A 144179-nucleotide genomic window follows, 5' to 3' on the forward strand; every position below is an offset into this window, starting at 1 on the left:
TTTGATGCCATTTTTAGAAGCCCGTGTAAAATTCGAGAAGACATTTGGGAAGTTGCTGGAGTGGGAGATATGGGTTTCTCAAATGAAAACTGCCTTCTTTTGGCCATTGCCCCATCTGCTCTGTTTGAATCATGTGTGAGCAGGACATGGGCAGGAGGCTTGAACCCTTCCTGGCAAGGCCATTTTCTACCCCTCTCCCATCCCCCAATTTAGGCAGAAGCCTATTCTCCTTCATCGCTGTCCTTGTCACATGGTGCATACCCTCTGTCCTATCCCTCCCCCACCTGTCCTGCTGTGGACCTAGAACAATAGGGTGATGCATAATCTAATAGCTGGTGGCGGGCTTGAGCCCCAACAATTGGCAGAGCCCCTAAGAGGCCCTAATGTCCCAGTGGGGTCCTCTTCCTAGCCACAATGATGTTCCAGAGAAAAAAGTAGGAAACCATAAAATGGAAATACAGTTTTTGAAATGACACCCAACATTATAGGCTCCGATGAAATTATTTTCTTTGGAGATGCTCCCTTTCTTTCTTGGGGAGGTGAAGCCCTTCTCTGCTAGTGCCTCAGTGGGGTGACAAGTCACGGGTGGGGAACCCCCACGCTGGCTTGTGCACCCAGCACGGCCAACACACCTGCCACCTTGTCAGCTTAGTAACCCCGCAGGCCGGGGGGCACTCTGCGACCCGTTTTCCAGATGAAGAAGTGGAGACTCTCTTCATCTCCTTTCTAACTGTATCCATCCATCCATCCATCCGTCCATCCATCTGCCCCTCTGTCCACCCGTCCATTTTTCTAGCTATCATCTGTATCATCCATGTATCTTTGTCTCTTACCCCTGACTTTGAACTTCCTCAGGTCTGTTGTGTTTTCTGTAGAGCGACCTTATTTATCACCCATCACGACACTTGAGGGAGGGAAAGGAGGCACGGTTGGTATTTAGGCTTACCCTGGCGATGCCTGGGCACCCTGGGATGTGCGGGGTGAGGCGGGGGAGGGGGGCGATGGCTGGGTGTTTCTCCCCAGTCCTTGGCTCCTCACAAGGTGTGTTGAGTGTGTTTTATCAACAGTCTCAGAAGGGATGGTAAGGAAAGCTCGCGTGTTTCATTCAGAGAGAAAGTGACCTACGGAACAACGGCACACAAAAGTCACAGAGAGGAAGTCACAGGTGAGGTGGGACCAACCCTCTCCCACAGGATTCCTAGGTTCAGGTGCCACAAAGCTCCGACCAGCAAGCACTGGTGTGCAGATGAGCTCCAGGCCTCCTGGAGGGAGCCTGTGGCCAAGAAATAATAGAATAGTAATAGCTGTGTTCGTGGAACCCACGCCATGTGCCTTCTTCACACCTTGTCTTGTCTTTAAGGACATGCGTGCGGTGATTACAGAAAAGAAAAATGAAGGTGTCCGGGACAAATGGCCGCTGTGTCCCAGCGACGGAGCTGAGAGCCCGCACGTGCTTGTCTGTATCCCAAACGGAGTCACGCAGGCGGTTTGCCACTTAGCCCTTCATAAAGTTTCTTGAAAATCTGAAGAAGAGCCACGGGCACCCATTTAGGAATGAGCTTTTGGATCTCATAAGCCATGTTCGGTGCACCAAGACAGGCAAAGGAAATAACCCAAACCGGTACCTTGGCTCAGCACCTCACCCCTTGGATACACACGAACACATTCCAGATTCTGCGCACTGAGGAGTTCGGGCCCGAGGAGCAGAAGCAGGAATGGAACCAGCTGGGACTTCAAGCCCCTTCCGCAGGGGCAGGGACTGAGCCAGGAGGAGGAGGAGGAGCAGCAGCAGCGAGGGGAGGAGGAGGAAGGGGAGGAGGAAGAAGGGGATGAATGGGAGGAGGGGGAGGGGAAGAGGGAGAGAGAAAGAGAGAAGGAAACAGACCAAGAGAGAAAGGGTGAGACAGGCATGGGGTGCCGACTGATGGCCAGAAGAGGGGAGGCTGAGCCAGCGGTGGGAGAAGCCCCCGCTGCTCCCTGCAGACACCCCTGCGCAGTCACCACCATTTTGTGGCCTGGCAGGTGTTTGGGATGCAAGGCGGTGTCAGGGCCCCACAAAGAGCAGGGCCCGATCGGGGTGCTCCTCTGGGGGCGGCCCTCTAGCAGGGCAGGCCTGACGCGCTGGGCGGCACAGATCGCGTCGGACACAGTTTAGACCTCCCTTCTGGAGAGTTCTGCAAAATGGTGTCTGCCGTGTTGACGCTGGCTGCGGCCGCGTCCCCAGCCCCCTGTCCCGGAGCCTGCGATCCCTAACGAGCTGGCTGCACGCCCGAGCGGCTCTGATCTTCCATTTGGACGACTTATCCTTAAGGTGACCTGTATGAGCTGGCACCTCGGATTGCTGCTCACCAAAAAAAAAAAAAAAAGTCTCACTGGAAGAAGAAAAAAAAAAATCCCTAATGATTGTGTCAATATTCTTCATCCAGAACGTTAAGCTGCGGCGCCCTCTGCTGGGCGAGGCGGGAGGGGCGCACCGGACCAAGCTGAGCAGGCTTGGAGGGAAAGCCTTATCCTTTTCCGGACCCTTGGGCATCCTTCTGGGCACAGGGGCCAATCCGAACGTCTTCAGGCAGGCGAAATCAGAAACAAAACAGAGACTGCTTTCAAGTAAATCACTCGCTCGAGGAGAACTGACCATTTCTTCTCCTGCACTCTCCCCCCACCCCCTTTACTCGTACTGGTAGATTTGACAGGTGGGAAGGAAAAAATGATGAAAAAGGCAGGGGGATTGCTGACGCCGACAGCTTTTTCAGCAAGACACAGGGTTCTGGATCTCAGAGAAGTCCTTGCAAGCACAGTGGCCAAGTTCATTGTCATTGTTCAATTTCCCTTTCCAACCAGGTGTGTGAAAGAGGGAGCTGTTCATGCTATGTGTCACCCAGGAATGTCCAAGGCAAGTCCGATGATCAGTTCAGTGCTGTCCACAAAGAACTTTCCACAATGACAAAAAGGTCCTAGCTGTCTGCTGTCTGATAGGGTAGCCGCTAGCCTAGTGGGCTACTGAGCATCAGAGATGTGGCCAGTGCGAACGAAGAGATGAATTTGCAGCTTCTTTTTTTTTTTTTAAAGATTTTATTTATTTATTTGACAGAGAGAGAGATCACAAGTAGGCAGAGAGGCAGGCAGAGAGAGAGGAGGAAGCAGTCTCCCTGCAGAGCAGAGAGCCCGATGCGGGGCTTGATCCCAGGACCCTGAGATCATGACCTGAGCCGAAGGCAGCGGCTTAATCCACTGAGCCACCCACGCGCCCCTTTGCAGCTTCTTTTAATGTCTGCTCCTCTAAATTTAAGTTTAAATAGTTGCATGTGTCTAGCGGCTAGTGTGTGGGATAGTAGAGCTCCGGCCGTATTATTCCTAGGCCACGACACTGGATGACAGCAGAAAAGGTCCTCAAGACACAAGACTTGCTGAGAGAGACCCTCGATAAAAATTTCTTGAATAAATGAAAACTCGGTGATCAAGTCATTTGTGATTTGTGGAGTTATCTGGAGTGTATGAAGGAAACAAAGATTACAGAAAAAAATCCAGATTGTCCATGAGAGTGCATTCACCCTCAGTCGATAAGAATTTGTTGGACAAATAAAAACTCAATAATCAAAAGTCCCTGAGCTCCGTCTCCATGGTGGTGAAATTCAGACCACTTTTTGGAGTCTTCCGGGAACTTCAAGAAACACAGCGTCTCTGGGGAGAGCCAAGGCATGTGGCCTTGGGATCAACTGTTGGGAAGATTATTTGCCACTCGCTTCCAGTGTTTTCCCAGTAGCGTCCTGAAAGCCAGCAAGTGTCTTTCTGGTCAGAAAAAGACCTCTTTCATTTGGGGTTTCACCGGCAACGTTTGAAATTTCTCCAGTTGTCTCCTGATGCTATAGATTTGGAAAACGGCATTTTTGTTTCTAATTATAAATGCCTGGGTGATGTCATTCCGTCCCCAAACACCCAGTGGGGCTCTGCTGAATACAGAGAGACAGTACACTAACAAGTTATCTGGAGGTGTCAGAAAGAAATGATGAAAAACAGTACAGTTTGGGGAAAGGTTTTCCAGCCTGCTTTCTGGTTTTAGCAACTGCGCTGGAAAAGATAAGATACATATGGCTTTTATAAGGAGGCAGCGGGATCTCCAGGGGACATGAGGTAGGAGAAGAGAATCAGGCTGAAAACATCCAATCATCACATATTCACTGAGAAACAGATTACAATATAGCAAGGGAAGCTCATTAAGGAGGGGCTCCTACGCGGACCGTCGGGGCAAAGATTCAACGGGCTCTGGGACAACTTGACTTCAGCTGGATGGTATTTGAATAATCTGCCAGAGCGAAAACAGATATAGAACACACTGTCACATTTAGCGTTGAAACTCTCGGTTTGACTGAGTAATGCTCAGCCATGCCCGGAGGTCAGGCCTACACTCACTCAGAAACAAGTGGGGAATTGAAGCAATTATGCCGATATCCACAGACACAGCTACTGGCCAGGGCTGCATCCCTGCTTTTGCCCGGAAACAGTAACGCTATTATGAACCGTTTGTGACTTGCGGAGTTATCTTGAATTTATTAAGGGAAGGAGATCACAGAAAACTCCAGAATGTCAATGGGAGTGCTTTCAAGTTGAGTCACCCAGAGTGAAGTGGGAAACTGAGGGCCTCCCACCACCGAAAGGAACATCTTGCTTTCAGCCAAAGTGGAAATCTACATTTGGGTTTAAATTTTTCAGTTGGCTCAGTTCTCCATGATCACTGCTTATTATTGCACAGTTGATAAATTTCATATTGAATTGCATCTGGGCCAGGAGACAAAAAACGATAAAAGCACATAAAAAGTTTCAAGGTACTATGAATAAAGTAATATTATATACAGTTATCTCTGAATTGGACCCTGCCTGGGATTTTTGGTGGGCTAGCCAGTGGGAGAAATTGCCCACCCCCTCTCTGGTTCAAAATAGTTTTGAATGGAATATAGTTTACCTACCTGAAGGAGTAAACTTAAGGCCAGCAGCTTAAATAAGATTTATTTTTCCCATTTAGTATGATACCCAGAGGTAGGTGGCTGCTGAGGTTGGTGTGCTATGGATTTTAAGACCAAACTTTTTGGTCTTTTTCTAATGGTCACATGGCTTTTCAGGGAGCAGAAAAGACATCACCTGAGTCTTCACCTCCCGTCACCTTTAAGAAGCTTCTTGGGAGGGCCATGTGATGGCTGACGGCATCTCCTGGGCCAGAGGCATGTTAAATGGCTAAGTCTGGGTGCAAAAGAGTCTGGGAAATGTAGTTCTTAAAGCTGATGTTTTTAAAGCCCTCCCAGCACTCGCATTAAAGTCGGTAAAAAGAAGGGAGAACGCATGTGGGGTAGGCTTGACCCCTTCGAAGAATCTTAAAACAAAATGAACAGATTAAAAAAATTTTTTATCTAGTTTTGCAAAAATAATCCTACTCCACAGTCTTTATGAAAGAGTTTGATTTATAATTACCACGTAGCAAAAATGACGACTATGCATATTATTAACTACGTATACCAAGAAAGGAAGTGAGTGAGTTCAGGGGTGTGTGTGCGTGTGTGTGCATGTTCTCCGTGGGGGCAAGCAGCTTTCTTCCTGTACCATCTTCCACGCTGCTCTCCTGGGAGGTAAATGAATTAGGTGTGACTTTGTCCATCAGCAGCCCCGTCTTCCTCCATTAGAGTCCGAGGCTGAGTGGGGATACTCCTGAGAACTATAAAGAGCTTCAGGAGGAGTTTCTTAAACCTGAAACACACTGTCGAGGGCAAGTTCAACTTCATTAGTGATTTGAAGAGAGATTTATTGAGCTAAAGGGAAGCCCTCTCTGAACAGAGTGTGTCTATCTTGATTTAAGTAACTAAAGCCGTCACACCATTGAGCGGCGGTTAGGTGCAGGTCTGAAACAATTTCTTGGTGAGTTAGCCGTTACTCGTGGTGGGAAAAAGAAAGGGGGGTGAAGGGTAGGGCTGAGAGGTGAGGCCGGGGGTGCGCAGAGGGGCCAGACATGCCAGGTCTGATGTGCCCATTAACAGTTGAATTTTATTTTTTAATTTTTTAAAATTTTTTAAAAAAGATTTTATTTATTTCTTTGACAGGGAGACAGAGATCACAAATAGGCAGAGAGGTAGGCAGAGAGAAAGGGGGAAGCAGGTTCCCTGCTGAGCAGACAGCCCGATGTGGGGCTCGATGCCCGGACACTGAGATCATGACCTGAACCAAAGGCAGAGGTTTAACCCACTAAGCTATCCAGGGGCCCCAACAGTTGAATTTTAGCCTGTGGCTCGGGGGTTGCAAACTCCTTCCGGGACAGGTAGCACATGGCTGCCTGAGACTGGCTGCGGAAATGGGAAGGGAGCAAAGCTGTCCCCACCGCAACAGTCACTACTGGGCTCCGACCCGTTGCTTCCGTGGGAGGTGGCAGACAGAGCTCCGCCAGCCAGTGAGATCTTTCAGGAAAAGCCCAATATCTGAATATTTATATGAACTCAAATCTGATCCTGCTGGGTCACATTTCATGATGCTGCGGCAAGTGTGGACAAAATGTGGCCGCAGTGGGCAACTTGGCTTTATGGGCATTATGGCCCCATTGTTGTCTGAGCAGAGAGGAGACCTCTTCCCCTCCTCTCTCTCCATTAGCCATGCTGAGAATGTTCTAGAATGCAGAGGAGGGTTCGTGCAAAGGCCAGGACTGGGAGATATCAACTGAAGGCAGGAGAGCTAGCTAGATGCTCTAGTCACAGCCGGGATGTGACCGGCAAGTGTTGGAATTAAGGGAATGGCAGTGAGGACAGAAGAATAGACTAAATTCTCAGGCAGCCTCAGAGCATTTAGTGACTGAGCGTGTAAGGGACAGGTCCCAGACAGGAAAGGGGGGATTTGTGGAACAGAATGATTTTGTTAAAGGCAGAAGTTGTCCTCTGGCATTTTGGCAGCAGAATGTGTCCCACACGTATGTTTTGTGGGTCACACAGGCTTAAAATTTATATTAATTTCCAGCTCATTAAATAAGAGCATTTACATACGAATCTAGATTTCTGATTCCTCTTGAAAAAAAAATCTGAGATTATTCAATGTAGATTCCAATGACACGACCACCACTGGTACTGGCTGGGGTTGGGACTGGTGGGGGGAGCTGCATGGACTCCCCCATATTTATGTTACCTGCCTGGCACTTCTTAGTGTTTGAGTCTGTGACCCCTGAGGGAGGGAGCCGTGCAATTTGTAAGAATGCACAAGGTCATTCAGGGAGAACGAGAGGTGACGCATTCCAGGCCACGAGCACATTTCAGGACAGCCTAGGGAACACCGCGAAGGGTATTTAGAAAACATAGACTGGGAAGACGAGGATGCACAGGGAAGGAGAGGTGGGATAAGGAACCAAAGAGGCATCTTGGCTACACAATGTCTCCTAAGAGCCTATAGTAGAGGGGTGCCTGGGTGGCTCAGCCTTCAGCTCAGGTCATGGTCTCAGGGTCCTGAGATCGAGCCCCATGTCAGGGTCTCTGCTCAGTGCAGAGCTCTGCCTGCCGTTCCCCCTTGCTCTCTCTCTCTCTCTCTTTCTCTCAAATAAATAAATAAAATCTTAAAACAAAAAAAAGAGCCTGTAGTAGAAGGCTTGCAACCGGCTGTTGCTGAAAGGTGCGCTGCTAGCTTGGAGAGGTCATCTGTCAACGCCTAGTAATGCTGAAAGAGAAAGGGGCACACTCAGTGGCCTGGGGGTCTAATTCCCCGTCCCAGAGACACAAAATTCCCACACAAGTGCACAGAGAGATGGTAGACGCTCTCGGTTGCGTTGTCGTTTGTTGTAGTGAAGAACCAGGAACAACTTCAGTGACCATCAGGACCCTTGCAGGGAAATAAACCACGGTCCGTGGTGACCCAAGGAACAGTTAAAAAGATAAGATGTGTTAGAAAAACAATCCACATTGTGTACTCTCTCTGTGTCTGTGGATAGAAGTAAGATCTGAAGCCTCTGGCCGCACTGACGTTACCAGATGTCCTTGTTGAAGGCAAAAGCTTCCAAGACCAGAGATAAGTACTTAAAGGGAATCTCCCTTTATCTTGAAGTTGTTAATTATTTTCGCCAGAAACATGCATTTCTGTATCACTCACACAATTAAAACTTAGTTGAGAGCACAAGACAATGCTTATGGCATTTGCAAGGACTGTCTTAGAGCAGTAGATGTGGGAAAAATGGCAACATCTTGAGGAGTAAATGGGGGGTACAAGGGCAGAAACTGCCCCAGAGAGCTACAGAAAGGCTTGGATCGGGGAAAGGAGCAAGGGGACATTTTGTTGGTTCGCGTTTAACTAGGATGACCAAAAAGCTTGATAAAAGGATATTTTGGCTTCTCCTTCTGGGGCCTGGCCACTACAGTAGAGCGTGGTGTTTACTTCGGAGCAAAGATCACACCTGGAATTTGCATCTCGACTCTTCCGACGTAGAAAAGTCTAGAAGGATTTTGATAGGAAATTAAAATAGTTTCATTGTGTTTCACAATACCCATATAAAGGCAAAATATTCATATGGGGATAAAGTTGCTTGAAATAGGATACAAAAGAATGTCTATTTGATTAAATGTTATAGTCATCAGTGGGGGCAGACTGTTAGGTAGTCATTAAAAATCGTGTTTTCTGGGCACCTGGGTGGCTCAGTCTGGTAAGTGTCTGCCATTGGCTCAGGTCATGATCTTGCCGTCCTGGGATCCAGCCACCCCATCGGGCTCCCTGCTCAGCGGGGGGAATCTGCTTCTGCCTCTCCCTCTGTGACCTCTTTCGCTCTCACTCTCTTTCAAATAAATAGATAATATCTTTTTTTAAAAAATCATATTTTCTATGTTTTTAATTTTTAAAACATTGGGCCATGCTGGTCATGCAATGTTTGATTTTAAAAATGCATGCTACAGAACTTTCCATGCAGTCGCCCTTACAAAACTAAGGATACAGGCATAAGGAAAAAAGAAGGAAAACGTTGTCAACAGCGCTCTTCTCTAGGTGAAGGAGAAGTGGGTGATTTTACTTTTTGTGCATTTCTGTGGATGGGACCATTTTCTCCCCCAAAACACGATTGCTTGTCTAATTCCCCAAAGGAACTGCTTTTAAAACTGTGGCTTGAAAATCATTTAAAGGGAAGAGAGCCAAGGAAGGATTCCTGTTTGGCAAGGGATCAGGCAAGCAGCCTAAGCAGGCTTTTGGAGACATTTTTTTTCCCCTTTTTACCCAAATGTCAAATGTCAGGCTTCCACATAGTGTGAGAGGACCTAGAACGATCAACTTCCCCAACGCGGGACGACAAAGGTCAACTCCTCCCCACTCCCAACCAAAGGCCTGTTGTGTGTCCTTAACCCTCAAAGAGAAAACACAGAGCTCAGTGGGCTGGGATGCGAGCTGGCAACCGAGGGCTGACCCTGAGCCAGTTCTGTGAAGAGAGAAGAAGGCCGGTCCTCTCCCTCACGCCGGGCCCCCTCAGGTCCCCCAACATGGCGGGAAGCAGCAGGGCCCCATGATGAAGCCTGCAAACGCCGCACGTCAGACACACCCCTACACAATTCCTGCTCTTTCTGAACAGCTCTGTGGCTTCCGGCAAATTCTATAACTTCTTTGTACTTCAGTTTTCTCCCGTGTGGGAAGGGGATGAGGATTCCCCACCTCAGTGGGTTCCTCTGAAGACGCACTGGAACTCGGGGCGACCGTGTAGCGATCGCTGAGTCGGTGATTTTATTCTCAGGGTTATCTGATTTTATTTTCTTCTCACGTTACCTTAGGGCCCTAATTCAGGGGATGGAGTCCAAAAAGGCCAGTTTGGGGAGAAGGACCCTCTTTTTAACCCTCTGGTGTTTCTGTGACAATCCCAGACTGGCCTCCATTTGAGGCCATGAGCACATTGGTGGAGCACCATTGCCCACGGGGAAGTGTGTCCACGCTGCCTTTCAGGCGCGTGCCTGGAGGTCACATGGATGAGATCATCCTGTCATGTTTCCTTCAAGTAAGTCCTGCAAACAGCCATTTCTCACCTTCTCTCCAGCAACCACGCTGACTGAAGCTGACATCTTCTTTCCAGAAGCCACGGCAATGGCCTGCTCCATTTCCGCATTCATTCTTCCCATTTCCAGTGAACTTTGGGATCAACTAAAATAAGAGAAGAACCAATCTGGAGAGGGTACTGGTACGCGTGGACCCAGGGGCTTTGGAGGCTGGGACCCTTGGGCCTGAGGCCTGCCCGGGTCAGTTACTAACTTATGTACCAGCCAAGGTAGCAGAGCTGCTTTCACGGCCCTGGCTGCCTGGAGACCCCATGAAGGACACCACAGAGGACCACCAGGCTTGCAGTCGCCCATCACTGCTCTGAGACGGGAGCCCCCGTGGCTGTCTCTGCCTTATGAGGTAAGTGCCTCTCCGTCAAATCGAGGGTTGCAATTCACCCCCACCCCACCGCTTCCCCAGCACAAGGAGGGAGACATTTGTCACCCAACACACCATCTGATGTTGGGGTTGCTGCTTCAGGAGACAAGTGCCTACGAAAATCTTTCTCTGCCACTTTCTAAAACCAACCTTTGAATGCACCAGAGGTCCGATGAGATTTCTTCTGACGTATATCCACAAAGGGTGAGTGTGTTACTATAATTTGACAAAAACATCCAAATATTCCTATCTTCTATTGATGTGCTGGCAGAGTTGTGGGTTTTGTATCTTTTTTTTTTTTTTTTTTTTTTTGGAAAGAGTGAAAAGTGGTGCTTCACAGTGGAAACAGGGACACCACAAGATTTCATCATCTCAAGGAACTCATTTTATTACCACCGAAACTTATGGAAGGAATCCTATTTTGGTTTCACCTTTGGGGGCTCCTTTCTTAGTTAACTTAAAGGCTGAGTTTGGAATGTTCAACTCGGTATTCTGTGATTCTCTGAAGACATTTTTACCAAAAAAGGCAAAGCGCTGTTCCCTGGGGTGATGTCTAAAGAGTGTGGTCTGCAGTGATTCTCCAAGCGAAAGAGAAGTGGTTCATCTAGCACTTGCCCATCGAGGGGACGAGAGTTCCAGGAGCCATAAAGATTGCAGTTGTCCAGCTTATGAGAGAACTTAAAAGAATGTATATGATATAATTACAATCATCATCTTATGTACTAAATTAGGTATGCAAAGCATAAAACAGAGTCGTTGGCTTTGACTTGGACGGTCAGACAATCAGTATGCAATATTGATCATCTGCTGTAAGCCAGACACTTTCAAAACAATGACATAATCGGGGCGCCTGGATGGCTCAGTGGGTTAAGCCTCTGCCTTCAGCTCAGGTCATGATCTCAGGGCCCTGGGATCGAGCCCCACATCGGGCTCTCTGCTCGCTAGGGAGCCAGCTTCCCCATCTCTCTCTCTCTGCCTGCCTCTCTGCCTGCCTCTCTGCCTACTTGTGATCTCTGTCTGTCATATAAATAAATAAAAATCTTAAAAAAAAAAAAACAATGAGGGGCGCCTGGGTGGCTCAGTGGGTTAAGCCTCTGCCTTCGGCTCAGGTCATGATCTCAGGGTCCTGGGATCGAGCCCCGCGTCGGGCTCTCTGCTCTGCGGGGAGCCTGCTTCCTCCTCTCTCTCTGCCTGCCTCTCTGCCTAGTTGTGATTTCTCTCTGTCAAATAAATAAAATATTTTAAAAAATGACATAATCAATATAAAAAAATATTTGAAGCTACCATGATTGAGTCAGGGAGATGGGATTATGACAGACTCTTTCACTATTATTCTCTCCTAACATTTTTTTTAAATGCTGTGATTTCATAATTTCAAAAAAGGAAAGGAATATTTGAAACAGCAGAATGACAAAGTTGCAAATGCTAATTTTGTGAACTTAATCCCAAGCACTGCTCTGAGCAGGCTCTGAATAGTATCTGTTTTACCTCTGTAATGATGGTATTATCAGTAACATCACTCCCACTTTACAGTAAAGAAATTGAGACACAATGTTTCATATCCAGTCCAATGTCTTGAAGCTAATTGGAAGGAGAACTGAGTTCCAGAATGTTCTTAATTACTACTTCAAATATATCACACAAGGGTACATAATGCAATTATGTGTGGGATTTCCCAAACTATATCCTTGATACTTGGCTTTTGGAGAGAATGCCTCCTCACCTATACCGGAGTGTTCTCTGCTTTTCATGTTTATCTCTTTCCCAGACCCAGACTCACAGATGATACTCAATCAGCAGATGCATAAACCAATCCATCTCTGATAAGAGAAGCCAGGAATTGGGCTGTCCACTTCATTTCTCAGAAGTGTCTGTCAACCTTGTGGGATTTTTATGGAGTTTTTTCTGTATGTCTGACATTGCAAACTGAAACAGATGATGCCAGCCCAGTTCCTAAGAGAAGCAAACACTTAAACTGAGAAGACAGTGATAAAAACAGGAAATAACTTCACCCTGGGAACATTCCAGAAACCAAGTTTGAATAATTCCTTCATGTTCAGTTAAATACAGGTTGACTCCCAGGTTGACTCACTCATGTAAATACTCCTGACTATGTTATGACTGTTAAACACACACACACACACACACACACACACACACACACCATTATCTTTCCAAAATGCTAACTATGCAGCATGAATCAGTCACTCTGGGCTTTAGAGCACTGGGTTCTTCATCATCAACCTTGACGCCTCTCTTGTCATCCTCACATCCAGTCCAGCAGCAAACCCTGCCCCTGCCACCCACCTTCTAAATTTGAGCCCTATTCTACAGGCCAGCACATGTCCACTTGGGTAAATGTTCCATGTACATTTGGAAAAGAATATATATTCTGCAGTCATCAGTTGCTTCGTTCTGTAACTGTCAGTTAAGTGTGTTAAATAGTATTGGTCAAAATTTCTCTATTCCTACTGATTTATTGTTGTTGGCTTGTTCGTTAGTTACTGATAGAAGAATGTCAAAGCCCACCACTATGATTGTGAATTTCTCTATTTCTCCTTTTAGATCTGGTGGTTTCTGCCTTATGCACATCGAAGCTGTATTAGCAAGTGTTTCTAGACTTAGAATTGTTCTATCTTTCAGTGGGACTGACCCTTTTCATTATAAAATTCATTTTCTTTATTATACTGCTCTCACCTTAAAATCAACTTCATCTGATAGTAGAGTAACAAGTCAACTCTCTTTTGATTACTGTATGCACACAGTATCTTTTCCCATCTTTTATTTTCATCCTGTCTGTATGCTCATATTTAAAGATTATCTCTTGGAAGCAGAAAATAGTTGGGTTTTGTTTTGTTTTTTCATTTAGTATGACAATCTCTTTTCATGTGAGCATTTAGTCCATTTACATTTAATGTAATTATTAACACATTACTAACATAATACGAATGCATTACTAGCTGTTTCATTCAGTTCCATCTGTTGTGAGTTCCATTTTCTTTATCATGAACTTTTAATTAATGACATCTTTTTAAGGTCATTCTCCTCTCTATTAGCTTGTTATTTCCATATTTTCTTTTGTTGTTATCTTGCAGATTACAGGGATGATCTTTGTCTTATTGTAGTTTAATAAAATTCCTGCTTTTAACACTTCTCTGGCAATGCAAGAAAATTAGAACCTGTTTAATTCCCTTTTCCTACTGTATATATTAATTCTACATATATTTTAAATCCAGCAAGACATGATTATTATCTTTTAATGCAGTCAGTATTCTTTTAGATTTGCCAGCACATTTTTTCTGCTGCTGCTCTTCATCCTTTCCTAAAATTTTAGTCTTCCTTCTGAGATTATCTTCTTTTTTCCTAAAGGACTTTCCTTTGTCTTTCTTTTAGGTAAAGTCTGCTGGTAATGTATTCACTCAGTTTTTGTCTGAAAATATGTTTATTTCATCTTAAATTTTGATGGATATTTTTACTAGGCGTAGGATTATAGGTTGGTAGTTATTTTCTTTCAGCTCTTAATTTTTCTAAAAGAGTTTTATCTTTTGGCTTCCATCAGTTCTGCTGAAAAGTCAACTGCCGGTCTCCTTGTTGTTTTCCATTGAAGTGGAGCACTGTGTCTCCGTTTTTGGGTGCCTTTGTACCTTTTTTTTTTTTTTTTTTTGGTCTAGCTTTTGTAGTTGTTCTAGTAGGTGAGATGGTCTTCAACTAACTATCTGGACATTTTTCCAGAAAGAAATTTAACATATTAGATGGCTATGGCTTTCCCCAGGTAATGCTGGAGATAGCAGCCAGAGGTTGAGGAAATGAGAGGTGATCAGAGGGAAAGAGAAGTTAATACAGAAGGAGTAATTTTACTTAAGAGGAGTGGACCCCAAAAGATTAGCAGGAGTAGCAAAGGACATTTATAGGGGACAGAATGGCACTTTCTGAAAATAAATGGCCCCAGAGCCTGAGCGAGTATAATATCCAATATTACATTTTATATTTTTCTTTATTATGTTGTACTTCCCTGAATTAATTGAGATTTAGAGAGTTTAATCGACATGTCTAATCTTAGGCAGCTAGTACACTACTAAGATCTGAACCCATGCCAGCAAACTCCAGAACTCATGGGCTTTTAACCACTAAACTACACTAAAGACCAGACACTTCTAAACTCTTCTGATGATAAACCATAGTAAGAAACACATCATGAATTTATATGCACATATTCATAAAAAAACTAGCATTTCACTAATCAATATTATCCATATTACCTGTAATACATTATGAAATTCTCTATCCTCTCCTCTCCTGTCTTACTCTTTCCCATTCCATTCTACTCTGTGCCATTCCATTTCATCCCATCCCATTCTGTGTACTGGATTAATGTTAATGGGTTGGTCTTCCATTTCGGATAAAAATCACTGCTAAAGACAATGACTTTTACCTTAAGGATTCATAAAGTACACAGCTCTGATTTGCTGGGGAACGTTCCAAGAGTGAGAAGGAAGCACAAAGAAGCCACCTACATTATTGTTCCAGAGATTTTAACAACAGAACTTTGGGGGTCACCCATTTCAAATTCTCTGGTAAGCAGCCTCCAATAGTTATGTTAACTTTCAGCTGGCATTGAGCAAGTGGGATGTTATTTTGCCTGTTTGGGAGCCCATCTTAGTCCTTTCTACATAGCACAGGGCAGAACAGGTGCTCGGCAAATGTTTGTTGCCTGAGTCAAATAAAGGGTCACGGGGGATGCCTCTCAGAATTTTCTCCTCTCTCATGTTCTCTATTCATCCCTGAATGAAGAGGCCTATGACATCTCACTCTGGGTCAGAGTCAACAGTAAAAGAGTCTCCTAGAAAGTTCACTTCCCCCAACTCACTGTCTTAGTGTGCTGTGACCCCGAGGGATTAAAGAAACATTCCCACCCCCTTACCCCCTCCAGAATTTCCTGTCCTGTCTGTGGTTGACTTAAAATATTTCAACTCCCACCTCCCTCTTTCTCACCATTTCTTCTTCATGGCCAAAGAGGTTATACATTTGCAGAGGAAATGATTAAGCAAATCCAAAGATCTTGGCCAGGGACCTGATTTTTCAAGGCCCTCGTTTTGGAGAGTTGAAGAAATCTGTGTGAGGAAGGGTTTGCGCATCAGTTTTTAGCCTTAGTCAGGACTGGTGCATAATTTCCTGTTTTTATATCCTCAAAACTGCTAAGCTCCTGTGAACAACTGGCCGGCACAGGTAGGGAGGGGGTGGGGGGGTTGCAGGGAGAGGGCTGGGAGGGGAGGAGAGAGCTATTCCTCCTGCAGTTCTGGCACAACTTCAGTGAAAGTGGAGAGTTTTGGGTTTGGTTTTTGTTTTTTTTGTTTTTTTTTTTTTTTTGGCAATGCAATAGAGACTAGAGGCAGATTCTAGGCATTGAAGTTGAGCCCTCTGGTAAAGAGGGGAAGAAACAAGTTTGAGCAGGAATTTTAATGGGCTGCCAGGTACTCAAGGAGCAGCGGAATCCCAAAATGTTCCGTTGAGCACGAGCATGTTGTGGGCACTCATGTGCCGGGCACGGTGCTAACTGCTTTGCGTGGAATATATCGCTAGAACCACCTCGCAACGCCACGGGGTCGATTCCCTCGTCATCCTCCATTGTATGGACACCACAGCGACGTTGAAGAAGTTAGGTGACTTCATGTCGCTGGGACCGTCACATACATGTTCATTTGTCTAATTCCAGGGTTGGCGTGGGGCCCTGACAACGTTGCGTTCTGATGTTAGTTTTCTCTCTAAGCCAGGCTTTAGGCTGTGTTGGGTATTTATTTGCCCATTGGTTCTTAGCCTTCCCCTTCAAATTTCATTTCCCAGGTTCCATGGCCAACCATCTTCTGGTTAGGTTCAGACAGCAGGGGGCGCTGCCACCAAGCTATTTTTCCCCAGCAGAGAGGTAGTGCTCCCCCCTCCCTGGACCCCAGGCCCCCTCTGGACCCCAGCAACCCCGGGGCAGCCTCCCCCAGCCCCATGTGGTGCTCCACGTCCCACGTGGTGTCCACCTCCCCTGGCACTGGTAACATGACCTCTTTTTGTCTGTCTGGCCCTGGTGGTGTTGCAGTTTCCTTCCGCGTCCAGTCTCTTGGGTGGCCTCCTGGTCGTGTGCTTGCTTTTTAACCTCACCCAGCACCTACGAATTCCCCTCTATTAAACGACTTGGCACAAGGACCCTAAGTGAGATACAGATGTTTGTGCCGTAGACACAGACCCTGAGACAAGAACTTGGATGCAGGTAGTTTGTTTGGGACGTGATCCCAGGAAGCACAAAGGAGGGAGAGTGTGTTCATGAGAATGTCACTACTGCGGGCAGCTAGGATTCAGTCGTGCCGGGACCGTGGGGGAGCATTTAGAAGACACCTCGAAATCGTCCCTCTGAGGGGTGGAGGAGCTGAGATATTTATCTGCCATCTCCTCATTGGTTGAAGGTTGTCCTTAGGGGCGTAAAATTTTAGGCATTTGCAGAACGCCCTACTTGTGGGCTGAATGAGTTCTCACAGCCCCTGGAGAAAGCCACTGAGAAGAAAAGCCAGTAGTGGAGGGATCTTTGAGGTGGGAGCTCTCAGTGCAGTATGTGACCTCTGGAGTGAGCTGAAGAGAAATGAGACGGGGCGTCCACAGCATCCGTTACCATGGCCAACTGGTTAATACCTATTTTTAAAAGATTTTATTTATTAATTTTTCAGAGAGAGGGGGAGCACGCAAGCAGGGGGAGCGGCAGGCAGGGGGAGAAGCAGGATCCCGCTGAGCAAGGAGCCCGATGTGGGACTCGATCCCAGGACCCCAGGATCATGACCTGAGCAGAAGGCAGTCGCCCAACAGACTGAGCCACCCAGGAGTTCCCAAACTAGTTAATATTATAAGATAGAACCGAGGAAAACCAAAGGCGTACTCGAGTCTATTCCCCAGAAACTTTACTTTAGAATGAGATGGACATCAAGGAAAATCAATATTTTCTTTTTCTCCTCTCTTCCTTCTTTTCTTTTTTCTTGGATGAGCCAGTCAGCTAACTGGTTGCCAGAATGGAGAGGGCCTGGCACACAGTTTGATCCTAAAGACTGGGCGGCCCTTGAGCCCATGAAAGTGAAGACATGGGTTCCACCTTGGGCAGATGTCTGTGTCCTCAGCACTTAGTACTTGCCAGGCACTATCCTTACAAGCTGTAAATGCGTTGTCTCATTTACTCTTCTCAGCAACTCCCTGAATCAAGTTCTGTTATTATTCCCATTCCGCAGAGGAACAAATTAAGGCTTTCTATGTGAAATATCTTGCTCACGATCTCCCAGCCTTGGGTCATAGGTGTGATCATCTGGATGGATCAAGGGCCAGATTCCAAACCTACATTTATGACACTTGGAAATGGGCGTTTAAACATTCTCGTAGGGACCAGCTTCAGTTAGAGGTTTTATCTGAGTGGGTATTTCTTATACTTTTAAAAGAGGCTTAAGAAGAAACTGATTATACTTTGTATGACCTACTAGATAGTCGAGCTCACTCAATGAGTATTAGTTGAATTGAGTTTATGTTCGATCTTACCTGCAACCGAAATACAGATGACTCTGGCCCCCTTTGGCTCAGATCTTTTTTTATTCCTACTTCTCAGGAGAAGTTCGAACTTCTTACTGTGGGATCCTTACTTTATGTCCTTGATGATCTGGTCTGCGCCTCCTCTCCAGCCTCCACCTTCTTATCTGTCCTCCCCATAGCCTCCCTCTGACCATGCTGAACAACTTGCCATTCTGTCGGTAGACCCTGGGCTTGGGCACTTCCTATTCTGCTGGAAACAGCTTTGGCCAACTCTTCATCATTCCTTCTGAGTTAGCTACACTATCACCACCTCCCATGGCCAACCTCCAGCCCCTGTGGTCCTGTAGCAGCGCCTTCCTCCGAGTTCCACAACACCCTACATTCACTTATCATATGTTATATCATTATCGTCCTTCTGCCTGCCTGTCTTTCCCACAGGCAAGAAAACATGCCAGTAAGAGCTTAGGTTGGGTTTCAACCTTGGCTCTAACATGTGTGCCCTTGAACAACCTTGCTTCTCCTCTCTGAACCTTAATTTCCTCATCTGTACAATGGGCAGTAAGCAAGGTAATTTACGTGGCGCACAATGGCTGGCTTGTAGTCAGTCCAATGTTAGCCATGCATCGCCAGGGCTGGTCTTCTTCAACGGATGATCAGGGGAGTGATCGCTCTACCTAGACCAGAGCTTTTCAAATTGTCTGCCTCAGAACCGCCTGGAGGGTTTGCTAAAACACACATTACTGGGCTCCACCTTGAGTTTTTGATCCAGTGGGTCTGGAATTGGGCTTGAGAATTCTCATGTCTAATTAGTTCTCAGGTGATGCCAATGCTGATTGGCCACACCCTCAGAACCACTAGGCGAGGCAGCTGGGGGCGGGGTGGATGTCTGATGCACATGACTGACCACTTGGTGCTGAGATAAACTCATACCAGAGCATAAGGCGACCCCTGCCCGTGGATGTGGCCACAGAGTTTCTACGAATACAACCATTCAGCCAAGATTTGTTGAGCATCTACTGTGTCCAGGCATTGTGCTAAATATTCACGACAGAGCGGTGAGGGACACAGACAAAAAAGTCCCCGACGTTGATGAGCTCACAGCGTAAGGGCCCTGTTTTGGAGGGCGGGGCTTCATATATGTAAGTGACCCATTGGTCGGAATTGTCAGGGCACAGCTGGTCTGAGGAACTGCTAACTTTAAAGACACTGATGTCAAAAATTGCCTTGCTATTTATTGCATCATTGTAGTTGCCTCTAAATAATTGATTTTGCCAAAAGGATAAATCAAAACTGATTATGGCAATCCCATAATCCCCTTGTTCGGAACTGTAGCCATCCACGGCACTGGTCTTAGGGTGAAGTCAGCCCATGGAACATGACAGAGCAGAGTCCGGAGAATCAGAGCCAGGCTGTGATATAATATCTGTTCAATACATGATAAATATCCCTATAGTTATTACAGTTTTTACTAGCCAATTGGAGTAGGAGTTTTCTGCTATGGTGCTGAAGTTTCCCCATGACGTAATAGCTCTCCTTTACGAAGCACTTACGATGCGCCAGCCACTGGCTCCACAAGTAGGCACAATTACTGTCCCATTGTTCAGGAGGAAACTGAGAGCAACGTTAAGTCACTTGCCGGCTCGTTGGGTGCAGAGACGTGAGAGGTAAGACTATGTTATGGAGCAGGAAGAGCTGGTGGGGAGAACATAAATCAATGCTTGGCCGGGACACCAACCTAAATAGTTCACAATCACGCTGTCCTTCCTTAAGCTTCTTCCAAGCCTAAGCTGAAAAGAATGGAAGAACCAACCAACCGACTTTGTCTTGGTTGGGAATCGTGGAAGGCAGTTGACTTGCCCAGGTTGGCCCCTCTTGTTCTAGTTCTCCTCATTAAACTTGACTGCTTTCTAGAAGTCAATCAACAAACACATTCTTAAGAGCTTTTTTGGCCCAACCTCCCGGTGAGGGAATAGGGCTTGGCTGGAGATCGTAGTGGCACCCTAGGTCCTGCAACTCCCCCATGTGGCCAGATTTAAACAAAACATCCCTAAAAGTCAATCCCTTAAGCCATGAGCTCCTTCAAAGTCCACCATTGCCAGAAATGCAGCGGGGGGGCCATTTTGTCAAGAAGGGCTCCTTTGGAGAGAGAGAGAGAAGAAAAGGCATACAGGTGCGTGCCTGTGCCCTCGTAATAAAATACAACAAAGGCGGCAATTAAGTTCAGTTAGAGGTACACAGCTTTGAATCAGACGACCTATTCAGAAAGTGTTCTATAAACTGCTAAGGGCGAGAATGTGAGGCATATTATAGTTAACCTTACTTCTGTGAAATCCGCTCCCGATGTTGGCTTTGGCCAGTTAAAGGGCCAGGGGAGGTGGGATGCTAAAATGAGCAGCTTTCTGGGGGGGGGGGGGGGGGGGGGGAGGAAGGAAACAGAGCCGCAAGGGTTAAGCTCTCCAGAACGCAGATTTATGCAAAGGGCTGGATCCCAACCGGCTTTCAGGCCTGCGCTAAGATCTGAATTACAAATTTACAGAATTTGCTGCTCAGTAAGTAATTTCTTTTCTCCCTAATGGAGCCCCTAATTTCCAGTGGGCCGGGGACATCGTGTGTTCACTGACGGAGTGAGGAAGGTCTAGACTGCGGAGGAGCCTGATTTCTACTCACCGTGCAACGGCCTTTTAAGAAGGCTTCAAAAGGGAGCTTGGTACCATTCTGCAAAGCGCGTGCCCTGCGCCTGCAACTTGGGTGAGTCGATCCCTGAAATCGTTTTCCTTTCCAAAATGTTCTTTACAGCAGGAAGACTAGTTGATTTTCTTGTTTAGGGTTTAAGATCCACATGGGAGTGTTTGACATAAGAAATGACATTTGTCAGGCCCGGGTTGTGGAAACGAGCTCCCTTCTGTGGGGGCGGGGGGGGGCAGGCACTGTGCGAAGGAACTAACAGGCCATAAATTCCAGGCTCTTGGAGTCTCATTTAATGGGGCCCCCTTGCATCTGGACCGTTTGCAAACAAATAAGGGCAGTCCCGCTCAAGTGTGTGTGTGTGTGTGTGTGTGTGTGTGTGTGTGTCTCGAAATCCCAGATAATTTGCTTAAAGGACAGGGGGATGCAACAAAAGCCAAAGAACTTAACTTTCTTTCTCCTTTTCCCTTCCTTTTGGGCATTTCTGGAGGTATGCCTCCCCTTCCCTAGACGATGAATTCGCGAGGGAGCTCACGGGCTGCTGAGTACAAGCGCGCTTTTGAATGGATGCTTTTATGGATATCAGTCCAAAAGTCACCATCCGCTGGAACTGGAAAGCAGCGTTTTGTTTTTGCTTCTCCCACCAGGGGCGGGTCGGTTCAGCTCAAAAGCTCAGTTCTTGGAAAGGCCACTTCTTCTTGACACCGGAGAAGACACCCTTCCCTGTGCACCTAAAAATAAAAAATAAATGAATAAATGAGTTTGTAAATTTTTAACGAGGCCCCCCGGCCCCCTCCTGCAGGCCATAATTCCCTTTCAGCTACAAGGCCTGCTTCATGTTTCCATGTACTCAGCCTTGCCATCCAAGTGGCCTTTCTGGGCTCCATATTTGGAGGAACTTCAGTCCCTCAAGGCTTTTGAGAGCTTTGCAGAGCTCATTTGGGAGAGTTTCTGCTCTTTCTTTCTTTTTTTTTTTTTTTTAACAGGAGTTCAGCGGGAGGCATGGAAATTAGTATTGACTGTAAATGCATCGGGAATGAGCTCCCAGCTAAAGAACAAAACAAAATCAAGCAAACAACAAACCCTCAAAACTCGAAGATGGGGGTGTATCGTGGTTCTGAGGCTACTGCTAGCTTTCCAATCCCCCAGATAAGTCATTGTCTGAGTCTGCTCTGGCTTAAGTTTTCTTGCCTTTAAAAACAGCAACAACAATGACAACCCCGAGCAATTTCTTTAAAAGCTTGCTCTCTTTTTTGGCCAAGGCGCTATGGAAACGTTACAGAGAATGTTGGCTGTGCAGAGAGGTTCTCAGCGAAGAACATCATTGAAAACATTTTTTAAAATATTTTTTTTCCGGGGAGTTGGGGGATGGGAGGGCTGCTTCTGCATTTAGTGACTCAGTCCTGCCTGGAGGCGTTTCTCATCAGGGCCAAAAGCCCCTGTGCCCAGTGAGGTGAAACTTGCAAATGAAACTGTCACCTTTCTCAATGGGCTAGTTCGGCCCAGAGCTCACCAAAGGTCACACAAGGCGACCCCCCCTGGCGTTCGGGGACAAAGGAATAAGCAGCTGCCTGGTTTTCTTGAATCAGCCCATGCTCCCTGATGGTGTTGGTGGAGGAAAGTCACCCTGCCAGTAAGGGCTTCCCCAAAAGATTTTTTCCCTGATACATGCCAAGTTAAGTATTGAGACCGGAAGTGGCATGAGGTCATTCTCAGCTGAGTGAACCACAGGCACTGATCTCCAGGTTTGAGCAGCAGGTCTGAAGAAGCTAAGGAAAGGGCCTCTGATCTTTATCTGAAACTTAGCATTGGGCTATCCAAGCTGGGAGCTAGCGGACCCCCACCGCAACGGGCCCCCCACATCTGGTTTTACAGGGATACCATCGTTTTCCTGAACACCTTTTCCAAATGTCTTTTATTTTCTTTTTGCCAAAGCCGTGGTTTTATTTACTTAACGTGAAAACTTGTCAGAAGACCATATTCAAAGTTTACATCAGATCATTGTGTGATGGATTTTTACAAGCTAGCGTGTATGTGCGGATCTATTTGTATGGGTATGAATATGAACGCGTGCATGCATTTATTCTTGTATGTAATATGTTGAGTATGGATGTGTACATACATCTCTCCATTTCTGTATGTAAAGTACGTTTATATGTATGGACGTGTTCCCTACGTCGGTGTAAACATTATCTGCATATCATGTGCCTATCTATAGTGGGCATGGCCCGGGCACACATCCTCTAGCTTCCCACTTCCCAGCGCAGTAGGAGCACCTTGCCCGTTCCACCACTTCCCAGGGTGTGCGGGAACTCTGCAACAAGGGTACAGGGCCGGCTCCCCTTGGCTCAAGGTCGAACCAAGTGGAAGGTGCGAGTCATGCTCCAGCGCCACCTAGCGGGGTCAGGATGAACCTCAACTCCAGCCGAGGCCAATCTTCATTCAGCTCTCGCCCTGCCCTGTGGGTCGCTTCCTCTCTCCACCCAAGTCCTCCTCCGGTTCACAGGCTCCGGAATCTCTGCCTCAGGCTCTGCCCTAGGCAGCCTGGGCTAAGGCAGTACTTTTATATAAGTGCCTCTGTATCTATGCAAGTGTCTGTGCACCCGTTTCTAGGGGCACGTGCCCACATACACGGAAATCTAGGACCATCTGGGAGGGAGGACAAGATGGAGGAAGAAGACTGATGTTATTCTGTGGACAATAAAGCTGTCTCAGAGAGTACGAGAGCCCTGCTTTAAAAGTTGAAAATTAAAAGATGCTTTAGATGTAAATGTATTTTTTTTATTAAATCAGAAAAAGAAAGATACAGTATACATGGTATCAGTCAATCATATGCTACTTTGAATTACATTTTAATAGACTCACGGTCCTATTTACTCCTCTGTACACGTATTAAGAAAACCTCGGGTATTTGAATAATCTTCCAGAAATTTTTATTAACTGGGGTTATGGGGAGGGTTTTATCAGAAAACATCCTGAGAACATTAGGAAATTACAGACAGACTTGAGATAAGTGTCAGACAGAACAGATGAAGCAAGCCCCTCCGCCATCTGAGAAGCATTAATAATGTGAGATCGCAGAGACCAAATCTTTGTTAGGGCTATGGGGATGCAGGATTAAAATGGAGACCTCAGTGCCCCCTTGTGTTGCAAAGTAGACTTGCAACTTCATTCACTCGTTCTGCTTTTTTCTTTTTTCTTTCTTTTTTCTTTTTTTGAAGTTGTAATCGTTGCCCTCCTCACTGAGTTTCAAAAAGCAGTTGTTTCCCCAAATCATTTCAAACCCTCTGCGGTCAATCTTTCCCTTTCTCATCAATAACTTTCAAGGACCCTATTCGACAAGCAACGCTTATTCATTCCTTTTTCATTCCCCACACATTCCATTCCAGGAAATTAGCAACCCCCTTGCCCCCCACAGAGCCCATGCTGTCCCGCCTCGAAATGTGAACTTAAACGGATTTTGGTCTCTCCTCTTTGAGTGTAGAGGATGAGCGTGTATTTCCTCAAAGCTTCATTCCTTCCAGCAGGCATTTTTCTGCAACTTACTTGCCCCTGCCATTTTACATAACTTACTGGGAATGCCTTCCTCCGCCCCATCCACCCCTGCCTGGCAACCATCAAGTATCCCCACCTGACTGGTTCACCGGCTAAACCATCTCGACGACTCTTTCCCGGAAAAGATTGGACCAGAGACGTAAATAATACACCTCAATATACAACAGCTCAGGCTTAATTTGTAGGCAGAATTTCATTGGATGGCCATTAAAAGAAAACTATGTACACGGAGTGGGCTCGGGGAGGAAATGGAGTAGGGAGCAGACTTCTTGCTGGCAGGACAACTTGGTGGGAACCGTAGTGATTTGTTTACTTGGATTTGCCAACTGGTCCGATGGATACGGGGTCTGTTTGCACTTGGGCGTCCGACATCCGCTTTGGTCCCTGGAGAAAAATATAAAGAAGTTGCACCCTAATGAAAGTCTGAAATATCACGAGCGGTGACCGCCATTTATCTCGCACTCACTCCGTGCCAGGTCTTATGCTAAACAAATAGACCCTTTTGCATGAGTGGGGGATGAAAGAAAGGTCTCCCACCAGATGTGGGATGCCATGCCCAGTTCTATCGCTTTCCGGCTCTGTGACAACTTGGAGGAACGACTTAACTCTTTGAACTCAGTTTCTTCATCTTTCCAGTGGGGAGATACAACTTATCTTGGAGACCTGCTCCAAGGTAAAGGGAGTCCCCCTTCTGGCCCCCATGAGGCATGGATTTTGGCCATCAGAGGCATTGAGGTCACCTCCGTCCTGTCTACGGTCTCAGGACTGCCCTTCTCCAGGCCAAGCTCGCCCTCGTCTGGTCCTCTCGCCAGCCCAGTGAGGCAGGCAGTGATGATTAGCCCAGCTGTACAGATGTGCAAACAGGCTCTAAGAGAAGTCAGGACCGGCTTATGAAGTGACGGACGGGCCCCCCTGACTTGGAATCGGAACCTCAGAACACCTGCTCTCCAGGCTTCAGCCTGGGCCTTGTCCACTCTTTCCAAGCCCTGCCTCAGGTCAGCCTGTGACCAGTGGACAGGGCCAAAGGTGACAGGCAGGGGAATAAAGAACAGGCCCTATCTTCTTTCTGATCTCCGTTCCTCTGTAAAACGGACTCCTAGCACTGAGGGCGTCAGGGACCCACGGCAGTGGGACAGATGAATCCACCACCACTGAGTGGGTGATTCTTGGGCAAAAGAGGGGGCGGGAAGCTACCCCTCCTCCAATCCGAGCCCCATGTTGATCAAATAGCTGTGTTTCCACAGACACACTTATGTGTATGTCTGTACACACATGCACATACACACGAGACCTTCTGACATTGCCTTTGTCAACCGAGTCCCTCTGCTCAAAAGCCAAATGCTTGCAAACAGTGGCCCTTGATGAGTTCTAAAGGTTTCCTTCCAGTTCTTTTCAGATGCGGCACGAAATGCCAAGGAGGCTGTCCCCATTAGAAACCAGGCCAGCATGAGGAAGGAGCGGAGAAGGAAGGAGCCAAGCAGAGAGGACCGCCCCTGGAGGGCGAAGATGAAGCAGGGATGGGCAGGCAGTGAATCTGGGAACCAACGGGGGCAGATGGCCTTGGGCAGGTAGAAAGGGAGGCGGCATGTGGACAGAGGGAGGATGAATTGCAGGAAGAGAAGTCCCACATGGGTTCCAGGTGACAGCAATGTGGGTCGATGTCCCAGCTGGGGACGGTTGCTGGGGGTCAGGCTCCAGTCCAAACACAAGGTCCCGAAGTATTTGCCGGGGAAGTGGTAGCAAGTACTACGGAATGCCTGCTTCATGTCAGGTACTGGACCCCTGAAGACACACATTCACTGGATTCCCCAGGAACCCTAGAATGGCTGCTGTACTTATCACCTCAGCTTTGCACACAGGCAACCTGAGGCTCGGAGGGGTTAAGTGACTAACCCAAGGTCACACGGCTAGGAAGTGGTAGGTCCAGGACTCCAGGGAAGCTGTCCAAATTCACAGCACAGGCTCCTGGGCACTGCTCTGTTCTTTCCACTGCCCTAGGGGCTACGTGGTCACCTCTGGGCTTCTCAGCTCTGGCCCCACTGACACTCTGGCTCCCCGACCCCCATCGATCAGAGGTCACTGATACCCACAGATATTCAGGGACAGGGACAATCAGGAACGCCCCATTGGTTTAGGGCAGTTAGCCCCATGTACCTGCCCCACGACTATCACAATCTGAAGGTTAACTACAGCCCCGTGGCTGTTCTGTGCACCGTGGGACATTTACCAACATCTCTGGTCTCTACCCACAATGCCACAATGTCCCCACAGCACCTACTCCCCGTGGTGACCATCAGAACGGTCTCTGGACATTGCTGAGTGTCCCCTGCATAGAAAACCACGGGCTCAGAACTACTGGATGAGAGCCATCCTGTTAGCTTCAGGGATTTCCTGGGTAAAGAGATATACAGAGAAGATTCCATGAGCCTCTGACCAAAAAATTAAATAAAACAAATAAAATAAAACCCAGAAAACAACAAAAAACCACCAAGAAAGTGAGGAACTCACTGGGCCCATGAGCTCAGCATCTTTCCAGAACAGCACCCTCCCCACGCGGTACACCACCCCACACACTGTGGCTTGGCAGAGAATGGTTCGACCAGAGCTTTGAGCAAAGAAAAAAAAATGCACAGTCAGTTTGGAACTGTCTAGAAAAGGATTTACACTCCTTTCCAAGGAATTAGAGCAGAGAATGGAGACACATTTTCCAACAAAACCACTCAAAGCATGATCAGTCTTTTAGGCTCCCCCTCCCCCCTCACTGCCTTGATGGTCGGTCTCCGGTCTTCATCATCTCTTAAAACCCGGAGAGGGCTTTACACCAGAGCCTTGGGAGTGGGAGAGGGGCTCTGTACCAGTCCTTCCCATTTCCAAACAGCCTCAAACCATGACTTCAAGCATTGTCTTACCCTGAGGTTCCATACCCATACTTAGACACACAGAGCAGATGAACTACGATGCCATTCATCCATAAAATAAACACGGAGCCGGAGAGTCTGCATTTCTAACAGGTTCCCATAGATGCTGTTTGGAGACCAACCTTGGGCCCAGGGGAACCATCGTTCTCCCCCGCCTCCATCCACCAGAGTCACTAATACCTGCAAGTGTTCAGCGACTGGGACAATCAAGAAGCGATCAATTGCTTTAGGGTCGCTTGCTTCCTGTTCCTGCCCCAGCTCCATCACAGCCTGAGGTAACCCCACTTCACTCCACCCCATGGCGACTGTCGTTGTGATTTCCTTGTCCTGTGCTGCCGGCTCAAGCCACCTCCCCGGGGTCCTAGGTATGACTTCACCTGTTTCTCCTAGTGGAGACTTGACCCCCTTGCTCAAGTTTTGATTAATGACTTTCAGACTCTCCTTATTTGCCAGGATTGACGTTATCCCGAATATAAGAAGACATTTACTAGTGCCGCTTTGCTGTCGGTTAAGCCCCAGCCCCGCACCGGGGAGCACAGCACGTCTGCTCCCGGCAGTGTCGTTGGCCGCCGCTCTCCCACAGCTACCGGTCCAGGGGAGGAGACAGAGAAGAACCACATAGACACACACACACACAGATAACCTGGAGGTTAATGAATTGTTGAATGTCTGGGCTCCACTCACCCTGGACCAGGCCTCTCTGGAAGGCAGGAGCTAATTTTTAGTCACCTCTGTATATGCACCACCCAAGGTCACGTTCAGAGCACCTTCCTGATTTAAACACTTCCAAGACTCCCTTTGGCCACAGACGAACACGGATGTTCCCTGTCATCACCTGTTCCTGCCACCTTGCCTCTGTCCTCCTGGGCTCTCTTCCCGCTGGATGATTTCACCTCTGTGCTGTCTCTCCACTGCTGGGACACACTGGGCCTTCAGGCCTTCCCTTGCCTCCTCCTCCACAGGCTCATCTGAGGCCTCACCTCGGACGTGATCTCTGCGAAGAAGCTTTCCCCCCGACACTCCTTTCAACCCCCCCTGGGGGCTCCCTTGCACCTGCCTTCTGCCTCCCCGCTCTTGGCTCACTCAGTATCCCCGCCCCCAGCCATCCGCACCTGAGTGTCCCCGCACAATGGTGAGTTCTCTGCCCTCATTGCTCTCTGAGCCTAGCCCAGCACCTGCCAGACAGCCGGAGCTCGATCAGTATTTCCTTGACCAAGGTCCAGGCCAGTCCCACCTTGAAGGCAGGAACCACATTCCTGGCCCAAGAGCCTAGAAAGAAGAGACCAACAATCCACCTACCAGGCCCTTAAAGAAGCCTCCGAGGGACTGTCGCCGCTTCTCCTGCCTCTTGTGGGGCTTGTCCCCGTTCTGCAGCGAGTTTGCCTCGCCCGCGGCCGGTTCTGCGCACTGGGCCGGCTCTTTGGCTTCCTGCTTGTGGCTCTTCTGCTTGTTCCCCTCAGCTGCCACCTTCTTGTCCTTGGAGGACCCCTCTTTGCCCTTCTGGCCTGCTCCTGCTGGCTCCGGCTCCGGGGATGTGACGACCTTCCCCGGTGAGTCCGACGTCTGCAGCAAGGTCAAACAAAATGTGTGTTTAGGGGCTGGAAGACCACGCTCGACAGCAGGGGACTAAGTATGTCAGAACAGAGGCGTTCAAATGTTGGATGGGGTCTACCTTCACGAGTCTTGGGTAGAATGAAAAAAAAAAATAAGAAAAAGGTGAAAATACTTACGATGGTTCAAGGTCCTAGTAGGAGACATTTATATGTTTATTTAATAATTAATTTATGTTTTCCTACTCAACATTCTTCTCTCCTTCTTCTGGGACTAGAACTTGGGTTTTCCTTAGAGAATCACACTTTTCTCTCCTTTATCCACCGTGGGTTCAGACAAATTAATATCACCCCTGGACAAAGGCACAGGACTCAGACCTGGCCGGTCAGAGCCGTGCACATGGTCAGGCTGCTGTGATCAGTTCAGGCTGGCTGGATGCAGATAAAAACTGAGCTAATGCCAGAACCTTGCTAAACCACCCAAGAGAGAGCTGTCCACCCTCCAATGGATTCCGAACTGTGAAGATAAAAGCCTGGAGCTTCCAGAGCCAGCACCACTTTCAGGAAAAATCTGGGGATAGCCTCACATATTCCCCTGGATCTAGCTGTTCCTGAAGCCCTTTTGTGCTTAAGCCAGCTTTGAGAGGGTTTCTCCCGCTTAACAACCACATGTGATTCTTTCCCTGGGGATGCTTAGTCTTTTTTTCATGGTTATGTCTACCTTAGTTTCTGGTGTGAAACTCTTGTATATAAAACAGTGGTGAGAGAACATAAGTGTTTTAAATTTTGAATGTACATCTTTCACGCTGAAGAGAGATTTTTGCAATCCTACCTGGTTCCTACAGTTTGGAAGGATGAAGCTATACAATCTAAAATTCTAGAAAACTCTAGGTAAATTACAGATAACAAAATCTGTAAAAGCCTTTCCCCCATAATTTACTTGAACTGAAATTACGGTAGGGGCCAGACAGATGAAATAAAAACATGACAAAGGCCAGGGGTAAGAATAATCACAAAGAGACCTTATTTCCCCAGTCGGGAAAGCAACGTAAGACATATGTCCCCAGTGTAAGAGAAACACCAGTTCAAGCAAGGCTGGCTTTGATGCTGGGGAGAAAATTGGAGTGGCGGGGAGAATTGTGGTGATTGTCACCTGCCCTGTCCAAAGGGGTAACAGCTGCTCAGACCCAGCCAAGACACTGTGTAGGATTACAACCCCGGTGCTGTCCAGCCTTCTATTTTTCGCATAGAAACTTGAAAAAAGCCACAACACCAGTAACCCCATGGGCCACGTTTGCCCCACCAAATATATGTTCATAATTTCTGATTTGTAAAAATGATAGATTATTCCCGAGTGAAAAAGTTCCTCGGATAAAGTTGCAGTCTGATGGAGAAAACAATACGCAAAGGACTATCATTTCTCATCAGTATCAATATAACCCTTAGAAATAAGCAAGAAGACAGAAAATTCCCCAGTCCCGAGAGTCTCCTGAGGGCAGGATTCCTTGGAGAAAGGAAACATCTGAAACCGAGTCACCCCAAGAATCTATCCTGCCACCGCCCGCTGTGAATATTTCCATCAGACCCTGGTGGCCAAAGTTGTAGCAAATGTGAAGTAAGATACAGAAGCCCAAATGCCACAGAGAGCGGAGAGCGGATATCCCTGTACACTGAGACAGAAACCCCCACCACGATGCTCTTCAGAAAGACCACAGGCCATTTGAACACCCTGTTGACTGTTCTTTTTTGCATAGAAGATGGTAAGATCCAGTTATTTGTTAAGGGTTTTTTGTTTGTGGTCAAAAGAGCAGGGCATGGCTCTGGTTCCATCGCATCCTTGCTGTATGACCTGGAATAGGTCATTTGCTCTCTCAGCTTCCTCATCTGTGTGGGTGCAACAAAGACATCGTACCTCATGGTGGTCTGAGGATGAAAGCCTGTATCACGTGGTGTCTGGCCCATGGGAAAGGCCAAACATCAGGGGCCCGTCTTCTTGTTGGGTCTGGGAAAGAGGGGGTTCCACGACACGCAACTTAACTTTAAAACCACAAGGTCCCGGCAAACCGGGAAGAGTCGGTCATCCTGAACCAACACTGTCCACAGCGAATCTTTCTGACAGATTCTTTCCCTGTGGAGCTGAGAGCCAGGTCAGACGAAGGGCTCAGGAAATACTTGTTAAGTCGAGTGTCCCTGTGCCTCTCCAACCTTATCTTTTACCCCTTTCCGCTCTGTTCCTTCTGCTCTAGACTCATGGCCTCCCCTTCTTCCACGAACAAGCTTATTCTCAAAAAAAGGGGCTTCACATTCACTGTTAACTTCTCAGCGTGCTCACGGGGTTTGACAGGATTGCTGCTTTTTTCTGTCAAGTCTCAGCTCTGATGTTGCCTCCTCGGAGACTCAGTCCCTGGTTAGACGGTCTAAAGAAGCCCGACTCCTCTCTGACAAAACACTGCTGTGTTTTCTTTATGTTTGCCTTAATCTTGGGGATTTCTTGGCTCACTTGAGAGTGTTCTGCCCACATCCCTCTGCTGGAGGGGGAGCTCCGGAGAACAAAACCCTTCTGTCTTCTGTGGCTTCATTCCCAGCACCTTGTCTGACACATAGTAAGTCTCCACCAAAATGGGCTGAACGAATGGCCAGCAACTCGCCTTCCAGATGTTTCTACACTATTTCCCTTAGCAAATCACTGTGAGGTGGGGAGGGAGAAGTGCCCACACATCAATAGCTTTCACAGGACATTGATTTTTTTTTTTTTTCCAGGAGGGGAGCTTTCAGTGGATCAGCTCCATTTACCATAGGGTTACACCATGCTATTAGGCTTAAATGTTCTTCTTAATGGCTTAAAACTAACTTCTGAGAATAACAGATGGCTGGTTGCTTATATTCAGGGTAAACTAAGAATCTAAACCGTGTGATGATTGCTTTATCATGAAATGTAGATGATTTAAAAATATTTGCTGGGATTTGTCTCAGAATTTATAACAAAAATTATTCTCATCCCAATCATCTGAGCATATCCTCCCCTAGAAGCCAGTGATGCTGGCAGAAAGCTGGAGGACAAGGTCATGGGAACATCCCGTTTGATTCAGACCTTGGAAGCATACCTTAGACCAGGAGGTGCCTAAGGCTTCCTCTCCTGAATCATCAACCAAGGTTTTTATAACCCTGAGAGGGCGAATTGGAAAGGAACAGAGATTGTCTCTTCCCACCCCCCAAATGAAACTAAACATTTATCATATCTCCAAGATTACACACCCATCTCAAGCCTGGATCCAGGGCTCTCTAATGGATTCTCAGAACACTCCTCGGTGAGAATGAAGTTTCTAGCTCACTCAAATTTTCACTGACTTCACTTCCATTTCAGAATCGCTAAGGTGACTGGCATCCCTGTTTCACATTCAGATCCCAGACAAAATGTACAATTATATTTGGTTGTTTTGTACTGAATAAAGTAAATTTATCTTATTTCCAAGGTAGTGAACTTCAGGATTTTGGGTTCAGGAGTAGTTGAGAGAAAGGGTTTGGGGGCGACCATAGTCAGAAGTTGAAAAACAAAAATAATTTGAATGCAGCAAAAAGCAACATATTCCCTGTTGAAATATATAGTCTAATCCAATTATTATAGAAATAGAAATATAATAAATTATTTATAGTCATCGCTGTCCATCTGTGTGCTATGAACAATACACGAGGGTGGTAATTTCCTATCAGTAGCATAACAGTAATAGTAACAAAATAATAGCCACTGCTATGGCTTCCTATGTTGAAGCCCCAACCCGCAGTGTGAAAGTATTTGTAGTAAGAAAGTAATTAGGGTTAACTGAGGTCATAGGTTGGGGTCCCCATCCAATAGGATTAGTGTCCTTATAAGAGCCACCATGGGAAGACATCACAGAAAGCAGCTGTGGGAAAGCCAGAAAGAGAGATCTCCTTGCCAGGAACCATGCTAACATCCTGATCTTGGATTTTCCATAGAAAACTGTGAGAAAATAAATTTCTGTTGTTAAACCATTGAGTCTATGGTCGTTTGTACAGCAGCCTGTGTGGTTTCCATAGCAACTAACATTTACTGAGTCCCCGGTACTAGGACTATTCCAGGGGCTTTCCATGTGTTGCCTCATCTAAGTAGGACAATGCCACGAAGCAGTACTTTTCCTAGCTCCATTGTAGAGATGAGGAAACTGAGGCATAGAGAGATTTGGTCAGCTGTTTTTAGTCACACAGATAAAAAGGGGAGGAGCCAGGGTTTGAACGCAGGCGGTCTGAGCCTGCAACTCATGCTCTTAACCAGTTCTCTGTATCGCAAACATCAGTAGAAGACTATTTGAGGACACTTTTGTGAAGCTATGTTTCTAAGTTAAGAAAGCACGCAGGTTATAAAATAGGGTGTTGAGCATGAGACGATCCCATTAAAAAAAAGATTTGTGTCGTTATAACAATGTCATAGCTAGGTTTCTTTACAATGGAGAAAATAATGGAAAAAAACCCATGGGATCCCATATCTTTCACCACCACCCCCTTTTTTTTTTCAAGAAAGAGCTCCTACTGTATGCCAGGCACTATGCAATGTGATAGAAAAATCAAAGCGGCTCCTCCCTTGCTCCACAGATGCCCCAGACATGGAAAGGAAGGGGTAAAGGAAGCATAATTAATAGACAAATGACTTGTTACAATGTGTGACCAATTCCACAAAGCAAATGAACAAGATGCACTGATGAGGGACAGAAGTAGAACATCTGTCGGAGGCAGTGACATTTAGCCCAAGACCTGAAGGGTAGGAAGGGATTTGCCAGGTGGAGGAGAGGGAAAAACATTTGTTAAATATGAAATAGCCAAGAAACTCAAGCTTGTTCATGCAAATATCTGCAGAGCCCAAGACAGTGCCTAGCATACAGCAGGTGCTTAACCTAGAGATGGTAAATGGTTGTCTGTGGCTAAGAATTGCATTGGCAACTAAGCTGGGAAGAAGGGAGAACATGCAAGCTGAACCCACCACCGAACAGATCTCACAGGTCACTTACTTGATAGCTGGAGTCCTTCCCATTTACTTCTTCTGAGTGGGTGATCCCTCCATCCCCTTTCACTGACTAAAATAACAAACAGACAATGGCCTTTCAGCTACCATGAGCACAGCAACATGGAGAACGCACAGGGAGTTCGGAAATGGATGACCTCAGTCATTCATGGTTGAGATTCGGGGTCAAGACAAATGGAAGACCAGCTAGAAACATATTACTCACGAGATACACAATGTATCTCGTGTGTATCAAGTGTGGGCTTCCCCAAATAACAACAACAAGGGAACTCTTAAACCCTAGGATTAGGAAATTCTGGGAAAAAGAAATGGCGACCAAAATGCCAATGTTGGAACCAGGAGGTGGTGGGACGTGTTGAATGAATGAACAATTCAACCATTGGTAGGCTTCCATTGGTAACATTTAAGGTGGTGGATGCTTCTTTGTATTTTTTTTCTCCTCACAGAGAGGTGGGGTTTGTCGAGTATCCTATTTTTTTCCTTTTTAGTGACTGCTGTGGCCATGGCATCAGGACAGGGCTGGCTGGGTTGAATTCACAGCTTTGGCTCCTGAAAGTATACGCTCAGCAAAGGGTTCTCAAATTGTGATCCCAGGGCCACAGCCTCAGCATCACTTGGGAGTTTGTTAGAAATACCATTTCTTGAGAACCACGCCAGATCTACTGAATCGGAAACTCCTAGGGGCAGCTGGGGAGCGGGGCTGAGCAACAAGCCCTCCAGGTGATTCTGAAGCATACTTGAGTTTGAGCATCACTTTGTAAAGCTAATTGGCATAGACAAACGCAGACCAATATTGGGGTCTGCTGTCTCAACTGTCAATTCAATAATGCTCTATGCCCACTGCTTGATAAAGTACCTGAGAAATTTGGTAATGAATTGTCCAGTTCTTAGCAACAATGTTGCCTCGGGTTTAATTCCCACATATTTGGTCATTGTTTATCATCTCTTCCTCCCCTGCTGGAGGGAGGGAGTGTAGGAAACAGGGGGTAAGCAATGGGGGACAAAAGGAAGACTCAGCTCCCACTGTTGTGATCTTAGCTGTTCTGCCCGCAGATGGCAAGAAACACCTGCATCGAGAACAGGTGAAAACATCAAGGCACTCAAATAATTTTTGACTGATTAATATTATATGTCTCTGTACCTGAGGTATGGTACTCATATTAGTAAAGACAATAAAAATTATTATTCATGAAGGCTAACTTTCAGTGGAGTGCTATCTAAGGGTCAGGCAGTGTGTTCAATGACATAATAACCCTCCCTAGTTCAGTTATTCATCATGCAGAACTTAAGATGGAAGAATAATTTTATTTGCCTCATTTTACAGGCAAGGAAATGGAAGCTCAGCGAAACCAGCATGGGTCATGGAACTAGCAGGTTCGGGAGTCCGGATCTGACACCGGCAATGATTTCATATTTCATACTCTTAACCACCTCCCTGTACTGTCCCTCCAAGGTAGGAGGCACCATTCAATGAACACATTTTTTTAGTTGGGCACCTAATACAAAGCCCCTAATTAGGAAAGATAATAAGGGCTTGGACAAGATGGAGGTTCATACATCTCAAATAGGGAAGAATGTGGAACATGCCCTTCCTCAGAGGTCAGCCAGGCTCATCTTTAAAGACTACTTGGTGCTGCTAAGATTGAGAAGTCTTGACGAGGACTGTCAACAGTTTAAGGCAGTATGACCATTTCTAGGTCTTGTCCTACCTCAGAAACAACTTTCACAGAGCTTGGCGTAGGGTAGAACCTTGATACATGCTTCTTGATTGGTTAGCAATGGAAGAAATTTTTCTTCAGCCTGAACCCCTGGTGTCTGGAAGTTCCATGTGCTTTTCTTAGGGACATCACTCTCATGGGCTTCACCAAGGTGTTCAGCCCAGAGGCAAATAAGGATAGGTTTGTCCTCTACATACACTTCAGATCCATTTAGATGGAAAATGTTTTTTTCTTCCTCTGGGTCTTCTGCATTGTTCTACATGGGCCAGTCTTGCTTGAGAACATTTAGAAAAAGAAATTGACTCTCTTGGTTATTATTTCTCTCCCTGTAACCAGCTCTGACAGCCTTCTCATTGCATCCAAAGGTTTTGCCATTTGTCAGTTCTCTGGCCTCCAGAATTCAGGCGATCATTGAGAGCCTTTCCTACCCAAACACATTTCCTAGCGTCCTTCAGACTGTGCTGTCACAGCCCCACTAGCTGGCCTTTGCGTAGTGCTGAGGGGCAAAACCAGCCAAACAAACACACAAAATGGTTTTTTAAGCTAAACCTGAATGGAGATCAAGAGACATGTATGGTCCCTGGGGCCACCTTCCTGCCCAAGAGAGAGAGATTTTTAACTTCCCTTTCGTGGTTTCAATTTGATATCTGTTAGGTTCTCTGCCAGTTTAAGGTTTCAATCTGTTTTCCTCCCCTCCCTGTCTTTTCGAGCCCTTGGAGGAGAATTTGGATTGAATCAGAAGGCTTTCTTGGCAGCAGTGATCTAGGTTAGTATCCTGAAAACAGCCCCTCCGGCTGTCAGGGAGATCAATGCAAAGAAGTTCAACTTCTTCTTCTTTAAAAAAGAGACTCTCTCAAGCTTTTCTAGGATTTTCCTCTGTTATTCATTTTGAGGCACAAAAAGCTGTATGTATGCAAAGATAACTGCTCGCTGAGTTTAGACTAAGGCTCTTACGAAGTCCCTCCCTCCCTTCCTCTCTTTGTTTTCTTTCTATCACTTTCTCATCTTTGCGGAGTCCTCTTTCACAGACCAATTCAAATAGTTCATGTTGGGCTTTGTATTCAAAGGACCAGAGCCACACAAGCTCATTTTCTCCAGCTGTCAAAAATCAAGTTCCTGTTTAAAGAAACCCAGATTTTTTTTCAGGGACTACCGAATACCCTAAAGAATAATTTGAAGGCTACCAAGGAATTTCAGAGGTTTTCTAGTTCAATACTGAGCAACTTTCTTCCAGGGGCTTCTTTTTATTCATGAGAGCAAAAGGGGAAGCATCTCAGGGCATCTAGCCGGCAGTGCTGGTTGGAATCTGGTTGTGACGTCTAAGCTTTGCATGTTTATAAAGCCATTTTTATTTCTTTTATTGTGTTACGCATTCCGATAGCTTGATACTCTGAGGCGCATTTGAACCCTCTCCAACGTGCATCACTTAGACATTCAAAGTTCCAGTGGAAATTTTGGGTGGGCATTCACATTTCTTTGAAAGGAGTGCAAGGGTGTGTTTGGTGGAGATCTAATCCAACCGAAGCTGTAATTTAAAGAAGAATTGGGAAGATACTTTCAATTATCTTTTTTTCTTCCTCTGGGTCTTCTGCATTGTTCTACATGGGCCAGTCTTGCTTGAGAACATTTAGAAAAAGAAAGTGCAGGACCGTTTACTAGGTCAGCCTCATTGTTACACAAATTCAACGAAATGGACCTGCTAGAAATTTCCAGAATCAACAAAGGCTATGGGTTCAGCCTTCGTGTTTTTACCAAGATGCCCAACTGAAACAGAACTGGACTGCCAGACAAAACAACATAGTCAAGGCAAATCTCATTTTAGTGACAATTATATTCAGAAAACATCCATCCCAGCTTTACGTAAATCATGTATTAATTCTCCTCTCTCTTGCCTCGTTGTAATTTCAGGGACTTCAGATGAGCACCGGAAACACTACCAGGAGAATCACAAAAATGGAGTTTGGGCTGTTCTACCTCCGCGTGCTCTCAAGGAAAACCAGCTGCTGGAGTCCAGAAAGGCACAGTCACGTCTAAGTACAGGCATGAGCTTTAACAGCAAAACACACCTGAGTCTGAGTGCTGGTGCTGCTGCCATTTACCAGCTCTGTGACCCTGACCAGGTCACTTCAATACCCTGAGTCTTCATGCCCTCTCTGCACAGTGGGGGCAGGGATGTGTTGTTGGGGTTTTTAGGCTAATAAATGAGCTAAGGCATGCACTAGGCTAGCACGGTGCTGGCCAGGCCATTGGCACGTGATACATAAACACTAGCTATTATCATCATTACTACAATTATTAACTGAGAGTGCCAAGTGACCACAGAATCCCCTGCCAGGGCAGAAAGGAAAGCAAGCTGTTCTGGAGACAGGAATTGCCCAAAGAAATGCGATTTTCAGAAACCTTCTGCAGAGCAACTCTGCATTCATAGTCAGGACTCCGGGCAGAACAGGAGATCGAGAACTTGAGCTAGAAGATCCCTGTTCTTGTTTTTTTCTTTTACGATCCCCATAACAAACCATCCTCCTTTTTCCTCCAGATGGCACATTTCAACAGGTTTTATTAGATTTATAGATTGAAGGTAAGCAACGGAAGACCGTGATTTCCTGGCTCTATCCTCATTCGGATCTTATATTTGCCCAATATTAAAGCTCACAGTCCTTCTCTGTGCCTGAGAACATTATTCCAACAAAAAGCTTCTTACAAAATGAATGTCTAAGGAAAGAGACAGGAGGAGGATTAAACGGAACAGGCGACAATGGTTCGGAGGACGAAAGCACTTTTTAAGTGCAGGGTGTTATTAATATTGACAAATTATAAACCTATATCTCTGTATTTCTATCTACCACCGTATGGTTTCATCGGCCTACCTGGTTAGTGGGCACATGAATAGAGTTCTCCACCTACTCACTTGATAAAAATACACTAGCACTTCAAATATCCAATTTCTTGACATACACTTGAATTAATACATATAAGAATCTTTTTCAATTTAGGGCATGACAGATGCCTTAGCGACTCCTTGCAATTATTCCGGAGATCTGTAGAAGCCCGTAGCATTTTTGTGCAGTGGTAGATCTATGTGTGTCCGATGCCGTACGAGGACATAGGGAGTAGGAACTCTATTTTTTCCTGAAATAGACTTATTTTTCCTGAAAGGAGATTCTTTGCAAAATGATAGTCTTTCCACTTCTATTTTTTATGAGAGGTTAATTCCTAGAAAGAAAAAGATCTCTTTGGAAATAAATTGGGCAATGCATTTATTTATTTATTTTTTTAAATATGCAACCATGCGTCACATTGCCATGGGACAGCAAAATATGTTTTCTGAGAGAAATTTAAGGGAGACCAAGGTGACGAGGTAGGAAATCAATGCTGATGAATGGAGACATTGATCACAAAACAAGGTGGATGCGTTTGCAGTTGAATTTCCTCTTCTATTAAATCGATTATTTTGAAAGGAACTATGTTTTGCTAACAATCTCTGAAATCAATTTGGAATGGTCACTTATTTGGCTCAAAAAATAAAAGAGGAAAAGCTCAGTGATGAGTCAGATGTTGTCTCCAGTTTCAAGCCCTGAGAGGAGGATTTGGTTTGGTTTGATCTTTTCCCGCATAAATCCGGACTTTAAACTCATTCGGAAGTCAGGAAATGTGAGCTCAGAGTGCTTCCTGAAGACGAGTGCTGCAGCCAACTCCAGAAATGCACACTGCGGGAATATCAGCACGTGTGCGTAAAGGTAGGTGTGTAAGAGTGTTCGTCAGGTTCGTGAGTGAAGGACCTGAGATCATGTGTGTGGGACCCATGGTGTGTGCTCACTGCATATGGCCTAGAGTTAAAAGTAAACATGTTTTCCTCACTGGGTTTTATTTTCCACGAAGACAGGGCCACATCCCAGTGTATGGAATACAATGGGTACTCAGTGATCGTTTGTTGAAAAAATGACCAAACGAAGTGCAACGAGTTGGAAACAAATCCAGTGTCCATCAATCCCAGTATGATAAACCCCGGTGATGTGATTCCATGGTGGGTATAAAGAATGGGGTGGCCGTATCGGGGATACGCCACCAAACACCCGCAGGGATAGGACCAGTGACATCAACGAGTGAGCGGGTGTGACAACGCGGAGTCGTGGGATCAGTGATGAAATGGAAGACCCGCGTTTTCTGTGTATTTGAACTATTCACCATGGTAATACACTGTTACAACGAAAACAAAACAGACTGCAAGACAAAAATCACTAGGGTATTTGGAATTTTTTGGGAAAACCCCCTAAATCATGGGAGCTTTAGAGTTTCATCATGAATAGAGGGCAATCATGGTCAAGCTCCCAGGCGTAAGTAACCCTTTCTATGGATGGCGCATGATTAGGCCGATGGCCATCGTAGACCTGATGCTACGCTTGCGCTGAGGATTGCTCCGGAAAGATGTGTCCCCTTGTATCTCCATCCCTATCCTATGGAGAATCAGTTATAAAGGACTCTTTTGTTTCCAACTCGTTCCCCTAACGGTTCAGAGGAACCCGTTTCTCTTGCTAGAAAATATCCCCCAGAAACCTCTAAAGGATAGCTCCGGAGGGTGAATTGAAGTAATCTGGGACCTCATTAGAATTCAAGGATTGGAGTTGAAAGGATGCCGTGGGTGGTTTAGACATCATTCGTGCTTTATTTGGAGGCTCTTGCATTTTCTTGTCTTTAAATGAAGAAGTCTCAGGTTGGTTATTTGGAAGAGAAAGTCGTACTATTTGCTAGGTTGCGGGGGAGGGGGTGGTACTCTCTCCGCTCCACCCAGAAATGGGGAAGTTGGATCACTCTGTCAGGATGAGCTATTTGCGGATGCCATTTGTATTGTAGTTGGGTTGCCAGAAAAAGGCCAAATGTTCTTTTCTTGCCTGACATTGTATAAAAATTGGTTGGAAAAATCTCAGATCTCGATCCCCATTTTCGGTGCCGAACGGCAGAGTCAATGACCAGGAACATGGATGGGTCCCGGCCATGCAGGCTGCACACAACTGACTCTACACTTCCTACTCCCCGAGAGTCCAGTGACAAAAGAAAATGATTCCTGTTGACAGTTTCTAAGAGAGTCATTTCTAATATGCCTCCGCTCCCACTGGCAAGGGTTTTATGTTATGTTACATTGTGTGGTGGACTAGAAAGCATTCCGTACCGGACAGAGCCTGTGAAGCCAGAGGGCTGCTTTCTCAAAGGATTAAATTCCCAAATACTCCTGAAAATAATGGTGCACTATCATGAAATTCTTGTTTTTCATTAAAAGAGAATTAAACCGATGACCTTTTGCACGGGCTTTTGCTTTTTGTCTTCCAACCATGTTGGGTTTTGTTGCATTATGTTATTTAAGTTCTTGGATGCTTTGTTATTTCATGGACATGACACTTCAGAGACACCAAAAAACATCTGCCCACATTCACATTCTTTCCATTTTATGCAGGCTAAAAGCACGGCAAATTCACCAACTGTGTTATACGCGTTCACGATCAGAAAATTACGTTGTCACTTTATAACTGGAATTATTTTTAGATCGGCTTTGTACAAGCTTGTGTCACTCACACATCACTTCCAGAATTTTTCCAACATCAATATATATAACTTGGCCTATTTCTTACCTAGTCCTTTAAACAATGCCTTATGTTCTTTATGTAAATAAATGTATTCTCAAAGGAAACTGCATGTCATTACCATAATGAGAAAAACAATATCATTTGCCATACTCAGAAGGAAACTTTAAAAATAAGTAAATTGAAAGCGAGCAATATTAACGTCTGCGTGGATGCTGCTGTGTGCCAAAGCTCAGGACCCAAGATCAGCTCTTTGCTTGTTAAAAAGGGAGTTAGCAGGAGTTAAGGAAAGATTAAGGAGCATTAGCAATAAACTGCAACTTGCTCTATGAATGAGTCAGGAGGAGGAAAGGGAATTATCTCCCTGCACAGGACTGATGACCTGTGCATCCCCTCTACCCCCTACAGTTACATCTCACCCCACCTGAGACAGGTCCTTCGCTCTCGGAAGCTGATCTGGGGATTCCAGCTTTCCCTGCTGGGAGCAGGGGCTTACCATTTGTCTGAGAAACGTCATCAGGAGGGTTCTTGGTGGTTTGCGTTCTTCTCTTTTGAGTCTTACTTCTGTGGGTTCGGGGGTGGCATCTCCTCCTTCGTTGAGATCCACTGTTTGTAAGGCTGAGTCTACTTCCTCGGACTTTACAACCTCTACTGGTGATTCACACACCACCTGGATTATTTTGCCAGGTAATAAGACAGTGAAAAGAAAAACACACACGTTCCCCCAAACAGGCTTTATAAAGTAGGGGGAGACTTGGTGGCCCCCGTGTCCACATGCTACAGGTGTGACCCAATGATCATTTCTACACAGGCACATCTTTGAGAAGGAACGCTCACATCACATAGTGTGCTTCCAAACAGCCAATTTCTGGGAAAAAATGCCAAATATGCTGACTTGGAAGTAGCAAAAATTGTGCTCCACAAGGTACAAGGCTGAAATAGGAAGTCCTTCCTAGGGACAGCAGGCTCCTCCCATTTCTGTTCCAGGAACCCCATCTCTTTGGCCTGCCATCAAGAGGACTTACTCCCGGCCTGTATAAAAATCAGGAGTCGTCATTTCCTTAATGGTCTGGCCTTAGAGTCGGTGACAACGACACCTTCTGCTGCATGCCCTAAGATCCCCCAGAACTGGGAAGACCTGTCCTCTTTGTGGAAAAGATAGCGTGAAGTCCATGCTGAATTTCACAGACGGGACCTCCTCCTTAACTTACTTCCCACCCCACCCCAGGGCCAGTCATTTGCCTTTGTCTCTTACTTGAAGTTCAGAAGAAAATGGAACTTGGCAAGAAAACCAGGGCGAAGTTCCTGACGGTCCCCAGCAAGGTACCTGGTGAGCTCAGAACCCGCTAAAGGTCTGTTGGGCAGAAGGGACGGCCAGGAATGGGGGGTTCGGATAGAAGGGTCCAATTCCCCTGCACTCTGATTTCAAATGCTGTTCTTTTGCATTGCCTCCCTCCATTTGTGCTATGCCCCAGTCACATCTGGACCAGTTACGCTTTGCATTTGATCCCTGCAACAGATTTAATTGGCCTGGAGAAGGCTCCAAAATTTGTTTCCTCAGACAGAGGCTGGCAAACGACTACCAAATCTGTCCCAGAGACTGTTTTAGCACAACCCCAAGCAAAGAATGGATTTTACATTTTTTTTTTTTAAAGGGCTGCAAATGTTTTTAAAAGATGAAAGACAGGCAACGGGGATGACGCGTGGCCTGTTAAGTCTGAAACATTTACTACCCAGCTCTTTGGATGATAGGTTTGTCATCCTCTGCCTCAGAGGAGGGCACTCTAGAGCCAAAGGCATCTTTGCATTTGTCTTCGCTGGTGCCGGACCCCCAGCTTTCTCTGCATCTCGTTCTTGCCATCAGGGAGTGGGGGAAGGGAGCCTAGGTATTTCCAGAAACATCTGTAGGCCTGTGGAGAAATTATTTTCCTTTCCTTCATGCAGAATATGCCATTGGCTTGCACATGATCCCAGTGATCAAAATCGAGAAGGACCCTTGATTTCTGTATTGTCAAGCAAAGCAGGAAGGTGTCCGTTAACAAATCAATGTAAGGGAACACCCCGAAATATGGCAACTAAATCACAGCCGTCTCTCCCCACCTTCCATTTTATAACCTATTGACAGGACTTCTAGCATCTTCCCTTTGTAGATAAAGACCTAAATTGGGGAGTCATTTACTCAAAAGTCTGTAGGCAGCGAGGAAGGCAGGTAAGAACAGCAGAGACTGACCAGAAGACCCAAAGGAGTGGTAGCGGCTACAGTGGACAAGTGGAGTTGTCCCATCTAAAGAAGAAAAACACTGGACTGCAGTGTTTGTGGGAGGGCTTCTCCTGCTGTGGGCTGCCAGGCTCTGACCCAGCCCATCTTGGGAAACCAGGCTGAGACTGAAGCCAGGTGACATACTGGGGACTGGTGGTCACACATGGTCATGGATTCCCACATGTGGGCCTGATTCAGTTCAGCTGCATTTCTGAAAAAAGCTTTCTGCCCCCAGAATCCAGGGGTCAGCCCAAAATGCAGGCAAATCTGACATAGAGTTCATGAGAGCAGCCTGCGGCTCCAGCCTGCCCAGCCCTGTGTCTCCACTCCAGCCCTTATGGAGGCTCTAGATCAAGGTCTCTACTCAACATCTCTGTATCTGGGTGTTCTCAGTTCTCGATCCAGACAATGTACACATCAGAAGGTTGTTTGCAGAATTAAATCAGGCAGTGCACATAAAGTTCTTAGAACAGTGTCTGACCCATAACAATGACTCAGTTAATACTAGTATTGTTAATTGTGCTATTATGAGAGCTGTTTTTTCCCATGGGCCTGAATTATGAGGAATCACCTGACATGAGCATGCCCACTTTTTAGAGATGATATTAATAACTGCCTCTTAACTATGGCTGACCTCATGCAAGGTATTTTAAGTATATTATCTCAGGGAATAGTTACTGAATTATTAAAGAGTTCACAGGAATTACCATTATACCTATTCTAGAGACAAAGAATCTGAATAATTGAATGACTTGGCCAAAGTCATAGCAGAGGTAAGTAGCCATTTCAGGGAAGACGGAGTTGTGTACCAGTAACTGAATACTTAATAGCGACTTTACTAGTAATGATACAGAACAACAAGCTTGTGAGTAGGAAGTTCTAGGATTGGTTCAATGGCTCCACAATGTCCTTAAGAACCCGGGCTCCTTCTATCCTTTGGCTCTAGGAATGCTGGGCTTTCATCCTTTTATCTGTTATCGCATGGATATAAAGTAGCTGCCACGGTTCCAGGCATCACATCCTCAACCTAATGTCTTAAAAAAGGGAGGTTGGCCATAGCAAAAGTTTGTTTCAAATGAAATTCTGTATTTTGATTTCCTACTTCAGCATACATCTCACAGGCCAGAAGTAGTCACATCCTTACTCCCAAATTATTGTTGGAAAAAATGGGATAATTACTTTAGACTAATCATGATCAGATACTTTGAGGGGTGTGGTAGTTGCCAACCTTGCCTAAGATCAAGGGGAGAAGGGTGGAGAAATAGAAAATAGCCCTTAGGTAGGTAAATGACTGGAGTCTGACTCATTGAATCTAGGTTCAGAATTATTCTGTCTTTGAAGCAGCAGGTTCCTTTTTTATGCAAGACCCTGGAGGGAAAATTACATAATAAAATGATCAGACTGTGTGGCAGTAACTTCATCAATCAATTTTTTGATTGTCAATGGTTTTCTTGCTGGTCCTTTAAAAATCTGTCAACTCATAAATCCTAGGCTAGAGTCCACTCTTCAAAACACAACTATTTCAGTAGGAAAAAAAAAAAAGAAGAAGAAGAAAAGCCTGGTGTTGGGGGGACTTCTAGAGATACCCATTAACTTTGAAGTCAGGCCAAGAAATTGGCTTTCAGCAGCCAAGGAAAATCCACTGATTTTGTGTGGAAATCCAGAAGGATTTGAGCTGAGTTAGGAGCTGATTTGCATATACAGACATAGAATTTGATTTTTATTTGGATAGTTTTCTGACATCCTTCCAGGCTAGGGTTTTGGAAAAAGTCACTTCCTATTTAGAATATAGAACTATATCTGCACATTTTAATTTTGGGTAAGATGGATATAACGAAAATCAGATTTGTGCTATCCTTTAGAATCGAATCCCCCTGGCTTGATTTCAGGAGGGGATATTATACATTGAGTGAAGATGGCTAGTATGTTTAACACAGACAACACATTAGAGCAAAAGTTTTCACTTTCTTTTGCTTCAAATATTGTACCATATTTACTCTTGGAATTTGGATTATACAATTTTTACTGGAACTGTGAGTTCTGGAAACCAATTTATAGCAAAATAGATTTCCCCCACCTACACTGCTCCCATAACAAACAATATTGATATTAACAGTTTTCACTTTGGAATCTTTTAAAGACGCTGTCTGATTTGATTTAGTGGGTGATTATTTGATTATAAAGACCTGGGAAAGATTTTATTTTTCAATCTAGTCACTATTCTCTCTCATTCTCTTCATGGACCCCCAGCTGTGTGTTGGGGGAACCAACCCTCCTTAACCTTAAGGCCACGTGACAGGAAGAAGTTGCTTGAGCAGATCTAAGCCAATCCACATGGTCAAGCTCCTTGGCCATATGATGAGTTTGGGGATGGGAGTGTGTGGCAGAATATATTACTTCCCCAATTTTTCACTCTGGCTTCCTATAAAGGGATCATCCATCTGGGCCCACTGCTGGGTGACTTGGTTTGGTGAATGTAACATGAGCAGACACGCCATAAAGCAGGACTGAGTGGAAGTTCTCCAAGCCATCTCATGGTTCACCCCTGGCCCTCTCTTCTCTCTTTTCACGACGGTTGCACATTCTTGTTGAAGGGGATGTTTTTCTCAGTCTAGATCTCAGCAGGAAAGAGCCCCTTAGATCAGCCAGAGCCAGCCCATGGCTGCCGTGTAGTGTGAGTGAGGAAAAAAAGGATCTTTGCTGTTGAAAGCCCATGCAGCATGGGGCCTGGATGTTACCGCAACACAGCCTGACAAGAGATGACGCGTAGAGCCTGGGAACCCATGTAAGTCTGCGAAAGAGAACTGACTCCAGGCCGGCAGAGTTTCCACTGGCCCAGTCCCTCCCTTACTCTGGACTGTGTGGTGGGGTGTGAGAATAAATGTAGCCAGGCCAGGAAGGCTGAGCCACAAGGAAGTCCTACATCAAGACTGATTTGAAAGCAATGCTACTTCCCAGTGAAGAGTGCCAATAAATTAAAACAAATCTAGGTTGGGCTGAGTTTCCTTTCACTGGCAACTGTGAGGTTACTTACTAAGGTAAACAACAGAAGTACCTATTTCCTCCAACGTGTAGGTCATTGGTAAGGAAAGATTTTTCCCTCCCTAGAACATTAACTTAATTAAGCAATGGCCAAAATTGTCAGCAGAATGATTCAGTAGTTGTAGTAGGTCTTATTTCTGATAGCACCAGAAGCACATGCTAGAAAAAGCACTAAACTTCTGTGGGTCTCCAAAGCCTTGCTTTTCCTTTCATGAAAAACTTTGAGAAATGTGGAAGTCACTCTGTCTTTTGCTTTGCATTGGATGATAGATGGGTTATAGAAACTGATGGTAGGGAAATTAAAAAATAAAGAAACCCAATCATATTTTAGCCAGAGGTGCTAGTTAAAGGACTCTTATAATATGATTACTAACACTTAATGGTCCTGCTTGGAGGTTTAGAGTACTATGCATTGTTTTATTAATTAATGCCATCTCTCTTATTTGGGAGGAGGAAATTAAGCTAATTATTTGACACATGCCTTGACTCCATGTGGGCACTGAGTCAGCTGACAGATGTGTAACTTCACAATATTATATATATAATATTATATATTATATATAATATATATAATTATATACATATGTGTGTGTGTGTGTATATATATATAATCACTGATTGCTGGGAAGCACTTAATCATCTTGTTACAACTCCTGTGCCTTAACAGTGACCACAGGGATGGCAGACTCTTCTTGCCAAGGGCTCTGTCCCCACTACTCTACTCTGCCACTGAGGCAGAAAAGCAGCCATAGGTGATATGCAAATGAATGAGTATGGCTGTGTTCTAATAAAACTTTATTCATAAACACTAAAATGTAACATTTGTGTAGTTTTTAAAAAACTAATATTCTTATTTTATTTATTTATTTACTTATTTATTTATTTTGAGAGAGCAAGACTGCATGAGCATGGAAGGGGTGGGGAGGGGTAGAGGATGAGGAAGAGAGAGAATCCTAAGCAGACTCCATGCCGTGCCCGGCGGCCGATGTGGGGCTCCGTCTCACTACCGTGAGATCATGACCTGAGTTGACATTAAGAGTCAGGACACTTAGCTAACTGAGCCACCCCAGGTGTGCCAAATTTGTGTAATTTTCACATGCCCTGCAATATCATTCTTCTTTAAATTTTTTTCATCATTCAAAATGTAAAAACCATTTTTAGCTCGTGGGCCACGGGGACATGGACGATGGGCTGGAATTGGCTTGTGAGCTGCCGTGTGCTGTGCCCCTAATGAATTCTTCGTGTTTCAGGCACTGAAGTATGCACGTTACATGCCCTGTTCATTTAATTCTCACGAGAACCTTAAAGGGTAGGTAATATTATTGTGGCCATTTAAGAGAGGAGTAAACTGAGGTCCTAGAAGTGGCACAGGCTGGGAATGATGGGCCCAGAATCAGTACTTTTAGCCTCATGCCCTCCAACAAACAGGCTCTTAGACAATGAAATGTTGGAGTTTCCAAACAGAAAGGTTACTAGTAGGGCTAAGTACTTTAAAGCCATCTTGAGAACGCTTCTTTATTGGGAAAATACTTTGAGAAATACTTGAGAAAATACTCTGCTATCCTTGGTATCTTTATCAGCTTTTGTTCTCTTTTGGCACCAGTAATTATAACTCTGGTTCACATTTACGTTTCTGTTCTGAACGTCACATTAGAAAAGGAGATACTTCCTCTTTGTCTGTCAGAGGTGACCTCTGCACGTTAGCGTGCGAGCTGTGAGGTGTTCCTCAGACAGGCAACTGCCCACAAACATCCAAGAACAAGTTTCTCTTCAGAAAACCCAGACCCTCCAAGCTACCTGATGCATCAGACTTCACCTGAAGCTTTTAAATTTAAAGTTCACAGGAGAAAGACTCAGAGTTGCTCCTTACTGGCTGCTGAAATAGGCTTTGACTCTGTAGAAAAGAGCTGGTAAATTCATGAGAATTTTCGGGAATTATGAAAGAACTGAGCTTTGCTGAGCTACTAAGTTTGAGTCAAAAGAGAGGGGGAGGGGGAAGGAAGGAAGGCAAGAAGGAGAGAAGGAGAGGAAGGCGAGGAAAGAGAGGAAGGAGAGGAAGGAAGGAAGAAGGAAAGGCAGACACGTGAGTGGGAAGGAGGGTGGGGGGCAGGGAGGGGGGAGGGAAAGAAAACACTTACAACAACAAAAAAGCAGATCTGAAAGATCTTTCTCCTAACAAGAATTATAACATAGCCATTCTGATTTTCATTCCACATCACAGGCAACACTTCTGGAATATACTTGGATACTCAACATCGGTTCAAGGCCAGCCATTAAATAAAAATGAAAACACAAGCCCTGTCCAAGGCTAGCAAACAAGAGACACCTAGAAAGAGCCAAACATATTTTACTTTGGCAAAATGATCATGATCAGTTTCTCTCTTAAGGAGCTGTGAACTCACTTATCCCCGCTCACAAAATTTTCCAAAAAGACTGCACTTCTTTCAGAACCAGAACTGCTGACTCAGGAGGACAACTGATTAATCTCCCTGGAAGATGTTTTGGAAAACTATTTTTGACGTGCCTCTAGCAAGCCATCCCCTTCCGATGTGAACACACGGTCTTGAAAGTTTGGACAGTGAGGCTCAACCTACATCTGTCAGGTGTAGATGCAAGAGGGCAGCTCTCCTGCCCAAGACCAACAGTCTCAACACGGAGCTCGGCAAGATGCTCTCATGCTTGACGCCACTACCTGCCCCGGGTACCACCCACAGTTAGTAGAGATTCTGGGTTGCCATGGAAATAGAGGTGAACGAGCAGTCAAGATGGAGGAGCCCAGCGTGCAGCATCATTGCCCCTTAAGGATGTGTGAGCGTGTTCTTAAGTTTGGTAGACTCTTTCAGCCCCTAAATGAGAACAATGGTAAAGACTCTTGCTCTGATTTTGTCTTTAGTTTGCATGGATTCAAGAGGTGTCACAAATCTTCACCCAGCGTCATTCCCCATTGGCCCCTGATCACGTGAAGGGATGAAAGAGTCTACGGCAGATGGGAGACATTGGCGCATGCAAGAACACGGGCCCCGGAGCTGGAATGCCCCATGAGAATTTTCCAGCATGCAGCAGATGAGCATGGAATGGTTCTGTCATGTCACACATCACTTACATTCTCCTCTGCACCTGCGGGGACTGAGTCCTCTTTAACTGACTAAAGGGGAGATAAAAACAAAAGTAAGAGTCAGAATGTTACCCCCCCACCAAAAGGAGAGTTAGTTGGGCTCGCAGGTCTCTGGTGCCATTCTTGGACATGGAATTTCTTACACATACCTGGTTCCAAAACAAACTTGAAGGAGGCTTGCGGGAAAGTAAACAGTACAGCAAGATAATATAAATAGTTCTGTATTTTTTAACATGCAACGAAGGGAAAATAAATGCCCAGATGCAGCCCAGGACATGAATGGAGTGAGGAGAAGGGGTTGCTACAGAAAACACAAACCACAGTCTGGGCTGTGGGTCAGCGCCGCGTTTGCCCTAACATTCTCTAGCTGCTGAGGAAAAGAGGGAAAGGATCGATCACACAGGCCACCGTCACTGGTAGGTAAAAGTGAATGAGCTGCTCAGGAAAATTCTGGGAGAAAGTCGAGACTTCCAGAGAAATCCATCCGTGGTACTCATAGAGCAAATAGGCACCCAGGTCACGAGCCGGGTCTTTAGCCTTATCCCAACCACAGTGCAGTGGCCGGCATCAGAAGCTGCTTCCTACATCGGCCGTCCATATGGGTCAATGTCATCATGGCCAAGTTCAATCTGGTTAAAACCCTCTTCCGGAGGCCCAGAGAGCTGGGGTCCAACACACCCAACTTCAAACACTGTCCCTCCCTACAGCAATCCTGGCATTCACAGTCCTGCCTCAGATTAGGAGAGCGATTGGCCCGATGCTGTCAACGGTCAATGCCACTGCCATCACATAAGCTTCGACTTTGGAGCTCATCGTTGTAGCTGTTCTCAAATCTGGTGGGGGAGGGTGGTGTTTATAGACCGTTTTGAGACTCAACTCACTTGACAGATCTGGACTCTTATCCCAGAAAAATAAACACAAACAAAATATTTTGCAAATAATTTTAGGGTGTCAATAGACCATCTCTTGGATTCCAGTCTAGGAGCTCTTTTTTATATTCATTCTGTTCCAAGTCCTTGCTTGTTTTTACCTTTAAAACATGCAGTAGGAGGGGAGAAAGGAATCAACATTCACAAATACGTCTCCTGCATTGTGCAAACAGCTTGTATACCCGTAGAGACATTGTATACGCAGGTGCTTCGTAGACCTCCTCTCACTGAAAGTGGCCAAAAGCGGTAAGGATGGTGATCCTTGTTTACACAGGGAGAAATGGAGATACAGAGAGCTAAAGTCCCTTGTTCAGGGCGGTGCAGCTAGGACATGGTGGAGATGGTTCTGAGAGCCAAGTCTTCCCCCTGCTGTGATGATTTCAAGGGTCAGAAACACACCTTTTAAAAACAGTGTGAGCTTCTCTCTCTGCCACCAGACTTGCTTTCTCTCTAGATGAGATTTGCAGCTCAGACCATTCATCAACAGTATCTCCATTGAAGCCCTTCTTTGAGCCAAGTCTGGATCTCACATGTCATGTGTTCCTGCACCCAGCATGGTTTCCACGCTCAACCCACAATGACAAATGAAGGCCTCGGGCAGCTTCTGCCTTTTCTCCTTATGTTTCCCACCTCTGCCTACAAGCAGAGGATGAGAGGTACCCGGGAGCAGTCCAACAGGTCCTGGGTGATAGATAAGCTCTCAGAGAGAAGGCAGAGGACTGATGCTTCCACGTCAGAAATATGCCCGGGAGGGAAAACTCAGAGACTAGAATGAAACGTGCACAGCTCACTTCAAAGGAGACCAGAGAGGACTGTCAAGTGCAATTCCCACCTCAGCAGACCGAAAGGTGTTTATTGGGTTCTCAATTCTCCAGCCAGAAGAACCTACTCAGGTGTGAGGCTAATCAGGAAACACACAGACAGCAGGATTCCCATTCAAATCTCAAAACCAGAAACTTCTGATCTTCTTCAGCGCACCGGCCATCTGGCTGCTATCCGCGCTCAGTCTACAAACTGTCCAGCCTCATTCATGATAACAACAGAAAACCCAGTATGAAAATGAAGGATCCCGTTTGGGCATTTACATTGCTGAGAATGAGGACCAAGCACAGGCCCTGAAACGCACCAGTCTCAACTTACACAGCCAGTGTTCCCGTCCTTTGAAGAGCACACTCAAAAAAGAATGTTTCTTTAAAACACAGTCCCATGGTAGCACTTAAGCCAACAGACATCCTGTTGCTCGTGGGTCTTCTGGAAGCATCATTTTGATCATGTGACAGCTGTTCTGCCTTCACTGATTTCACAGTGGCCCTAAGACCTTTCCTCAAGCCTAAACATTTCAGCCCGCCTTTCAAGTGCTTCCAGAATGGTCCGGCCATAAGCCAGACTTTCTTAACCAGGATTCTCAGGGATTCTGGGATCAAACATAGGAATCTGTACTTGAAACAGATGACTCAGGAGGATTTTTAGAGTTCTCTTAGTCTGTTTTGCCCTACACCAACTGCTGCCTTTTTTCAGACACCCATAGCCTTGTGTAACTTGCTCCCCACACGTGAACATTGGATTCCAACATCCTCGTCCTGAAACGGGGCTCGTCACTTCGCATTCATTTTTCCACTCCATCCTCCCAGCGGTCACAAAAGGTGGCTGTCACTGCCCACTCCCAGAGCTGAGGAAAGCACGGCATGGAGGATGTAAGTGACCCGATCACAACCAAGCAGCCAGGGGCTGTCAGAGCTGAGAGCGGATGGCGTGTCTCTTGGCTTCAGCATGCCCGCCGTTTTCCACAGCATCACGTGTGTCCTCCAAAGGAAAGCAGGCGAGGCACTATTACGAAGATAGTCCAGATGTATCGTTTACAAGTTGTGTGCGCGCTCATGCACGCGTACTCCTGCACGTGCGGACGTGTGTATCTCCCCTGTTCCTCCCCATGGACTTCAGGTGTTTCAATAGTGGGATAAGTGAGTCTCAGACTCGTTTTGTACCTTGGGTGCTGTTGGCGCCAGACGCCACACATGGATATTTAGATCTGACCCGGCAACGGTTCACACCTAAAGAAATGATAAAACTGTTCGCTGAGCGCTTACTACGTCTGAGGGTCTCTCTGTTACAGTTAGTGGATTGGCATAACAACGTGGCGGGAGAAACGTGTCCCTAGTTACACAAAAGAAAACAGAGGCTTCGGGGGGTTCCGGAATTTGTCCAGGGCTATGCAGTCTGAGCTTTCTGATTCTGTCTGCTATGCAAGACCTGCCGCATACCAGAATTTTCCGAGATCATCTATTCCAATCCTTTCCTTCAACAGATGAAGAAAAAGAAACTCAAACTTTGTAACTTTGAGTAACTTTTGTGAGGCCACAGAACAAACGGTACCCCCAAAGAACCCAGAACAATAAGGGACATGTAGGTGGTCTAGGTACCCCGATTTTAAACACTTTAAGGCAAATATACCATCATTTAAAATTAATTTTCTCAAAGGTTATTTGTGTTATTTTTGTTTTATAATAAGAACGACTTCAGCAATCAAGACTATAAATCACAATAACTTATCATTTCATATCCATAGCACATTAGGGAGGAAATTTTATTCCTGATGTTCGTATTGTAGATGTATACACATCAAAGTCAGTTTGTTTAAAAGCTTCCCAGTCAAAAGAGAAGAAAGAGAGCTTGGGTTAGTGGAAAAATCAAAATTTTCTAGCATTTCTCTTTTTTTCCCCAAAATTTTCACAACAGTGATTTTATAACCAAAGCTTATCTAATTTAAAGAAAAGAAAACAAAAGTCTTTTGTTTTCCACTAGCACGTAAGTCCCCGCCTGAGAACGTAAGCTACAGAAGGGCAGTGATCTGGTCGCTGCTCTCTTTTCAATGCATCGGCACAAAGCATTTGGCGCAAAAAAACTGCGCACAAAGGAGACTGAAAATATTCTTGCACAAGTGAATCATCCCTATTTTACTCCCACAAAGAGCTGTTCTTTCTGATTGGGTGGGAGAAGGAAATGCAAGATTTACGAGTGATTTGGGTTTTTGCTTCTCTTCATTATTTTTATAATTGATTAAAGAAATAAAGCCAGAGAACAGTAAAATAGAAAAAAAAAACAGCAAGACTGAATGAACTCTATGAAATCAGTCCATTGGGGGAAGAACGTCAAGGGTTCTTGTCTTTTTTTCTCAACGGAAATAGCTTGAATTTCAAAGAGGAACGAATACATGCCTTATAGACCCCAAAGATAAAGGCAGATGAAGTATTTGAGGCTGAGTGGCTTAGAAGCTTCCGTGGACTGGAGGGCATGGAGAAATGAAGACGTGGCCCTGTGTGAGCGGTTAAAGTGGCCACACCGCCCAGCACAAAGGAGACGAGTGATAAAGGTTGGAAGGCCCATTCGTTGGCCACTTTTTGTACAGTGTTAGGGGTTTTGCAGGAATGATTTAATCGACTCTTCACTGCTAGGATAAGGTACTATTATTATCGATATTTTCCAAATTAGGAAACCGAGGCAGCTCTTTGAGGCTCACTGTCCAATGCCAAACTTTTAACCCTTCCATAAGCGTTCCTCAAACTTGACTCATTTGCCAGCCTCTGATAAGGTTTTGGCCACATTCCCTGAACCATCTGTGGCCGCTACAGGTGTGCCGCTCCGATTTCACTTCTGGAAGGACAGACCCTGACCCCCAACTCTCGGCTTCTGCTACAGAGTGATACTGAGACCACGCCCCTGTTGCCTGCTCCCAGGCAACGACCCAGCACAACAGGGTACTGGGCCGTTCTCGCTCAACACGGGGACCCCTGTGGCCAAGCTCTGCTCTGGGATTCACCACTGGCCCAGCACCACCCCTAGTCTGTGACTTTCCCAACCTCCTCTTCCTTCCTTCCCTGTCTCCCTTCTGCCATGTCAGCCCCCGACTGTGGTCTGAGGCCTCTCTCTACCTCCTCCTGTCCCTCCCCCTTATCCTTCAGGGTGTTTTCCTCCAATAAATCTATTGCACATCAATTCTGTTGCGTGTCCCTCCTCAGAGGATCCGAATTTATGATACACACTAAAGATCAGTAACACTATTCCTTTTAATTGGATCACTTTTTTTTAAAGATTTTATTTATTTATTTGACAGAGAGAGAGATCACAAGCAGGCAGAGAGGCAGGCAGAGAGAGAAGGGGAAGCAGGCTCCCCGCTGAGCAGAGAGCCCCATGCGGGGCTCGATCCCAGGACCCTGAGACCATGACCTGAGCCGAAGGCAGAGGCTTTAACCCACTGAGCCACCCAGGCGCCCCATTGGATTACTTTTTAAACTAAATATAGGCTCACCTTGGGCAAGATATATATTAAATCTCGAGTGTAATGAGCTTTAGCTCAGTTTTTCTAAAGTATTTTAAGTATATATAATTTTTAAAATAAATGATATTTGAATGTGGGTTGCCTAGTCATCATCCTGGCCGCCAATATGCACACATGATTCACTTGGGAAATTTCCCCTACATTATATTGCTGATAAAAAGTTTTTAAAAATAAGTAATTGGTGGTTGGGAAGGAAGGAGGATTAGGACAGAATGCCAAATGACATCACCCAAAGTTTTCATTAAGTACTGGAGTTTGTGTTTTGGGCAGAACCCAGAAGGAAGATCTCTGTACGCCAGAAAGCCAACAGAAAGGGGTGCCAGAAAGCCAACAGAAAGGGGTTCCAGAAATCCAGCTGGATTCCGGACCAAAGAATAAAGTGAACACTGTAGCAGTATCTGTATTTCTGGCCTGCCTTGCACTGCGTGCTAAGTGGCCTGGGTGTTTTGATGAAATTCCTAATTTGATTTTTTTTTTCCAGCTCTATGACTTATATTCCCCTCTCTCACCCACGATGTCTTGCTCATCTTTTGGCCACATTTAAAAGAGGCAAGAGTTCTGAACATGTGTGGCAGCTGGGGTGTGCTCAGCGACGATGATCAAGGACGAGCTCGCAGGCTGACTCAGTCCCACCCACCGCACTGCGCTCCCTTGTGAGCCGCCAGAATTCTAGAGGGAAGAAAATGAGACACTGTTTGGAGTGCTCCTATCCCAGAGCACGGTGTGTGCCCGCCCTGGTGGTGAATGGTAGACACGTCAGTTTTCCAAAAGCAGAGTGAGCTTTAGTGGTTCATAATGATTGATTCTATCTTGCTGGGGGAAAGAGAGAGGCACCCAGAGGTGGTTCAGCTCGCTGGTGGGGACAGTGGTCAGAGGAATCCAGGAGAAAGCCAGAGGACTAAGCCATTTTGGAAAGAAAATGAAATCACGAAATACCACAACTGTCTGTCATGAACCGAAGAAACTCCAAGAATGAAAAAAATCGAACTTGTTTATTTCCTTGTCTTTCCCATGAAACACATGCTTCTCACACCATAGACACTTCATTCTTCCCAGGAGTAAATTACAAGGTTTCAGCTCAATGGCTAGTTGAGTCATTTGGGGGGGGGAATAAACTCTGTACTTGGTGAGCACACGGGTGACCCCAAATGAAATAATTTCTCCAGTCACCCTAGCCCCAACTATACTCCACAAGTCTTGAAAATGGGACCTACCTTTTTCCAGAATAGTTTGCCCAGAGGCAGAGAGCTGGGTCCCCCCTTTTCCTTGGCAGTTTCCTTTCCAGTATCGGTGGATGGAGGGTTCTTGGCTGCCCCTCTGGTCTCCTGAGAGATAAAGTTTGCTTTGTCTGACTTGACGTCAGATGAAGTGGCAGGTGACTTTTCAGCACCCTAGAGCGTTAAAAAAATTAAAATGACTTTAGGATTTCAAAAGTGTGAGATCTCTTTTTAAATAAGCCTAGGTTGGGAATACACACGTTAATTTTCTTTTTTTTATCATTTTCTGTCCTTGCAAAGATTCTATATGAATGCAGATTTGTGTTAAAATTTTGGGAAAAGTCAAGATAGTTTCCTTTTGCAAAAGAATACATTACGTTATATAAGTCATTAGGAATCAAGGTGCTGGTAAGAGACACATTCCTGTGAGAAAGTTAGTTTATACTGAGGCTACTGGTCTTCAAATGGTTTTGATGATGTTCCCATCAGTGAAAACAGTTTGAATATGTACATCCAATACGTGTGCATTTGCTTATATTATACACGTACTATTTGACGAATCCAATTGTGAAATTAAAAGAGGTTGAAATAAATGGAAGGGACATCATCTCCAACTTTTAACTTTGATTTAACAATCACAATCAAAGATACCAGTGCCAGGCACTGTTCTAAATGACTGAATGTTCTAACAATAGTTCTATGAGGAAGGAACTGATTATTATGTTCATTTTACAGAGAAGGAAATTTTGGTCCCAGAGGGTTAAAAAACTTTCCCACAACTACACTAATAAGGGGCCAGAGTTGACATCAAAATCTGGGGAATCTGACACCCAAACCCAAGCTCTTACCCTCTCCTCTATACTCCACCACCTTCAACAAACCAAAGTTTCCCCACTCCTTGTGCTACTGGACCCATCCAGGGAGAAAATATCTAAAAAAGTTTCACACTGGGAAGGTGATAATGACAAAAAGACTGAGAAACACATCTACACTCATCAGTTTCATCGGGAAATGGGCCATCCTCTTCTCTTTGTGCTGGGAAAATACCCAGAGACTCTTAAAAAATGTTGCGAAGAGATAACTGTATTATATATAGAATAATATAACTGTAATGTATTAGTGTAATTGTTTGTCGAATATGTATCTTCCTGCCCAGATCATGAGCTTTGAGGGTAAGAGCCATTGCCTTGGACACCATTACATCCGTAGCTCCCATCAGGCCCAGGGTCTGCCACAAAATAGGTATTAAATAAATAACTAAATAATTGTATGGAAAGGACCAGAGAGAAATGCCTATACAGGATGTTGCTGCCCACCCTCCCCCTCCTTAGTGGGCTCTGGAGCCATAGAGCACCTGCAGTCCTTTCTCCCTGCCCGTCTATCTCTCCACTTCCCAAAGAAGTGCCCCAGGTGCTGTTCTGCCAACTGAATATTAATACTCTTTGTCTGCATTGTGGAAGAGATCACAACAACTCGGTATTTTCTGGAGTCAATCTCATGGACAGCGTTGCCCGACTTAGCCAGTATTCTCAATAATAAGAATATAAGATACCCTGGTAATTCGAATTTCAGATCAATGAAGAATAGTTTTGAAGCCTAATAATGTATATTCCTAGGATTGCCTGGGACATATTTATATTTATGCTAAAAAATCATTTGCTGTTTATCTGAAATCGGAATTTAACGGAGGATCTGTATTTTAACTGGCAACACTACCCATGAAATTCTAACATACTAGATTTGGAGATTGCTTATCAAATGACCTTACCTTCTTCCCTAGTAAGTGTTCATCTTGTTTCACGGTTAGTTAGAGGTAAGTTAGAGGTTAGTTAGAGCGGTTAGTTAGAGGTAAACACGACACGGAGAAGTGGAAAACAATGAATGTGGGGCAGAGCTTAGGAATCACATAAGCCACCTACTAATATTTTAGTAGCCCTACAGAGAGGGTGGGCAACAAGAAAACCTGAGTGGGGAAATGAGCATTTCTAGGTATGGCAGAAAAAAATAAAAAAATAAAAAAAAAAATCCTAAAACAATGCCTTGCCTTGTGTGCATGTTGTCATGTTCAGTGTTTGAAGAACATGTGAAAAAGTTTGATTCTGAAGCATAGCATGTGATTAAGCCAAGAGAAAAAGATCCAAATTCAGCAAAGAAAAGCTGACGCTCTATTTATAACAAGAAGCTTATTTCACTCATTAATTCCAGGACTCCCTATTCTTTTGTACTAAGAAAAAAAAATTTTTAAAGAAAATTTTCTTTTCATAGGAAGAAAAATGGAGATAAAGAGACGGGAATCTAGGACTTGATCCCAATGGGTCCCCATTGCATTTTTTTCTTCTTGAATTGCAAAACCAGAAGATGATGTTTTTATCCCTGAATTTGCTTGGATTTCCTCTTTTCTTTCCTAGGTTGCAACGGAATTGAGAATGAGCCGCACGCCTCCTCTAACCATGCAACTGTCTGTCTGTCTGTCTGTCTGGTCCGTGTTAATGGCCATATTTTCCTATCTTTTTGGATGACAGAATCATAAAGAAAAAGGAGGTAAAAGCCAAGAAGCACTAGCAAATTGCCGCACAAATGAGAACATTTGGGAATTATCTCCTTACTCTACATCTAAAGGCAAAACCTTACAGTAGAGGGGCGCCTGGGTGGCTCAGTGGTTTAAGCCGCTGCCTTCGGCTCAGGTCATGATCTCAGGGTCCTGGGATCGAGTCCCGCATCGGGCTCTCTGCTCGGCAGGGAGCCTGCTTCCCTCTCACTCTCTCTGCCTGCCTCTCTGCCTACTTGTGATCCCACTCTGTCAAATAAATAAAACATTAAAAAAAAAAAACCCTTACAGTAGAAAGGGGTGTCTCTTTCCCTTTGTCCCAGTATTTCCCCTGAATCCTATCTTTGCCCCAAATGCAACTCAGTGCCAGGATGCGAAGCCAGTGATCTGGGGGGACCTTAAGAATACAGAACATGGGGGTGCCTGGGTGGCTCAGTGGGTTAAAAGCCTCTGCCTTCGGCTCAGGTCATGATCCCAGGGTTCTCCACTCAGCAGGGAACCTGCTTCCTCCCCTCTCTCTCTGCCTGCCTCTCTGCCTACTTGTGATCTCTGTCTGTCAAATAAATAAATAAATAAATAAATATCTTAAAAAAAAAAAAAGAATACAGAACATGGGTGGCCCCCTTTTTGTGGAGGAAAGAGATTCCGGAGGCATGAAACTTAGCTGTGCATGAGATGAATGCCACCTGAAATGCTGGCATGAGGGGGAAGGTTGTACACTTTGTAAACTTTCAAGATCCCCGACTCACAGAAGCTCCAAGCGGGAATTCAGCTGTATTTCTCTGCACGAGGTCCGTGACACACTTCACTAGCTGTTACCCAGTGGTCTCCCACATACAGTACCACCCCGTTTTACTCCCCAGCCACCCCCTCAACGCAATCTCTATTCCTCCACCCCTGCCGTCTTTAGAGAACAAAATCAGCCTGTATGGAAATTCGAGAGTGGCTTCATAACACAGTTTGCTTATGCAAATATAGACTCAGCCAGATCTTTCTCTGGGGTTTTTACTTGCCTACACAATCCTGGGGCTATAACATCCTGCTGGGGAAAGTTTTTGTGTTTTGCTTTTTTTTTTTTTTTCCTTAAGTTCATTCAACGTAGTGGAGAATGGCAGATATTTCAAACAAATGTCCAAGGATGCTGGCCCAATTCAAAGATCTTAACTGCTGGTTTCAGACAAACCCTGGTGCCTTCTTAGCCATTCAAAGAGAGAAAGCTCCACAGCTGACTTCTATGTTGTCCCCACTTCCCAAGAGCATGGAGATAGAAACTGCTCTGCCTTCATTCATTGTTTTCTTGTGCTTGGGTTTTTATCTGGGATCAGTATGAGCTTAGTTAAGACTGAGAATGGGTGGAACAGACCACAGAAAGATAAGATGATTTTCTTGAGGTTAGAAACGTATTTCCCGAAGTGTAGGAAGCACACCACTGGGGGTATCCCATACAACTTTAGGTTGTGTTGAGATAAAACATTTTAAAAAACCATTAAAATGGAGAAAATACATCTTCCCCCCAATTCTCATCTAATCTTTTTAAGAAAATTCAGGGGGAAAAGCTTAGTCTGGTGTTGGTTCGTCTTTAACATTTTTCTATTGCTGGCAAATTGCATTTTAATAAGGCTAGAAAGGCATTAGATTTGGAGCTTGTCACAAACAAGGTAGCTAGAATACAATTTTTTTTTGGTGAGCCATATTCATGGTTAACTCTTTATGCAAAATGACTCAAGTTTTCCATATCCGGTAATATAAAGTTTTCTTTAAAGATACCTTTAAATAGGAAATGAGTTCTTTTTAATATAAAAAGATCAACCAAATACTACTACATCTGACAAAAATGATGAAGATGGTATGCATGCTTCAGACATTTGAGAAACACTGAGTTAGAAGGAAATTTCAGAACCCTGGTCCACACTAGGAAGAAACTAGCCAGATGTTGGTGAATAATTACGGAGACTTAGAAGAATCATTGAAATTTGATTCACGTCATTTTTAGTTCCCTTGCATGATCCCAATCACACCAGGCTGTCTTCCCCAAAGGAGAGCTGGGGGAACCCAGCACAGCCACGTGTACATGTGGTGAAGACCAGGGTTCTTCTTCTTCTTCTTTTTTCTTTCTAATTTAACAAGATACAGACCTTATGCCTAAAGAATTTTCTAAATGCGAATCCTAGCCTGGGGCTATGCAGGTGCTTTGTCTTGGCGCCTTTAGCTTGGCTCTCACAGGTCTTCTGTCCCGGTTGGCCATCACAGACACTTTCTGCTTTGGACGCCTTTTGGGCAACAGCAGTCACAGCTTAGAACTTTGTTTTTAAACAAAATGCTTCTTTTTCCCCCTGTCGTTTTTAAGTGCATTGAAACACTTTCACAATTAACTGCCACTTTCACGATCACCCCATCCCCCAACCACAACGTTCACATCACGTGAATGTTTAACTTTTTTCAACTTTCAAAGACAATTTACTACCTGGTAGATTCTCAGACCATTCCCAGTACATGATTTTTCAACAAGGCAACCTATTTAAGTGACCCAGATTAACCAAGTCCATTTGCTAAAGACAAAGACAGGACATTAAGCTTGATCCGTAGATATAAAATATTCAGATTAAAAAAAGATAACTCTGCCCCTACTTGATAGTTTTAAAGATCTAAGTACTCTTGTCACACGGGAAAGGAAAAGATACATGAAAACAATTTATTTTTGCATCCTGGAGTCAAAACAAACACTGTCTCCAGTGGCTTCCTTTCTCCAACCCATCTTTTATTCAGTATTAGAAAGTTCAGGGAAGCCGTATCATCTGCAAAAATTTCAACTGACTTCTAGATGGATAGATCTCCCAGGCAAGAGAAGCGTCTACTGTGCACCAGTCCGTTGAGCCAAAGTGGGGGGAGACTGGAGCCAAAACAGCCCAGCCACAACCATTTAGAATTGTCGACTCAAGTTACAAATGGTGGGGGATTTTGCATGGAGCATGGAGTGTGCTCAAAATTGTCTGGGCCAAATGGGAAGACGGACAAACAGTGTAGATGTTTCGAAAGCAAGAATCCAAGAACTTTGGTAGAAAGGATGTTAAAAATGCAGGTTTGTGGGAAGAGGTAGATTTGTGTCTTAGGCAACCTACATTCACAGAACCCTCTTCTGAGACTCAGCTCCACTGGTAGTGACCCTGACCTCTCTGGGCAGGGTGGTGAGATCTTATCAGGTAGGTCCGTGCAGTTGGGACCACATTCTGGGGGGTGGAGGGAGGAGTCTTGGTGCATGAGCAGCTAAGAGAATGAGCACATCAGGTCACTTGGGAAGCCACACAACACACCCACATACCCCACTGTTTATAGCCTCTTGTGCTGACTGTGTGACTTCAAACAATGTAAGACACAGAATCAAAAGAGAGACATTTGGATCCAACTATTCATTGAACTTGACCCTAGCTGCCTTATAGCAAACGACTAATTTTATAGGAAAAAGGATGTACGTGAATCAGATAAATATTTATTTTTGAACGGAAGAAGAACATTCTAGAAGAAGCAACTGATACACTACAAATGTCATCATGGTGTCCAATACGTCTGGCAGTGATTATGGAAATAGTGATCACCTACACTTGAACAGAGTTCCACGGTTTGCCAGGCATTGTCACACTTTCCTTCAAAGCTGGGGTTGGAGACAGAATTTATTGTCCCAATTTTATAGATGTTGGAACCTATATAGATATAGGTTCGGATCACGTCACACAGCTACCACATAGCAGGCTTGGAGCTCAAACGCAGATCGTGAGACAAATTCTAGGATCCTTTTCACAACCTGGCCCCTTCAAATATTGGTAACAGATGTACTGGGCTGACCCAGCCATTTATTGGGTCCCAGCATCTCTCAAAGCACCCTCAGTTATCAAAAGAAGATGCAAGACATTTATCTGTCACCAAATTAAACTTTCCTCACGATTCCCGTGAAAGTTAAACCATGTGTTCCATGAGGGATAATCAGTTCTGTCAAGGGTAAAGGAAAACATCTCTAGAAAGTAGTTGTTCCAAATAAAATTTATTTTGAAGGGAATTGGTTGGATGTCTAGGATGACAGTGAAAAAATTTAGGCTCTCTAGGGCATCCTAACTCTAAACATTCCTTCCCTTGGCAAGCGTCCAGTGGTGACTATTTGATTTCATCAACAATTGTCTTTGTGGAGGAGATTTATTTTTTCCAAATTACATGAAAAACATGGAACATATTTTTTTAAAAGTCAAAAATAGAGCAGTTTACTTCTACTTTAAATTGTATCTCACCTCTTCCTCATTTCCAGTAGCTAATTTGTGCTGTATCCCTATATTCCCTGGGTCTCTCCACGCACAATTAAAAAGACCAACATGATATGTGGTTGTTAGTATTTCGTTCTTATTTTATATAAGAAATTGGTGATTGTGTCATTATTTATCCAGAGTTAGCAAATATTTCAAGCTTTCCACTAAAATTTTCATCAAAATACCGCTGATACTAATGAAACATTTTAAAGACAATCTAACAGCACTATGACATTGCTGAACACACACACACACACACAAACTTCAAGAAACCAAGCGGCAGACACATATCCAAATCCAATCCCATGCACAAATCCAAACAGGAACACACTTCAAACTACCTACCGTGTCTTCCAGATCTTTTTTTGTTTCAGTTTTGCTAGGTGAAACCTTAAAAGTTTAAGAAAACCAAATATTAAAAATCATAGCTATCTTTTTAGGGTGATTTGATTTCATAAAGACATCATTTTGGAGGGGTTGCTGCTGTGCACCCTTCAGGTAATGCATGCAATGAGAAGTCCTTTTCAGTACAAAAGCGTTCTACCGAGTTCAGTAGAGAGCCATGGACTTCTGGATAATTTCTAGCATAAACAAGTTTTTTTTTTTTTTTTTAAATTCAGGGTTTATGATGAAATGCATCAGACCTTATACATTCACTAAGAGCTTGACCACATTCAAAACTGTCTCCTGGAAGGCCAGAGAATTTCCATCACTCCTACCACTGATCCAAGCAAAGGCACAACACTTTGGTATTCGTGGCATGTTCTGTTGACTGATTTTTACTTTTTTTGAGGCTAGTCTTGGGCTTTGAAAGAACCCAAACACACTTGGAGCTGTCCATTTGATTATGTATTCATTGATTCATTGATTCATTCAGCCCTCTCACAGGTCTGGCATGGACCAGGTCACGGCTGCCTTGAGGAGTCAGAGACAAGCAAGCGTTACAGGACATGGGTCCCTGCCTCTAGATAGGAATCGATTTCTACAGTTTTTTTTTTGCCATCTGAATGTTCAACAGCTCAAGGAGCTTTTTCTCTATGTTTATGTTCAATGACCATAAGACATGGGACCACAGGAGAGTTGCGTTGCAACCTGCTGTTTACACCACAGTTCCCGGCTCTAAGGGCTCCATCACTGAAAGCTCCATGTGACCCAATTCCCTTGCAAAGCACGTCCCGTCCCTGTTCTCCAATGTTCCAGCTGCACCATCATGATCCCCCCGCCCAATACAATAGCAAATATATATTATTCCTGGAATTAACACAACTTTGGAGCAATGGGATTGAGGAAAGAAGGGGCAGCAACCACTCACCAGAGTTTTAAGGAAGCTCATGATGGAATTATTATTTTCGGTTGTATTTGTGGTCTGGGGGTCGTCCTTTGCAGTCTCCAGTTCTTCTGGGTTCCCGGGGACAGAGCAGCTCACAGTGGGGGTCTCTTGTCCTTCTTTCCCCTTGCTGTCCACTATGTCCTAGGTGTAAAAGAAGCGTTTTCCCCGTCGTCACTGGTTGTATGTGGACCCTCACAATGATAATTTTTGCTTCGCACCCCTTTCTCCCTGACCTCCTAATTCCAGCCATACTTCTTCTGCCCACGGGTGTACAGAACAATTAGGAGTTTATGAGAGTCCCTCTTCCTTCCCCTCCTCTGCTTTCTAACATACACAGCATTTGCAGTCAGTGGGAGAGACATTGTTTGGAGCCAGAGGGTAACAAACATAGCAGAGCACGCTGCCTCCCGAACAAAACCCCTTCGCTCCCAGTTCTACAAAGACGTTGTGTACGAAGCCAATATCTCTCAACTTTATGGTCACCTTGCCCAATGATCTGCACATTATGCCCAGAGACGCCTCCACCTGACTTCCCACAATCCCCAAGGTGTAAAGCGTATCAACTTTTTAAAAACACTTTTTTTTTAAGATTTATTGATCCATTTTTTTAAAAAGGTGTTATTTATGTATTTGACAGACAGAGATCACAAGTAGGCAGAGAGGCAGGCAGAGAGAGAGGAGGAAGCAGGCTCCCCGCTGAGCCCAATGCGGGGCTCGATCCCAGGACCCTGGGATCAGGACCTGAGCTGAAGGCAGAGGCTTTAACCCACTGAGGCACCCAGGTGCCCCTTATTGACCCATTTTAAAGAGAGACAGAGAGAGCACAAGCAAGGGGAGGAGCAGAGGGAGAGGGAGAATCTCAATGAGACTGCGCACTGAGTGTGGTGCCGGATCTGGGGCTCCATCTCACCACTCCGCGATCATGACCTGAGCTGCAATCAAGAGTCGGATGGTCAACTGACTGAGCTGCCCAGAAGTCCCTGAAAGTATGATGTTTTAAAATAATAACTCCGTTTTGGGGATCTGGGAGTTTATTGGCACAAGGGATCCGATACAGAAACTGATTTTTTTCTTCTGACTCATTCAGGAGGGTAGGAAGCATTCCAAACCTGTCCTCCTTTCTGCATCTCTATGCCCATGACCCTGGGCTAAGCCAGGTTACCTCAAACCCATCCGCTCTTCACCGATGTCTTTCTGGGTCTTGCCGTCCACAGCATCTATGTATTCCCTCCTCTGAGTTTCTATACCCCTGTTCTCGGCGCTCACTTGGCCTGTGGGTTATGGGCACAAGATTAGACTAATGCGAGAGGCCAGGCCAGAATCATCTGCATTAAAAATGGGGCTTTTTCGGAAGGGCTATAAAAATACAAACACCCATTTTGATGCATATTTGAAAAGGTAATAATGGCACCTGTATCCTTAGGGTTCACTCAGCCCCGGCACTCCTTCCAAAGGGAGAGCTGCTTCTCAGGAAATGCCTCATAAAGGTCTGGAACTTTGTAAAACTAAAAGCAGCTAAGAGACATGGCCTTAAAAAACTTGTTAGGTTTTCTAGCAAATTCCAGGTAAAAACTATTTGTGTTGGAGGGGATGCTCTTTTAATAAACAGGTTCTAGGGGCACCTGGGAGGCTCAGTGGGTTAAGCGTCTGCCTTCAGTTCAGGTCACGATCTCAGGGTCCTGGGATCGAGCCCCACATCGTGCTCTCTGCTCAGCGGGGCGCCTGCTTCTCCTCAGCCTCTCCCTCTGCTTGTGCTTTCTGTCTCTGTGTATGTCAAAAAATAAGCAAAATCTTAAAAAAAATACCCAGGCTTTAATATGAATTAAATTTTTTTAAATTCCAGGTATATTTTGGATCCACAATGTTCAGGGGGAAGGATGGCTGAAAATCCTGTTTACGGCCCATGAGGGCTAGTATACTCACAGGTGTGTGCACACACAAGGTTATTGTTCCAGTGTGCTCTAGAAAAATATTCCCAGCATCAGACCTTCAGTACTATGGATATTTTTGCTTAGGTGAAGCTGAGGACAAAGAACATTTGAAATGAAATTTGAAATAAAAAAAAAATATTACATAAATAACCAAACAGGTGTTTTGGAAGAGGAGCCATCACGAAAGCAGTAACAGGAAAAAATCTCACTGAGAAATGCTGCACTGGGTCTGACTTATGGTGTGGCCTAGGACAAAGTCATCACTCGTTTCTTCATCTGCATTCAGTAGCTATGGCGGGGGAGGTGGACTTGGACTAGACCCAAACCGCAGAGAGACCACAGGGTGTCAGCCTCAGCTCTGGGGCCACCTCCTAGAGCGGCTGGGGCAGGAAAGGGGACAGTCCACGTACAGGACTCAGGACAAGCCATAGCACCGGTGAACATCCCGTGAATGCTCGCTATTCCACAAGGGCCTTCCTACGGCGGCCAGTCTGTAGTGGACAAAGGCCGGGAGAGAGGACAGTCCTCTGAGTAAAAGACAAGTGAGTCCCTCTGGCCCATGGACGCCTACTTGGACCGCACATTGGAACCATCTGGGCAGCGGTTAAGCCAATGCTCCTGCCCAGACTCTGCTCAGACCAACTGAAGGAGACTTTCCGGAGGTCTGCAGAGTCCCAGCGGGTTGCGGGATGCCCGGGGGCTGAGAACAACCAGAGTCAAGGGAAGGGAAGACCTGAAGACAAGCAGTGTTGCCCTTGGCCATGGAGCCCGACACGGGGAGCTGGGTGGAGCTGGGGGAGGGGTTTTAGCCAGAGATAAGAGCATGAAAAATGTAGAGAGGATGAGGAGGGAAGAGGGCTGGGGAAGGTTTGGGGTGAGGTTATTTAGTTCAACTACGGTGGAGGGGTTACGGCAGTCATGGTGGTTAAGGAAATGCCACCTGAGCCGGACGGAGGACGTGCAGAGTGCCCGCTTAAGGAACAGGGGCTATGGAAGGTTTCTGGGCTGGAGCAGCCTTGCTGTCCCTCACCACGAGGGTGGGGAGTAGGCAAGGAGACCCAAGGGCGGCAAAAAGTAGAGAGTTCCCGCAGGGAAATGTAAGGCAGAGAAGGCCCCAGAGGACGTCTCTGGTTGCCCACAATGCAAAAAATGCAGAGTCAAGAGAGGACAATGGCACCAAAAGGCAAAAAGACTAGAACTCTTTTCCCTCAATCCCTCCTCCCCAGATGCACACACCTGGGGGCAGAGGAGAAGTAGGAGGGAAAATCCTATCCCCTCCAGATGGTCAGTCCAAGGTTGCAGCACAGCTTGGTTCCAGAAAAAACTGGGATGAATGTTAAAATGGATATGAGATGGAAGTGTTTTTTTTTAATTTTTAAAATATTTTATTTATTTATTTGTCAGGGAGAGAGAGTGCACACGAGTGAGCATGAGCAAGGGGAGCAGCAGGCAGAGAGAGAAGCAGGCTCCATGCTGAGCAGGGAGCCCCATGTGGGACTTGATTCCAGGACCCTGGGGTCGTGACCTGAGCCGAAGGCAGATGCTCAACCAACTGAGCCACCCAGCCACCCCACGATTGCAGTTTTAAAATTGGACTGGACTTTTGAATCCCTACAAGGTCTGGGATATGCCCGTGATAGCAAAAGAATTAGGAAAGAAACTCTCAGGTGTCTACCAGGCACATGACATGGACCAAGTCACTGGGCATAGAGCAGGGACTCAGATGCACAGTGCCCTGTCCTCAGAGAGCTGACCTTCTAGCAGCAGAGCAAAGCAAAAGCAAACAAAAATACAGATGAACTAATAAATGTCATTTATGCCTCAAGCAGTGAAGATTGCAAGACAACAAATGAACATGAGGGAACAGAGGGTGATTTGGTGCTGGTTGAAGTCCTCCAGGAATGGACGTGTGGGGGCGGGGGAGGAACATCTTCTGGAAGGCCCTGACATCCAGGCGGGGTCAGCTGCTCTGAGGCCCTCTGGCCCCACAGCCCATGGGCTCCCAGTGTTTCTCACAAGGAGGGGAAGGGCCTGGTTCTAGGTCACGGCCAGCTCCCGGATGGGCATTTCCTGCAGGGGGCAAGAGGCAATGATTATCTCTGTGATCCCAGGCTAGACACACCGGGGACATTTATTGAACTTCCTGGAAATAAGTGGTGGTCCTCGGGGACCGACAGGGAAATCCTGCCACAGTGGCTATCCTCTGAGGAAACGGATAAGGATTAGTACCTCTTTACCCAGGACAAAGCACTCTGAATGGGGGATACATGGCTGGACAGGACTCCAGGAACAGAGGAGACCTCCAACTCCCTCCTCTGCCCCATGGCGTCGTCTCCTGACATCTCTGAAGACTCTGACTTCTGCCTCCCTGAGTTCCCAGGTGCAGCTGGGTCGCGAGTCTCGGCTAACAGGTGAGGGTGAGCCCCTCCTGCCCAGTGCACAGAGGTTGTGGGGCTGCCGGGGGACATCCCCCAGTGAGAGCTTTATGGTCTTTCCATTGAAATCTTCACCTTGAACTTGAGCCCTTTCCTTGAACTTTTTTTTTTTTTCCTTCTTAGACTGACTTTTAAAGAGAACATGACTTCTGGTTCTAGAAAGATGGAGAATATGACGTTTCCTTATCCTCCCAGTAAGCACAATGGGAAGTCTCTGCTTTCTCTCTGCCAGGTGGAGAGAAGACAGACCAGCTAGGAAATGGAGGAACCCTGGGGAGGGGAGGGCCCTGGGGTTTCTTCTTGCCTCATAGATCCTAGACTTGGAAATGGAGGAGTCAGCAACCTGCAAATAAGAGCAGCCACTGAGCAAAAAAGTGCTGACGAGGAGGCAGAAAATCTAGAGTGCTCACACATGGCTTGCTGGTGGGCCGCAATGGCGCAGCCTGTTTGGAAAAGGGTTTGCCAGTTTCTTGACAAACTAAATCCACAACCACAATACAACCCAGCAACTGCAATCCTGGGCTTGTTTTTCACCGGTGAAATGAAGACATATATTCACAGAAAAACCTGCACACGAAAGTTTATAGCGACTTTGTTTGTAATAGCCCCAAACCAGAAACAACCAAATTTCAAGGGATGAATGGCTAGAAAAAATGTGATCTCTCGGTAGCAGAGAATAGTATTCAGCAACAAAAAGGGAAGGAAAGGAACAGTTTTTACTGATAGACTTAATGACCTCAATGAGCCCCCAGAAAATTCTGCTGGAGGAAAGAAACCTGTCTAAAGAGCATACAGACTGCGTGACTCCATTTATATATCGTTGTTGAAAGGACCTAACTATTGAAACGGAGAACAGATGGGGGGTTGCCAGAAATTGGGAAAGAGAGTGGAGTTGGAAGGGAAGTGGAGGTACGGAAAGGAGGGCGGCATGAGGTGGACATGTTCTCCATGGGGCCGTATCAATGTCAATATCCTGATTGTCATATTGTATCATAGTTTTATAAGATGTTACCGCTGAGGGATCCTGGATAAAGGGATTTCTTTTTTTTTTTTTTTAAGATTTTATTTATCTATTTGACAGACCGAGATCACAAGTAGGCAGAGAGGCAGGCAGAGAGAGAGGGGGAAGCAGGCTCCCTGCGGAGCAGAGAGCCTGATGTGGGGCTCGATTCCAGGACCTTGAGATCATGACCTGAGCTGAAGGCAGAGGCTTTAACCCACTGAGCCGCCCAGGCGCCCCTGGGATAAAGGGATTTCTTTGTATCATCTCCTACAACCACATGTGAATCTACAATAATTTCAAGATTAAAAAAATATTTTTTAAATCATTTGAGGATAGTTCTGGAAGAGTAAGAATGACGAATCAATGAAAAGTCCAACAATTCTGGAATAGGTCAATAAATTTGTACATGTTATTTGTGTATGAGATTAACCTCTAGGCTACATTAACCTACATTTCTACATGTAGGAATGAACACATTCCATGTGATGGGATATTCTGCAGCCATGAATTCTTTGAGGAAAGTATAACGAGCAAAAAAGTTCAATGATAATAATCATGACCAACCTTTATGTGTCAGGCCCTGCTAAACTAGTTAAAAAGGTCTCATGCAATTCTTTTTTTTTAAAAATTTATTTACTTATTTATTTGTCAGGGAGAAAGAGAGAGAAAAGGTGGGGAGAGGGAAAGAGAGAGAGCATGAATGGGGGGAGGGGCAGAGAGAGAAGCAGACTCCCCACTGAACAGGGAGCGCGATGTGGGGCTTGATCCCAGGACCCTGGGATCATGACCTGAACCGAAGGCAGATGCCTAACTGATTGAGCCACCCAGGTGTCCCAAAAGGCTTCATGCAATTCTTACAGGGATTTCATGAAGTATGTACTACATGCAGTTTTGGGGTTTTTTGGTTTTTTTACTGATGAATAAATCGATGCAGGAAAAGGACAGATAACTTGCATATGGTTGCGGAGTAGAACTGGAATTTGACTCCAGACTCAAATTATTTCCAAGGCAAAAAGCACGTACGCTCCATGCTGCCTTACCCCCGCCAACCCCCTTCCTTCAGGGGTTCGCTCAAGAGTTGTTCTATTTTAATTTCTCTTGTCTCTATTCTTCTTCCCTGCTATATGACACATATTATCCCGGGACATACAGGAATTTAGGGTATGATAAAAATGACACCTCAAATCTATCCAAAGCAGAGGACTATTTAATCAAACATACAGGGACCAGGTGGTCATCTGAAAGCAAATTAACTTGGTGTCCTAAGTCAACCCTATAGAAGGACAAAATCCAAGTGGATAAAAACGCTAGAAGAAAACACGAGAAAAATATTTACATTTTATAATTTTGGATGGAGAAGACTTTTGTAACTGTGACTCAAAATCTGGATGCCATTAAAGAAAAGATTGAGAGAAAAAAAATAAAAGTCCGAAAGTTTGGAAACGTTCCATTGGGAGGCTGGTTTGAGAAGCAAGCAGTCTTGTTTACTGCTGTTTGGAATGTAAATTAGTTTAGTCCCGATTGAGGGCAATTTGGCATTATCTACCAAAAATTTAAAAAAGAACAGACTCCTTTATCTAGCGATTCCGCTTCTAAGCATTGACTCTAAACTTCAAGTCACACACGTGTGAAAAACCAAACTCATGAAGTTGTTTACTGTGGGGCACTAGCAAATGTTGGGAAACCAGCCCAATGTGATTGTTTTGGTCCAGGTAAACTAGAAGGTTAAAGCCTCTGCCTTTCGCTCAGGTCATGATCCTAGGGTCCTGGGATCGAGCCCCGCATTGGGCTCTCGGCTTGGCAGGGAGCCTGCTTCCTCCTCTCTCTATTCCTGCCTCTCTCCCTACTGGTGATCTCTATCTGTCAAATAAATGAATAAAATCTTAAAAAAAAAAAAAAAAGAAATCCTGGAAGGATGTACTTAAAAATGCAACCGGTAATTATTTACTGGGGTTGCCACTGGTAGACAGGTAGACCATTTTTAGAATTTCTTAATTTGAGCCAGGTATTATGTATAAAAATCAAAATTAAAACAAAATGTAGGCGACTAATTCCAAATTTTAAAAAACTCCCAGAGGGTGAAACTAAATACAGTTGGAAAGATGATGCCTTACATATTGAGTTATTTGTAGAACGATCTTTGTTCCTAACTACAAATATGTCTTTGCTATTCTCATCAGGCCTCCAGATCATGCTCAGCGAACAGAAATTTTAGACTGAAGCAAAAACACTCCCCAGGAAATATCTGGAAATTTCTTTGATACAAACAGGTGTTCATGGTGTCAGCTTGTTTTCCATGTGTGTGGAAGAAGCCTATTTCTCCCCCTTGCTGTTGGCTTCAAAGGGCAAACAGACAGGGACACTAGTTAAGTGATCACAATTTGTCATGTTGAAAAATAATGCCGCCTTATCATAATTTGATAGTCTATAATAAAACCCATATGGAACTTCTGGCACCTTAATCTCGGCCTCTTCAAGCAAGGTCTACGTTGTTAAAGTGAAAACACAAGGCATGAAAGCCTTGTCTGGAGCTATTAGTGATAAATGTCTCCCCCATCTAGGTTTCTTCACTGATGGTGTGTCCCGGGTTTCGGTTTGAATCATTGTACCGAGAATCAGCGTCTAGCTTACAGTTTAACACAAGAAAATTTGTCCAAAGGACACTGAATGGTACAGAAACCCATTACTCCATTCCCTTCCATCTGTTAGAAATTTGAGCCACATGCTGCCCGGGATAAAAGGGAAAGCTCTGTTTTCTCTCCCACTTGGATGCCCCAGCGGCACAAAGGGCATCATGTGCTAGGCAGCAATGGTCTCCAGAGTCTTCCTCTGAGAGTCCCATCACCTGCACGGAGCCACTGTCAGACTGAGGGAGAAAAATGGAATTGGGTTAATTCTTAAAGATAGAATTCATCTTCCCATTTGCCCAGAAGGGAAAACAAATTAATAAACAAGAAAGGAACTCCAAAACCAAAGTCTACTAAAACTGTTCTGGGGGACCTTCAGAATGCCCTGCCTACATACCTGTTTCCTATGTTACACATATGATACCTTTACTTTGTTTTCCCACAAAGCTCAAAACCACCTAAGGGGAGTTGGTTACTGTAGCTCATTTTTATTTTCCCCACTCTTCCCGCCCAAATTCACACTGGCTGGTAAAAAGGCATCCACATTGTTTAAGCTCAGGGCAAAAATAAGGAAAGAACACAGCGCCCAAGAAATGCCAGTTATGGAAGGCTTCAAAGACCACCCATCCGCAACCAAATTCCTCTTTCTCATCCCCTACACATCAGTTCCAAGTATATTTAAAAAGCCAGTGTTATTTCTGAACAGCGGCTTGCCATTCTAGTTCTGGATTGCATAGTTCCGGAATTACGGTCAAGAAAAAAAGAACTCGTGGAAACTGTTATTAGCAGCCTTAGGGCTGGCCACCAGGGACGCCGCAAGCCTTACAGCGCACTCTGCTGGAGGGACCTGGACATTACCTGGATGCAGCATGTCCTTTAACTTAGCCCGGCAGGGCCCTGTGCTTGATGCTTTTATAAAACGGGGAAAACAGGGATGAGCAAAGAAGAAAAACATAACCGGCCACCATTATTCCATTATTGAAAACAACTGCTATCAACAATGTGTAATTTGGGGCGCCTGGGTGGCTCAGTGGCACTGCCTTTGGCAGGGTCTCAGGGTCCTGGGATCAAGCCCCGCAGAAGGCTCTCTGCTCAGCAGGGAGCCTGCTTACTCCCTCCCTCTGCCTGCTGCTCTGCCTACTTGTGACCTCTCCCTCTCTGTCAAATAAATAAATAAAATCTTAAAAAAAAAAAAAACAACGTGTAATTTTTCATTCCACGCCCTCTCAAGGTTCCAAAAGAATGCATGTGTGGACAAGCGGGCAGATTTTTCCCCTACAAGGATCCTTCTTGTTTTGAACCCTGCTCTCCTCCTGTAACACTGACTTCACAGGTCACTCCTTCCAGGTCTGTGTCATGCTGGCTTATGATGGCCGGTGTAAGGGAGTCCCGTAACCAACAGAACAGCTACCTTATTGGACCGTTTTAATCTTCCCAACTTTCCTCTTACAGACATCGCTGGAATGAAAAAAAAAAAAAGCTTGTAGATAAAATTTTGCCCATTTTCTCAATAAATTACTAGATGTCAAATGGCTTGCTCAAAAAGCACATTATTCGAGATACTGACGTGCCATCGTTGAAACCAGCTTCCTAATCAAGAAATTACCAAAGACTTCAAAGGGCAATACAAATAACATAAAAACACTGAAACGTGAAACCTATCTTTTGTCTTCTGGCGTATTTCCTAAGAGGGCAACCTAAGCTGTGTGACACAGATCTAAAAATGTTCTACTTACACATTTTCCCTCCTCTTTTTGGAAGAGAGGCAACAGTGTTCATTTCATCTGCTTATTCTAATCGAAACAGACTCGGCTGGACCCGCTATCCGTTCTGACGCTCTTTATTGTAAATCGTAAGATCACCACCTGCTTTAACACTCTGCAGACCTAACCTCAGGGTATTATGAACTCGTCTCGGAGCTCGGCACCTATACGAGGTAGGGCCTCATTAATCTATGGGGTTGACAGAGGCAGAGATGTTGTATTTATAAGATTAAATAAAGCAGTTGTTCATTGTGGTCAGAGTTTGAAGGGGGGAAAAGGAATCTCTCAAAGAAAGCAATTCACACTTGCTTCCTGCCAATAAGGTTTTCCATTTTCTCTCTCAGTCCTCCACTTGCAGGGTAAGTGAATTTGTCAACTTGATTTCCAACAGCAAGTGAAATGTGGGTAGAGAATTAAGCACTGAAATGTGCTTTTCTTGCCTCTTGGTTTTGTTTTATTTTTGCAGCAGTCAGTGATTTGGGGCGCCTTCTTCAAGCCCACTCTGTAGGATGTGAAAAGGAAAAATACAGTTGCTGTGGGCAAAGAGGGGCCGGAGAGTGGTTCCTGGGGCAAGTCCCGTTGGGCAAAAAGGATTTGCGGAAGCCTCTTCTGTTCTAACATGTGCAAGCTCGAGAGTGATCATGGCCTTTCACATTTATTACAGGGAAAATATCCAGTTTTTAAAAAAAAGTATTTCAAAATATAAAAGCTAATGACCCATAGCCTAGAATATGTTTGTCATCTGCTTAACAAACACTTCTCAGTAGCGAGAAAACTGTTTTGCATGTTGCCAAAATTAGGCTGCAGCCCTTCTAAGAATCGTTTGGCTTTGTACAGAAAAAGAAAAAAAAGTCCCATCCTTTTCCCTGAATTTGTACGTTAGACCGAGATCCTTGGACCTGCCCGTTGCCCACTTAGTTACCTGCTACCTCGCCGCTCTACTTTCTCTCTGATGATTTCATTCATAGCTCTTTTTATTTATTTGTTCTTTCTCTTTTCAAAGATTTTATTTATTTATTTATTTACTTATTTATTTAATTTGGACAGAGAGAGTGGGAGGAGGGGCAGAGGTTGGGGGAGAGGGAGAATTTCAAGCAGACTCTACACTCCCCCAATGCAGGGCTCAAGCTCATGACCCTGAGATCATGACCTGAGCTGAAACCAAGAGTCAGATGCTTAACCGACTGAGCCACCCAGGCGCCCCTGTTTGTTTATTTTCTTATTTATTGTTGTTTTCTTCTTTGGAATGAAAGCTTTCATGAAGTACATCATTCTATCCCTAAAATCATTCCTGGCACAAAGAAAGTCCTCAGATGTTTGTTGAATGAATACACGAGCACATTCGAGCCTCTTATTTATTGTTCAACACCTGCCAACAGATTAACTCTCAGGCTGGATTTGTAGTTTAGTAACCAGATGGTCCCCTAAGTAGCTTCAAATTGTGATAAATGTAGGAAGGGGGAAAAGTGATCCGTGAAGGAGATATTTCACTTCACTTGCAACCCTGCCGCAAAAAAATCATCACGCAAGTGTTGAAGTGAAGGAAAACTCCCATGCCACACTGTTGGGAACGAGGGAGGAGTGGGGACCGGAGAAGCTGGAGGGAGAATGCCCCATTCCAAGGGTCAGCCACAACTCACATCCTGCCCAGGATGAAACTTCCCACTTTCCAGAAATATCTGAAACCTGAAACTGTATTGGAATTTCATAATTTTAAAATATTGTCAACTGTGTTCATTTGAAAATAGTATCCATCACTTAAAATATTAAAACACTGAAGTTCAAATAAAATCTCTCTGTGGTTTCTTGCATCCTGCAAGAGGCCATTTTCCAACTTGGGTCTACACGCCTAGCTCAGCATTTCCAAGAACAGTCCCTTAGAAGCTACGCCCAACCGGTTAGACGGCTAGTAGTTTTATGGGTAATTAAGTCTGAGAAATGCTCTGTTAAACAAAGCGAAGCAAATCTGTTTGCTGTAGGACTTCTCAGGCCCTAAGGAGGCTGAATCCATTGTGAATCTTCAGTAGAGAAGATAAGGCAAGTTTTATTTTCTGAAACTTTTTGATGGTGAGCCCTGTTTCAAGGTGGATCTCACTGGACTGATGTTCCACAGAATTAGCTCATGTCCCAAAGTATTAGCTTCAGACATTTTTAAAAAATATAAGATGTTTCAAAAGGTTTCAAATATTTCCTTTTCTGGAACTGACAGGCACAGGGGCTAAGCGTGTGAGCACTGGTGATGAATTCCCGCTCTCTTGCTTTCTAGCCGTAGGACCTCATGAAAGTTATTTCAACTGTCTGCAAGATAGCAAATGCTCAATAAATTAGGGCTGTTATTAGAGCCTTGCAGGGAGTGACTCAGACTGATAGCACCAAAGGGAAAGTAAATTCAAAATTTATTTTGTATACTCATTGCAAAACACCATGCACTTGATATTCAACCATGATGATTAACACCATAACATGGTAAAGACCGAATTAAAAATACCGAGGGGCACCTGGGTGGCTCAGTTAAGCATCTGACTCTTGGTTTCTGCTCAGATCATGATCCTGGGGTCTTGAGATTGAACCCTGCATCGGGCTTTTCACTTGGCACGCAGTCTGCTCATCCCTTTCTCTCTTCTCCGCTCCCCCCACCCGCATGCTCTCTCTATATGCATCTTTCTAAATAAATCAATAAAACCTTTAAAAAATACCAAATAAATGATACAGATATATGATTCGGCATACTTTAGCTCACCGAAGGCATCTGTAGCATGCATATATTTTGAAATCATTTTCTTTTTAAAGTTGCGTTAGGCAGAGCTGATAGTGAGATAGCGAGAATATATTCTGAGATTCTTTGCAGGGTCCTAACATGATGTGTACCATCTTTATTCTCGTCGAGTTCATGTATCGAACATCACTGTGTGCCAGGCAGTGTACCAGGCACTGGGAATACTTAGTTGCTTAAGACACAGCCACATCCCTCAAGATCACTATGTCTGTACGTGAGAAGGGTGATTTTGGTAGAAGAAAAATTTCTGAACTTCATGTTGTGACCATTAGTAGATTAGAAAGTAATTCAGTGGGTCAAAACCGGCACTAAAAACATCAAACATGGGGCGCCTGGGTGGCTCAGTGGGTTGAAGCCTCTGCCTTTGGCTCGGATCATGATCTCGGGGTCCTGGGATCGAGCCCCACATTGGGCTCTCTGCTCGGCAGGGAGCCTGCTTCCCCCTCTCTCTCTGCCTGCCTCTCTGCCTACTTGTGATCTCTCCCTCTCTGTCAAATAAATAAATAAAGTCTTTTTAAAAAATCAAACATGGTAGAATAGAAAAGAATACAAAACACTAATGTGTGTTCCGTGCTATGAAAACAGCAGTGTTCTGTGAATTCTTTTTTGCATTCATGGGCATATCTACCAGATCAGGATGTAAAATCTATTTCTTACTGTGGGCCATATTAGACAAATTAGACAGTTGTACAGTGAGTAAGTTCAAGTAAATTATTATAGGGGTAGGGGATACTGGAACAGACTCTGCAGTTTCATGTACTTGGTGATTCCTGATATAAACTTGGATAGAAAAAAATATCTGGTTTCCATCCATAACATACCATCTTTGCTAACAGAGTCTGCTTTCTACCAAAGAAACTTGACAAGCCCTCCTTGGACCTTGAAACAGATATACAACTGAATTTACAATGGGGAACACTTAGGAAACTCCTCTTCCCTTTGAAAGGACATTATGACCATGGAGGTACCCTACTTGGAACTCTGGGGGCCACATGGAAACCACAGGTGGCCGAACCTATGAACCGCGCCAACAATTCATGGCAGGCCCTGGAGACTGACTTGTCCTGGAGTATGAAGATGTTGAACCAACATAAACCCCCTGGCTCTAGAATTCTCACCATGCTCAAGAAATAATGTTTTCTCCTCATTAACTACGCCACTAGTGATTGGGTGTTTTTTGTTTGTTTGTTTTTGTTTTTTTGTTTTTTACTTACAGCCAAAGGCACCCTAAATGATAGACTACTCAAACTCCATCACGCAGGAAGACCATTTTATCCAGTTTTGCATTCTTTATTTCTCACTTTCTGAGAACTTAGAAAATATACTGTTTTATTTAGCATCATTACTACTGACTGCCTGTTTCATCCTCTGACCTTACAATCCCGCCTCAGGCAGACAGTATCTTCCTTTTCTGGATGAAAATACAAGGTTTTGAAATAACCGAGTGTCCTGGGTTTTGGCAACTGATGAATCTTGATTACAGTTTTGCCACTAACTTAGCTGTGTGGTCTTGGGCAAGTAACTTAACTTCTCTGAGCTCTAGCTCCCTCATCTATTAAATGGCAATAAAGGGGTGCCTGGGTGGCTCAGTGGGTTGGGCCTCTGCCTCTGGCTTAGGTCATGATCTCAGGTCCTAGGATTGAACCCCGCATCGGACTCTCTGCTCAGCGGGGAGCCTGCTTCCCCCTCTCCCTCGGCCCGCCTCTCTGCCTACTTGTGATCTCTCCCTCTCTGTCAAATAAATAAATAAAGTCTTCTAAAAAAATCAAAATAAAAATAAAAAAAATTGTGATCTCTCTTTCTCTGCAAAATAAATAAATAAAATCTTTAATAAATAAATAAATAAATGGCAATAAAAACACCTGCCTTCTTATGTTGTTAGAAGAATCAAAGCAGATAAAATATGCAAAGTGCTTACTACAGAGCCTATGAATAATGAATTATTAAAAAGTGAGGCAATTATTATTATTTGAAGAATCTGGACTTGGCCCTGGATCCTTTGGGCCCTTAATACTTGGATATCATCTCTGCTGCTGAAAACAGTTCATATCAAACATTTCTTCAAACTGAATCCATATAATTTACAAAAATTACAGTATCATAGCTAAAAACCCGGCTTACTTCAAAATTTGCATGATTTAGAACAGTTTCTCTCCATACTGACAAAGTCTTTTGGGTGGATAGTTCTCTTTAGCTGTTGGAATGGCATGGCCTTGAGGCCGTAAGGTAGACAAAAACAAAATAAAAAACGGCTTAAAATTCACTTGGTGCTCTAACATGGGTAATTTTTAAAATTTTTGAATTTTATCTTGTCACTTCCAATGTTGTACATCCTGACATTTAAAAACAATTAAATAACAATTTCCTCAATCAAATAATTCCATCTCACCTAGTCACAACCCTGCTGCACAAATTTCAACAATTTGGTAAAAATATAATGTTGAGCATGGAAAGTATGGGCTTGAGGACTGGGCAATTCTCTTTAGCTATGTAGCTTGGTGTCAGTGACTTGGTTTCGCTAAAGCTTGGATTTCTTCCTCTGTAAAATGGTAAAGATTACAAGAATTCCCACTTAAGTTTTGATGTTTCAATAAGATGCTTCCTTCAAAGTGATTTTGTCACTGAATCTGACTTAACATAGAGCATAAATAAGAAATATTGGAGGATTCATGTCACCAGAAACCACCCGGGGGTTGGGACATCTGGTCAGCCTCATGGAGAACTTGGTACATGAAGGTGAAGTGAATCTTTGGGGAAGAGAGATAGAGAGAGAGGCAGGTGGAGAAAACGTGGGGTAGCAGGTGGCATCGTGCAGGTCACGTGGGGAGATGTCTGGGTACATTTAAGGGAATAGTGGAAAATACAGTCGGAAACACGGAGAAAAGCTGGTGGAGACCCTTGAATGTCAGACTAAGGAACCATGGCTTGTAGGCAAGGGCACTGAACTTCTATTCTTTCTCAAGTAATTTTATAACTTCTGCCCCTTTTCTTTTTTTCCTTTAATCCAAATCAGGACTTTCTGACTTTGGTGATGTAGATTTCAAATCAGACCAACTGTGCCATCTCAGTGAGCTTTGACTGAGGACTACAGAAGACAGTAAAAAGACAAAAATATTGATTAATGGGGGGGGGTGGACCATGATACTAATAATAGCTAAATATTCTTTTCTCGAAATGCAACATCTTGGTGCTCAGTTCTCTACGTGGCTTATCTCTTAACTGTTGCAAGTGTGAATAATGGGAAAATGTACTCAGCACTATTGATATCCCCATTTTAGTGATGAAGAAACCGAGGCTCAGAAAGGTTTAGTCACTTGTCCAAGGTCACACAGCCAGTAGGCAGCAGAGGCCGAGTTGAAACGTTAAGCTACTTGACTACCATGCTTATGTTTTAATTCCCTACTTTTCACCGTGTAGGATTCTAGAAATCCTGGTTCTTGAATTCCATTTCTACCACTAAAAGCAGTGGCAGGGTGGAGTTGCCCTTTAGTGAGATGAGGAAGCCTGTCGATGACCCGGGTAGGCATGCTGTTGCTTGCTGTTAGGTGTGGGAGAGGAGTCCGGTGTTGCCCATGCTGGGCGGACCTTCGAATGGAGATGTCGAAATTCAAGTGCCCATGTCAAGAGGCAGCTGGATACTTGAGGCTCGACTTTCGGGGTGGGTCTAGGCTACAGACATGAATTTGGGACTTGTTGGCCGACTTTCGGGGTGGGTCTAGGCTACAGACATGAATTTGGGACTTGTTGGCCGACTTTCGGGGTGGGTCTAGGCTACAGACATGAATTTGGGACTTGTTGGCCGATAGCTGTATATTTAACCCTTGGGACAGGGGGCATCTCTATGGAAGGAAGTGTAGTCAGAGAAGATGTCTAAGAATGAAAGTCTGGGAACTCCGAGGTTTAGAGGATAGGATCCAGTAAAGGAGATTAAGGAACTGCGGGCAGTGTCGCGGGGAGGGACCAGGTGAGGAAGGGTGTCTGATGTGACTGGCAAGGCCAGTGGGACAGGACTGACACACAAGGGGTTTGGCGGCCACGATGAGGGTTGGGAGGTGCGACGTCATGGCCACTTGGACATGAACAGTTTTTGTGGAGGATAAAAGCCTGAATGAAGTGAGTTCCAGAGAGAAAAGGACACAAGGAAGCAAAACCACGGAGTCTTTTTCTTGATATCTACAGACGCAATGACCACGGAGTCTTTTTCTTGATATCTACAGACGCAATGACCACGGAGTCTTTTTCTTGATATCTACAGACACAATGACCACGGAGTCTTTTTCTTGATATCTACAGACGCAATGAATTTGAGGGTAGGTGTCACTTCTCACCACATCCCTTTAACAAATCTCGTCTCTTAATATCAAAATGACATAGTCTTTGAAGGACTAGACTGTGATGTATCTTTTACATGCTTTGCCAAGGTTGGTGTTTAAATAACAGTTGGAGAATTTGGTTAAACTTTTTTTTTTTTAAAGATTTATTTATTTGACAGAGATCACAAGTAGGCAGAGAGGCAGGCAGAGAGAGAGAGAGGAAAGGAAGCAGGCTCCCAGTCAAGCAGAGAGCCCGATGCGGGGCTCGATCCTAGGACCCTGGGATCATGACCTGAGCTGAAGGCAGAGGCTTTAACCCGCTGAGCCACCCAGGCGCCCCTGGTTAAACTTTTAAAGAAAGGCATATTTCTTGTTTAAATCTCCTGAATCTGTGGTAACAGGTTAAGCACCCCCCACCCCCATTCAAAGACCCTTCTGGAATGATTGGTTGGCAACAGACATTATAGTGTTTGGTTTCTTGGTTAATGGATAAAGATCAAATTCTCATTATAGGACTTTTTTTTTTTTTTTTTTTTTTTTTTTTTTTTTTTTTTTTGCAATGAATCGCTTAAATGCGTATCTTATAGCTCTGGTTCAAATGTTGAGGGGCTAGAAAAATTAAAAAAAAAACAACTCGTCGTCCCTGCCAACACGTTGGTTTGTGTGAATCCCAGCTCAGTGAAACCTTTCAGGCATATAATTTATCTTTTCTTTGGCCTATGTAGTAAATGCTTCGTTTGTTCATGAATTCTGGCCTTGTTTTAATTATGCTATGCTCTGAATGTAGTTTTATGAGGCACAAAAATAAGATTGTCATTCTGCAAACACAGAAGATTTGTGTGCTTCTCCCAGAATGAAATGGTGGCATCTTCCTCCCAATTCACGGCTCTGCAGGTTTGCGGTCGGAATTCCAATCCAGGAAGAAGCAGGCAGTGAGACTGGGGGGAAAGGTTTGTGTGGGTGAGAGCCGAGGGACAGCTGACACGGCGGAGCCCAACACATAATCTACACTGAGAATCCGGAACCGACACACTGACGGCCATTTATGCACAATGCGGACTCCCACCAAGAAAGCCCCAGATGGGGAAGTTTTGTTCGTGTTACTTTCTGAGGGCTGGATTCCCTCATTATGCTCCTGGAAGAACTGATTCCTCCCCCTCCCCCGCCCAATACAGACCATGCAGCCGGCGGTCGGATGAGACATCTCAATAGTCAGAAGGCTGTTTTCAAGACCTTTGCGGATCGATGGATTTGAGTATCCGCATGTTCACAGACTGAAGGAGACACAAATGACTACCTCCTGGTTTTCCGTGTTTTATATGTGTAGGGTGCAGAGCGGACCCTTAGTATTCAGATTCCAGTGATATGCCGCTAAAAACATGGGCATCTGTAGTGTAACAAAACCAAATGCAAACCTCACCGGTGAATCTGAGGGAGTCAACTCACTTTTTTCAAAAGGAGGTAAGTTCCAACTCGCATGTCTTCAGAGAGGTCCCTGTGACTTTCAAATATCGTCCACGGGCTAGACTCTACCAGATACTTGCGCATGCTCCCAGCATAAGACCCCATCTTTTGAATCAAATCTCATTCTGGAACTCATTCCACTCAAATTCAGGTGCTGGTCCTAAGAGCCTTTCATAAAAAAAGCTAAGTGGATAAATTCCAACTCTAAAGTGTCCTGCACTTTTCTTAGACTAGGAATGGATTGGTTGCTTTGGGCTTTTATGGTTAAATACGTTCAAGGGTCAGGTATCAGATCCTAAACTGGTTTCCTTAATTAAGGTGGGGGGATTTGGAGGAGTCACTAGACACCCGCCCCAAGATGGGCAAAGCTCAGTCCTTCATCCTCTTCCCATAAATAACTCCATCTTTTCCTGAGGAAAAGATGCTGATTCCGGTTGGCTTTGGATGCCCAAGTGAAGGGAACATGTCTTTATGCACAAAGTTGTAACTCTCAAATGGCCTTAGGAACCAGGACCAATAATGAGAACTCAAGAGTTTCTGCTCAGAGTCAAGCAGTAAATTATTTCTCACATATTCATGAATATTGATGACTAGTTTCTAGCCCCAAGACAAGCAACTTTCCAGTTCCAGGTCTATACTTTGCTGGAAGTTTCCCTGAGCCTGCGAGGCCAATTCTCTTTGTATCTGCATATCTCCTGCAGCACTCAGCCTCCCCAAGGAGAGCACTTGGCACCTTGCACAAGAATCTCAGGGCTTTTGTACCTCTTCTCTGGTAGGACCAGAAAGTCCCTGAGGACAAGGGCTCTGTCACGGCCATTCCTCTAGCCTTGTCTCACCTGTAGCTGGCAGGGTCACACTCAGTAAAGACGTGATGCCCAGATGCGTTTGAAGACCTACTTTGAATTATACAGAAAGCTCTTCAGTTGGCCCTGAGCTGGAGCATTCGGGGAAGCGGCCATTTGAAGGATAGTTTTTAAACTTTTGAAAGAGAATCTGAAAATCAGCTCTTGGCATAGAAATTCACAGAAGCAGCAAGAATGCCGATAGTAAGAACCTGAACACACACGCCTGACTGTCTTTCCCCAGTTGTAACTGTCCAGAAAGTTGAACTCTTTCCTAACATTTAAAATATAATTCTTGGGGCACCTGGATGGCTCAGTGGGTTAAGCCTCTGCCTTCGGCTCAGGTCATGATCACGGGGTCCTGGGATCAAGCCCTTTGTCAGGCTCTCTGCTCAGCAGGGAGCCTGCCTTCCCGCCTTCTCTCTGCCTACTTGTGATCTCTGTATGTCAAATAAATAAATCTTTAAAAAATAAAATAAAATATAATTTTAATGTACCCTCCTGGGTACATTAAAACCACAGACTAAAGTGAGAGTCGCTTTCCTTAAGAAGGATAATATACGTAGTGTTTAGTACAGAGCCCAGTATACTGTAAGTGCTCAATAAAAGATACCCAGTGCTATTAGTAACAGGGCAGCGCAATTAGTTGTTATTTAGACAAATAAATTGGCAGCCATGATACAGAACCCTGTAATGAAAAACTGAGCCCAACTAATTTTTTCCTGCTTCTAACCTTACTGCTGACTGCATTCCCAAATTTGGAAAAAATACTGTTATTTAAAAGCCCAATGACTAAAATACATTATAACAACTTTTATTTCCTTTTTCATTCAAGGAGTTCCTTTCTCAGCCCACATACAAACAAACTGTCTTAAGATAAAAAGCCAATGCTCTTTTTTTAAGATCAAAAGAACCTGCCTTTTTTTGTGCTGGGGAGAGAAAAAAAGGAGCTGATTCCGGACACATCCTTAAAAAAATATCTAGTTTTTACAAAGATATGACTCCAGCTTGTTGGAAAATAATTAGTACATAAAAGAGCCTGCCCAGAGCTATAAAAGCTCTTTATTTAAACCCACACTTTAGTGCAAAAGATAGTTAAAGATCAATCCAGGCTATTAAAAAGAAGAAATGAAATGTATTCCAACAAAAGCCTATAAACACACGGAATGGGGAACAACCTACTGAGACCAGGCAGGGTAGTGAAGTCTTTCAGGGACCATTTTTATTCTGCTAATGCCTTTCCCTCCAGACTCCATTGATCATAAATGTAATCTGTCTTCCTCTATCTTTGATAAATGGAAGGACGGATTCATCTGTATGTAACTCACCTCCTCTCTTCTTTTACACAAACCAGACGCCACAGCTGTTACTGCTCTGCAAACAGATGTTTCCACCCCCAGAAACACGGGGGACACTCCACCACGATGTGCTATTTGTTCTAGAGGGGTCGACGGCTTGAGACCTTGTCGGGGCGCTTGGTGACTGTAGAGCCATGTAGGTGCCTTTGTCTCAGCCCCTCGGAGCCCCCCTCCCAGAGCTGGTGCTCGCCAAACGGATCGCCCCTGTCCAGCACTTACCCTCTCTGCAGGGACATCATCGGATGGCCTGGACAATCCGGAAACCTCCTGGGCTTGGTCTTGATGCTCTGCACCCTCGGCTTCCTGGTGGCTGTCGGCTGGTGCCTTTTCCCGTCCCTTGTCCAGTTTGAAGAGTTTGTCCAAGAAGCTGGAGTCCCTAGGCTTGGAGGGGGCCGCTCCTCCGGACTCAGGTGGGGCGGGCGCCGGTCCCCCCGTGGCAGAGAAGCCTCCGTCCCCGGCCGCGCTCTGGCCTGGGGTTTTATGTGGGTCGCGCCCCAGCGCAGCTGCCACCGGAAGTACCACGCTCTCACTCGGTTCTTTGTCTCCTGGAGCGTTCCTGGAGCTGACATCAAGCTTCACTGATCCAGTGGATGAATCCGTGGCTTGGTCTCCAGTACGTCCTGGTACAGGCCGCGAGAGTGTCAAGAAAAAACGAGATTTAGCAGCTGGGGCCTCGAGTTTGGCCTCCTTCCCAAGATTCTTCCCGTTGGCATCTGCGACAGCGCTGATCTCCATTGTCTTGGGGGAAGAAGTGGCCACATTATCCTCCTTGACACTGATTCCCAAGTCGACTGTAAACACAAACACAAACAGCGGTTATTCAACCCGGCGAGGAAATTCAAGGATGGATAATGGACTCCAGGCGTTTGACACACAGAGGCCACGATGAAGCGGGGGCTCTGCGCTGTCCGCTCACTCCGCGAAGCAGAGCTTGGTTATCTAGAACTCTGACCCTGCTCCTCTTGGGAGAGAGGAAGGGGGGCTTAGCGAGGAGCAGAGCCGGTTGGCGGAAGGCACACCCCAGGCACCGTACTGGGGACACTCGTGTTACTTCTCTGGTGGCAGGTTCGGAGGACTCTCGTGAGAAGCGAATTGTCATGATTTCACTGGGGAGGCAGCGTGGACTCTGGAGCTAGAACGAGGCTTCTCCACCTCGGGACTATGGACCTTTGGGGCCGGATCATTCTTTGCTGTGCCTCAGCCCCTAGATTAGCCGCGTCCCTGGCCTCAGCCCAGTAGATGTCAGTGCCCCCCCATGCCCTCACATTGTGACCATCCAAAATGCCTCCAGACACTGCCCTATGTCCCCTGGGGTGGCAGGGGAGGGGGGAAAAATCACTCACACGTGAGAACCCCCGAGCTAAATTGTCTCTTTGAATCTGAATTACTTAACCGTCTTGTGCCTCAATTTTCTGGCAAAGTGAGGCAAATGGTAGAACTTATCTCCTAATTTTGTGATGCAGATTACATGAGTTAAGGTTAGCTGTTATTATGACCCACGAGTCACAAAAGTGGCTGCCACAGGGCTTGGTCCCTGTCCACACAGCTGCGGGGTGAGCTGCTAAGTCGCAGAGTCTGGTTATGGACAGAGACCTGACCCCGACCTTTGCGCTCTGTCTTACCATCTGGCCTATGTTAGCCTAGGTTTTGGGGGTGGTGGGGGGAGATCCCATGTTGAAGACTGGAAGGGCAAGCGTCCACACAGGTTGGCAAATTAGACCTCAGGCCAGTATGGAGTCAGGCGTAGGGTAGGGTCCAGAGCTGCGTGAGGACGTGGGCTCCTCCTCCTCCTCCGGGGAGGGGCTGGCTTCCAGCATCCCGCTGTTTCTGCTTTGACCTCTGCCTGGGTCTCATCAAACTGCTTTCCTTTCCCAGGTGCCTTTTACAAAGCAGGGCAATATTCAGGAAAAAAGGAGAGACCATGAATTTTGGAATGAACGTTAAAGATCAAGATTCTCTGCTGATAAACTATGTGACCTTGGTCAAGTCACCAATAATCTTTGAACTTCCTTGCACAGAAGATGGGATGATACGAGCTCCCTTGCAGCACTCCTGTGACGGTTCAGGGAGAGGACGTATGCAAAGACTCCGGCACGCTGCCTTTTCGGTAGGAGAGGTTTGAGAACTGACAGATACTGTGATTGTCTTTAAAGATTCTCCCACAGCGTTGCCAGCATTGTGTCTTGCTTTATACAGCTGTAGCCAGGCGCTTTTATTTTTTAATTTTTTAGAAGATTTTATTTATTTGTGTGTGAGAGAGAGGGAGCAGAGAGAGTAAGCCCAACAGGTGGGGAGGGGTAGAGGGAGAAGGAGAAGAAGACTCCCTGCTGAGCAGAGAGCCAGACATGGGATTCAATCCGGGATCATGGCTTCACTGACTGAGTTGCCCCATAGCCAGTCACTTTTAAAATATGTTTACAGGGGCGCCTGGGTGGCTCAGTGGGTTAAATCCTCTGCCTTCGGCTCAGGTGATGATCCCAGGGTTCTGGGATGGAGCCCCGCATCGGGTTCGCTGCTCAGCAGGGAGCCTGCTTCCTCCTCTCTCTCTACCTGCCTCTCTGTCTACTTGTGATCTCTGCCTGTCAAATAAATAAATAAGATCTTAAAAAAATATATGTTTACAGGAAGACAGAGAAACGGACAAAAAGAGAACAGGGGAGAATCTTTTGGTCTGCTCATATAGCTCATTAATACGTGTGGAACACACACACACACACACACACACACACGGGTACACACTTTGATTACCAGTTGTTTTTGCCAAACTCTGGTAACACTCAGTGTCTAGAGTCAGGAACAAACAAAAAGGAGAGACAGGAAAGGGAGAGCCGGACCCCTGTCCGGTGGTCATCACTGAGGAGCACAGAAGGGACGGTCCACAGGCCAGTGACAAGCACTAGGGGTTCTTTACAATCTCAGATCCCAAGGAAGTCACCCTGTAGGAGCACTGGGTATGCCCATCAGCTCTTCCTCTCCCTTTCCCCATGCTTCAGAATTCATAATTGTGGTGAACCTTGCACTCAGGAAGAGAAGGCAGGAGGGAGAGCGGGAATAAGGGAGTTAGACGGATGTGTCAGGTGCCAAGTAAGCCAGTAGGCAGCTGAAGCATCACAGTGAATATAAATGAATCGTGGGGACAGTCCATGCCAGGAGAAGAGGAAACAGTTGACAAAAAGGCAGAGACTGAGATTCAAAACAAGGAAGGGGTTTTCAAAATGCCAAGAGCATCCGCCAATCTCTTTCTCTTTTTCCTCCCTTCCTTACTCTCCAGCCAGGAACCAAAATAGCGGTGGTAAGTAAGAGCGTTTCACTCAGAGAGAAAGTCTTTGGGGGGAAAAAAAATCTTCCAAAGGACAGACTTTTAAAATCAAGGTTAAAATTGGCACCTATCATTATATTAGTTTCAGGTGCACAACGCAGTAATCATTCGATACTGGTATACACGATGAAGTGACCGCCCCAGGAGGTCTGGTTACCATCTGAACCCCCTCCCAGCCCTCTTGACTTCTCTGATAACCACCACTCTGCTCTCTGTACCTCTAAGTCTTGTTTTGTTTGTTCATTCATTTTGCTTTTTACATTCCACATACAGTGAAATCACATGGCATTCATCTCTCTCTTGACTTATTTCATGTAACATAATATCTTCGAGGTCCATCCACATTTTTGCAAATGGCAAGATTTTCTTCTTTTTTATGGCCAAGTAGTATTCCAATATATCTCTATCTATCCACACACACACACATATATATACACACACACACACACACACACACATATATATATAGTCTTCCCCTTTCCCCTTCAGATTTTCACCAACACTTTTTATTTCCTGTTGGGTTTTTTTTTTTTTTTTTTAGTAGTCATTCTGACAGATGTGAGGTGATATCCTAGGGTGATTTGTATTTGAATTTCCTTAATAATTAGTGATGCTGAACACCTTTTCATGTGCCAGTCGGCCATCTGTATGTCTTCCTTGAAAAATGTCTATGTATTTAGATTCTCTGTCCATTTTTTAATCAGATTTTTTTGTTGTTGCTGTTGCTATTGAGTTGGGTTCTTCATACATTTTGGATATTAATTCCTTATTGAATAAATGATTTATAAATACCTTCTTCTATTTAGTGGGTTGCTTTTTTCATTGTGCTGATGGTTTCCTTTGCTATGCAGAAGCTTTTTAGTTTGATGTAGTCTCTAGACAGCCTTTTTTTTTTTAAGATTTTATTTCTTTATTTGACAGACAGAGATCACAAGTAGGCAAAGAGGCAGGTAAAGAGAGAAGGGGAAGCAAGCTCCCTGCTGAGCAGAGAGCCCGATGCGGGGCTCAATCTCAGGACCCTGACCTGAGCCGAAGGCAGAGGCTTTAGCCCACTGAGCCACCCAGACATCCCAGACTTTTTTTTTTAAGAGGCCAATATATTACTTGAATAAAGGATAAATTCTTTTCATCCAGGTATCTAGACTAGCCCTCAAATGCATTTAGAAATTACAGCCGATGCAAACTTCACCTTCTGATGTTAGAGAATGGAGAAAGTATTTCTAATAACTTGTAAGAACTAGGACTTTCTAGATGGGACATTCCATAATAATGAAGGTCTATCCCCCAAATTTGGGTGAGTGCATACTCAAGTCTAACACCCAGAGATTCTATTTCCTTTGCTAAAATGTTTACCTCCTACATGGGCACATGATCTAGGCTAGACTAATTCTTTGGCTTTTGCTGAACCCATTAGAACAGAGTAAATCTCTTTATGCTTAGGTTGGCAAACCAGTGGGAGTGCATTTGTAAGTGGTGGCCTTGGCCCTCACATTCACAAGCGCCTGCCCGAGAACAAACTCAGATGAAAGCAGAGCCTAAAGATTGAGGGAGGAAATAGCCAGTGATAGAATTTGAATGCCTGGATCCAGCTATGCCTGAAGCTGAAATTTACCATTATGTGGCCAACAGTTCTTCTTCTTCTTCTTTTTTTTTTTTTTCATTTTTGCCAGTTTAAATTAAGTACATACTCAGTGATTTGGAGAGAATTTTATGGAATTGGCCAGTAACCATTTCACTTGCCAAGTAATAGCAAATAATTCTCTTCCTGGGAAGCCTCTTCTCCAGACTCTTCAAGTCTGTCTAGGAGGCAGTTAGTATGGGAGGAAGGAGGGTAAAGAGAATGCAACGGGAGGAAGTAAGTTAGTAGAAGCTAGATAGAAAAGCCATAAATGCTTTGTCTTCACAGTAAAAGTAAAGGGAAAATACCCACTTCAGGAAACATATTACAACTTTTGAGACCTTCAATAAACATTAGAAATGAGATATGTCCTAAAACACCGATTTAAATGGACACGCATGTGTACAGGCATGCACATGCACACACATACTCACACACATCCAATCTGTGAGTGAATAGGAAGAAAACCCATTGGAGTTACAAGTTTTATAATTTTGCAAAGATGAATATTGTTTACATGCCTTCCTCATGTTATTACAGAAAGAATTTAAAAGTTCCTTCAGGACGATGGGAACCAAGCTTTCAGTTACTGTGAACAATCTTGAGTGAAGTTCATCTTAAATCTGGTTGCAATAAAAAGCTTTCTCATAAAGCAGACACACAGACGACATACCAAAGAGATTTTACTTTCCATGAAAAAAAAATGTGTAAGAGTTTAAGGGAGATAAAAAGGAATCAAGTGAGAATGCAAACAACAGCTCCCAAATATGTGAGAGCGTTGAAAATTTTGATCTTCTTAGTACAGAAAATATATTTTGTATTATGTGTGTGACTTTTTAAGAGAAAGTCATCATAGGCAGACATGTGATTGAGAACTTATCTCCAGTGGCATTTTGGTGTCATTGTTAGGACCTCGGTTTGACTCTCGAATATGAAATACAGATGGTCCTCGACTTACAGTGCTGGGACTTGTGTATTTTGACCTTACAAAGTGCAAAAGTGATACTCATTCAGCAGAAACTGTACGAGGAATTCCGAATTTCGATCTTTTCCTGGGCCAGCGATATGCGAGGCGACCCCCTCTAGTGATGCTGGGTCTTGGCAGCTCCCAGCAGGGTCAACAATGGGTACGCTGACAACCGTCTGTATCCTTACAGCCATTCTGTCTCTCCCTTTCGGTGCAACATTCAGTATATTTCATGAACCTGCCACAGTCAACACTTTATTACCAAATAGGCTTTGTGTTACATGATGTTGCCCAACCACAGGCTAGTGGAAGTGCTCTGGGCACGTTTAAGGTAGGCTAGGCTTCGTAGGTTATAGTAAATATATTTGTATTTTTGTATGTTTTATGTATTTATATATTTTTATATTTTATTTATATAGTAAATATATGTATATGTATATATGTATAGTAAATGTATTTTCTTTCTTTTTTTAAAGATTTTATTTATTTGAGAGAGAGAGAGAAAACATGAGTGGGTGGGGGGTGGGGGTAGAGGCAGAGGGAGAGGGAGAAGCAGAATTCCTGCTGAGCAGGAATCCTGACATGGGACTCAATCCCAGGACCCTGGGACCATGACCTGAGCTGAAGGCAGACACTGAACCTACTGAGCCACCCAGGTGCCCATAAATCCAATTCCAACATACAATGGACTTATCGGGAAATAGCCCCATCCCAGGTAGGGAAGATCTGTCTGGGATCTGGCTGAATTATTTTATATCTCTATGCCTCAATTTTCTTATAAAATGAGCAAGAAAATAACAATGCCTTCTTCAAAGGATCATTATGAGGATCAAATGAAATGTTTACTACAAGGTGGTTACTGCTTGTGGGTATGTGGTGAGTTCTTAAGAAAAATTAGTGGGTTTTTTTTTTGTTCTATCAATATATTATTACTATAATTACTATTTTATATCTCCAAATATAAGTCACAAGGAAAAAAATATTCTGATGGTTTAACCTATACATTTGAGTGCTCCGGAAAGACTTTTAAAAATAGTAATGATATGAATTAATTTATCTTCAAAAATCTAAGAATCTGGGCCAGAGAAGATTCAGGAATGTTTCCTACTCTCTAAGTATCAGGTATTCTCAGTCAGAGCAAGCTGCTTCCTCAGAGTTCTACTGCATATTTTAAACACACACACACACACAGTCTCTATTACAATATTCAGAAATTCTGAGGAAGGATTATCTTTTGGTTGTTGTTTTTTTTTTCCCCATGTGGCAAAGTTCAAATTTTCACTAGTACAACTGTTCATTCACTGAATGTTTCCCACGTGCCAGGCATTATGGTAAATGCTGTCTATAACAAGAAGCATTGTATTTATGTATTACAGCAAATGTATACACTAGGTACTATCACCACTCCCATTTTACAGGTGGGAAAATTGAGGCTCTGAGAAGAAAAGTCACCTTTCAGACATCATCCTGCTCTTAAGTGGTGGAGTCAGGATTAGAACCCATGTTTGCCCGATTCCAAAGCTCAAATCCCTGACATTTTGTTATAGAAGCGAGAACAGAAGAGAGGGAGAGAACAAAGCAGACAAAGTTTGGCTAATGGGGTTAGTGGATCTTCAAGAAACTATGCACAAGAGAATAAAGAAGAAAAAAAAAACATGTTTTCTCACATCTGGGAGACACTGGTGTGTGATTTTGTTTTATTTTAAATAAAAGTTAGATCATGTCATTCATCTGCATAAAACTATCCAAAGATGGCTTTACTCCAATTAAAATCAAGCCAGAACTCTACCCTGCCCAACGTGGTAGAGCCTCAGCTCAGCCCAGGTTCCTCCTCTTAATACACCAACCTCGTTCCCACCTGAAGCTCTCTGCACTAGCAGTTCTTTCCACCTGGGAATTCCACCCCTCCGATCTTTCCATGGCTACCTTGTTGTCATTCAAGCCTCAGGTCACCCTCCCACTCACTCCCTTTCTTCTTTGGGTTCAGCAGTCCCTTCCCTGGTCTCTGAAATGGTCTCATTAATTCATTTTGCTTCTCCTCCATTAGAAAGTAAGCCCAAGTAGACCCACACCTGGTCTGTCTTGATGACAGCTGTGTCCCCAGGGCCTCCAACGGTGCTTGGCATTTAACAGGATTACGTCAGGGAAAAGTAAGGCCGAAGTCCAGAGTCTGGGGCATAGCAAGTGCCCAGGGACCCTGACTATAATAATGGCGAGAGTAGCAACCCTTGTAGTAACTGGTGATGGCGGAGGCGGTGTTCTTTCTTCTAAAAATCCATATCCAAATCCTCCTAGTTCTTAGGGTTAAAGAGGGAAGCAGAGGCCACGATCATAATTTCGTTTACAAAGGAAGTGTCTGCTTACAAAAGTTATTTCCCCCTCAGACATCCCTTCCTGTGCCACACCGGCCTGTGTGTCAATATCCCGACCCATCCGGAAAAAGGACAAGTAGGGCGGAAATATAATGCACATGATCTGCAAAGGGAAGTGCAAACCTTGCAGAAGACGCAGGAGTTTGCTGAGTCATGGAAAGTACTGCTCAGATCCCACACGTGGCTCTTGTCGAGTGAGAATCTGGCAGAGTTCAAAGAGTTCACGGAAGAAGACAGGAAGGTAGAAGGGAAACTAGGTGATGACCCACTAAGCTCTTCAAAAGAGAATTATATTTGAGTATCAAAGGGTTAGAGTAGGCCCTTGGGAAAACTGATGAAGAACTCAAAAAGTTTTACAAAAAAGACCCTTCTGAGGTCCTGCTGCAGGAGTCAAATGACACATCAAACAATGGTGGCTTTCTGTGTTGTGCAAATGCATTTGTTGTTTTCTAGGTCTTGAGACGAGGATTCATGTGGCAGATACTTAGAGCATGGAGGGAGATGTTAGATTTGGACATTTCACGGATTGATCAGATTTCATGCTTTTCATCTCAATATGAAATAGCCATGATGTCCTGGCCAAGAAATTCCAGCATAAATAAAAGAAAGGGGGTGTCTTGAGCTGAAGGTTCTTGACGATCAGCTTGATACTACGCGTCTGCGCATCTAGCGATGGAAATGCTGGGTTTTAATGTTGGGTTCCAACATCATGTGGCCAAAAGGTAATTGTTCACCCTGTGCTCTCTCCAAAGCCAACAGTGATTTGCTAGTCACTGTGGGGTGAGACTGTATTAGTGGACCTCACCATTCCCACTCTCCTTTCCGCTCACAGATTTCCCGTCATTCATGTGCTGCAGAAATCTGGAACGTACAAAGATAATTCAAGCACTAAGCCACCATTGCTCCAAGGGGAGCCAATATTGCCAATGAAAGACACATTCAATATTTTTTTTTCTCAACTTGATTATAATACACATTTAACATCTGTTTACTACCCAAAACGATTATCTCTTAATTCTTTTCTTTTTCTGTATGGATCTTCCACCCTCATGGCAAGATAACTAGCATCTGTGACCCTGCATGGCTTGTCAAGCTTGGTTCACGCTCATACAGATACATACGAGCATCCCAGATATAGGTACACAAGGGTTGTGTTTGTTCTTCTTGGTTTTTACAAAAATTGAATCAGATTAGATATAGTTTTTTTATTGCTTTTATCTATCATTGTTACGGAGCGAATGTTCATGACCCTATGAAGTCCATAACTACAAATCCTAACCCCTAGGCTGGTGGTATTAGGAGGTGGGGCCTTTGGGAGATTAGGACATGAGTGTGGAGCCCTCATGAATGGAATTAGTGCCCTTATAAAAGAGGCTCCAGAGAGCTCCCTTACTCCTTCCACTGCTCGAGGACCCAGTGAAAAGGTGGCCATCTGTGAACCAGGAAGGTTTTACTAGACAACACATCTGCCTCAGTCTGAGGTATTTTTGTTAAAGCCACTTGAGTGAACTGACAATCACAGTTATTCCTCTCAGTCAATATGCCCGAATCTATCTTATTTTTTTTTTAAGTAGTCTCCATGCTCTGCATGGAGCCCAAAGCAGGGCTTAAACTCACGACCCTGAGATCAAGATCTGAGCTGAGATCAGATGCTTAACTAGCTGAACCACCCAGGTACCCCCCTTCTTATTTTTTTTAAATAACTGCATAATATTCCTTAGTATGAATATACCAAAAGATATTTAAGCCACTGCCTTAATCAATGACCATTTTGGTAGTTCCCAAGTAATTGTTTCCCTTTCTATTACACACAGTGCTGAGATAAACTTCTGTGTTCATAAATCCTAAACAAGTGCTTTATTTCTGTGAAACAGAGGCACAGATGTGCAGCTGCTACACCCAAATCGATGTGCACTTCATTTCTAAAAAGAGATACAGCCCGATTTCTTTCCCAGAAAGGGCAGTAGCGATGCACACTTCCAGCAGCAGGGTGACAGTGTGGCTTTCTCCCACTCCCAAGGGTGGCGGGGATCGGAAACAGCAAGAACATTGATCAGATACACAACATAAAAGACATCTTAAGTGGTAAAAACATACCAGGGGAGGTCACGTCTTATTCTGTCAGTGCCCTCTAAGGACAAGAACACCAAGGATAAGCCTTGGACATGGAGAGTGGGGTAGGTGGAATTCGTGCCCCATAGAACACTGCTGGAGAGTGACAATTATTAGTTTGGGACTCTGGGGACTAGGAGTAGCCAGCCAGAAAGCACTATGAGACAAGAGGCTCTGGGGAGAAGGACGGGGAAAAGCAGCCAAATCAAGAAGATGTGATATTCTCCAGAGTCGACACGTGAATGATCGGTGAGGACACAGAAAGATGCTCAACCTCATGGGCCATTAGGAAAAGGCAACCAAAACCACCACACGGCACCACTTCACACCCAGCAGGATGGCCGTGATGAGAAAGACCGACCATCAGCAGTGCTGGCGAGGATGCGGACCTAACAGAACCCTCCTGTGTTGGGGGGTGGCGGGAAGGCAACATGGCGGACTTGCTCTGGAAGCAGTTCAGCAGCTCCTCCGGAAGTTAAACACAGAGTTACTGGATGACCCAGTAATTCCACTCCTGGATACACAGCTGAGAGAAGGAAAACGCATGCCCAGGTGAGGACGTGTACACAAATGTTCACAGCAGCACTATTCACGAGAGCTGAAGGACTGGAAGCGGCCCAAACGTCCGGCAGTCAACGGATGAACGGATACCCAAGACCTGGCCTATCCGGGCGGTGGAGCTGTATTGAGCCGCAGGAAAAAATGAAGCATGGTGACAAACTATGACACGGGTGAACTTGAAAACATGGCGCTAAGTGAGAGAATCCGGGTATAAAATACACACATTGCAGGATTCTAATTACATGACATACCCAGAAGGGGCGGACGTCTCTCCATAGAGACGGAAAGCAGATTAGTGGTCGCCAGGGGCTGGGGGTAGGGCCTGCAGGGAATGACTGAGCCTGCCCCCCGTGTCTCGGGTTGGGGTGATGGAAACATTCTGGGGATAGTGGGGACGTGGTTTGTACTACCTCGTGAATATACTCAAAAGAACTGAACGGCAGGCTTTAAAAGGATGAATTTTGTGGTGGGTGAGTTAGATCTGACTTTGGAAAAAGAAGACATTGTATAAAGAAACATCCAGTGGGGGGAGTGAGTGGGGAATGGAACACCGAAGGTGAGCACGCGTTAAGAGGAAAGGCACACAGCTGGTTTTTAAGCATATGGAAGGATGCTCAACGTCATGAAGAGTTAAATATGAGCAAAATTAGGAGAGCTGGCTTTCCACCTATCGAACCGGTGAGAAGGGAGATATTTAGTAACCTGACGGAGGGAATAGAAGAACAGCCCCCATATATCATTGGTGGCAGTGTATTTTGGCAATCTCTGGGGAGGGGAACTTAGTAATATATACCAAAACTTAAAATTTCACAAGCCTTGTGAACTCTAATTTCTAATCATAGAATATTATCCTATAAATATAATTGCACTGAGTCACAAAGACACAGAACAGATACACGCTATTTGCTGGCCATTGTACCCCTGAGAAAAGACTAGAAGCTTATCGATAGGGGCCCGGTTAAATAAATTGTCACATGCCCATCCAGTGAAACCCTCCACACACATTATCATTCTCCAAATCACCTAGTAAGGGAAAAAAGCCAGGTCCAACTATATGTATAGAATCTTCCCATTCGTTTAAAAAATGCAGTGCTGAAAAGCAGAGCAGCCGGTTTTAACATGTGCCCAGGTGGAACCCCTCTGGCCTAAGAAATGGTAAAGAATGCTTGCCTCTAAGGAAGGAAATGGGAAATGGACAGACTCAGGGTGAGGATGTTTTTCCCGTCTTACTTTATTCTGCATACTATTGGGAACGTTTAAATGGATACGTACTAAGGCCCGCACCTTCCCAAGTCACTTAAACAGGTACAAATAATGAAAAGAAAAAAACAGGCTGAAAGGAGAGGTCTGGAATGGGATTTAAGGCGGACCGAAGGAACAGTTGGCCTATTTCCGCTTAGCGTGGGGCAGGCCCAGCAGTGACAGTGGGGACTGTGACTAATGAGCCGGTGCCTATGATGGAGGTTTCACCAGGCCGAATGGGCCCTGCGTACTGGAGTGAAGGCATGACTCGGGGGGTGTCTCCGTATTCCACAGTCTGACCCCCTGCTCAGCAAACTTGGACCCCCAACTTTTTAAGTCACCTGGAGTTGATGTATGCCTCAGAGGTCATTTTAAAAAGAGCTCATGAATGACACATATAGGCGACTTCAAAAGGGGACACAGCCATTGGGAACCTCTTACCATGAGGTCCCTCCCTGGTGACAACATATCCTGGAGTGCATTGTCAAGGGCAGGAGGTCTGGTGGGTCCAGAAACCAAGCAAGCACCCTTAGACTTAATTAGCTAGAGGATCTAAATGTTTAGTCGCTTCAAGCTGGGATCACCTAAGGGTGATGATGATTTTTTTTTTTTTATGTTATTTTTGTAGAGAGATGAAAAGTAGAGAGAACAACTGTACGTTATCAGAAGTGGCCAACGATGAGATCTGCTGATAGGGCCGGCATTGTGTTCATCCCGCACAATGTGTAGGGATTTGTTTTGTTTTGTTTTGAATAGGGAAATGTCATCTGAAAATTCTCAAGTGAGGCTTTCATGGAAATAGCTGATTATCCGCTGGGGGCTTTTGGTAGGGCCTCTGGGCTCAGAGCTGCGAACCGGCTGTACATCGCAGCTTTCGTGCCTATGAATGGAGCCAGACTCTGCTTGAGTTTCCAGTTCTCTCGTTCTCAGAAACACGTGGCCTCTGAGGTCTTCTCTGCACAGGGCACATCTCACCCACTGACCTGCTGCTTTAATTGTGAAACTCCCAGAAATGTTTAGGGCAGCTTACCATTTCCTTGGTCTCCCTGATTTATTATCATTATTATTATTATTATTTTATTTTTGGGCAGGGCAAGTGTTGGCAAATTCTTCCTAGTGTGGTAAAAGGATATGAAGAGAAGGTCTTTTGAAAAGTCTGCTGTAGGATTAGAACTGTGATGCAAGCCAGCGATGGTGTTTCACGATCTGATTAAAATGCACCCTGGGGGAGAGAAATGAAATAATGTGCAGCTGTCCCCATGACCATCCTGTTTCTCTTTTTGCTGTTTGTCACGCTTTCCCCGGGTCGCTCTTGGGCTCTCCTGGCCTCCCTCAGAGAGGGACAAGTTAATATCGCCCATGCTCCTGAAACCATGTCGGATGTCTGCATGTGCTGAGCAGAATATGGTGTCTGGGCTTCTTCTCAGTCCAGAGAGGTAAAGAACAAGTTGCATTTTACTCAACAGAAGCTGCTGGAAATCTGACTGTATGCACCCTAGAACAGAATGCTGTGTCCAGGGTGTCAGCCAGGGTAGGGACAAAAAAAGTCTTGGAAGAATTTAAAACAGAAATGCCAATGTTTTTTGAAAAAAAAAGTGTGAATAAAGAATTTTCTATGTGAGTGCCTTCCCAGTGGTTCCCAACCATGGCTGAACATGAGTAGCTTTCAAAATAACTAGTGCCCAGGGAAACTTGAAAAAAGATTTCTGCCTGGGTCTTACCCCCTAGAGCTTCTGATTTACTGATTCTAAGTGGGGTCTGGTAATGGGATTTAAAAAAAAAAAAAAAAAGTCCTCCCAGTGATTCTAATGTGGATTAAAAATTAGGCACCACCCCTATTTCCAGGAAGAGACATCATTGTAATGGCCGTCTTTTATCCTTTCAGGCACCAAGTGAAGGGATTTGCAAGCATGATCTCATTTTCTCTTCATAACACCATGCGGTGGGAAGTGAAGTCTCTCGTTTAAGCTCGCGCAGTTTACCCAGAAGCGCTCACTCTGGCCATTCTCTGTAGAGCCAACCCCCTCCCCATCTGGAAGATACTATCTAAAATGCAAAGGATAAGAAGGTTGTGCAAGAGGTTCACTGCAAAGTTGTTTGGAATGGAGAGAAGGAAAAACAGAAAAATGAATGCCCACCCTGAGTAATGGCTCAATGAAGGCTGATATATCCACACCTTAGAACAGTTTGTGGCCGTCCGATAACAATGAATTAAACACTGTACCCGTTGAGCTAGACGGAAGTACATGCTTGTGTAGCCCAGGGGTCTGTCCTGGGCTGGGCTGACAGGACAGGTCTGTCCTAGCTGGGCATTTGCCTCTTTCTTGTCACCAGCAGGGCAGTCTCAGAGCGCTCGGGCCGACCCCCTGGTTAGCGTAGCCCAAAGCTAGTGCTGCAAGAGACAAAAGCAGAGCCTACAGGGCTCCTTAAGGCCTTGGAATTCATGGGTCATCCTTTCCACTCTGTATCAGGGGTTAGGTAGGTTAGCCGGGATTCCATGGGAATCCGTGGGAAGACCACAATGGGGAAACATGGATTATTTGGGGGGCGGGGGAGAAAGGGATGTGCCCACCTGGAGACCGTCTACCATAATAGTGTAATAGGATAGTTTTACCCAATAGAAATTCTCCCCTGGAGTTTTTGGTGAGAAAAAAAAAGCACTAAGGATTAGACTCCCCAGGGCTATCTGCAAGGGGGCGGAAGGGCAAGGAGCGTTGGGTCACCCGAGGGCGCCAGTTTTCGGAAGTCTCGGCCATGCACTAAGAGGCGGGGCCCGTGCAATGCTGGGGAAGGAGAAAGGAAAGTGTCTGCGTGGATGCGGCCTGGAGCAGGGTTTCAGCTGCACAGCTGAGCCCAGAGAGCTTGTGCAGTGAGAGGACACACAGCAAGGCTATGGGACGAGAGGGAAAAGGAATGTTTGGAAGTGAGCTAGATCCGCTTACCGCTTTGGAAAGGCCTGAGCTGTAATTCTTCGAGATTGACGCTGGCACGCGCCGCGGACAACCCCCCCCCCCCCCCCCGCAGCAGCCAATCCACCCCAGCGCGCTGCCGCTGTTCTCCGCTTGCTGCCCGGAGACGGGCGGTCCTAGCATCCCCTGCGCCTGCTTGGCCACGTGACATAGTCCTGGCCAATGAGATCAAGAGGATGCTTCCTGGCGCGCAGGGCCTTCTGGGAAAGAACTCCCATTCTGTCCCAATCAAAGGAGGGAAGGGCGGACTGCGGTGGCCCATGTCGGCCTTCCTCTTCCTGCTTTTGGATCGCTTCACATGGGGACGTGGTGATGTTGGTCCCACATTCTCACATCTCGGGTAGCTCTGAATTTTGGCGCTGGGGCTCCCATTGCACCTCGCCCAGGCGTCACTATTGGCAAATGCTTCTATTCTCAATATGTCGGCGCATGGGCAGGGACAGGTGGCTCAAGTACGAATTTTCAGCCCCATAAAATGATTCCACTGAGTTTATTTTTTTTAAAGCAAAATTAGGCAATTCTTCTTTTTGGGAACAATTGACTAGTAACAGAAAGGGAAGCCATATATATATATATTATATATATGTTATATATATATATATATATATATATATATCTGTGTGTGTATATATATATGTATGTATGCGGGTGTGTGTATATACGTGTGTGTGTGTATATATATATATTAAGATTTTATTTGTTTATTTGACAGACAGAGATCACAAGTAGGCAGAGAGGCAGGTGGAGACGGGAAACAGGCTCTCTGTGGGGCTCAATCCCAGGACCCTGGGACCATGACCTGAGCCATGACCTGAGCCGAAAGCAGAGGCTTTAACCCACTGAGCCACCCAGGCGCCCCTGAGCTGTTTATATTTTAGAAACTTTGTATCCAGGTGAAGCAGAGACAGTCTCCTGTTTCTGGAAAATGCTGTGTTCTGGTCGATACAGCCTGCGTTAGTCTCTGCCATCCAATAGCACTGAGGACTGAATGGTGGTTTTGTTTTTGTTTTTGTTTTTTTAGAGTGACAACTAATGTCACAGATTTGAGAGAAAGGAGTTGCAGAAGGAGAAAATGAGGCATTTTTATTTCTCCAAAGATCAGTGAGGTTCTAGGCATAAACACACAGGTGGGAAGTCTCAGATCGTCGGAGGACGTGACGGAGAAAGCCAGAGACAAGGGACACGAAGCTCATCAGGCTCTGCTTCTCGTTTGCTTGTCTCCTGTGTTTCAATCCATTTACCCTGTGCCAGCCACTATTCTACACCTTCCACCGAAGCTATTCTTCTTCTTCTTCTTCCCATTTTATAGATGACTGTCTGAGAACACAGATTCCTTGCCAAGGTTCCACAGCTGGTGGGTGGCAGAGCTGGGACCTCAGCCCAGGTCTATTAGATGCCAAAGTGTGAGTGCGCTCACGTTGGTTTTCCATTGCTGCTATAACAAGTCACCCCAGTTGCGGTGACTCAGAATAACACAAATATATTATCCTACAGTTCTGAAGGTCAGACGTTGAAAATGCATCAGCTTCCGGAAACTCTAGGGGAGCATCTCTCCCTTGCTTTTTACAGCTTGGAGGGGACCCCTGCATTCCTTGGCTCAGGGTCCCTTCCTTCCTGTCGAGGCCAGCACTGCAAAATCTTCTCATCTGTCTCTCCTTCTGTGATATCTCTTTCTATCCCTCTCTTCTCCCCCTGGTTGCCCCTTAGAAGGGCCCTTGAGAGTACATTGGACCCACCCGGAGATAAAAGCTATGCTAGAGATAATCCAGTGAACGTCAAACTGTAATGACAGCCTTTATGAGCATCAACATTAAATCCAAGCCAGCACAAGCAACTTTCTCCATGTGTTTCCCACCTGCCAGGCACTCTTCTAAGTATCCCACATATTATCATTTCAGCCTCATGATGAGCTTAGAAGCTTAGTTCTACCAGGAATGAATATCATTCCCATTTTGCAAATCAAAGGACAGAGACCAGAGAAACTTCCAGAAGCTCACAGGGCAGAGCCATGGTTCGAATCCCGCATCCTGGCTTCTTACCCTTCCTTCCTACTGGCATCCCTCCTTCTTAATGAGCCCTCCCAGGAAACGTTCTTGCAGGGTGATGAACTGTTGAATCATCATAGGGAAAAATATAGATAAAAAGAAGGAACTCAGTCACCCAGAATCCCACTTATCTCTTTCTATGGTGACTTTTCTCTATGGGCATAGGTATATATATACCCCACCAGAGATGAACACAGATGTGCATCAAAAGATTTGGCTAGAGACTTCTGTCAAAAGAAGCAAAAAAAGGCTCCCAGAATCCTACTTTTATACCTCCTTAAAAACTGCTTTGAATATTATAACTTAGTTAATAATCTGGGGAAAAAACAGCAAGATGGTAATAATAGGCTGCCTTCCTCATTAAATGGGATAATCACTCCAAAGCGAGTTGCATAGGACTCAAGTTGTCAGTGAATGACAGGCAGAATTCTGACCTCAGAGGATTAACCTAAACTCTTTACAGATTCTCCAGCGGGTGCCAGATAAGTTGAAAGCAAGGCTGTGGGCAACTAGAGCTAAATGCAAGGAACCCATGACTCACCAAAATGCGATTCTCTGTTTCCCTTGTCATGCGTCAGTATTCAAACAGCAATATGCTATTCCAGACTGTCGTCTTGTATTTCTGTAACCTGTTTTCCTCCTTTTAGGAATTCCTTCCATATATATATGTATTCCTTGCATATGTATATAATTTATTAATTGTGTGTGTGTGTATATAGAAAGATATAGATAGATAGATAGATAGATACATAGATAGATGGATGTTGGGGAAGAAAGGAGGGAGAGAAGTAGAAAAGGAGGGAGAGAGCGACCAAGGGAGGGAGAAAGGAGGAGTCTTTCTCAATTCCCAACCCTATGTTCTTTTGTTCTTCCTACACAGTCTTTGCCTTTGTGCCCTATACTACAAATAGGGGAATGATCGTATAGTTATGATAAAGACATTTCTGTAGGGCGTATTATATTCTCAATGCCTCTCAACTTCTTGAGAACAAACATCTACAGTTTGTAAATTATATAAATGGTATGATTCTCATTTCAAAGCCTGTCCATCTCAACGGCCAGATTTTACCCCCTCATCGAAGGCTGCTGCTGTGAACACAATCCATTTGGTGTACATCAAAGTTTAAGTTTGACCCACAGGGTTTAAAGGGAGGAAAACTTGGGGCCTTTTCTCATCCAGTGATTGCCAATCCTGGCGGTGAGTCAGAATCCTCCAGAAACCTCCCCACTTCAGCTTATCGTAGATAGAACCTATGGGAGGGGCCCTGCCATCTAAGCTTTTAATAAACTCCTCAGGAATGATATTGTGATATAGAAAAGAAATACCTATTTGGTCTTCGTCCCCATTCCTGGCACAGGCTGCCTAAAACTTATCATATAAATGATAAGAGCCATGAAGACGTCTTTTGTTATTCATAACAAGCCAGCCCATTTTAACTACCTCGGAGTTTATGTTAATGAGGTGACTTTGGAAAGCCCCTAAGGATGGGGGCCCAGGTTGCCAGGGGAACCAGCCCTGTGATTAGAGGGTTGGAACTTTCAGCCCCATCCCCCATCTCTGGGGAGGGGAGAGTGGCTGGATATTGAGTTCCATCACCGATGGCCAATGACTTAATCAATCATGCCTGTGTAATAGAGCATGCACAAAAATCCCTACAGTACAGAGTTCACAGAGCTGGCTGCAGGGAGGGTGTGTGCCTGGCTGGGCCACAGAAGCTCCATATCAACCTCCCCCCGCCCCCCCAACCCAGGAGCCCTCCTGCCTTGCCCTATGCCTCCCTTCCATCTGGCTGTGGCTGATTTTTATCCTTTTATAATGAACTGGTCATCTAGTAAGTCAGCGGTTCTCCCGAGGTCTGTGGCCGTTCTAGCACATGACTGAACCTGAGTGCGGCTTATGGGGATCTCGGATTTGTACAGGTAAGTGGAACACCCACCGCGTGTGAAAGCGGGAGGCAGTCTTCAGGAACTGAGGCTTCAGCCTGTGGGGGCTCATGTTACCTTTAGGTCGACAGAGTCAGAACCCCATTGAGATGGAGGACACCCAGAAGCGTCACAGAATCGCTTGGTATGGAAACCCCACACATTTGGTGTCCAATGTGGCGTGAGTAGTAGAATATAAAGAAAGGAGTTTTCCCCTAACGCTAGGGTGTTCTAAAACCTCTAGAACCAATAATAGGACTCATTTCCTCATTGCTCAGAAGAAGAAACTGAAACCCAGAAACTTACATGCAAATGACAGCAACCGTAATCATAAAATAATAAACACAGATGATACATGGAGCACTTGCTGTATGGCAGGCACTGAAATAGGTGTTTTATTAAATCTGATACTTATATTATAGGCACCATTGTTATCCCACTTTATAGATAAGGAAAACGAGGTCCAGAGAGCTTAAGTAACTTGCTTAAGGACACAAGCTGGGAGGTGGAAAGCCAGCAGGTGGATTCCAGAGTTACCCCTGACCACTTCTTCTTCTTTTTTTTTTTAATTTATTTGACAGACAGAGATCACAAGTAGGCAGAGAGACAGGCAGAGAGAGAGAGGAAGCAGGCTCCCCACTGAGCAGAGAGCCCGATGCGGGGCTCAATCCCAGGACCCTGGGATCATGACCTGAGCTGAAGGCAGAGGCTTTAACCCACTGAGCCACCCAGGCGCCCCACCACTTCTCCTTCTTATAGAAGTTTATATATATATATATATATAAATTAATTAATATATATTATATATAATATATAAATTAATTAATTAATATATATAATATATATTATATATAATATATAAATTAATTAATTAATATATAATATATATTATATATAATATATATAAATTAATTAATTAATATATATTTATATATATATTAATATATATATTCTCCGCAAAGCTGAAGGCAGCTTTATAATTAATATTAATTAATTATATTATTTATAATATATTTTATATTATATTTATATATATTTATATATATACAATTTATAATTAATTTATATTATATTAATTAAAGGCAGCTTTATAATTAATATTAATCAATTAATTAATTAATATATATATAAATATATATATAAATATATATATATATATTCTCCGCAAAGTAGAACCCAGCCACTTTTGATACACTGAACTTATAGTCTTCTAATGCAGGACAAAATAAAATAGATAAGTGTATCATCCCATTTTAAAACTGGCCTTGTGTAGGGAAGATTCTGTTTCCTTGTCTACTTCACCAGTTTCTGTGGAGTTCCTAAGTGCTGGTAATGTGTACATGCTTGATGGACAGGCTCCTTTAACCCTCTCAGGAATTGTGTGAGCAGGGAGCCTGGCATGTGGCTCCATCCCAGACCACCTGATGTGACTCCATCAGGCAGCCGCTTAACCGGCTGAGCCACCCAGGCACCCCGCAGAGCAGGGACTTTAACCTCAGTCTGTCCAACTCCAAATGCCAACCTCTTCGTGTTTTCACTCTTCTGCTTTTGTCTTATCTGCAGGAGATCTCGCCCTCCTCCAGCGGTTACGCATACTCAGAAGCAATGGGTGCTGCTCAGAGTTGAACCGTAACCCCCAGTGCCTGTGACTTCACTTGGAAACAGGATCTTTGCCAACGACCACGTTAGGATGAGGTCAGTTAGGATGGACACTAACCCAATATGACTATGTCCTTATAGAAGGGACATGCGACACGCAGACAGACGTGCACAGAGAGGACAGCATCTGGAAGCCACGGAACACCTGAGACTCCTGGGAGCTCGGACAGGGGCAGAGAACAGGTTCCTGCTTGTGATGCTCAGAAGAACTCAGAAAGTGCTTTTCTGTCCTACCTACCCACTGCCCCACTGGCTCATGGTCTGTACCTTCATTTCTGTGTCTATGGTTTTCCTTTTGAATACAGCTGAATACAGTTCAAAGAAAAGACCTGTGGCCTCCAGCACTGTGAGACAACACGTTTCTGCTGTGTAAGCTGCCCTGTTTGTGACACTGTCCCAGTGGCCCCAGGACACTAACACTAACGTTTTCAAAGCGAGCCTGTGGCTTCGAGCCTTGCATTTTCTTTTCACCATACGCAGGATCCGCAGACCCTTCCCCAGCCCCCGAGGGGCAGCCCACTTCCCCAGCGTGGCACTGACCTTCGTCATAGAATGGAATGTCACAGGTCGATATCATCACCGGCGTCCCATTTTGACCACACTCACACTCAGACGCCCCCTGCAACAGAATATGTGGCATTCGTAGTCAGGTGTTTGGGGAAAATCGGAACTCAAGGATGAACCTCAAGGCCACAGGGTGCATCACCAAATGAAACTTAAAGGCTATGTTTCTGGAAACTACCCAGCTTCCCATCATGCCTCAGGGAACTGAGTAAGCCATTCATCTCAGAGAGCCCCACGAACACAGGCAGGATGGACCCCATTGTGCAGTGAGACGCCCAGCTGACAGGGACACTCGTCTAATCAGTGGGGAGAGAGAATTGGACACGCCGATCCCCGAGACCCGTGAGGTTAACCACATGCCACCCTCCCGAAAACACAGCGTCGTCCTCAGCCCAGCCCTTAGTCAACAAACTTGTCAAATACAGGAAGTTCACGGTGGCTTTCCTTCTGCTCCACACCCTCTCCCTCCGTCCTCACTGTTGGAACCTTTGTTCCAATTTCCTGCCCTGATTGTTTTTATTCTTGACATTTGCCGCAGAAATTTAAGAAGCTTATATACATATATATATGTATATGCGTATGTACGTATGTACATATTCTCACAGAAAGAAAAATGTTCCACAGAGAGAATGTCTGTTACATAATGTTCTTTTAGTAACAAGGCCATCTAAATGAGACCACCAATAGCTGACACTAACTGGATATTGATTATGTGCTAATTACTCTGCACATCGTATTTTGCGACAGCGTGGGTAGGGTAGTATCTGTGAATAAATGCCCAGAGAGAAAACCACAGTCTGACGGCACTCCTGAAGGCGGGAACCTTGTGGGAGCGACACAGAAGGCTTTTCTTTTTTTTAGGTTTTTATAATGGTCTTAAGGGTTTAAAATAAGCCTGCGTTCTTGCATCTGTCATTAACCCTCCCAAGAAATCACGACAAGGAAACTTCTAACCTGTGCGACTGTTTGGTCCCGAGCTCACGACCGGCATCCCCTTTGGGGCAATCCTGGGTATGCCAATTTGATTTCTTTGGCTCACAGAGTTTTTATTTTCAAGTCTTTGGGAATCAATTGCCAGTGTTTAAAAAGCAGGAGAGTTCATGAACCCTGTTTTCCAACCGCTAATGACAAACCAGACTGGGAACATCTGGTTGGTTTCTGTCGGCCAGAGCCCACCCTTCACCCATGGACCGACCCTTGGTCTCCGGTCCCCTGAAGGTAACTGCCGCCCGCTTCCCTCCCTTCTGTCACTGCCCCCTGCCAAGCCCCCGGAGGCCAGAGGCTCCCAGATGAGGAGTCACTTGGGAGCTGGAGGGACTGCTGAAGCCCCCACCCCGCCCCCCCAGCCTGCGTCTCAGTTGCTGTCAGGAGGGACCAGGCAGCGGGAGTCTGTCTGCAAAGCTTCCCAGACGATGGACTCCGCACTCAGGCTTGACACCCACTCTGCAGGCACCGGAGTTTCGAGCCCATTGCTTCAAACCCAGCCTTCTATTCTGGGCAGGAATTCTCCATTGAGACGGTCGATATTAGCTCGTAGGGGGTTGTAAACCTCCTGCGGGGGCTTCCGTGATCACGGACGGGGCTCCAAGTCTTCAGTGGTATGGATTGCGGAAGTGCAGGCTCTCGGCCACTCGGTGGCAGGAGGTCTAAGGAGCGGAGCTGGGGTGTCCCTGCCCTCGGCCTCCAGCGCAGTCTCCTAAGAGAAGCGTTCCTAAACCAGTAGAGCCCCCGCCCACTGCACTGAAAATGCCGCGGCCGGCCCTCACTGCCACGCTCATTCTGATCTAACTGGTCTACGGTGCTACTCCGGCCAGGGATCCCGATGTGGAGCCGAGGCTGTGAGCTGCTGGCCCGAACCTGGAGTTTCCTCAGACCACTGACATTGGGGGCCAGATCATGCCCTGTCCTGGGGGCTGCCCTGTGCACAGCTTAGCAGCATCTCTGCACTCCACCCGCCAGATCAGGAGCCCTGAGCTGTGACAATCCAAAATGTCTCCAGACACGGCCACGTGCCCCTGGTGGAGTGGGGGGCGGGGGGTGGGCAGGCAAAGTCACCCACAGCTGAGAACCACCTGGCGGTCAGGGCCAAACTGGCCCCATACGATGCACCTGGGAGGTCCTTGAAGACCCAGGTTGCATAGATTCCCTGCCTTGTAATTTGGGATTCGGGAAGCCTTAGGTGAGGCCTCGGAGCCTGCATCTTTAACAAGCTCCTGGATGGATGCTGGAGCGTTGAATACAACGGAAGACTCCATGGGAACAGCAGCACATCGTCAGTAATGTCTGTGTGATGAGCACCAAACAGGCATTCACTCTGCGGTCACCCCCAAATCTAGCTGCTGGTCAGTCGCGAATGGCCCCGTGACCCTAACTACACTACCTTGTTAGCTTCTGCCTCCAGCTCGTTCTCTTGGTCTTCAGCTCTTTGCGGGACACTCATTTGGTTACCCATTGTTCCTGCAACAGAGAAGAAAAGAGAAAGAGAGGGAAGAATTAAAACAAAAATCTTATTCCCGCCTATGAAGCTAAGTGTCGGGAATGGACTGGTTACTGTGGGTGTATTACCACAAGCCCAAGTTAGGTCAATTGCTCTTATTTATTTTGGGGAATGAGAAAAGGTTTGGGACTCCTATATTCAGTAAAGTTTAAGTCCAATGCAACCCCCGTTTTCAGCTGCTGGGAGGAAATCGTTATCATCATGAAAAATATGTTCAGGATAGATAACATTTTTTTTTTCTCTTTTAGCCCAGCACAGCTATTGTATCAAGGAAATGTTAGAATGTAGATAATTAAAATATAATACTTACAATTTTTAGTATTCTCTGATTGTCAAACTAAAGACCCCTTGTTAAAACTCCTCATGGCATTGGCTTTTTGTTTGTTTGCTTTTGCTTTTCATAGTACTTAGAGGTACTTGTAATTATATATTTATAATTAAATATAGAGCTAAAGTCTGGTGGGTAGGTAATAAAGTCTGGTGGGTAGGTAGTAAGTCCATCGTCTAAGGCCGTTTTTGATGGTTCAACTCAGCATGGTACAGTGGTTAGGAGCACAGAACCTGGCCTTGACCCCCCCCACCCCGCTTCTCCTTGCTGTGTGTCTTTGCGCAAGTGAACGAGGCTCTCTGTGCCTCACAGACCTGCTACACGGACTCAGTGATGAATGCTTGTGGTAGTGTGGTAAGGAAAGTGGTAAGAATAATGTTTGGCTCAGTATAAGTAATATCTAAGTGCTTGCTAAACCAAACACATAGGATTTCATGCAATGAGCTTAAGTAAATCCTTGAAATAACAGGGGCCCGGCGAGGGGGCAAGAGGCAACTGTGGTAGGTAGGTAGGATGGGTGGTTCTGGGTTGAAGGAACAATGAGTCCAGACTGGGAGGGCAAAACAGAACATTTAGCTTCTGTGTCCCCTCCCCCATACGCTGCGAGCACCATGAGCCCGGGACTGTCTCTTTCCCTGCTGTGGTCTCTTCTGTTCTCAGTGCGGTGTTTCCATTTATCGGGTCTAATTATCAGTTAGTGGTGGGAAGAGGGGATAATCATTGATAGCTTACCCCCCCCCTACAGCTAGGCATGTGCCCACATCATTACTGAGCCTCTCAAGAACCTTGTTTTAATAATAATGATAAAAGTCAACAATTATTTAGCCCGTCCTCAGTCCCAGCACTGAGTCCCCAAGCACGCTCCTGGAGTCGGTTTACTGAGCCCCACAGCACCCCTGTGAACAGGGTGTTGGCATCACCTCGTTCTAGATAGGAGGAACTTTCCAAAGGTCATCCCTGTAGTGATGGCAGAAGCAAGATTCAGACAGGCTGCCTGGGCTCCTGACCACTGGAATGTTCTGCATATTATCACCTCCCCTTCGAGAGGAGGGAATTAGGTTCCCAAAACTCACCCAGGAGAGACATCCGGTTCATGCAGAGTGGGGGTCTGACCCAGAGGATGCCTGGTCTCAGAAGTAGGGCTCTTTCAGACATCCCAGAGACCTGCTGCCTTGAGACCTAAAAGTTTCTTTTTCACACACACAAATAATGTATGTTTGAGGAGCGGTGGGCTCATCAGCTCTGGGAGCTTTCAGAATACAAGCCAGCACTTTTGATTTCGGTTTGAAAGCCGCCCATGCCTCTCCAAGGACTCCCATGGAGTTCTGGCCTGCGGTATGAGGTTTCATGCCCTGCTGATAGACACACTGAGTCATCAGAAACTTCAGAGGCCAAAACAGGGTCATAGGTCTCACGAACTGCTGTCTTGGGGGAATTTGATCGATAACAGGATCTGGGGATGTTATGTGTTTTCTAATCACACCAGGTAATAAAACTGAGCTCCTGCTAACACCTACAGGACTTCAGTGAATTTGCAAGGCTTCCTACTTACAAAATCCATGACATGCCTACTTACAAGAGACCACCACTTCCATCTACAAACGGGGCCTCGTGCACATCACATTGAATCCTGAAGACTGGGGTGGGCAAGCAACAGCCGTGTGCCAAACCCAGCCCGCCGCCTAGTTCAGTGTGGCCGGAGAGCTAGGAGCAGGCTGTACATTTAGAAATGGTTGAAAAAAATCAGAGGAAGAACCACGGGTTGTGACACAGGAAAGCTTACACGCATCCCAAATTCTGCTCTGTCAGTGGATTCTGTCCGGGGACAGCCACGCCCACTCATTCGTGTCTTGTCCACAGGGGGCTGGTTTCAGGCTACAAAGGCAGAGTTGCAGAGTCCCAGCAGAGATTAGATGGTCTAAAAAGCCTAAGATCGTCGCTATCTAGCCTTTCCCAGAATGTTTATCAATCGCTGCTGGAGATCACTCTGAGTGATATATACCTAGTTTGCAAGGAAGGAGGTTCAGGGAGCTGAGAGACAAAGTGTTGGCGGTGGCTAGACTGACCAGGATTTGAACCCGCTGTGTATAAAAATTAAGGTGACACCTCTAACAACCACAGGCATGACAAAATAGGAACAACAACAACAAAATTGGTGAGTGATTACCATGTGTTGAGCAGCTATGCGGAGGGCTTTCCTTATAATAAACTCGTTGACTCCTTGCAGCAAATCAGTAAGGCAGTCGTATCATTATTCCAATTTTATAGACAAGGAAACTGAGGTCAGTAGGTGAGATGCCTTGACCAAAGCCACGCACAAGGATAGACATGCAGATTACATCACCACCTGAGCCCAGCTTTTTACAAAATTACAAATGAGTCACCAAGGGGTTTGCAAATTTTTCAAGCTCTTCTTATTCAATGCAGATTTAGTCCAGTCTGGGGGCTACTTTCAAAAAATGTCTGAGGTCATGAAAAATCTCTGGGCTGCGAAAACTTTGATACGAGCAGGCAGGAGAACATTTCCTCCCAAGGAGCTGGGGCTCCCTTTTCCTGATAACTGCGCATTTGAAGTAGGCTCTTCGCAAATTCAGGGCCAAGTGGATGGAAAGAAGGACACTGCATTCGCCCGTCTTTTGCAGGGAGAACCTGGATTCAGATAATACTGCTTCCCACCCGCAGTCACCACACAGGTGTTGTGAAATTGTTCCCGCTCTTCCTTCAGATTTTGTAAAGAGGATTTACAGGGACAAAAACAAAAGGTTCCTGCCACCTATTGGCCATCGTCAGTATCAGCAGAAATGAATACAGTCAGTCTCAAAGGCAAGGGCAGACTTTTTGGGAGGGCAAGGGGAACAGTTTCACATTTAGCAATTCCGTCTTCTGTTAAAAGTTGTCTCGAGCATGGCAAGTCCTCCCCGGCTCTAAAGATAGTACAGCTAGGGGCGCCTGCGTGGCTCAGTGGGTTAAGCCTCTGCCTGCAGCTCAGGTCATGATCCCAGGGTCCTGAGATCGAGCCCCACATCGGGCTCTCTGCTCAGCGGGGAGCCTGCTTCTCCCTCTTTCACTCCCCCTGCTTGTGTTCCCTCTCTCGCTGTCGGTCTGTCTCTGTCTGTCAAATAAATAAATCTTAAAAAAAAAAAGATAGTACAGCTAATAAAACAATCATGATAATCATCACATTGATGTGTAGGGAGAGCCAGCCCTGTGTCAACCCGGTGCTGAACGCTCTAAGTAAAGAGCCACGTAGCACATAGGATAAGGATGGGAGTGATCCAGGGCAAGTTACCGAGCCTCGATGGGCCTCAGCTTCCTCTTCTGTAAAATGGGGATAACAGGGGTGCCTGGGTGGCTCAGTCAGTCAAGCGTCTGCCTTCAGTTCAGGTTATGATCTCAGGGTTCTGGGATGGACCCCCGGCATCGGGCTCTCTGCTAAGTGGAGAGTCTGCTTCTCCCTCTCCCTCAACCCCTCCTCCCCACTTCCGTTCTCTTTCTCTCTCAAATAAATAAAATCTTTTAAAAATTTTTTTAAAATGGGGACAACAGTAGCACCGACCTTAAGAGGTTGTTGCAAAAATTGAATGAGTTATTCTATGCGAGGTGCGGGGAAGAGAGCGCGGCTCACGGTGGGCGCCGCGACCATGATGCCCTTTCTTTCATGAACCAGTGGTGTGAGTTGTTTTGTTTTTAATGACCTATTCTGACATTAAACACCAGCCAGGCCATATGGCGGGGCGTTTTTGTTTTTGAAATTGGACTCATGTTGGAGCCCTTAGCCTTTTGAGGACGTGGGGTCGGTCTTTGCGGGGTGTTGTTGGGATAAAAAGTCCTTTTATTTCTCCATCTACACTGTGTCCTTGAGGCCACAATCAGTGGATGCAGGACACACGGGGGGGGCGGGGGTGACTTAAATCCCCATGCCCGGGCCCCAGCTGGACCTGATCCCTCAGATTTTCCAGGGTGGAGCCCGCGGCACCAGTACATTTTCAAGATCTCCAAGTGATCTCTGTGACAGCTGGGGCCGCTGTTTTGGACACTTCGGGGTGCGGAAGCTTCCCCTGGGCCAGGGTCCTTCCCTAGATGTTGCCTAACCTGACACACAGAACACGGTTCTCAGACGGAGGAAGGGTCTCTGCCTTCGGGTCCCATAATCATCATCAGCTCAGGCATCGGAAATGCCCCCCAATCTTGCCAGGGCCATCTTCGGGGGTCCTCTGTGCTGTCAGCCTGCAAATGCCAGGGAACCTGGGCCTCCAGTTGCCCTTCCCCGAGAATGGGTGTGCAGAGCACACTCTTCCAAGCGAGGACCATATTGCCCTCCAGAAGACATTCCTGAGGGTCACAACTCAGGGTCGGGGGGCTGCTGCTGGCACCCAGTGAGCAGAGACCAGAGACGCTGCTGAACATCGTGCAGGGCACAGGACAGCCCGCTGCAGAGAATGACCTGCCCCCAAATGCGACCAGCGTGGAGGTTGAGGGATCCTTCTCCAGGAGCTGGACTTGGTAGTTTTCTCCTCGAGCTTATGGCCCACTGTCCCCTAGTGACCTACATTTCTGAGGAGCTGCTGGGGGTCTAGTCCCTGGTGGTGACACAGAGTAGCCCTCTGACCTGACTCACACCAGCTGTGGGCATAGCTTCGGCCCCCATTCTGTAGGGGTGAGGGGTGGAGGAAAGATGGCAGCAGGTTCGTCCTCACCGCTCGCATGTGAAGATAGCCGGGGTGCAGTCCGCACCGTGTTTAGTCCCGCAGTTCATGTACAGCAGCGAAGGACTGAAGATTAGCCGTTATAATAGGGGCCACATCACATGAGCTGTGCCTTCAGAATCATAATAGTTCGTATCTCTACAGCGCCCGCTCTCTATGCGGGACCCTGCCCTGAGTACTGTCTTACATGGGTGTATCACGTCCTCCCAAGAACCCCACGAGGCACGCATTTATATCGTCCCATCTTACAGATGCCAAACCTGCTTGCAGGAAGCCGATGCTCCTTACCTAAGACCGTGCTATGGACTGACCTGCTTCTGCCTCCAGATTCGCATCATGAAGCCCTAACTGCCGCTGTGTCCGGAGACAGGGTCCCTAAGGCAGTCAGTAAGGTTAGAGGAGGCCCTGATCTCAGAGGATTAGCATCTATGAAAGAGGGGACACCATGACAGCTTGCTCATTCTCCACCGTGTGAGGCCGCAGGGAGAGGACAACGGAGAGAGAGTGGCAGGAAAATGTCCCACCAGGATCAGAGTCTGCCAAGACCTTCATCACGGGCTTCCGGCCTCCAGAGCTGCGAGAAAATACCGAACCTATGGCATTTTTGTTACAACGGCACGAGCTGACGAACACAGGTTATCTGCTGGTAAGTGGGTAACTCGGGCTTTAACCCTTGGCAGCCTGCTTCCGCAGCTCAAACTCTTAACTTTTTCCTTCTTACCTTCTACTGTGTCCTCTGCCGTGTAAGTTATGCTCTCATTTTATTAAACGTTTCTGTGTAATGTGATACACTATAGAATATAAAATACTGCGTAGCTGTCTGTGCAGTAAGAAAAGATCACACCCAGCCAAGGAGTGTGGTCTGATCTCCAGTCAGTGCACGCTTGAGGAGGGATGCGCAACCGAAGGGTCATTGGCAATCTTTGGGCAAAGATTTAGCACAGGGCTTGGCAGTAGTCAGGTGAGAAAACGTGAGTCCTTCCTAACACTATTTATTTCTCTTACGAATGTTAGGATCCCATTAGCTCTGCGGTCTGTTCCCCGGGCGAATTAGTCAGCCCGGAAGTGGTCCTCGAACTCCTCCCTCCTCTTTCACACAAGTGGTTTGCAGTGAGAGGTTAACTATAAGCCCCCCTCCAGGGAACAGAGTCAACCCTAAACACGGGCCCTGGAGAAAGCATTTCTGAAAGCTGCCTTCCAGCAAGGAGCTAAAGGACTGTCCAGGGGGAAGGGGAGGTTCTCAAACAGTGGCGACAGGATTAGTCACCAAGTAAGCAGAAACACCTTCGATCAACGCCATGGAATGTAGGCAAGCCGTGGGTCCTCCCCACCACCCAGCCGTAGGCCGTGCCAACAGAGCCATCTGGCACACCCCGCAGAGCAAAAGCTCTCTGCCCCCGACTCCAAAGGCAGGATCAAGTGAATAAAGAGACCAGACCTGCTCTGCCAGGTCCCATGACCCTGTGTCTCCTTGCGTTCCCCAGCACAGTGCTGGGAGCGGTAGACACTCTGAGGGCCTCCGACGTACGGTGGTACAGGTTGCCTCCTGCACAAGGGGGCCCATGAGGACTGAAATCCATCCTTCGCTGTGCTCCCCAAGCCCTGTGCCTTAGAATGGACCACGTGGGCCCAGGAGAAGGGGTCCCCTTAGCAGAATCACATCGGGTGTTTCAGGAACACTCGGTAGTTGATATCTTGCTGTGGGAACGCTCAAGTTATGTGCGTATAAATGGTGGGTATGCCCATAAGGCTTAGAGCTTACTCTCTCTCTTACTCTTTGTGTCACCAAGCATCTTCCAGCTAATCGTGCAGCGGGTAGCATTATCTGAAGGCTCCCTCTGAGTCAGGCAGGGCCAGAGAGGCCCCCAGGTACAGAATGCAAGCAGCCATTCTCTTTCCAAGGGCAGAATCTGCACTTGGAAATGAGCGTCCCCTCCCCCAGCCCTGGATTTGGCCCTCCGGTGACTTGCTTGCTTCACCCTAGTCCTGGCCCTGGGGCCAGGAACTTTACTTTCATTGTCTCTGTTTTTCCTTAGAGCTCCCCTACGATTCCACCACTACACAGATAAGGAAACTGAGGCGCAGGGAGGCATTCCTCTCACCTCCAGAGTGCATGCCCCATGAGGACAGGTGCGGGGCTGGTCCTGCTTTCTTTAATGGACGTTGGTGATTAAATGTATAAACAAGAGTAACTCCCACCCCCTTCCGCCTCCCCCTGCCCCAGATCGGAAAGCGCTAAGGAGGCAGAGCAGGGGTCGATCCTGGCTCCGGCGCGTCAGGCTGTCACAACCATAACTATTCCCAGCGCCCGGCAACGGCAAGAGGAGCGGCCAGCAGCACGACCGTCAGCACGTGTCCCTCCAGCAGGCCGGAGGAGGCCCGTCCCTCAGTGTGAGCATCTGCTGTCGTGGGAAACCGGCCAGGATGGGTCCCGATGGGCCGCTGGCTCTCCAGAAGCACACGACTTCTTGGTAAAAAGACAACCGACCATTCCCGAGTTTCAGAAACCTTGCGAAAAAAAGAATCTTCCATGACTGGGGACTTGGCCTTTGTCCCTTACTCCCCCTTAAATAGAAAACGACTTTAGCACACTCCTCTCTTGGCTTCTTTGGGGGCAAAGCAGGACATATACACCCCAGGCCTGAAGCCAGTGGTGCCCCCCCCACCCCCATGAATCAGGCACTCGCCCCTCGTGCAAAATTTAAGGGGGAGCCAGAAAACTCAAGCCATCAAGACAAACATTATATTTTTAACACAACATTTTAAAAAAAACCCAGTAATGCTGTTACTGAGCTCGTCTTTACTTAACCTGCTATTTTGTTCCTTGTGGGTGTTTTGGCATTAATTTTATTTTTTAAATATTGCTTTAAAATATAATTTATCTTGGGGCACCCGGGTGGCTCCGTTGGTTAAGCATCGAATTATTGATTTCAGCTCAGGTCATGATCTCAGGGTTGTGAGATCGAGCCCTGTGTCAGGTTCCTACTCAAGATTCTTTCTCCTTCTCTTTCTGCCCCTCCCCCTCCCCCCAAATATATATATATATATTTTATATATAAAATATATATATTTTTATATATATATTTTATATATATAATATATATATTTATATATATATTATATATATATAAATATATATATAAATATATATATTTATATATATAAAATATATATATATATAATTTATCTGGATGACTGAGTTTCTTGGTGTCTCTTAAGTTCTGCACACCCATGCGTGCCTCTCTCCCTCACTCGAATCCCAAATGGATTGGATCTCAGCTCCATTGTGGGAGACCTGGGAGACCTGGAAGTTCTCCCCACTGGCCCTGCCTCCTCTCCTGAATCCTCAGGCAGAGGTGATGATAATAGAAACAAAAGCCAGCATTGATCAGTGCACAGGTGTCCGCTCGGATCGCGACACTACAACAGTGCTCATTCTACAGAAGAGGAAAGGAAGCCCAGGGAGGAGAAGTAACCGGCCCGGGGTCACCCAGCCAGCCCGAGGCATCTGGCCCCAGGACACCTACCCTCTTATCACCTTGATGCTTCAAGGCAGGAAGGAGTTTCAGAGGGCAATGCCAACTTCTGGAGTCCTGGATTTGAACCCAGCACCCACCTCAAAGGACGGCTTTGAATGTTAAATAAGACAATTTATGTAAAGAACCAGAGTCACACAAGGAGTCCTTCTTCCCGTCTCCTCCACATCCTTAGACCATGCCCCTTGGAAGAAACTCAAAGTCAGCTTTCGTATGGGGGACTCTTGTCCTGACAATGGTCCCCAAATTCCATAGCAGACCCCTTTGTCTGCTGATTTCTTACCTCAAGCCTTATACTTGAAATGGCTCTCCATCTTTCCAAGCAAACTGGAGCTATTTCTGTTGCTTCACACCTGACACCACTTACGTGGTCATACAATCTTTCTATAACCCATTTGGTACGGCTTTCTTTGGATCCATTTCACAGACGGTGAAACTGAGGCTCACACACACACCCAGGGCCACACAGTCAATCAGTGGCAGAGCTGGGGTTGAACTCAATCCTCGGATGCATGGCATCTAGATTTCACTGCCGACCACAAACAAGCCTCATCTGGAAGCTGTTACCTGTCGAGTCCCTGGCGGGAGTGTCTGCAGTCCCCTGGAGTCCCCTGGAGCTGCTTCTGCTCAGGGTGCCTTGTCTCCAGCTGGTGCAGCCCAGGGTTAGGCAGGCAGCTGAGCCGGGCTCCCTGCCCTTTGCTTCCTTCTCCGGAGCCTGCTGGCTGAACACACAGAGCAGGGCAAACACTGGTCTGGGTGGGGCCCTCCTCCCCAGGGATCCTCCCATAGAAGCAGGTTCTCTTCCTGGCTGGGGGGGCTGTTCTCGCCTGTCCAATCAGAACCCAGCACCTGATTTCTCCCGCACTAAGGCCTGCCTGGCACTCCAAGCATCCTGGCCAGTCCCCCCATCCCCCTACCTGCTCAGGTTGACCTGGGTCGCTGATTCCCTTCCGCAGTAACCACGGACCATGGCCAGAGCCGGGAAAACACGTTCTGTAAGGTTTTGCAGTTCTGTCTGCCTTTCACCTTCATTTTTCTAGAATACCACCTCCGCCGCCCAGCCACCTCGTTGGAAGGAACTAGCATCTCACCCACTGCACCGCCCCCAGGTACAGAAACATCCCTCCCAGTGGGCTTTGGCCACGGGAAAGCAGGTAATCTAAGGGTGGCTTATTGTTCTGAAGACCGAGGATGGCATGGAAAAGGGCATTCTTTTTCTCTGCAGGCTAGAAATTCAAGACAGCCTGCTGAATTCACTTCATTTCAGCAGGGATATTTGTTAAAGTGTCTCACAAGGGCATATGTAATACAAGATGGGAGCATCAGTTAAAAATAGCAAAAGAGGGGCACCTGGGTGGCTCGGTGGGTTAAGCCCCTGCCTTCGGCTCTGGTCATGATCTCAGGGTCCTGGGATCGAGCCCCGCATCGGGCTCTCTGTTCAGTGGGGAGCCTGCTTTCCCCTCTCGCTCTGCCTGCTTCTCTGCCTACTTGTGATCTCTGTCAAATAAATAAATAAAATCTTTAAAAAATATAAAAAATCAAAAAATTAAAAAATTGCAGTGACATATTAGAAATTCAAAAAAATAGCAAAAGAAGAGGGGCAATAAGAGTGAGTACATCAATGTGTGTATTCAGGATCAGAAATAAATATTCAGGTGGATTTACAGGCTTGCTGTGATGGCTTCACAGATGGGGCTTTGAGCTTCCTAACAGCCAATGCAAAGAGAGAAACATGGCAAATACTATTCAGTGTTCTTGGGAAAACACGCAGGAGAAAAGCGAACTAATAATTATTGTGGCTTTATTCATTAATGTGCTCACCCAAGCGCCCATTTTGATCAACTACTTGCTGAGCACCAGACTATATATAGCCCTGGGCTTAAACTGGGGAAAAACCGTGTCCCCGCCCCACTCTAGGCTCACTGCAATTGAACACAGAGTCCTGCAAACAAACATAGAATTAGAGTGTGATCCTCATCATGAAACAAAGCCAAGGCTGCAGAGAGAGAAACAGGGAGAGCCAGAGAAAGCCCCTTTCAGAGAGCAACATTTCAGGGACAGACATACTATTTAAGCAGATAGTGAATTCACAATCGGACACCCACAATGAAGGCAGTAAGCTCAGTTCTAGCTCAGCACTGGATCTTTAAATCTGGAATGTAATAAAGCCAATTACTAAGCATCTGCCACCCACGCACACGGGGCCAGCATCATCACAGAGGCAGTCTGGCCAAAGGGCTCATGAGCTTGGGCTCCGGGCCTGGGTTCGGATCGTGACTCTGATTGATGGGCTGTGTGATAACGAGCAGCCACTTTGCCCCCTGTCTCTGTTGGCCCCCCTCCTCTGTGAGCAACCTTGTGTTGGTTTTGTGCTTATCTTTGTACCCCCGATCCTAGCGCTCTGCAAAACGAGATGGGTGCCTTCCGGCCACAGAGCAGGTGCTCGACAAGCCCTTCTCGTTTGGACCGGCTCACTCGCAGTCGTTGTGACAGTAACTGCCATGTGGACGACGTCTTACTCTTTGGGGGTAGGAGCGGCCCAAACCATTAAGGATCATTATCTGTGTGGGACACTTAACGGCATGTCTGGCATATTGTGGCCCCCGGTCGATGTTAACTTCATAGCAGTGGGGGCAGGGCTGACTCTGGGATTACAGGAGCCCGTGAGAAAGGAAAATGCAGAGCCCCTTGTTCTCGAAGCAGGGAAAGAACTATTTGACGTGCTAAAGTATAAAGCACTTTCTGGAGCACATGGGTGGCTCAGTCAATTGAGAATCTGCCTTCAGCTCAGGTCTCAGGGTCCTGGGATCGAGTCCCAGATCGGGCTCCTTGCTCAGCGGGGTGTCTACTTCTCCCTCTCCCTCTGCCTGTCGCTCCCCCTGCTTGTGCTCTCTCTCCCTCTCTCTGTCAGATAAATAAAATCTTAAAATATATATATGTGTATATATATATATATATACACACACACATATATATATATATATATATATATATATAAGGCATTTTCCTTTTTTCTATAGTCTCTCTCTCTTGGCTTCTTAGGTATTTCCTTTGCTATTCAAAGTTGTTCTAAGTAAGGAAGAATTAAAATGTTAAATTATTCATGTGAATTTTACCATTCATCCAAATACTGGGCAATGTGGGTTTAAATGCAACGTGCTCATGGGCAAAATCCCGGGAATCCCACGACGTATTTCGTAGCTTGTACGAGCGTATTAATCTCGTCCTTACTCAGAGTAAATGCCACACAAACATAGCGGTGTTAACCTCACTTCTAGATACTCGCACATTCGACCAACACTCTCCACCTTCAGTCCGTTGGTGAGTAAGGAAGGGTTAAAAGGAAAGGCTGGGGATGGCCCCATCTCTCCCTTTCTGTGACATCATTTTCAAGCCCACTGGCTGTTATGAGGAAGTGACATGAAGGGGAAAGGAAAGGACAGAGTTCTAGAATGTGTTGGCTTCTTTGTGCACTTGAAACGATATCCGATTTGAAGAAAGCATGACTTCTCAGGGCTGTCAGCGTCCCGACACACTCAGCTGTAGGTGTAACACACTTACCTTGAACTCACGTTGAGGTCGGCTGCTCACCCACCCACCACAGGTCCCTCTGGGGTTCTTTGCTTGTGGGGCGTCACGAATGCTATGTGTGAGCGGGACACGATGGACTGGGGGGGGTGGGTGAGCACCGTGCACGACTTCTCTGCTCACAGCTATGCCTCAGGTACCATCAGCTTTTTTTTTTTTTAATTTTATTAATTTATTTGACAGAGAGAGAGATCACAAGCAGGCAGAGAGGCAGGCAGAGAGAGAGGAGGAAGCAGTCTCCTTGCTGAGCAGAGAGCCCGATGCAGGGCTTGATCCCAGGACCCTGAGATCATGACCCGAGCCGAAGGCAGAGGCTTAACCCACCGAGCCACGCAGTTGCTCCGACCATCAGCTTTTTAAAAAGACTTTCCCTTTTTTCAGAGAACTCATATCCCTCCTGCACACAGCCTCTGCCGTGATCGCACCCCCCACCAGAGTGGGGACATCTTTTACAACAGATGAACCTACGTGGACACATCATAATCACACCAAGTCCGTAGTTCACGTTAGAGTTACCTCTGGGGGTATCCACTCTATGGGCAATGTATAATGACACAGGTCGGCTCTTGTATCCCACAGAGTGACATAACACCACTGCCCAAAAGGTCCTCTGGGCTCTGCCTGTGCATTCCTCCTCTCCCCCAGCCCTGGGAAACCAGTAATTTTTTTTTTTTTTTAACATCCCATCCTTTTTCCTGTTTCAGTGCATATATTGGGTTCATACAAGAAGTAGCCTTTTCAGACTGACTTCTCTCAGTAATCCGCGTTTAAGTTTCCTCCGTGCCTTTTCATGGCTTGATAGTTTGCATCTTCTTATGCTGAATAACATGATAATAATAGTATTCACCTGCTAAGGACCTCTCGATTATTCCCAAGTTTCGGCCACTGTGAACAGAGCTGCTGTAAACACCGACGGGCAGGCGTTCGCGTGGACATACATTTTCAGCTCCTCTGAAACGCCAAGGAGCACAAACGCTGGTCCGGGCGTGTTTTGTCTTATAAGAAGTCACCGCATTGCCTCGCTGAACATCCTGGCCGGCGTGGGGGACCGTCAGGGAGCCGCGTCTGGCTGTTCTTGCTTCCCCAACACAAGTTCAAAGACAAAATTATTCAAGAATTTCAAAATGGGGACCACAGAGCCTTCACCCAAGCTCAGGGCCCCGACTGGAGGGAGGCAGCTGCCGGTGCTCAGACGCACGAACGTTCTGGTGGAAGAATTCACTTCCTAGTGTCCACACCGCAGGAACTCAGGAAGGAAAGAGTTTCTCTCGGCCCTGCAGACATTAGGTGGTGTTCACCATCAACATCTCCTGACTCGGTTTGCTGCTTCATCTTTTTACTTTATAGTCTCCACCCCTCTGCAAATATTGACAGACTCACCGAGTTGTCAGAAATCAAACTACTTTCCCGGAATCTGGATTGCAGTTCGTCGCTGTGTCACAAAGGGTCCCCCGGGAATCTGAATCCTCTCCAGCACCCTTCCGGGGACCTCTCCCGAGCCAGCCTTGCCAACACTCCGTCCTCCTATGTGCAGGCCCCCGTGTCACGCGGAGCCCGAGTCAGCCGTGTTTTTGATCACTGGGCCAGGGGGTCCTGCCTGCCCACCCTGCTTTGGGTGAGCCAGAAAAATCCAATATGCACTTTTGTTTTTTTGCAACCCCCCCATCCTTGGGTATTTTTTCAGGTATTTTTCTTATACGTTAGCCAGTGTGTTCTTTATAGTCTTCACACAACTAGTATGTATTTAGGTAGGGAGGAAACAGAGGCTCAGAGAAGAGGAATGTCTCAGAGTCTTGTGCGGAGGTCAAAGCCACAGGAGGGACAGCACAGCCCGGAGAGGCCACTGAGAAAGCACCTCAATCTTCACGAACTAGCAAGGAAATCGAACACTGTGTGACCCCCACAATTTCAGGCATTGGGTTCTTTCCTTTTGTCATGACAGTGAATGGCTTCCGTGCTAAATCGTGTTCTTGGGGTGGTAAGAGCAGAGGAATCTCTCTTCTGCTGCTTTTCTAGCATGTTCCAAGTCTTCCTTCTGGTGAACCCAAGATAAAACAAAACTGCAGACCCTGCAAGGTTGCTGACCGGCAACCCTGCTCTGCTGCAGGGGAACATCGGTCAGAAAGCTGCTTTAAATTAGAAGCATCTGTAAATACTCCTGCAAGGAGAGTTGGAAATATGGGATGATGAGGTGCGAATAATTTTCCCTCATCGCATGGGCTCTCAGGAGGTTTTCTTTCTCGCAGCGAATGAAGTAAGAGGCGGTAAACACAGACCCGAGGACAGGCAAGGTCTCTCTTGTTTTCTCTTCTTGCTTACAGGACGGGGTGGGAATTCCTGAGCAGCCCTGATAGGAAACATCCTTGGTTTTTCCTCGCTGCATGAGAGCAAACGTGAGCTTCAAGACGGAAGCCGACTGGAGATTTCTTTCTGTGAGGCTTCCAGAACGGAGAGAAGGTTATTGTGCCGGAGAGGCCCAGGCAGCTGCTGTGCTCGCCAAGGCTCTGGGGCCATCAAGGGCCTTTGTGACCCCAGGACCTGTGACCCCTCTCCCCGTCTTAAATGATGGGTGTGGATTTCCATGTCAAATATTTCACTTGATCAACATGAACACTTCAGATGCAAGACGGTCTTCTCAAGGCATAATTTCCATATTTTCCTCTCCCTTACCTGATTCGTAAGCTTATTCTCATCCCCAGAGTGAATGGTACAAGAGCCTGATTTTCGGATTTGCCTAGCACAGGTGGAGAGCACTCTCCCAGCAAGGAGAGCGGCGAGCTGAATGCCAGCTGCGCAGACTTCGTCCTTTCTTCCTGTGCCCGTCGCGTCAGATCAGCCCGGGGTCATGGTCATCCACAATGTGTGGGTGTGCAGAGCCGACATGAGATGAAGCAAGTGTTGAGAAGGTCTCTTGATGGAGGCTCGGGAGGCAAACCGAGGGACGGGTTCTAATCCCAACGTGGGCATGGACAGCCGTGTGGCTGAGGTGCCCTGCCCAGACCACCCTTCCAGGACCAACGGCGCATTCCCCAGCTTCTGGAAGGGTTGGCTACAGACAGCTCTTTCTCCTTCTGGGATAGCTCTCTCCCCACACCTTGTTCCCTCCTGTGGCAGTCAGCCTCCAAGGACTTGTTGGTATAGAGAGAAAGTCCTGGTCCACCCGCTTCAGAGGGGGCAGCTGTCAAGGGTTGGCTTAGCAGGAAGCGCCCCAGCTGACCGAGAGCACAGTGAGACCAGACAGCACGGTCTGCCTCCTGCTGCCCAGCCCCGCTTCCTTCTATCCCTCTCGGGTGATTCAGAGCAGCATTCCTGCTTGAATTCCCATCTCAGAATCTGCGGCCCGTGGGATCAGTCTATGATGACGGCCTTGAGAAAGTTAATTTTTTTTACACTGAGATGCCCATGAGAAAAACAGAATAATTCAAACTGTCATCAAAAAATGGAAACAAAAAACAACAACAAAAATGGAGCTAACCATCCTAGGACACCTCCCTAGAACGACCCACTTGCTTGTGTATGATTTAGATGGTGATTCCCAAAGTGTGGTCCAGGAATTCATGGACATCCTTGACCCTCTCAAGGAGCCCGAGAAGTCACACAATCTTCATTATAATACTGACAGCCTATTTGTCTTTTCCACTCTTGTCCCCACACAGGGGCAGAGAGAACAAGAAGTTCATTGATAAGGTTTCAGATTTCTCCCTGCAACTGATTTTCAGGAGCTATCCCTTCTCAAGTGTAGGATCACGGTGCACTTTATAACTTGAGAAGACTATTAAAATACTTCTTCCTCTTCCAAATGCAGAACTATATGGGGCTGGATTTTCTTCGTGGACTTGAACCCAAACAACTTACGGAAACATACTGAATGCAGGGGTGGACATGAGAATCCAGCTGTTTTCCACTAGGGCGGAAATTAAAGAGATTTGCCAAAATGGAGAGTGTTCTCTATTTTTGCAAATCTATTTAATATGTCAATACCATATTTTCAATATGCATTTCAAATATTTCATATTTTTAATATGTCAATACCATATTTTTGCTTCCCCCCCTCCCTGCTTTGGAACAAACCAAATAGATTAATTGGAAATTATTGGGAAAAAATAGTTATTTTTCATCAAAATGTTATTTTTGTTAACACAGGATGAGTTTATTACTATTATTTTAAAATAAAATAATATTTTTAAAGTTTTAGTTTTTGTTTTTTTAAAAGATTTTATTTACTTATTTGACAGACAGAGATCACAAGTAGGCAGAGAGGCAGGCAGAGAGAGAGAGGGGAAAGCAGGCTCCCCACTAAGCAGAGAGCCCAATGCGGGGCTCGATCCCAGGACCCTGAGATCATGACCTGAGCTGAAGGCAGAGGCTTAACCCACTGAGCCATCCAGGTGCCCCTGAAATTTTTAGTTTTAATTTCTAACATGGTTAACATTGATAGCTCTAACTGAAATGAATAAAGCATATTGGGGTCCCCCAAGACTTTCTAACAGTGCGAGGAGTTCTAAAGATCAAAACTTAAAATACTGCTCTTTTTCTCCCCCTCATTGCAGAAGGAATAGATGTTCTTATTAAAGATACAGGGAGCAACATATGAAAGACATAAGTCTATAATCCTATCACTAAGAAATATTCTCTCTTTTAGTATTTCTCTTCTTTCATATCAATATCACACATATATTAGAGATTCTGAAAGACTGTTTTGAAGTCAACGTCTTGTTTGCTTGTGTACCGTTCCATACCACGCCAAATACATCATCCAAAATAGGGCCAGGGACACTTTGAGTGGCTGTGCCACAGATGAATCAACCACCTGGCCACGTTGGACATTTAAGTGTTTGACTCATGACATGTTCTGCTGTTATAAACACAGCAGAGGGATGAACATCTTTGTATCAACATTAATGCAGACTTGTTCTGGAATTTTCTCTCAGAAGCATTTCCAAGATGTTACAGTGTTGGATCAAAGGGTAGTCATGTTCTGGGTGCCTGGGTGGCTCAGTGGGTTAAAGCCTCTGCCTTCGGCTTGGGTCATGATCTCAGGGTCCTGGGATCGAGCCCCACATCGGGCTCTCTGCTCAGCGGGGAGCCTGCTTCCCCTCTCTCTCTCTGCCTGCCTCTCTGCCTGCTTGTGATCTCTGTCTATAAATAAATAGGTGGAATCTTAAAAAAAAAAAAAGGGTAGTCATGTTCTAAAGGCATCTGATATATATACATACACATATACATATAGTGTAGTGTGTGTGTGTGTGTGTGTGTGTGTTTTTGTGTGTGTGTAGCCAAATTCCTCTCCAATTAAAAGACCTCCTGAGCCAGGGACTGGGTCTCTATGGCTCAAATCTCTATTTCCACAGACAGACGTATGGATGAATGAATACATCAATGTGTAAGGACTGTTTATTTGCGTATGGGTTGAAATCGGGCATTAGCAGTAAAAAAAATATGCTACATCTGCTTAGTAAAAAACGATGGTCTCTCTTCAGTATTCTGTCTTGGATGTTTTCCCCTTTTGGTAACACAAGGTTGAAAATGTCATTGTGTGCTTACTGGACATTTGTTTTTATTCTTTGTCAGCTGCCAAAACAACTGAATCCTGACACCCAACCTCTTTCTCCAGCCAGCACTCAAGCTCCACACTGATTGAGTTTCATAACTCATCCAAGGTAGAATACAAATAAATCAGATGAGGGTCACAATCTCAGTGATTAATTCTCCATGATGTTGCAGAGGAAAGAGTGCTTTTTGTTTTTTTAATTTTTTAATTAGTTTATTTTTTAAAACATTTATTTATTTTAAGGAGAGAGAGAGCACAGTGGGGAAGGGCAGAAGGAAGGAGGGTCTTAACCAGACTCTGCGCTGAGTGTGGAGCCCGACACCGGGCTCGATCTCATGACCCTAAGATCATGAACCAAACTGGAACCAAGAGCGAGACATTTAACCAGCTTCGCCACCCAAGCACCCCAGGAAAGAATGTTTTTAAAAAGAAATTAATTGCCAACATTTAATAAGCAGGGAGCTGCATATAAAAATTCACAGTTTTAATTCTTATTAAAAAATACGAAGGTTTGGCAACATTCCTTTACCGCAGTTGATCGGTAAATGTTTGATGCACTTTCTAAAGCAACATGTGCTCTCCAGTTTACCTGGGTCCCCACAACTCTCGCTCCTTCTGTGTCCAGCCCCGAGTCCCAACATCCTTTCCTTTTTATCCTCATCCTTGAGATGCCACAAGTTAGATAATCTAACCCATAATACATTATTTCTCTATGTATAGAAATAAGATTGTATACACTTCACATGCAAAGTATGTCTGTCTTTCAAACTGCAAGGATGATTTTTTTTCACCTGACACATCACTATTTTATATATGTGTGTGTGTGTGTAAATATATATATATAATGATTAAATTTTTATCATTATTGTATTTTTTAAAAACGCACAAACTAAAAAAATGCCCTGGCATCAAGTTCTTTTTTCGGTGGAACATTTATACCAAAGTGTGTACCCTGTGCCCTGGGTCTTTTTGACCCCTGTAGATGCTTGTGTCTGTGAGTCCTGACCAAACTGTCAAGCGACGTCCACACGTCTTCCTGTCGCACTTGTGGAGAAGTGGCCTGAGGGGAGTTTTGTGTGTGTGTTTCCTTCTGTTGGGGGAAGGAGATTTCCCAACTCCCCCCACCGCGGGGGGACATCTGGGTAGTCAAAGCCTCCCTAGAGAACTGAAGTTGAGAAGATGAGAGACCATCTCTGTGGAGCCAGACCATTCATTCAGTCAGATCTAAACAGAAACCTAGAAAAAAAGACGGCGAGTTTTTCACAGGGGGGCATGTATATCACTCAGTATACCCAGATATTTGCACCTTCTTCCACCTTTTTCAAGATTTCCCACACGCGTGTTACTCACCACTGGTTCTACCATGACTCCACGCCACCTGAACTCTTACATATGTATTTTCTTTAAACTGACTCAGATCTTACTTATTTACAAAGGAATGTGGATGTGGCCACCACGAAAGGAAAACCAGTGCTGCTTTCCACAAATAAGAGGTACCATTAAAAAACAATGCAAAAACTGTAAAGAAAAATCTGACATTCTAGCTAGATTTCCTTGCCTGTCCAACATCTGCACCCGAGTCCTGATCGTGTTGCTAAAAGATGTTAAAGAAATTCTGGCATCAAACCAAGACTTTCTCCTTGACACAATGAGAAGCACTAAATCATCATTGAAATCAAGTTGTCCAGGGAATGACGTTCTCCCCTTCTTCGTGATTTAACGTTATTCAAGACTCACTTTACATACCGTGTGAGTTTGTCTTCTCTGTCGTCACGGCATGTAGTCGGTCATTTGTGAAATGCTCTCCGAGTGAGCGCTTAATCATTTACTCATTGAAGTGAGAGTATTTGTATTACTACTTCAGTTACTTTTGCCTCCCAGCGACTATGTCAACCTATTGTTGGTTGAACAATCAGCACGTTGTGCTATTTCTTTTCTTTTTTTTTTTTTTTAAATCCGGACACAAGTCTCTGAGCTATTCTTTCACACTCCTTCTCCATCCTTACGACTTCCCATTTTGTAGATAACCCAAGTCAGGCTTAAGGAGGTTAAGAAACTTAGCTAAATTCTCAACAACTAGTAAGGGAATAGAGTTGAAATTCAAAGGCAGACCTGATTTTACTTATCCTAGGTTGTTATTATTGACCCTGTAGACCAGCGACCAACTTCACTATGGTTTTGCTCCTCAAGCCCCCACACCCCCCCCCTTAAGAAACCAGTGGTGTTCCAGTAGCTTTCCCCTGCCTGAGACCTAGGATAGGAAACTCCCACCGATGTTATTCTTCCTTAGGCACGGGTACACGTGTGGTTTGGACTCTTGGGACCAATCACAGATGTGACCCACACTGACCTATTTCTTACCCAAGTGAAATCTGCTTTAAAAGAAAAAAAAAACTAGACCATCTCAAAGGAGAACAGAAATCCAAAAATGACACCATGTACCTTCTGAGAAAAGGGAAGTATGGCCGGTGCCTTCTTCCACAGGAATGGATTTACAGAATTTTTATGGGCCAAATTATAGTTGAGAAGACGTCATTTCTCTGAATCCCAGGAAATGGAAGATCCTGTCATTCCATCCTCAACTGCCTTCAAGAGGCCCCTATGTGTTTGTCCATTCGTGCTTCCATTCAACCATCTGCTCAGTCATGCATCCTCCCACCTATGCACCCATCCATCCAAGGACCCTACCGTTAATTCATCCACCCCTCCACCCGCCGGTCCAGTCATCATCTCCCCAGCCAGGCAGCCAGTCCTCTCTTCTTCCGTCCGTCCATCCTTCCGTCCATCCGTCTATCTACCCACCCATTCTTTCTGCTTTCAACATTTAGCAAGTATATATGTGCCAGCGTCTGTCCGACATGTTGACATGATAAAAGGACACAAAGATAAAAAGAATAAAATAATATAGTCACTCCCTGGGCCACAGGGTAACAGGGAGAAACATACATGTATAATCTAGAAAAAAAAAACGTTCAAACAGCAGTCAGCAAAGGGGGGACACGAAGCGGAGGATGAGATGTCCTAGCTCAGCCTATGCCTCATCCTGAAGGAAACATCTTACACGTGAGAGCTGCATCAGCAGTGACATCAGTCAGGTGAAATCCAGGGGCCTGGCAGGCTAGAGAAAGTGGTTTCTGGCACACAGCGTCGCGTACACAAAGACCTGCCCATATGGCACTTGTCGTGGCATAATGCCGGCTTACCAGGGCGTAGAAGGACCTTGAGGTTTTGAGGAGACTTGCCTCTGCCTTGGTTGATCTTCCTGGATGTTCAGATTCTTGCCTGGACTCCCTCTGCCTAAGGAGTGGGATTTTCATTTGTGTTTGCATTCTGGTGTTGGCTGAATCTTGGTCAATATTGTCTCAGTTCATTTGGCATCAGGGCTAAATGCCACAGTATTACTCAGAGCAATTAACCTTTAGTGTTCAGCCCAGCATATCCACTGTGTCCCTGTCTAACAAGAGACTGGGCTTTTCTCCAGCTCATTTCTCCCAGCCTAAGGCTGCCGTTGGTAGACATTCGGTGCAGAATTCTTTTGCCTGTGGACAAATGTTGTGACGGTTCTCCCAGACAACTGAAGTTAAACCAGTACAGGATCTGCTCTTCGCACCCTCTTGGGGTCCCCAGTGAGATCCGTGATCTACCCCCACTTGTTTTATGGTAAGGCTGAGAGTTGAAAACGAATACATGTCCTTCACTCTTTTGCAAAGGACTCAACTTTATAGCTTAGAGGTTCACATCAATAAGTCTGCAGACAACCTGCAGGAACCTGTTGCTCCCAAAATACTGTAGTGCCCGACAATATCTTCATCTGAAAATTGAGAAGAAGTGAGCTTGGGATTGCAAAGGCTGTGTGATCTTGGGCGAGTTACTTACCTTCTCTGGGCTTCAGTTTTCTCCGCTCATCATAATGAGATTACACTAGTGCCTACCACGAAGTTTTTATGAGAACTGAAAAAGTTGGTATTTGTAGTGTCCAGAACAGTTCCTAGCATAGAGTAAACACTGAAATGTTGTTAAATGCAATAAAAATAGGCACAGGGCATGAAGTAGAGGTTAAGAGCAAAGGCATAGGAGCTAGGCGGATTTGGGTTCTAATGCGAGCTCTGCCACCTCTTAGCTGGGCAAGTCACTGAATCTCCTTGGGACTCAGTTTAGTCACTACCCAGAATAAGCCTAAGAACACTTCCGTCCTCTTAGGACTATGTGGGGTTGACGGAAGATAGTCTGCACAAAGCTCTTGGTAGAATCTTGACATAAAATAAATGGTGGTTGTTTTGTTCAGTGTTATTATTACTCCTCAGCTGAAGTTCCAGAGAAGTTGGCCAAATAGTTATTAGATCAGAAAGGCATGAACAAAGCAAACTCCGTGCCCTTGTAACTTTGACCCCCTGCCCTTCTTCATGTCCTTGAGTGTCCACCATGCAAGGACCTCTATAGGAGATAGAGAGGACTTTGATTCATCTTGACCACAGTCCTGGGACACAAGTTATATTAGCCTTGTTTTAGAAATGTGGATTCTGAGTCGTGGTGACCAAGTATGAGTCATTGCACTTTCTTCTGCTTCAAATTATCCGTAAACTTTGAAGAAAAAAGCAGCTACTCTGAAAGCTTGGCTGAAGACCAAGTGAGACGGGCCAGAGGAAGCCTATGATGGTTATGCCTTACACACGGTAAGCGCTCCATGTCAGTAATGAGTAATTTACGGCAACTTTTACTTCTCTAATGATTCAGCCCACTTTTAACACTAGTCTAAACTCCCGAGAGAGAAGAGGATTTTGAAGACCAGGGGCCACAGCTTCCTCTCCTTATCATGCTATCATGATGACACATTTATTGCTACCAATGTCCCAGGAATCATATTTTCTCTTGTCTAAGTTACAGTGTGTAACACAGAAGTATACTGCCTTGTTTGAAAGCCAAGTACAGCTGTTCCCAGAGCGTGTGCTATAAGGAGCTTCTCAAACAATCCCACACCCTTGCCACCATGTTTGTTTTCTGAAGGGCAGTTCTGCATTCTTGACCACATCTCCTCTAAAAGGAAAGAATTTCAGCGACTGGATCTTCCCCCATTGGTTTCCTCCTTCTGTGACTATGGAATCATGGCAATGGCCAGAATCCAAGAGAACCATACACTAGGGTCTCAGCGAGAGTCAAAAGGAAACAGATGGCCCACTCAAATGAGAACAACTCAAGGAAGATTTGTCTCCTGAGAGACCTATCACCGAGCTGTGAGCACGGCTTGGCAGAGGACAAAGACAGCACGAGAACCCAAAGGGTAGCACTGATGGACCCAGCAAGAAGGAGAATGGGATAAAGCTGGTGACTTTAGGAGCAGTGACCTTCCATGGGAGGACACAGGGGTCACCTCACTCTCCTTTCTTCCTCTAATTTCCTGTCTGGTATCCTCATTGGCCAAACCCAACCGGAAGCCCAAGGACACAGCGCTACACCAGACGTGTGTTGATGTCGTCCGTCAGCCTGGCCTTGGGAGGCAGAGAGCAGATTGAGAGGGGTCAGAAGGCCAAGCAGAAGAAATGCCCCTGGAGAGGCATGGCTAAAGGGCCATGTGGATTTGAAAGCACCAATGGCGTTGTTGACTCGCCACTGAGATCGTAACTCAAGGTACCAATGAAAGTTGGGCAAACCTTTGAAAACAAGAACATCACGCTGCATTCCATCCCAAGAACTACCCTGTCTTTCTTGGGGGAGAGTATTGCAAAGCCCGGATAACAGAATGTTTGACTGAAGGAAAATGGATCTTATTATTCACCCGTGGATTCGCTTTCCCTCCACATCCTCTGCCAGCATGTGACTCTCTTGTCTGAGCACACACGGCTGTCGAGACGCTCTGAGGGTGCCTCCAGCAGCTGACGGCCCACGGGGGCGGGCTCTGCTGTGCTCTGGGTAGCCTCTGTTCCCACCCGTTGGAGTGTGTACTCCCCAAGAGCCAGTTCTGTTTGCGTTCATACCCGCTTATGCCGGTCGTACCTGTGAGTGGTTATTGAAATGAATAATAAAGAATTCAGGAAACTGTAAGGATCAAAATAAAGGGAATTACTGATTCAGTAAAAAATCAGTTAAGTTCCTGGCGGGGGGTGGGAGGAACTCAGCAAAGACCAGCTTAAAAAAAAAAAAAAAGAAATTGCTGTCAAACCAGCTACGAACAAGGCAACAGCGGATGATGCCCTAAGAATCTAGAAAGACCTATTTATAAGTTATGGTTGTCAGGCACGTATTTTCCCCTCATCCGCAGTTCAAGCCAATAGCCTGACGTTAGGATTCTTGTCTTGAGGCATTTTTTTCAAGAAGGGCAGAAAGAAGCTTCTGCTGAAATCACTTCAGCTAAAGCCTTGGTAATTTCCTAGAATCTCCGACATAATTTTCCTCATCCCCCAACTTTAGTCATGCTCCTTCCTTTCTTGTACTTCAGAGATATCTGGAAAGCTTTCCTTCTTGGTTTTTTAGCTTTACCAAGGATGGGACATGTTTCTGCTTTATAGCAAAATTCCCCAAGGGAGCGGAGAATGTTTCAAGTAAGAGCGTCCCTCCTCTCTGCTCTCATGGCATCTTCTTCCCAGTCTCTCCACTAGATGGCGAGCCTACAAGGTCTGGACATGTGTCTCAGGTGTCTTGGTCCCCTCACTGCCCAGCACCTTCTGGCAGGCACTGGAGGAGCTGCACCTTCTGGAACATTCTAAATGCTCAATAAAGTCTTGTTGAATTATCTGAAAGGTTTTTGAAGAATATTGTCAGAGACACAAAGGGGCCCAAAGACTTTATATTTATAGATAATAAAATATTATGCAAACCCTTTAAACTTGAGGGAGCTTTGGGGTTTCAGCTTGCTAACAATGGGTCTGTACAAGTAAATAAGCAAAGGCGGAAATGCTCAAGACTCTGTTAGGTCAAGGAATTTTGTCCCCTAAGTTTGTTCAGATTTTTCTTTCTAATGACATGTTTCTTCTCTTTGCCGGAAAGATTCATGTATCTGTAGGGAGGATACTTGGTCACGAGTAGTAGAATCCCCCAAAGCAGTAGTTTGAACCATAAGTACACTTATTTATAACTTAACAAGTCCGCGGAATTGCCACTCCAGGGATGATGATGGGGCTTAATAATGTCCTTAATTAGGAAAGTAAAACATATAGACGTGCCACTGAACTCTCCTCAGAACACCGACTTTTGTCCTTGGGTTCATTAGCTCATGGTTGTACTGACCTAAATATCATATTCTGATATTTAATACGGCAGCATCCAAAGCAAGAAGCGGTGTCTTAACAGTGATTGTGATCTCAGAATGAACATCTGGGGACACCGAAGCCCCAGTTTCCCACCCACAAAAGAGGGTTGCAAGTGTATCTACCTCATAAGTAAGAGTAAACAACACCATACGTTATGTGCTTACCACAGTGCCTGGAACGTAATGAAGTCATAAATAGTAGCTATTACATTAGTATTATCATTTTCTAATATTGTATGATTATTTAAAAAAAAAACAGAGATCCTATAACCAGAGATTGAATATCTATATATTCATATATAGATATGACTATAACTATAGATTATATGATAGGACTATGACTGAGACTGAATTTCTCCGTCATCAAGTTGGTGAAGATTTGCCACTGGATTCATTTGAAAAGGGAAAAAAGAAGGGATGCTACATTTCTGGAATCTAAAAGGCAGGGAGGGGGACAAATTCCCATTCCTTACATTAGGGAATTAACTGAGGGTTCAAGTCCCTTTGGGAATCATGCTCTTTTAGGAATGCCGACCTTCAGTTCTACCACTCATGGGACCACAGCCGAAGCGGTCCCACTTTCTTCCCACTGTTTCTGTCATCTCTGCCCTGAATGAGGCACGTTGTACTTTAGAGAGCCTGTCTGTCAATCCATCCATCTGCCCACCCATCGTCCTGCCTAATTCATAGAGGGCTCCATACGGCATTATCTCGTTTAACCCTCACCGAAACCCTGCAGGTGAGAACAGGGTTTTCAGACTTTCCTGACGGTCACTCACTATCCAGACATACATTTTGGGGGGCGCCTGGATGGCACAGTTCATTGAGTGATGGATTCTTGGTTTCAGCTCAGGTCAGGGTCTCCAGGTCACGAGATTAAGCAGCCCTCCTCCCCCACCGGGCTCCGTGCCCAACTGGCGTTGGCTTCAGACTCTCCCTCTGCGCCTCCCCGCTGCACTCTCTCTATTTCTCCCTAAGATAAATAAGTAAATATTTTTTTAAAAGACATACATGTTTGATTAGGAGCCTGTTCCTACACACGTGTGCAGGTGCACACACACACACACCTGAAAAAAAGTGCTGCTGGTTACTCTAAGTGATACATTTTATTTCAATTATATTCTACTGTATCCGATTCCCCCCCCCCAAATATATATATTTCTTGTGAGCCACAATGTTGATGTTGTGAGTAGTTTGAGTTCCCGTGCTCAGTTCACAGAACAGAAATTCGGGGAGGAGGGCAGGCAGTTTCCAGAAGAGGCCTGAAGACAGGCAGCCAATCAGAGTCGGGCTGGCGTTGGACCAAGTCCGGCTGGGAAAGCTGATGGGCACCCGGCAGCCCTGCAGCCTGGCACAGAGCATCTCTATGAGGACAGGGCGAGCTCAGCTTGCTTCCTGAGCAGGAGCTGTCCTGTCGCTGCCCCCTGTCGGCTGGCTCCAGGGTTCCTGCACACCGAGGTCACCGGGGCTGCCCTCCGAGGGACGAAGTTTCCGAAGGTCCCAGGTGCACACGCGGAGAGGTCCTTTGTATTATTTTAACACGACTCAGTCCATCCAGGATGAGAATCCCTGGAGGAGGAAGCTGTGTCAGGCTCTCACCTCTTCCCACATCGGTGGGGGCAGAGACGGCCGCTTTGCTCATGCACTGGGGCATTTATAACCGGAGATCAAATAATACATACAAGCAGAAACACCAAGCGTATTATTAAAGCAAGCGCGTGTGTCAAACGCAGTGTTCGTTCAATCGCAGCGCTGTTTCCCGCTTGCCCCAGCTGGCCCACAAGTGCGTGGTCCCACCGCATAACCAGCTGTGGGGAGGACAAAAGGGAGTGTGCTTTTAGGATTGTGTCTGGAACCATTCACTTTCACTCAACCTTCCCTTGAGCAGAGAAGAACAGTACCTCCCATTGAATGGGATTTGTAGCTTGAATCGGAATCTGCTTTAATAATTCTGGTTTTTTCTGTTTGCATATAATTACTTAAACGCCCTGGGTCATAAGGTCCTCCTCTGGGTTGGAAGCCTGCCTTATTTTCATGTCTGTGGCATCAAAAGCCCAAAGAATACAGTCACGTTGAATTTTCTCCTCCTGAATAGATTGAAGACTTTCTGAATTCTAAGAGGTTTCTCCATGTGAACAATTTATTCTTGGAGCAGGAGAAATGTCCTTCCTGAATCATGGAGGAGACTGTCCTCACTGAAGCAGAGTCCAGCTCCTCCGACATTAAGAATTCATGCTTTGGGGGTGCTGGGGTGGCTCAGTGGGTTAAAGCCTCTGCCTTCGGCTCAGGTCATGATCTCAGGGTCCTGGGATCGAGCCCCGCATCAGGCTCTCTGCTCAATAGGGAGCCTGCTTCCTCCTCTCTCTGCCTGCCTCTCTGCCTACTTGTGATCTCTGTCTGTCAAATAAATAAACTTAAAAAAAAAAGAATTCATGCTTTATTCCCCAATATGGAAAAAAGTAGGCGTTTCTTTAATAGCATAAACTCCCAACCCACAGATTTCAAAAATAAATAAGAATGAAAATTCCCTACCTATCTCAAGACTTGAAAAAGCCCATATTCCCACTGAGTTGCACAAAAACTTTGGGGAATTCACAATAATGACCTTTTCATACCTCTGTGTGTCCAGCTGTTAAATGGAGTAACACAGTTCCTTCTTCCAAAGAGGGACCTACATTCTCGCAGACACTGATGAAGTTCAGATGTACAGCTAGCCAGGAGATTCAAGGATCTTTGTTTAAAAAAAAATACAGTGTAACACTTCGTAAGAGCTGTTGTTATAGTTCATTACAATAGTTGACATCGGTGGGATCATGGCTAGGTGTGGGGTGTCTTGTGGAATTCTGGCTTCGGTGATCTCACCTGATCCCAATAATAGCCATAGCAGAGAGGAAATGATATTAACCCCACTTCTCAGGTGCTAAAACCAGGGTTCAGGGAGGTTAATGCCCCACCGAGTGTGATAAGTCTTAGTGAGTGTAATGCCCCACATCACACGACTGACAGATGTCATTGTCAAGACAGCAATGCAGGGGTGAGGACTACCGAGGGCCCAGCTGCTTCTCCCCAAAACATGGTAGGTTGTCAGTGGTGGAGAGCAAGATGCTTTTAGGCATTACACACATGAATCCTGTGTGTTTGAAATGAATAAATAAAACAAACGTATCAAGTAATGTCATACACATAATTGAGAAATATTATTACTTAGGACAAGGACACAGAAACACAAATGAATGGTTTACAGGGAAAATATTGAGTAAATAATAATGTAGATATTACATGTCAAAAATGTTAATAGCTTCTTGGAATGACTAGAGAATAATTTTTTAAAGATTTTATTTATTTATTTTGAGAGAGAGAGAGGGAGAGAACTTGAGCAGGGGCAAGGGCAGAGGGAGAGGAAATCTCGAGTAGACTCCATGCTGAGCTTGGAGCCTGATGTGGGGCTTGAACTCACAACTGTGAAATCATGACCTGAGCCAAAATCAAAAGTCGGATGCTTAATCAACTGAGCCACCCAAGTGCCCCTAGAGAACAATTTTTTAAATGGTGGAATAGAGAATGTAGTGGGCCCTTGACTCTATACTTTGGATGAGTTAAGTCATTATTTCTAGGATGATAGTATAATATAATCAGAGCCCCTAATTGTCCGGGGGTGGGGGGCATATTCACAACAACGCTTTTCCCATGGGGCACAGCCCGGTGCTGGACACCTGGCATTCTACCCTCCGTAAATGTTGTTGAATGTGTGGTGTGGCAGAAGGAGCCCAGTGACCTGGCTGATAGGTCCCCAAGTTGCTGTGTGACCTTGGGCAAGTCACCTCACCACTCTGTGCCATGTTTTTATTTTCTTTCTAAGACTAAGGGGATGGAAAAGTTTGCATCTAAAGTACTTTCTAATGCTAAATTTCTGGAAGAGGCGAGTTAACTAGTCCAAAACACGTTTACTGGGCACTTTTTCCAACTATTTTTCGTGAGGGAGCATAGCACGGAGATTCAGAGCCGGGAACTCTGGGGGCAGATCACCTGGTCTGAATTCCGTCTCCGTCAATCTTTGCTGTATGACTTTAACTGAGTTCCTTAAGTGCCCTGCACCTGGGTGTTCCACAGGACTCACGAGGGCAGTGGAGGTCAAACACACCAATTGCCAAAGTGCCGAAGCTGGGCCTGTTGCAAACGTCAGCCAGTGTGAGCCAACCGTGTTACTACCACGTGCCAGGCACAAGTTAGGAGAGAATCAGAGGACTGTTTTCTAAATACATGAATCATACTTGTTTCCTAAAGTAAGAAAGGCGAGGAAGGCGGGATTCGTGTCTGGTGTCATATTGCGTTGGCCAAGATGAATTTACAGAGAGCGATTTTCACCCGCGACGGCCAGACCCCTCGTGCACTTCCTAGGATGACCAGCAGGCGGTGCGGTCGGATTACACTTCAGGCCGTCGGGGGCCGTGTCTTTTGAAATGTCCAACACCCGAAATTATCTGCGGCAGGAATAATAAAGGCTCTCTTGATCCCTTATGCTATAAAAGAGCAAAGACGAAGTTCAGTGGCAGCCCCGGTTCTCAAACGGCCAGCCTCATTGGCATCACCTGGGGGACTCGGAGGTGCAAGTTCTCCAGCCTCCCCTCTCCCGGGGCTGAAGGAGCGATTCTGGGGCTGGACCCAGCTGCACCCGTTTGCCTAAGCCCGGTGGGAGGCCGAGGCCCCTGGGTCGGAGAACCTCCGCGCTAGAGCAGCGCTCCGCAGCAGCCAGCCCTCAGTTTTTTGTTTTGTTTTAAAGATTTTATTTATTTGACAGACAGAGATCACAAGTAGGCAGAGAGGCAGGCAGAGAAAGAGAGGAAAGCAGGCTCCCTGCTGAGCAGAGAGCCCAATGCGGGGCTCAATCCCAGGACCCTGGGATCATGACCTGAGCCAAAGGCAGAGGCTTTAACCCACTGAGCCACCCAGGCGCCCCCAGCCCTGTGTTTTGACACCAAATGTAAATAGGTAAAGAAGGGGCATTGGGTGAGTCTGGGGATCAGCAATTTTGACGACAATGTGGGGGGTGTTAGAAATGCTGTCTCAGAACGCTCCCAGACCCGCGGGACCAGAATTGGCATGTTAACCCGGTCCCAGAGATTCTATACAAGCTCTTTCTCTCTCTTTTCCTACTCCCCCCACCCTTGCTTTTGCTCTCCCCAATTCTCACTTTTCTAGCAACAGTCCTGCCTGTGAACCCGGGAGTGCAGGCTGCATAGGGACCAGGACCGAAGGATGGAGGCAGGAAAGGCCTCCTCATCTCCTGCTCAGAAACACCTTGCCTGAGAACAGCGCTTCTTACCTGAAATAAAACTAGATGATCCCCCCCGGCGAGGAGGGCTCCGCTAGGTGTGAGCTGCTGATACATAACTTGAAATTCTAGATCGTCCTGGCAATGCCGGGTCGTGACCGCAAACTGCCCGCGAGTGAAGGTGGACGAAGGAAGAAAAGAGAGGAGGATGGAGACCTCTGGATGGGTTTCTGGCTGGTGCCCAGATGCCACTCTCTCTCTGGAGCTTCCGGACGGGGGTGCTTCTGCCCAGAGGGGTTTTCCGGACTCAGGGCATCCACGGCGATTCGAGGGGTTGAGAAAGAACCACAGACTTGGAGCCATAGAGCCATTACCTTCCCGTGGCCAAAGGGATCAGGAAGGCCATCGTAGAATTGAGGAGAGTCAGGTAGGGCGAGCCCTCTTGAGAGGAGGGAAGTCCGCATCCTGCCTAGGTTATACTCAAAGAAGGCGTCAGGGGAATTTCTCCCGTGGTCCCATCACTGTCTCTCTGCCTCCAACCTGCTGCTGGGATCCCCCAGTGGCTGAAACTGGTCCGGGAAGATGGGAACCTCGAAGACCTTCCTGGTAGTCCTTTATTGGTCTGTGGGTCATGTTTTAGAGCACAGTGTTGATCTGGGGGCTGAATGGAAGCCATCCAGCTCACTGGTCCAGGGATGGGCAGATAACCCAGTCTGGTCAACGAGATATATGGGAAAATCTGCCAGGCGCTTCAGGGGAAGACCTTTTTTCCCCGACTGCTATGGGAAGAAGGCTCCTCCCTTTCCTTCCTGCTGGGGATGCTGTACTTCTTGGACTTCTGCAGCCATTTTGAGATTCTGAGGCAATACCAGGAGAGAGACTGTAGCCGGTGAGGTCAGCACGGTAGGGAGCAGATGGGGTAGATGAGGCAGGCTCTTGCTTTCATCCACAAGGGACCAATCTCTCCCAACTCTGTTTGCCTGTCCCTTTCGGTCCCACATGTTAGCACTTAGGATGCTGAATCCAATACACACCTGTCTTCCTCTCTTGACTGTGAATTTTTTCACGATTATGGAGAGATCAATGTAAAAACCTTGAATTATAATTTTATATATATATATATATTTTTTTTTTTTTTTGGTGGCAGATTGTGTTTCTTTTATGGTGCCTCCTTTCTGGGCCTGAACCACATAGGTCACGAGTTAATGGGGTTCTGCTGTATTGCTTCCTGCTCCCCTTCATCATCGTAGATTGTAGGAACTTGATCCATAGTTACTTTCTCTGATGCCAACTGTGCCACGCAGTCAAAGCGTTTGTGGGTTCTGGGCTCAAATCCTTGCTCGCTGGCTGTGAGCTTAGGTATCTTACTTGACTTCTCTGAGCAAAATTATGCGCCCCAGAGCTGTAATACAGCTTCGCCCCAAAACCCACTGATGTCCCCCAATGCATATTTCCCTTTTCCTCCAGGTCATTCCTTTCTCACGGAAGATACAATGAAGCCCCAAGGCAGACCTTGGGGAGGAGTCAGCTGATGAAATGAAAAGACCCCAAGTGAGGCAGGCCTCTCCGGAGGACGCAGAAGTGATGCACGAGGTTGGATTTGTACCAAGCTTCCAGCTGAGCGAACTGAGAGCAAACAAGGCTAGTCAGATATCGTGGCATTTGTCACTCGGATAAACTTAAAAGGTGAGAGAGAGCAGATTTTTTCAAAATTCTGGGCAGGAGACTCCCAGAGAAACAGGACCAGCAACTGACAACCGCTGAGCTCTCCTCCAATCTACCTTTGGATGGTAGCTGATGGCCCGTTTTCCTTCTGCGGGTGCAGAACTCCTAGTCCAGCTAGGATTTCCCCATAACACATATCCTCCCACCGGAGCATGGCACATTCCCTGGGAGTTTTTGGGCAGTAATGTTTCCCCCTCAGTGGAGTCACCGAGGGCAGAGGTGGTGGAAGGTCCCGGCCCAAAGCTGGTCTCTACTGACGGAGATGGGGAAACCTCCCCGTTGTCAGCACACACACGGGGGGACCAGGGGCATCTATGGGGCCTGCAAGCAACAACATGCGGAAGACACAATAAGGGGAGAATCACCAGGTATATAAGAGGAGAACGGCTACCACTTCCTGAAGGCCAAGTGCACGCCAAGTGTTCCGCGAGGTGCTCCTCTTACAGATGTGGAAACTGAGTCTCAAAGAGGCGCCTGAAGTTACCCAAGGGGACACCCCTAGAACATGGGTGTGGGTCAGGACCACCCAGGATGTGGGTCTAGACCTAACACCAAACTCAAGTTGCTTCCATGACGTGAGGCGAAGGCGTGGCCGAGAGGATGACGTTAACGCAGCTCGGAGAGCCCCTGTCACCCTGGAAAAGCAGAATCTCAAGCTGGAACCGGGTGGCACCTCTTCTTTTTCTGAAACCATGGGACTGACTTACTCTCTTGGGACTTTAGCTCACATATAATTTAGATGATGTTCTCTTTGCTTGACAGAGCAGCGGGCAGCCAACTCTAAAGTGCTTTGTCTTTCCTAGAGTACGTGCCAGCCTTCCTATCCACCACTAACGAGCAAGCTCCATCCATCCATAGAAGCGGCAGGGCTTTCAATGAAGCAGGTGCCAGCTCTATTGGTTTTCTCATTAAACCTCAATTAGTCCATCTATAAAATGGGGACAGTAATGTCTAGATTGTGAGAATGAAATGAAATGATTTAAGTCACTTAGTTCAGGGCTTAGTAGGTACTTAGTAAGTGACTATAATGTCATCATTAATGGGGAAGAGGAGACACAAAGCAATTGTCTCCAGCCACAGAACCACATAGGTCATGAGTTCTGTAAGAAAACGTGACCTGTTTTCTCTGAGCAGTGGGATGAGGCGGGGTACGGAGGTAGATCTCTTTTTCCAGAAAGGGGAATGTGTGGGATGATGGAGAAGGCACTACACTTGTGTTAGAGAACCCCAGCTGCCATCTGCACCCTTGCCTCTGGGCCTCGCTGTTCTCATGACATAAAGCCAGTTTCTTAGATTGAGGACCTCTAAGGGGCATGAGGTCTGGGGGTATTGGTTCCCAGGGATGGGCACAAGGGTTTTAATAATTACACAGGCTGTGATTCAATTATTCAGGGAAATAAGGTGCTAAGCAAATTAAACAGATGTTTACGTTATGATTATGGGACTAATCAGAGCCTTTAAGGTGCCTGTGATGGGGCAGATCTCCAAGACGGTGTGTGGTAGATGGTATTTCCCAAACTAACTTGAAAGACACTTTGGAATCACTTCACTTGATCATCTGTGAAACTCTTCTAGACCGAAATTCTGTGATTTTAATATTTGGGCCATGTAGAATGGCTGGGGTTTTGTTTGTTTGGTTGGTTGGTTTTTTGTTTGTTTGTTTGTTTTTTTGATAAAGATAGCAAGAGTGAATAGGGAGAAGTAGAGGGAGAGGGAGAAAGAGAGGGAGAATCTCAGGCAGGCTCCACGCTCAGGGCGAAGTGGCCGGACTCCATCCCACAACCCTGAGATCATGACCTGAGCTAAAATCGCCCAATCAACAGAGCCACCCAGATGTCCCGAATGGCTGGTTCTTCAGAGGACAGCAACAAAATGATTCTTCTTAAGACTTAAGGTTACGGATAAGGCAAAACATCTTTCTCTTTGGTCTCTGGAGACAGACGCGATCATTTGGTACTTCTCCCCTCATTTAAACTGGAGAGACACTTCAATTGCATCGCTGGCTCCTGTCGATTTTAAAGGACTGAACCTGGTGTTAGAGTCCAGGGCAAAGTGATACTGGTATTCCGAGCAGCGAGGAAGAGGATGGCCAGCCAGCCCCAACATGAGTTCGGGCACGCAGACCAAGAACTATCAAGACGTGCACCTGTCAGAGCTATCTGAATCAGAACAGGACGGTTAGGACAACAAACATCTCTTATTTTAGCTTTTCCTTTTAATAGTGTCCTGATTCATAATATTCTTAAATGATAGAACCACCACGCAGAAAAATCGTGATCATCACTAGTTGCTAAGTGCCTACCATGTGCTTAGGATGAGTCTGTCTGTTCTCAACAGCAATAGTTCCATCCCTATGAGACAGGTCCTTTTACTTTCCCCCTTTCTGCCAGTGAGTAAAAGGAGACAGACTAAGTAAGCTAAATTTCCAAAAGCACGCAGCTTGTTAGGGGGATGGTCCAAGTCCCGAGCTCACCAGTCCTTAGCCATGTGGCCTCGGGCAAATTGCCCATCTGCTTTAAGCTCTGTTGGGACCTTTGCAACATTGGGATCATAATAGTATCTAAATATCAGGGCGATTGCAGAAAGTTCCTGACACACGGTCAATACTCAATAAACGTCAGCATTTATTTTTAAATCATTGTCATTATTACGATATTGATGTATGTGTTACAATGCCATAATTCTGTCTTGGGGGTAAGTGCTTTTTATATAAAATGCAAACATAATAGGCGTACGTGGCATAAGGGATAAAAGCTATGATATTTAAAGTCGTAAGTTTATGCAGTTTCTTCCCCAGTGTATTAAAGTTGTGCGTAAAGAGTCTTATGGGGGCTAACAACTTGGAACAAAGCGTATGGAAAGATACAAGTGTGGGAACCGGCGGGGACCACAATGTGCAGCAACCACTTTAGAAAGTCAATGTGGCAAGATCTAATAAAAATAAGGATGTATATCCCCATGACCAAGAAATCCCATAGGAGCCTGGAGGAGTCCCCCTCGCCCCTTTCCCCCACGGTGTACCAGGAGACACGGATGGGAATGTCGACAACAGGGAGATGTGAAATAATAAAATATGGAACCACACAGAAGGTCCAGCGACAAGGTGACAGGTAAATAAATTTGAATAAAGTCATTCCATGGAATATTATAGTCAAGTTAAAATCACTGAATTGGAACTGTAAGTATCAGCAAGGTACACTCTTAAAACCATAAGGTTGGATGAAAAGCAAATTACAGAAAGGCACATGCCTCATGAGACCTGCAGATAATGCCGTCTATTTATTATGAATATGTTTCTAAATAACAACCACATGAAATGTGCTTGGAAATGTTGAATACCAAATTCAGGAATTCAGGGTAGCGGTTATTTCCGGGAGAGAAGAGATAAGGCTGGCCTTACTGGAAGGACATCAGGGCAATCCAACCGGACCTTTTTCTCCTGGTCTGTTTTGTAGTTGCACTGTCTTTAGCACCTTAGTCTTTGATGTCCATTTTTTCGGAACAGCATTTCCTTCCCGCTCCAAGCCTTCTCTACAAAGGCTTTGGGTTTAGGGGTTTCCGGTACCAAGGGTTAGGACTTGTTTTCCACGGTGTTCCGATGAGAAGTCGTAAGCACACGCGGGGTCGGGGTTGAGTTAATTATTCAGAGCGGCTCCCGCCGGGTGCGTGTGAGCTGTGTGAGGAGCTGGCTGCCACGGTGGCCGCAGAGGGGAGAACAAAGGCCGCTTCCCTCGCACCCCTGCTGGTCACCTGGCAGGCTCAGCTGCTTGTCAGTGGGGTGGATCGGACCTACCGAGGGAGCTGCGTGTTTGTGCGGTTACGAC

The 144179-nt window shown here is 45.7% G+C and overlaps 1 protein-coding gene across 11 annotated transcripts; it reads right to left on the reverse strand.

The window, feature by feature from the left end:
• Nucleotides 1–23384: 23384 nt before the first annotated feature.
• On the reverse strand, nucleotides 23385–117694 carry BCAS1 (brain enriched myelin associated protein 1). 11 transcript variants are annotated; one of them, XM_045980733.1, is made up of 13 exons: nucleotides 117544–117692; nucleotides 108290–108366; nucleotides 105886–105964; nucleotides 84778–85349; nucleotides 64029–64187; nucleotides 63062–63106; nucleotides 60560–60694; nucleotides 55874–56050; nucleotides 49383–49424; nucleotides 41474–41647; nucleotides 33670–33735; nucleotides 28398–28661; nucleotides 23385–24564 (listed from the first exon to the last, which is right to left on the reverse strand). In XM_045980733.1, the coding sequence occupies exons 2-13, from the start codon at nucleotides 108359–108361 to the stop codon at nucleotides 24490–24492; spliced, it is 1860 nt and encodes a 619-aa protein (XP_045836689.1). In that variant the 5' UTR covers nucleotides 108362–108366; nucleotides 117544–117692; the 3' UTR covers nucleotides 23385–24489. The 11 variants fall into 11 exon arrangements, with proteins under 11 accessions (XP_045836689.1, XP_045836691.1, XP_045836692.1 ...); XM_045980735.1 differs by lacking the exon at nucleotides 33670–33735 and having other exon boundaries at nucleotides 117544–117693; XM_045980736.1 differs by lacking the exon at nucleotides 60560–60694 and having other exon boundaries at nucleotides 117544–117691.
• Between the last annotated feature and the right edge of the window lie 26485 nt (nucleotides 117695–144179).

Source organism: Meles meles, chromosome 16 (genome assembly GCF_922984935.1).
Source record: "Meles meles chromosome 16, mMelMel3.1 paternal haplotype, whole genome shotgun sequence".
NCBI classification, from domain to species: Eukaryota; Metazoa; Chordata; class Mammalia; order Carnivora; family Mustelidae; genus Meles; species Meles meles.

Coding starts and splice junctions, on each gene's coding strand:
- BCAS1 (XM_045980733.1), bottom strand. CDS start 108,361: ATGGGTAACCAAATGAGTGTCCCGCAAAGAGCTGAAGACCAAGAGAAC. Junction 105,965..108,289: donor TGGAGGCAGAAGCTAACAAG/GTAGTGTAGTTA, acceptor ATTCTGTTGCAG/GGGGCGTCTGAGTGTGAGTG. Junction 49,425..55,873: donor GCAAACTATTCTGGAAAAAG/GTAGGTCCCATT, acceptor TCTCCCCTTTAG/TCAGTTAAAGAGGACTCAGT.